Here is a 127858-nt window from a genome sequence, read left to right as displayed (position 1 = left end):
CTGATCACCGCTCGCTGCGTGTGGCCTTGTCTGGTCATCAGCGTCTCTAGTGTAGGGTCCTCACCTGTGACATGGGGGTGGTCTGGCCTCCCTGGGGACACTGAGTGGGGAGGGCTAAGTGTCCAAATGTCGGACACACGCATCACTGTGTCCGAGGCGGACGGGTTGGACCTGAGCAGAGGGCACCGTGGACTCAGGACCCAGACCACAGCAGTGTGACAGCCGTCCCCCGACTGGACAGGCCGACTCCAGGCCCGCAGTGGTGCCTTCGCTCCCGGGGGGTGTGTCTGCTCTCCTCTGACTGAGCGTGCCGCCTCCTTTGTGTGGTGGTCTCGTGAAGAGGTGGGCAGAGGCTGACGGAGAGCTGGTCGGAGGTGAGGGGGTGGCCTCGTGGGCTGGAGGCAGAGGCCGGAGCGGGCAGTGGCCGGAGCGGGCAGTGGCCAGCATGGGCAGTGGCCGGAGCGGGCAGTGGCCGGAGCAGGCAGTGGCCAGAGCGGGCAGTGGCCAGCATGGGCAGTGGCCGGAGCGGGCAGTGGCCAGAGCGGGCAGTGGCCGGAGTAGGCAGTGGCCGGAGCGGGCAGTGGCCGGAGCGAGCAGTGGCCGGAGCAGGCAGTGGCCAGCATGGGCAGTGGCCGGAGCGGGCAGTGGCCGGAGCGGGCAGTGGCCGGAGCGAGCAGTGGCCGGAGCAGGCAGTGGCCAGCATGGGCAGTGGCCGGAGCGGGCAGTGGCTGGAGTGGGCAGTGGCCGGAGCGGGCAGTGGCCGGAGCGAGCAGTGGCCGGAGCGGGCAGTGGCCGGAGCGGGGCAGTGGCCGGAGCGAGCAGTGGCCGGAGCGGGCAGTGGCCGGCTTGGGCAGTGGCCGGAGCGGGCAGTGGCCGGAGCGGGCAGTGGCCGGAGTTGGCAGTGGCCAGAGTGGGCAGTGGTCGGAGCGGGCAGTGGCCGGAGCAGGCAGTGGCCAGCATGGGCAGTGGCCGGAGCGGGCAGTGGCCGGAGCGAGCAGTGGCCGGAGCAGGCAGTGGCCAGCATGGGCAGTGGCCGGAGCGGGCAGTGGCCGGAGCGAGCAGTGGCTGGAGCGGGCAGTGGCCGGCTTGGGCAGTGGCCGGAGCGGGCAGTGGCCAGAGCGGGCAGTGGCCGGAGTTGGCAGTGGCTGGAGTGGGCAGTGGTCGGAGCGGGCAGTGGCTGGAGCGGCTGCAGCAGGGCCCAGGCTCCCTGCTCCTGTCCCGGCTGAGTCTGTGGAGGACGGCACGGGTCCCGGAGCCCTCCCCCCGCTGGGCACGGCTCTCCTGCAGACGAGGATGAGGCACAGAGCCCTCGCTCCATCCTGGTCCCACGGGGCTCCGGGCCCCTCGGAGTCGGCTGTGGACTGGGGTTACCGGCTGAGGACCGGCCACTTCTCTGGCGGTGGCTTTTTTCGGAAAAGCTAAGAATGGACATGGTGTATTGGCATTTCCCCTGAGGTTCCCCGAGCCCAGGGAGGAGGGCATCTCTTCATCCCCACGGAGGAGACAGCAGGGCCCGGAGGACGCTCTCCTTGGTGTGTGTGTGTGTGTGTGTGTGGCCGGGAGGGAAGGCCTGAGAACCCCCACCCCCTCCTTCATCTCCTTCTCATGGACTCCGTCCGACAGAAGAGATGAGGCTGCACCCGGGCCCCTGCGTCCATGGCAGTCGAGGCCTTGAGGCCTGGCTACTCTGTGTCATGCAGGGGTGGCCTGGCTGCCCCTGGGCACTGGCTGGGTGCTCCAGGGTCCTGCCAGGGTCTGGAATCTGCTGAGGTGTGCTTCCATGGGGTGTCACTCCTGGGCCCACAACACCGGCCCCTCCTGGGGGGTCAGCAACTTCCCACCCTCACTGCAGAGCTCTGAGGCCAGTGGGGGCTCTGGTCCAGCAGCCAGGAGGAAGTCAGTGGGGCAGGAGCTGAGATGGCCCTAGGGTGCTCCGGGCACCTGAGTGCCCTACTCACACGTTATTGCCACCTCCTTCAGTGCCCTGGGTCTTGGGCATCTTTTTATTGTTATTATTATTATTATTATTATTATTTTATTATCAAGTGAGAAGTGGTAAGGCAGGGGGACAGACTCCCACATATGCCCTGACTGGGATCTACCCAGCAACCCCTGTCTAGGGCTGATGCTCTGCCCATCTGGGACTGTTGCTCCGTTGCTCGGCAACTAAGCCATTTTTAGCAACTGAGGTGAGGCCATGGAGCCATCCTCAGTGCCAGGGACCAACTTGCTTCAACCATTTGAGCCATGGCTGCGGGAGAGGAAGAGAGAGAAAGAGAAAGAGAAGGGGGAGGGGTGGAGAAGCAGATGGTCACTTTTCCTGTGTGCCCTGACTGGGAATCAAACCTGGTACATCCACACGCCGGGCTGACACTCTACCACTGAGCCAGTCAACGAGGGCCGGCCCTGGGCATCTTAAGCCTTGGGTGTGGTCCTAATCTCAGGGCCGCCTGCATTTATGAGCAGACACGGGGCAGTGGGAGCAGCGGCCTCGTTCTCAGGGGAGAACCTGCTCAGGTGGCCAGGTGGGCGGAGAGGGGAGGTGGTTTTGTAAACCTTCACCATCGCACCCCACCGTGCTCAGGTGAGACAGGGTCGTGAGGAGCCGCCCGGAGCTCCCCAGGAGGACGTGTTGTCAAGGAGGTGGGACATTTTTCCTGCTTCCATCAGCTGAATGCTGGATATTTGCCGCCCAGGAGCACCCTAGGCCGAGGGGCATGGCTGGCAGCTGGTCCCCATGGTCCCTGGGGAGCTGTCTGGCTCGGGTCACTGACCGACTCCAGCCTCCACTCCACCCCGCCCCACCCCACCCCACCCCCTGGCCACTTGCCGCGACCTGGGGGCTGGGGACCTGCTGGAGCCGGCCTCACACCGCGGAGATGATAGGGGATTACAGCGAGCAGAGGATGACAGCTCCAGAAAGACGCGGAGAAGCAAAGGGCTTATTAAAACGCCGAAACTGGTTCCAAATGAGGTCAGCCGTCGGAGCGCCTTGGAGGAGAGCCAGGCACAGAGCTGCGAGCTGCGTTTATTTCCTGACGGGTGATGACGCACCCCGGTGCCACCCCGCCCACCCCACGTTGGCAGGGCAACTAGCCCCAGAGCAGAGCTGTGGCGGTGGGGGGAGAGGGCCAGAGCACCCCACACACACACTCAGGGCACACAGGAGGAGGCGCAGTGGGGAGAGGGCCAGAGCACCCCCCACACTCGAGGGCACACAGGAGGAGGCGCGGTGGGGGGAGAGGGCCAGAGCACCCCCACACACACACTCAGGGTACACAAGGGGGAGGCTGGCTCAGCCCTACATTGTCCAGAGGACACCTGGGCAGGTGGGAGGCGGCCAGGGCAGGAGGAGGCTGTGCGCTGATTTCATATCCCCGGGGTCGGGTTTCTTGTTTTTAAAAAATCCACAATGTGTCAGTGCCCTCGGCAGTCCCCCGATCTGCCTCTTGCTTCCACAGTGTCGGACAGAACAGTCCAGGGACGCCCCTTCTCCGGCCTCCGACCACCCTCCAGCCTCTCTCCCAGTCGCCACCTTCGGGACGATCTCAGCTGCCCTCGGCCTCCGGGAACAGCCAGCACCTAGTTTTGAGCTTAACTCCTCATTGCTGACCAACCACGAGCTCCCAAACTCGTCAGAATTAGTTCAGGGCTGCGTCAACCGCCTGGCCAGCCTGCGCCCGCGGGCATCCTGCATCTACCTGTCTCCGGGCTCCAGTTCCGGTCACAGCAACGTGTCCCCCGGAGGGCATGGCCACCCTTCCGCCAGCTGGCCCAGGGGCAGCGCCAGGGCGCCGAGCAGATCCTGAAAACACGGAACCAGCGCGGTGGCCGCGACCCCTGCCAGGACGTGCAGCAGCCTCCCCAGGACAAGTGGGGTAGAGCTCGGGATGCCACGGAGGCCGCGATGGCCACGGGGCAGAACCTGGACCGGGCCCTTTTAGACCTGCGTGCCCTGGGCTCTGCCCGCACGGACCCTCAGCCCTGTGACTTCCTGGAGGCCCACTGCCTGGGTGAGCAGGTGCAACTCATCAAGAGGATGGCCGACCACTTGACCAACCTCCGCGGGCCGCCGGCCCCAGGCTGGGCCGGGCGAGGGGCTCTTCGGAAGGCTCACCCTCAAGCCTGACCGGGAGCCGTGGAGCCCCGCGGCCTCTGAGGGGCCCCTCTGCACCCCCTGGTGTCCGGCTTCTGCCTGAGCCTCTCCCTGAAACCAGCAAGTGTCCTTCTGACCACCCTGGGGCCCTCTCCCGTGCATTGCGCCCAATGCAAACAGTAAAGCTGTTTGCAGTGAAAGATAAATAAAATATTTTTTTAATCCATTAATGCAAAGAACAGCACATCGTGCAGAGACCACTGACTGGACCAGCAGCCTCCACCCAGCCAAGCCGCAGCCTCTGCAGCTCTCCCCCTCCTGCAGTTCTTGTCCGTTCCTCCCGATGCTGGTGGAACCCCCCGACCTTGGCCTCCACCCCCGGCTGAGAGCCCCCTGGACCTCAGGCTCACTGCTCGACCTGTCTCATCTCCTGTATCTGAGCCAGTCACAGACTCGGGCACCCACGGTGGACGCGGATGCAGCGAAGGGCTGGGCGTGGCCACACCTCCCAGCTCCTGATGACGACTCGTCCTCCATGATTATTATTTCTGAAGTCAGCTGAGTCCGTTTTTGCCAAATGCGCGAGGAAGGCCGGCAGGCCAGCCCGCCTCGGAGCCGGGGCAGAAGGAGGTCTCTGGATCCTGTTAAAAATACACACGAGAGCCACGCAGGCCTCCCTCCCCCGCGCTCGGGGTGACTTTTTAAAAATATGTATTTTAAATTTGATTGATTGATTTAAGAGAGCAAGGAAGGGAGAGAGAGAGAAACAACAACCATTGATCTGTTGTCCCACTTAGTTGTGTATTCGTGGGTTGATTCCTGGATGGGGCCCCATAGGATTCGAACCTGGAGCACTGACCCCTGGGTCATGCATGACGGGGGTCGGAGGGGTCTCACTAGCCCCAGGGACATAGCTGGTCCAGAGTCACCCGGGAGGCTCACCCAGAGCCAGTCACCCACTCTGCTCTGCATGGGGCGGGGACTGTCTGCCCCACCCACTGCTTGAGATGCCCCTCCCACCACCCCGTTGCCAGCACAGTGGCCGAGCTGGAACGAGAAAAAGGGTGGTGGGGGGAAGGAAGGAAGGAAGGAAGGAAGGAAGGGAGGGAGGGAGGGAGGGAGGAAGGAAAGGAAGGAAGGAAGGAAGGAAGGAAAGAAAGAAAGAAAGAAAGAAAGAAAGGAGGGAGGGAGGGAGGGAGGGAGGGAGGGAGGGAGGGAAGGAGGGAAGGAAGGAAGGAAGGAAGGAAGGAAGGAAGGAAGGAAGGAAGGAAGGAAGGAAGGAAGAAAGAATTAGTGCTGGAATGGCACTGTGGGCACCACCTTGGGCCCCTGGGGAAGGATGTGAAAAGATCACAGCCCCAGAAGCAGGCCCTGGGGCCTGGCTGGGTCTCAGGCACTGAGCACTGGTGAAAACTGGCAGTCCTGGGCGGGCAGGTTTGCTTCCGGGAGGGGGAAGGGGCTTAGGTAGAACCCAGAAGGACCGCGGTCCGAGGGTTGGGGGTCACCAAGGAGCATCGGGCTGCTACGGAGTCCGTCCCAAAGGCTTTTAGGCAAAGCTGCCTCAGTTGGGCAGGCCCACACCAGGGGAGACCTGAGACCAGGTCTCATTCTCCAAACCCTTTCCAGAACGGTGCAGCCTGGACATTTACTCCCAGGGGTCAGGCAGCAGCCACGAGTAGGGGTGAGACAGCGGCCCTCTCTGGGGGGTGCCTGTGCTCCTGTCACACATGGTGACAGTGAGTCCGAGGTCCAGGGGTGCTCTCAGCCAGGGTGCAGGGGGCTGCTCTCAGAGGGGGCCAAGGTCAGGGGAATTCCACTGGAATCAGTAGGAACAGAGACTCGGACGAGAACAAGGAAATAAAATCTACGGAGGCTCCGGCTCGGCTGGGGGTAGGGGCTGGGGGGAGGTTGCTGGTCCGGTCGGTGGCCTCTGCACCATGTACTGGCCTAGGAGGGCTCCCGTTCAGGCTGGGTCCACTCTCGGCTGAAGGATGTCGAGGGTTTGGGAGCTCTGGCGACCGGGAAGCAGGCCTGTTGCTGACACCCCTTTCCGCCACCGTCCGCCACCAGCAAGGTGCTGCACGCCCGGACTGCTCTGCACGTCTGCTCCCCAGGGAGGCGCCCGCCCCCTCCCCCCGCCCCCACCCCTGCAGCGCTGCACCCACTCGTGCCAGGAGCAGCTGTGGTGCCGGCTGGAGCCTGTGGGGGAGCAGAGAGGAACAGCAGGCCGTGGAGAGAGTGTCTAAACACAGGGCCTATTTGGGGACCGTCTCTTATTTTTAGTTTGAAGGTGGTCCGCCCTCCAGCCCTGTAGAAAGCGGCTCACTGGGCCAGGCCCCATCTCATTACTCAGTGGTCACCTCAGAGAGCACCCTGGGGTCTCAGTCCGCCCCTCCACGAGTGGGATGGCCCGGGGCCTGTCCCATCAGCTGTGGGGGGGGGGGCGGGGGGAGGACAGGACGGGATGGCGGCCTGGTGGCCTGGTGGTCAGCCCCAGCGCCTGGCCGGATGGAGGGAGTCCGAAAGGCTTTCCGGCTACCGGGAGGAGCCACTTTGCGGTACCTCTTGGGGGGACGTGTCAGAGGAAGCACAGTCCGCCCCAGTCTGCTCCAATCCCCACGGATAATGTCCATATGCCATTAGTGCCAATTAGGAGAGCAGGGGGGAGGCAAAGTGTTTGGCCCCGGGCACGAGCTGGTGGGAGGGTCACGGGGACAATTGAATTCCCCACCAGACAAATGTGATTAAAGCTGCCGCCTGGGCCCGCTGCCCCAGGGCGCCCAGGACATAAATGTCCAGGTGGGGCGGCCGGGCTCTCACCCAGCCATGCAGGTCCCCAGCCCCAGCACGCGGGAGGCCGCCTCCATGTACGGCACGGCGGTGGCCGTCTTCCTGGTCATCCTGGTGGCCGCGCTGCAGGGCTCGGTGCCCCCCGAGAGCCCCTTCCCCTACCACATCCCCCTGGACCCCGAGGGGACCCTGGAGCTCTCCTGGAACGTCAGCTACGCCCGGGAGACGGTCCACTTCCAGCTGCTGGTGCGGGAGCTCAAGGCCGGGGTCCTGTTCGGGATGTCGGACCGCGGCGAGCTGGAGGACGCCGACCTGGTGGTGCTCTGGACCGATGGGGACCGTGCCTATTTTGGGGTAAGTCTTCCCCCTGCCCTGAGCTCGGCCCTACCGGGCCCCGTGGCCGGCCTTCCTCCTGCACTCACCCTCCTTAACCCCGTGTCCCTGGCTTGGGTGTCTTGGGGATGACAATTTGAGGACATCCGTGAGAAATAGGTGCTTTCTATGGTCTTTGGCTGCACACTCCAAACAGGAGGACCCCATGTGCCCAAGGAGGACAGCCACGTAGGAAGGACACACAGGCCACATACATGCACACTGCTCCACCCCCTTATGGGTTCAGACCCCACCTTCTCCACTCACACACACAACATCCAGGGCACCCACACCCTCCAACGCGGGCCTGGTGGCGCCCCGCAGGCACACCCCGACACCCGGCAGGCTGAGTTCTGCACACGCAGGGAAACCGAGCAGGTGCAGACCCCCCCCCCTGCCCCTGCCCCCCGGGTGAGGTGTGGAGCGAACCCACAGACCTGAGCTCTCGACTCCTTGCCTTCAACATTCACCCCGTTATTGCCCTACAGGGTGGAGAAAGGGAGAAATGTGTGTTTTTTTCAAACTAGAGCAACTTTGGGGCCTTAACACTTTGAAGGGAGGTCTCAGGGGTGTGTGTTGGGGGGGCAGCACCTCCCCTGAGCTACCTTCTCCCCCTCCTCCCCAGATGGGCCTGACCACCAGGGTCTCTCTGAGCACAAACCACAACTCTCTCCACAAAGAAACAGACATAGAAAAGTTAACCATTTTTTTTTAAGTTAGAAGGTACTTTCTTTATCTGTGAACAGAGGGGCTTTTGCTCCATGGAGCGGGGAAACCAGCAGATGCTCCCAAATCAGGGGCGATGCGTGTGACCTGGACTCCCGGCCCGGACTCCCGGCCTCTGTGTCCTCACTGGAGGAGTGGGGAGGGTCTCTCCCTCTATTCTCTGGGTCTCTGCGAGTTGACATGAGCTGACAGCAGCTGATATCTCTGGAACCCGACTATACTGCCTCCATCCCCATGACAACTCTACGGGAGGCCGGGAGGCCCATTTCACAGGTGTGGCCAGCAGCTGGGGTGGGGGTGGGGGGCTGCAGCCCCTGGCTTGCAGCCACCCAGGCAGGCTGGGCCACTGCTGGCCCTCCAGGCTGCCCTGCCTCCCACACACAAGGACGTGCAGTGGTTGGGGAGGGGTCACGGCCAAGAAAGACCCGAGGCAGCCCCCATTCAGAGCCAGAGCACCAGCTTCTTCCGGGGCTACGCGTCCCAACTCCCCGCTGCCTGCCGAGGGGGCCGGGACCTCGCCCTCCTGCACACCCACGGCAAGATTAATTTGCACAACAAATTTCTAGGCAAACAAATGTCAGAATTGTTTCTCCGCCTTTAGCAATATGTTCAAAGAATACATGCTGGATTCCCAGCCCCAGCCTTGCGGGCGAACTTTCTGCCTCCCTTTAAAACGAGTCCTCTGAACACCAACAGTGGTCCCCTCCACCCACCCCCAGCAGGCGCTGAGCTGCCTGGTGGCACTTTTCTCTAGGAAAAATTTTTGCAAAATCTGGTGCAGATTTATTTTTTTCCTCAAGGAAGTGAAGAAAACAATCTTTAGTCCTAGAAACAGGTTGTTGTTTTTTTTTTTAAAAAAAAGCCCTGCCTGACTAGGCAGTGGCACAGTGGATAGAGCATCGGACTGGGACGTGGAGGACCCAGGTTCGAGACCCCGAGGTCACCAGCTCATCTGGTTTGAGCCAAGCTCACCAGCTTGGACCCAAGGTCGCTGGCTGGAGCAAGGGGTCACTCGCTCTGCTGTAGCCCCCCGGTCCAGGCACACATGAGAAAGCAATCAATGAATAACTAAGAAGCCACAACGAAGAATTGATGCTTCTCATCTCTCTCCCGTCCTGTCTGTTCCTGTCTGTCCCTCTCTCTCTCTCTCACACACTACAGTCAAGGACCTGTGGGGCTCCCAGTGGGGACAGGTCTGCTCGCTGGGGGGCTCATCCTGCCTCGCTGCAGCCCCAGGGGGGCTTCTCCTCCTGCGCTGGCCTGAAGCCCCCGGTGCAAGGGAAGCAGCTGGGGCCAGGGGAGCTCTGACAGGGGTCAGCCAGATCTCCTTAACATCCTGGGGGAGCAGGTCTGCTACATCCCTGGGCCTCAGTTTACCCTCCCCAGGCAAGGCTGGGACCAGGGCGAGGGGAGCCAGGTGCCAAGGGCGCAGTGTTCACACTCAGGGCTGGACGAGCACAGCACGGGCACCTGAGCTGAGTGCCACCCTCAACACGGTGCCCGGTTTCTCTCTCGCCACCGCCCCCCCCCAGGACAGCTCCTCTCCCCGTCTCCCCTCTCCAAGGCTCCATGCTCCGCCTTCACCCCTTCTTCCGCGGACCAATGGGACTCGTGCTTGTCTAAGGCCCATTCCCCAATCATGGCACCCGCTTAGCAAGGCCGATTCCTGGGTGCCACCCAGAGGTCTGTGACTCTGCAAGGCTCACCAGCCCCGAGAGCCCTGTCTGTCCCTGGAGAGCCCCCCTTCAGGGACGCAGAGAGAGCGAGCTGGAGTCACGCTGTCTCCAGGCAGACACAGACAGTGAGACTGAGCCCCGACCTCGACCAGAGCCCCAGATCCACAGGGCACCCAGGAGTGTCCCTCAGGGCTGCGCTGCGGGCAGCGACCTGGTGCTCTGGCCTCTGGCTGGGCTTGGGGTGCCCTGAGCCTGTTCTCATCTCTGCAGGATGCTTGGAGTGACCAGAAGGGACAGATTCACCTGGACGCCCAGCAGGACTACCAGCTGCTGCAGGCACAGCGGACCCCGGAGGGCCTGTCTCTGCTCTTCACGAGGCCCCTGAGTACCTGTGACCCCCAGGATTACCTAATCGAGGTGGGTGGCCGCCGAGCCCAGGACGTCGTGGGCTGCGGGGAGCACTCTCGTATCAGGGGTGGCGTCCCTGGGCCAGTTCAGCACACAGAAGACACCAAGGAGGGACCCCAGAGGCAGCAGGGTGCGAACAAGGCAGTTCCGGAGACCTCTGCCATCCGCCTCTGATCCTCCAGCAAGCGCTCTCGTCGACACGTAGACAGCGGTTCTAGACGAGGGCCCTTGTCCCGAAGCCTCTCAAAGTGGGACCGGCATGATCTCGCTCCGGATGAGTTCTCTGTTCCTGGTTCTTCATCTCCGGGTGGAATTCTGGGAAGAGACCAGGATGCCTGGTTTCCCAAACCCGGCCTTGTTGCCAACAAGCTCTGAGGCTCAGGGCAGATTCCTACCCCCCCCGGGCCTCAGTTTCCCTATCTGTAAAGCACAAAGGGAAGCTGGGTGATCCGTAAAGTCTGACCAGCTCCGTCTGGGAGTCACCGCCACATCAGATCTAAACACCCCACCACCACCACCAGGTCCTCATGCCACTCCCAGACCCCAGTTAGGGAGACGCGACCCACCTTGTCCTCGAAGTTGCAATCCTTTTTACCTTTTAGCGTACTATGTATCACCGTCTTCAGTAGCCTTTAGGGGACAGTAGTGACGTGAGCTGGCGGCACGCCAGAGGAGGAAACTGAGGCCAAACGGGGGAAGAACGTGTCCAGAGGCTTGCGGCCGGTGGGGGCCGAGCATACTGTCCGGGCCCTCGCCCCCCTGCCCTGCCTGCTCCGAGGACGAGACAAGGGCAGGCAGGGGACACCCTCTCTGAGTGGGGGGGTCCACCCGGTGCCCACCACGTGTGCTTGGCTCAGAGCCTCCAGGCTGGGTGTGGGGGAGCCTCCTGCCTGGTGCTTTGAGACACTCTCCCCAGAGCAGCACCCAGGGCCCCCAGGTTCATGTGGCCATGAACTCAAGAGAGCAATTAGCCGCCGCCGCCTATATAAACACACGCACACCCACCGGCGCCCAGAAAACCACCACGTTAGGGCATTTCCCACAGGTGGATCTGGGCTCACACTCACGGCAGCCCGTGAGAAAGCCAGCCCCAGCCCCCTCCCTGCCTCTCGGAGTCTGCCTGTGACCTCCCCCCCCCCAGCTCGTCAGTGACTAGAGCTTTCTACTTCCACCCTCTCCCCCAGGGGGCTGGTCGCAGCCGTGTTGGTCAGTGTAGCTCAACGAGGTCAGTGCCAGGCATGTCAGCAGCCAGTAAGGGGGGGCAGGGACCTGGCGCCCCCTGGGTTACCGAGGAGCCCGGTTCCGGGGGTCTGTCTGAGTGGGTGAGTGCAGGCCCCTGTCTCGGCTGCAGGACGGCACGGTCCACTTGGTGTACGGGGTCCTGGAGCGGCCCTTCCCCTCGCTGGAGGCCATCGACACCTCGAGGCTGCAGACGGGGCTGCAGCGGGTGCAGCTGCTGAAGCCCAACATCCCCGTCCCGGCTTTGCCCGCGGACACACGCACCATGGAGATCCGGGCCCCTGGCGTCCTGGTGCCCGGCCAGGAGACCACGTACTGGTGCTACATGACCGAGCTCCCCGCCGGCTTCCCCCGCCACCACATTGTCATGGTACGCGCGGGTGGTCTGTCCGGCGGGGCGGGGCTTCCCCCTGGGCCTCAGAGGCTGCAGAGAGCAGAGAGCACGCCGTTTCGGGGAGCTGTCCGTGGTCCTGGTTCTATCGGGTGTCCTGGGATCGCCTGGACCTTCCTGCAGTCTGACCCCCCGTTGCCCTGCTCACTCCCCACCTCCCGGGGTCTCTGTACCCCAACTTCCCAACCTGGACCGAAGGCAACTAATAGCTTGAGCTCTGCCTCTTCCTTTGGGACAGAAATCGTTGTATGTCTGTCTGTCTGTCGGGCCACCTCCTCCTTCATTAAAAAGCAGTTTAACTCAGAACACAAGGGCTCTACACCCGCCTGGAGAGAGAACAGTGATGGCAATGGCTGTAGGGGAAGGGGAGGTGGGTTTCCCGCGCCATCTCCACGGTGGCCCCCACGCAGCCCTGGGTGTTGGCATTCCTGTGCCCAGGAGAGATGCTGTGTGAGTCCCACAAAGTCCCACAGCAGGACGCGGCTGGCCGGACTCACAGCCGCGGCCGGTCCTGGGCTCAGGCCACATTCTCACAAGGACAGCCACCTTCCTGCCCCCCCCCCCCGTTTCAGGAGATGGCTTGCCTGGGCCCCTCACTTCCCTCCCTGAGGAGCTCTCCACGGGCTTCCGGCAGGTTCTGCCTGGTTCCAGGTCGGTGGCTCTGCGGCCTCAGACCCGTGAGCCCCAGCAGCACTCTGGGAACTCGCCTGGCTCAACCCTCTCATTTCACAGATGGGCAAGCCGAGGCCCAGGGAAGGGAGATGCTGGGGCCAGAGCCCTCCTCAGGGGCGGGCGGGTGGCCTTCCGCTGCCCCAAACTCAGTGTCCCCTCCACCCCGCAGTATGAGCCCATTGTCACCGAGGGCAACGAGGCCCTGGTGCACCACATGGAGGTCTTCCAGTGCGCTGCGGAGTTCGAGAGCCTCCCCAGGTTCAGCGGGCCCTGCGACTCCAAGATGAAGCCCGAGCGCCTCAACTACTGTCGCCACGTGCTGGCCGCCTGGGCCCTGGGTGCCAAGGTGCGGCACCTCCGGGGAGCCTTCGGGGTCCCCAGCCCCCCACACTCGGTGTGCCCGCGTCTCTGTGTGAGAGGCCCCAAGGAGAGGGGCTCTGGGGGGTGGGTGGGGGCTCATGCGGCCACCAGAGGGGACCCACGCCCCAAACACCCCCGGCTGCCGGCTCGTGGCCTGCCTTCCACCGCTACGGAGACTTTTCCTGCCATTGTTAGTTTTCTATAAAAATGGAAAGGCGCCCCCCCCCCCCCCCCAGCTCTGTTCTCGTGGCTCCGGTCTCGTGTCCTGGCTGGACGTGGTGGGGTTTGTGCCCGAGCCTCCCTGGGCTGCACCCGTGGGGCTCTCCTTAGCTTCCCCCACATCCAAAGGCGGCCCGGCAGGGGTTTAGGGCCGAAGGGTGGCCGAGGGGTACCAGCACCCCCACTCCCTGACCCCGGGTCCAGGAACACCCGTGTGCGCTGCTGGCTGCCCGTTCGCGGGAGAGCCAGCTGCTCCACCAACACCACCCACCGCTGTGGTGGAGTTTCCAGCCAGGACCCCCCTCGGACACCCAGCCTGCCTGTCCGCGGAGGCTGCGGTATCTGAACGCCCGGCACCCCTCCCTCCTGCTCCCCGCAGGCCTTTTATTACCCAGAGGAAGCTGGCCTTGCTTTCGGGGGCCCCGGGTCCTCGAGGTTTCTCCGCCTGGAAGTTCACTACCACAACCCGCTGAAGATACAAGGTAGGCCGCCTGAGGGCTTTTTCCGCAGGGCCCCGCCTCTGTCCCCTCCCCGAGGGCTGTTTCCTCAGGGCCCCGCCTCTGTCCCCCCTCGGAAGCCCTTCGGCTTGCTGTGCTGCGTCAGAAAAAATAATAGGGGCATCTGTTCAGCCCTGGACTCCTCCCCCAAATCATGCGTCAGGGATGGAAAGTGAGCTGGGGCAGACAGTGGGGGCGGCTGGATCACGCCGTGCCTGAAGGTGGACAACCGGAGTCGGTCTATAGCAGGGGTCCCCAAACTGCGGCCCCCTGAGGCCATTTATCCGGCCCCCGCCGCACTTCCGGAAGGGGCACCTCTTTCATTGGTGGTCAGTGAGAGGAGCATATTGACCATCTCATTAGCCAAAAGCAGGCCCATAGTTCCCATTGAAATACTGGTCAGTTTGTTGATTTAAATTTACTTGTTCTTTATTTTAAATATTGTATTTGTTCCCGTTTTGTTTTTTTACTTTAAAATAAGATATGTGCAGTGTGCATAGGGATTTGTTCATAGTTTTTTTAATAGTCCGGCCCTCCAACGGTCTGAGGGACAGTGAGCTGGCCCCCTATGTAAAAAGTTTGGGGACCCCTGGTCTATAGGATGGGGATATCAGCTGATGCTGAGTCAGAAACTGAAATGATTTTCCTCTCTCTCTCTCACCAACATCCTCTACCACAGACAAACACATAGCCTTCTTCCTCTTGCTTTCTCTCTTTTTAACGATATTCATTCCACTTGTGTAAGTTGGCGGGGGGGGGGGGCAGAGAGAGTGTGTGAGGTAAGAGTCTCAGCTCCAGGCTGGGTCCCCCAGCCCGTCCCTCCCTTGCTGCGTGACGGGGTGGGTGGCCCTCGCCCTGCTGCGTTGGCTCACCTCCCACGGCCCTGCTGGGGCCAGAAGAGCTCGAGTGTGAGCCTGCAGGCGCTGCGCTGGGCGTGCCAACCGCTCCGGAGACTTTCTCGCCTCCGGGCGGCGGCACGACTGGCTCTTCCGGCGGAGTTATCTACAGCACGCACACAGAAGGGCGTGAGGCGGCCGGGGCCTGCGCGTGAGACAGGATTTATTGCTCGTTTCAACTCGTTTCGATGGGGTTTTGAAAGCTCCTTGGGCGTCAGGGAAGTCTGTCTCTTCCTGGCTATCGGCTTGTATTTATGGATCCTTTGCAAACATGAGGATGTTCCTGCCTGGCACTTCCCCGCCCCCACGTCTGGGGACGGCTGCTCTTCTATGAATACAGCTCCGCCATGGTCCCCCCCCTGCACGTGCACCCGTCACATCTCCTTTTTTGTCATCGTCCTCTGATGCGGTCAGCCCAGAGATACAGAGGCTGAGGGTGGACGTTGCGGGGGAGGGGGGGGAGGGGACATGGAATTGGAGGAGAGGGAGGCAGAGGCAGGAGGGGGCCTTCCTGGCTTCCCCTCCAAGCAAGTGAGCAGGGAGCCACCGGGCCCCCAACAACGCCCTGGGCTCCCACCCCAGCTTGGTCACTTCCCAGACTGGCGATCTCGGGCACGGTCCTCAGATCGGGCTCTGAGCCTCAGTGTCCACGTCTGTAAATTGGGGACGATTCTTCAGTGACAGGGCTCTGCACCCATCCATCCCCAGCTCTCCTGGACGTTCTGAGGAGCTGTCCAGCCTCCTCTGCCCTCCCGCGGGCCTCTCCCCACATTCCGTCCCACAGTGCTCAGGACCTCGTCACTGACGGACGCCAGGCTGGCGGAGGGCGAGAGAGAGAGAGGACTAGAGGCCACCTGGCTGTGTGGCTGTGTGGCTGTGTGGCTGTGCCCGGGGGCGGCAGGACCCGCGGCCTCTGACCCTCACCTCCGTGTGAGCGCTGGGAGGCCATCCTGGGAGCTGGGAGGCCGTCCTGGGAGCTGGGAGGCTCTCCGATCAGCAGCCTCGGGCGGAGCTGGCAGGTGTGGCTGCACCGTGATGGGCAGAAGCACCGAGACCACCTTTGGAAGAGAGACCCTGGACGGCGAGCTGAGGCTCACGGAGGGGCAGGGACTGGTCTGAGAGCTCCCTGCACACTGTTGACCGAGGGGGGCCCTGGACCGTGTGTGAGCCGGGGAGGCTGAGGGGCTGCACCCTTTAGTGCCGCCCTGCTCCGGGGGGCCCTGCACCCGCGGAGGTTTCCCCTGAGACGGCCGTCCGCTCAGCAGGCGCCCCGGGTCCGCCCCGACCCTGTGGGACAGCGGTCACAGGGAGAAGGTGGGAAGCCACGAAAACGGGGCACTTTAGAGCTCCTCGTCGACCTCAACGGACAGACGCGCTCTCCCTTCCCGTGTGGATGAGGGGCTGGGGCCTCCCTGGGAGATGGGCCTGTGGACGGAGCTCCGCGGCCTCCTCCTGGCCCAAACCCCAGGGACAGGTCAGCTGGCAGGCCGGTTCCTGCTGAGGTCCCTCTGAACGTGGAGGAGGAATGCCAGAGCCCTTGTCACACTGTGGGAGGGGTTGGCGAGCCCCCCCCCAGCCCCCACTGGGCTCCACGCTGTGGGAGGGGTTGGCGAGCCCCCCCCAGCCCCCACTGGGCTCCACGCTGTGGGAGGGGTTGGCGAGCCCCCCCCAGCCCCCACTGGGCTCCACGCTGTGGGAGGGGTTGGCGAGCCCCCCCCCAGCCCCCGCTGGGCTCCACTGCACTGCTGTGGTCACCTGCCTTGACCAAGCCACCCGGTCCTGCCACGTGACACGGTGGCCCTCTCTGTCCATCCGGGTCTTGCAGGGCGTGAGCTCATGGAGCCTCACCGTGGCAATGGCAGCTGCACCTGCTTCCTGGTGCAAACAGCTGTGGGAGGCAGGGGTGGGGTGGGCCCGCTGCCTCCTGCCCGAGGGCCGCTGGGGTCCGTCTGCCCCGGAAGGGGGAGGGCAAGTGGCCTCTGCTCACCTCCGCCGCCCTCCCCGCCCCCCCAGGCCGGCGTGACTCCTCGGGCATCCGCCTGTACTACACGGCCACCCTCCGGCGCTTCGACGCGGGCATCATGGAGCTGGGCCTGGTGTACACGCCCGCGATGGCCATTCCTCCGCAGGAGACGGCTTTCGTCCTCACTGGCTACTGCACGGACAAGTGCACCCAGCTGGTGAGTGGGGCTGGGCCTGGCACCGCCCTGGCTCCCCTGACGAGGCCGCGCGGGGGGCGACCAGGCAAGCCAGGCCGGCCGGGCGGCCGTGTGGGACCCCTTCGCCCAGAACCCCCTGCAGCCACCGCACGGCCCCTCTCGCCTCTCTGGGCCGCGAAGCGTCCCGGGGGCTGGTCAGCACGGGCACCTCCCTCTCCGGCAGTAACCGGGCTCTGCTCGGCCAGCCTTGTGGGCCGGTCCTTCCAGGAGCTGCATCTTAAAATACGCGTGTTTGCGTGAGTAAGCTCCACGTGCCCTCACCGCTACAAACACACAACGCAGCTCAGGGTAACGCCGCCCGCCCCCCACCCCACTCCGGCCCAGCAGTCTCTCCCTTCTCCCCAGGTAGCCAGTTCCTGGCTCTTTCGTGTCCTCCCAGGCTCCGCCCCTCCATATTTCCTCATGCCCTCCCATGCAGTGTGTGCTTGAAAACAAACTGAATAGCAAACGTGTGTCCTGTGACTTGCCTTTGAACCGCTGCCTAGCAAGGCACAGCCTGGTTGTCACTGTGGATTTCTCTGGGGCGGGCGGACCAGGTAGAGAACAGGAGCTGCCCAGGGCAAAACGTGCCGGGCAGCCGTTCTCGGTTCTCAGGGCCCCGTGCAAGGGGCCCGTGTGAAGGTGGGTCAGCACTAAGACCCGGAGCAAACCGTGGGGAACACAGCTCCCGGAGGAGTGGGTGTGACCCCCATCCGCGCCAAGTCCTGCACCCCCGGTGCTCGTCCCGGCCTGTGCTGAACTGTCCCCTAACGATCAGTGTCCAGGATGCCATTAACTTGTGCTGACAGGAAGAGGGCTGCAGGGAAATCCTTGTGCACAGGGAAACGGCTTATTAGGTAGAATTCTAGACATGAAGTTGCTACGCACAGGCGCTTTCGCTTGAATAACTCTCTCACAGGCCCGTCCCCCCTCCCCCAATGCCATTTTCCTTCTCCTTCTTACACAGGACGAGAGGGCGCCCAGTCCCAGACTGACCCACCCACCCTGTGACCAATATTCTAAATGCTTTCTCCATCACTGAGGAGGAAAACATTTTACTGCTGGGCAGGGTGAACGTCCCCGACGGGGGTCCTTTCTCCTGGCTCCTGGCCGTGGCTACTCATAAGCTTTGTCCAGCACTCCTAGTGGGTTCTTCGTCTGCCTTACTATGGGTTCTTGCTCTTTTTATATTGTATGGGTGGCATTTCACAGTCTTTTGTGAATGTTGTGAACATGTCCCCCTGTTCCGAGCCTGAGCCTCTCGGAGCGGCCGGCAGGGACGTGTCCACGTGCCATGTCACAGATGGGGGAGCCCGAGGCTTGCGGGGGGGGGGTGTCTCGGTGCCGGCGGTGGCAGAACCAGGGTCCGCCCGCCTCCAAAGCTGTGCCCACCGCCGCAGTCCGCTTGGTGGTGTGGTGTGCAGCGCGTCTGCCTTTCCAGCGAATCGATCCGTTGGGATCTGTTCTCCGTGTGGGCTCCCCAAGTTTCCCGGACCCCTGACCATTCAGCCAGCAGAGTGTCCTCCAGCCCAGGAGGGTGACAGTTATCAGCCTGCACAGGACACATTTGCTCCTGCCGGAGACCAGGGGCGAGAAACTGTCCCCATACACAGCACCTGACGTGCTTTCCTGTGTCCCCAGAGCACCCATCGGTGACATCTGTGCCATGCAGAAGGCTTTGTGCCAGGGCCCGGGGCTGGGGGTGACCTCCTTGGGAGCAGGAAGCTACTGCTAATGACAAGGGCGGGGAGAGTGGCAGCTGGTGTGGGCCAGGACAGACATCACAGAGGTGACATCAGACAACTTGCAGAAAGCCCGGTGGCCGGTCACTCAGCGACAGGAGGACAGCAGCAGGGACTACAGCAGCCAGCGGTGTAGACGAAACAGAGCAGAACCCAGCGGTGCAGGGTCCGGGGGCTGACCGCGGCGTGGGGAGAGCCCTCACAGCGTGTCCTGCATGTTGGGCAGCGTGCTGGCTGAGCAAACTTAACATTAGTTTGGGGAAAGCGTCCACCATCTGGTAATACTCCCTCATGCCCTAACGGTGAAGCTTTGATGTCCGGTGCTACGGCTGAAAATACAAGGTCACTGTGATGGCTGGGAGAGACCGCCTGGCCACCGTGCAGGTGAAGGGAGGTCGTGCTGCGGGGCAGCTGGAGCCGGAGCATGGCAGGTGCAGACGGGACCACCCAGCGCGCAGCCGGAGCGTGGCAGGCGCAGGACGGGACCGCCCAGCGCGCAGCCGGAGCGTGGCAGGCGCAGGACAGGACCCCCAACGGGACCACCCAGCGCGCAGCCGGAGCGAGGCAGGCGCAGGACGGGACCGCCCAGCGCGCAGCCGGAGCGTGGCAGGCGCAGGACGGGACCACCAGCGCGGAGTCTCCGTGTCCCCCGACGCAAAGTGCAGAGCGAGGAGGCTGGGCTGTGCTCACGTGGCTGCCCCTGCCCACGGAGGCTCGCCTTCAGGTCTACTGAGTGGACGCAGAACGAACTGCCGGCCTTCAGGGGCTCAGGAAAGGACCGAAGAGAAGCTGTCCACCCCCGATCTGGCCTCTGACGCTCCAGGCCAGGCTGCTGCCCGGGGAAGGATGTCAGTCTCAGAACAGCGTGTGTCCTCCTAAGGTTTTTCTGATGGGGATTTAATGGACGGGGAGAAGTACAAGGACCAGGAGCACAAACGCTCTGGGGGAGTGAACTTGGCCTCACTGCCTGTGGCCGAGGGCGAAGCCAACGGCGAGCAGAGGGCAGTGATCGGGGCCTCCCGCCCCGTGGTCAGGCGATCGGGGGCCTCCTGCCCGTGGTCCGGCGATGGGGGCCTCCCGCCCCGTGGTCAGGTGGTCAGGCGATGGGGGCCTCCCGCCTCGTGGTCAGGCGATGGGGGCCTCCCGCCCCGTGGTCAGGCGATCGGGGGCCTCCCGCCCCGTGGTCAGGTGGTCAGGCGATGGGGGCCTCCTGCCCCGTGGTCGGGCCTGACCCTGCCACCCTGCCCCGCAGGCCCTGCCTCCCTCGGGGATACACATCTTCGCCTCTCAGCTCCACACACACCTGACGGGGAGGAAGGTGGTCACTGTGCTGGCCCGGGACGGCCATGAGAGGGTTATTGTGAACAGGGACGACCACTACAGCCCTCACTTCCAGGTACGCGCCTGCCTGTCCTGCCAGGGCCTCTTTGAACTTCTCTCTCCCAACTGCCATAGAAACACCTCGTCCCGGGGTTCCTTGTCCTGGGCCAGGCCCAGACACCTGGCAGGGTGCCCAGTGGCCAGTCCCCCGCCCCCCGGGGAGGATTTAATCTAAGGGAGAGACTTGTGGTGGATTCTGGTGTGTGGCCGCTTGCAGGACTTGGGGGACCCAGGCATCCCCGTGGCAACATCTGTCTTGGAACTCACCTTGTTCTAATCCCTCCTGGAAGAAGCTGAATTTAGCCAGTCCTGCCATGGGCTGGGGCAGATTGACACCCCCCCCCCCAGGGGCCCGGGAGGTGGCTAGAGATGGGTCAGCAGCTCTCTGAAGTCCCCCTTCCTTCCATCCTCCACTCTGCCCGCCCAGGAGATCCGCATGTTGAAGGAGGTCGTGTCTGTCCACCCGGTGAGTGCCTGGTCAGGGTCAGGGTCAGGGTCAGGGTCAGGGTCAGCGTGGCTGGGAGGGCCAGAGTGCATTCCCTGGAAGGGAGAGACAGACAGTGATGGGGGTGGGGGAGGCTGTGCAAAGGTCTCGTCCGTGTCCATGCAGGGCAGGGGTTGGGCTGTCCCATGGTGAGGCTCTCTGGAACTTCACAGAGAGGCCACAGAGCGATCGGGACCAGAAGGCGCTCAGGGTGACACGTGTCTGTCTGCCTCATCAGCCGGCCACAAAGCCCAAAAGCTTTAGAGAGAGACGAGGGCGTGGAAGTTGCAGAGAGGCTGCTGATTGTGCAGAAGGGAAGCCCCAGGCTATGGGCAAGTTCAAGTGACTGCTCAAGGTCACCGTGGGCTGTGATGCGGCCCCCAGTTTATACAACCAGCAGCCGGCCGGCCGTGGCCTAGGCGCTAAGGAACCACAGAAGCCAAAGAGTAGTCGCACCCTGGGAACATTCAGCTTGTGACACTCACATGTGGGGTCCCAGGGGCCAGGGCTGGACTCCCCAGGAATGGATTGATGACCCCATGTACTGTGGCCCAACCACGTGTGCAGACAGGCCCAGAGCACAGGCTACTCTGGGTCTGGCGGGCGCTGATGGGCATCTGTTGGCTTGACTCCACAGGGGGATGTGCTAATCACTTCCTGCACATACAACACGGGAGACAGGAAGCTGGCCACCGTGGTAAGTCACCCTGACTTCTCCCTGCCACCTGCCCTGGCGCACACACAGCCTGGGGCTTCTAATCTGGACTGTCTACACTTTTAAGAGGACATCTTTTTTCTTACCTAGAGCGCAGGTTGCTAGAGGGCACGGTGACCCTCCCTCATTCATTTGATAAACAGAGTGGTGGGAGAGAGAGCAGAGATCCCCTTGGCACTGTTAGATGGATGGATGAATGGATAGATGTAGGATGGATGGATGGATGGATGGATGGATGGATGGAAGGAAGGAAGGATCAATCGAGGAATGGGTGGGTGGATGGATGGGTGGGTGGATGGAAGGAAGGAAGGATCAATGAATCAATCAATCGAGGGATGGGTGGGTAGGTGGATGGATGGATGATGGATGGATAGATGGATGGATGGTTGGATGGATGGATGTAAGGATGGATGGATGGATGGATCAATGGATCGATCAATCGAGGGATGGGTGGGTGGGTGGATGGATGGATGGATGGGTGGGTGGGTGGATGGGTGGATGGATGGATAGATGATGGGTAGATGGATGGATAGATGATGGGTGGATGGATGGATGGATAGATGAAAGGAAGGAAGGAAAGAAGGAAGGAAGGAAGGAAGAAAGGAAGGAAGGAAGGAAGGAAGGAAGGAAGGAAGATAAATTGAGGGATGGATGGGTGGATGGATGGACAGATAGATGAACAGACATACAAACAAATGCATGGACCACACAGAAATGCTGAAAGCTGACGACAGCACCTGAGAGTGGGGGACCAGTGCTGACAGCCCCTCTCCGTCCTGCAGGGGGGCTTTGGCATCCTGGAGGAGATGTGTGTCAACTACGTGCACTACTACCCCCAGACACAGCTGGAGCTCTGCAAGAGCGCCGTGGACCCTGGCTTCCTGCAGAAGTACTTCCACCTTGTGAACAGGTGACGGCTCCCTGGGGTGTGCCTGCCTGTGCTGTCTGCCTCCGGGCACGGCAGGGGAACCCCAACACAGAAACCCCAGCCCACGCTGCGGTGAAGTGCCTGGGCAGATGCGAGGGGTCCAGGCTAGGTTCTCGGAGCCAGGTGTCACACCTGTGGCAACCACACCTCCACTGCCCCTTGAGGTGCCTGTGGCAAGCATTGCCAATGGATCTCTGCACTGGCTTTCTGCTGAGTCTGAACTTGGCCCCAGAAGCACCCTTAACCCCTTCCTGCAGCAGCCATTCCCGGCCGGCATGAGAGATGCAGGCTATTGGCCATTGCTGGTGTGGAGGCAGGGCTAAGACACTAGGAGGCCTAGTGCATGCAGCTTGGTCAGGGAGAAGGTGACCGGAGGGCCACTCTGGGGGCTCCGCCCCATCTGCAGGGAGGTGTCCCCTGTGCCCTACTGGGCTCCCCTCCCATCTGCAGTCCCCAGACTGGGCCGTCCCTTCCCACCTGCCAGGTTCAACAGCGAGGAAGTCTGCACCTGCCCTCTGACCTCCGTCCCCGAGCAGTTTGCCTCTGTCCCCTGGAACTCCTTCAGCCGAGACATGCTCAAGGCCCTGTACGGCTTTGCTCCCATCTCCATGCACTGCAACAAGTCCTCAGCCGTCCGCTTCCAGGTACGCCCGCCCGGCGGGTGTGAGTGTGTGGGGGCGGGGTGCACGCTCGCCCACCCTTGGCCACGCCCTCGCCGTTGCCCTGGACAGCCAGCAGCTGTCCCCTCTGTGCCCTCATCAGCCCCGGGGCTCCAGAGGACCCCAGTATGATAGGACCGCCCTCCAAGGAGCTTCTGGCAAGAAGCACTCAGGCAAAACCATTAGAGAAATCAGGGAGTGATAGACTGACCCAGACAGACAAACGGCCTGTCGAGGGAGAAACCGACAGCGCCCACATGGGCAGGAAGGCTACCCTCTGCTGGGTGACATCACATCATCACATCACAGGACTAATCTCAGCGGTGTGATCAGGGCGCCAGCCACCTCCCCCGCAGCCTAAAAATAAAGCATGCTGGGAGGGGCAGGTGAGACACCGAACTGTCTGAGACTGGCGCCGGCCGCGTCTCCTTGTCGGGGACCCACGGGGACCCATGGGCGGCTCCTTTCTGCCTGGCGCTGGGTTAGGCACGGAGGGCTCTGCAGATGCTGTGGCAGGTGTCCTGGGAGCGTACAGGAAGCCAGATAGATTGCCCAATGAAAAGTCCCAGCCACAAGGCACAAGGGGCGGGACGAGGACTGGCTCGTGGGGGTGGCGTGGGGTGGGCGTGTGGCGTGTGAGGCCGCCCGTGGGGGTGGCGTGGGGTGGGCGTGTGGCGTGTGAGGCCGCCCGTGGGGTGGACGTGTGGCGTGTGATGCAGCCCGTAGGGGTGGCGTGGGGTGGGTGTGTGGCGTGTGAGGCAGCCCGTGGCGTGGACGTGTGGCGTGTGATGCAGCCCGTGGGATGGCGTGGGGTGGACGTGTGGCGTGTGATGCAGCCCATGGGGTGGCGTGGGGTGGACGTGTGGCGTGTGATGCAGCCCGTGGGGGTGGCGTGGGGTGGGCGTGTGGCGTGTGATGCAGCCCGTGGGGGTGGCGTGGGGTGGACGTGTGGCGTGTGATGCAGCCCGTGGGGTGGCGTGGGGTGGACGTGTGGCATGTGAGGCCGCCCGTGGGGGTGGCGTGTGGCGTGTGATGCAGCCCGTGGGGGTGGCGTGGGGTGGACGTGTGGCGTGTGATGCAGCCCGTGGGGGTGGCGTGGGGTGGGCGTGTGGCGTGTGAGGCCGCCTGTGGGGGTGGCGTGGGGTGGGCGTGTGGCGTGTGAGGCCGCCCGTGGGGTGGACGTGTGGCGTGTGATGCAGCCCGTGGGGGGTGGCGTGGGGTGGGCGTGTGGCGTGTGAGGCCGCCCGTGGGGTGGACGTGTGGCGTGTGATGCAGCCCGTGGGGGTGGCGTGGGGTGGGCGTGTGGCGTGTGAGGCCGCCCGTGGGGTGGACGTGTGGCGTGTGATGCAGCCCGTGGGGGTGGCGTGGGGTGGGTGTGTGGCGTGTGAGGCAGCCCGTGGCATGGACGTGTGGCGTGTGATGCAGCCCGTGGGGTGGCGTGGGGTGGACGTGTGGCGTGTGATGCAGCCCGTGGGGGTGGCGTGGGGTGGGCGTGTGGCGTGTGATGCAGCCCGTGGGGGTGGCGTGGGGTGGGCGTGTGGCGTGTGAGGCCGCCTGTGGGGGTGGCGTGGGGTGGGCGTGTGGCGTGTGAGGCCGCCCGTGGGGTGGACGTGTGGCGTGTGATGCAGCCCGTGGGGTGGCGTGGGGTGGGCGTGTGGCGTGTGAGGCCGCCCGTGGGGTGGACGTGTGGCGTGTGATGCAGCCCGTGGGGGTGGCGTGGGGTGGGCGTGTGGCGTGTGAGGCCGCCCGTGGGGGTGGCGTGGGGTGGGCGTGTGGCGTGTGAGGCAGCCCGTGGGGGTGGCGTGGGGTGGGCGTGTGGCGTGTGAGGCCGCCCGTGGGGGTGGCGTGGGGTGGGCGTGTGGCGTGTGAGGCAGCCCGTGGGGGTGGCGTGGGGTGGGCGTGTGGCGTGTGAGGCCGCCCGTGGGGTGGACGTGTGGCGTGTGATGCAGCCCGTGGGGGTGGCGTGGGGTGGGTGTGTGGCGTGTGATGCAGCCCATGGGGGTGGCGTGGGGTGGGCGTGTGGTGTGTGAGGCCGCCCGTGGGGTGGACGTGTGGCGTGTGATGCAGCCCATGGGGGTGGCGTGGGGTGGGCGTGTGGTGTGTGAGGCCGCCCGTGGGGTGGACGTGTGGCGTGTGATGCAGCCCGTGGGGGTGGCGTGGGGTGGGTGTGTGGCGTGTGATGCTGCCCGTGGGGGTGGCGTGGGGTGGGCGTGTGGCGTGTGAGGCCGCCCGTGGGGTGGACGTGTGGCGTGTGATGCAGCCCGTGGGGGTGGCGTGGGGTGGGTGTGTGGCGTGTGAGGCAGCCCGTGGCGTGGACGTGTGGCGTGTGATGCAGCCCGTGGGATGGCGTGGGGTGGACGTGTGGCGTGTGAGGCCGCCCGTGGGGTGGGTGTGTGGCGTGTGAGGCCGCCCGTGGGGGTGGCGTGGGGTGGGCGTGTGGCGTGTGAGGCAGCCCGTGGGGGTGGCGTGGGGTGGGCGTGTGGCGTGTGAGGCCGCCCGTGGGGGTGGCGTGGGGTGGGCGTGTGGCGTGTGAGGCAGCCCGTGGGGGTGGCGTGGGGTGGGCGTGTGGCGTGTGAGGCAGCCCGTGGGGGTGGCGTGGGGTGGACGTGTGGCGTGTGAGGCCGCCCGTGGGGTGGACGTGTGGCGTGTGATGCAGCCCATGGGGGTGGCGTGGGGTGGGCGTGTGGTGTGTGAGGCCGCCCGTGGGGTGGACGTGTGGCGTGTGATGCAGCCCGTGGGGGTGGCGTGGGGTGGACGTGTGGCGTGTGATGCAGCCCGTGGGGGTGGCGTGGGGTGGGCGTGTGGCGTGTGAGGCCGCCCGTGGGGTGGACGTGTGGCGTGTGATGCAGCCCGTGGGGGTGGCGTGGGGTGGGTGTGTGGCGTGTGAGGCAGCCCGTGGCGTGGACGTGTGGCGTGTGATGCAGCCCGTGGGATGGCGTGGGGTGGACGTGTGGCGTGTGATGCAGCCCGTGGGATGGCGTGGGGTGGACGTGTGGCGTGTGATGCAGCCCGTGGGGTGGCGTGGGGTGGACGTGTGGCGTGTGAGGCCGCCCGTGGGGGTGGCGTGTGGCGTGTGATGCAGCCCGTGGGGGTGGCGTGGGGTGGACGTGTGGCGTGTGATGCAGCCCGTGGGGTGGCGTGGGGTGGACGTGTGGCGTGTGATGCAGCCCGTGGGGTGGCGTGGGGTGGACGTGTGGCGTGTGATGCAGCCCGTGGGGGTGGCGTGGGGTGGGCGTGTGGCGTGTGATGCAGCCCATGGGGGTGGCGTGGGGTGGACGTGTGGCGTGTGATGCAGCCCGTGGGGTGGCGTGGGGTGGGCGTGTGAGGCCGCCCGTGGGGTGGACATGTGGCGTGTGATGCAGCCCGTGGGGGTGGCGTGGGGTGGGCGTGTGGCGTGTGAGGCCGCCCGTGGGGGTGGCGTGGGATGGGCGTGTGGCGTGTGATGCAGCCCGTGGGGGTGGCGTGGGGTGGGCGTGTGGCGTGTGAGGCCGCCCGTGGGGGTGGCGTGGGATGGGCGTGTGGCGTGTGATGCAGCCCGTGGGGGTGGCGTGGGGTGGGCGTGTGGCGTGTGAGGCCGCCCGTGGGGTGGACGTGTGGCGTGTGATGCAGCCCGTGGGGGTGGCGTGGGGTGGACGTGTGGCGTGTGAGGCAGCCCGTGGGGGTGGCGTGGGGTGGGCGTGTGGCGTGTGATGCAGCCCGTGGGGTAGCGTGGGGTTGGCGTGTGGCGTGTGATGCAGCCCGTGGGGGTGGCGTGGGGTGGGCGTGTGGCGTGTGAGGCAGCCCGTGGGGTGGCGTGGGGTGGACGTGTGGCGTGTGAGGCCGCCCGTGGGGGTGGCGTGGGGTGGGCGTGTGGCGTGAGGCAGCCCGTGGGGTGGCGTGGGGTGGACGTGTGGCGTGTGAGGCCGCCCGTGGGGGTGGCGTGGGGTGGGTGTGTGGCGTGTGAGGCAGCCCGTGGGGGTGGCGTCGGGTGGACGTGTGGCGTGTGAGGCAGCCCGTGGGGTGGACGTGTGGCGTGTGAGGCCGCCCGTGGGGGAGGCGTGGGGTGGACGTGTGGCGTGTGGGGCCTCCCGCGGAGGTGGAGTGGGGTGGACGTGTGGCGTGTGAGGCCGCCCATGGGGGTGGTTTGGCCGACACGTCCGCCCGCCCTCGGGGGCCTCTGAGTGCTCCCTTGGGGTGGAGGCTGAAGTGAGGGTGAGCGGGGAGGTGGAAGGGCCAGGGACTCCTCCGGGTGAGGATCCCCAAGTTGCCAGCCAGGGTGGGAAAGGGTGAGTTTGGTTCCGGACAAGATGAATTCGAGGACGAGAACCCAAGAGGTCACTGGGGCAAGGGGCTGGGGCTGGCACCCTGCTTCAGCCCTCCAGCCTCAGTTTACCTCGTGGTCCCTTCCGTACAGGGTGAGTGGGATCTGCAGCCCCTGCCAGAGATCATCTCCAGGCTGGAAGAGCCCGCTCCCCGCTGTCCAGCCAGCCCGGGTCAGAGGTCCACTGGCCCCACCGTGGTCCGCATTGGTGGGGGCAAAGGTTGACTGGCGGGCCATCTTATTACTACCCCTCTAGGCCATCCCTGTGGGCTCATGCCAGCTCTGTGCTCCCCCACTCTGTGAAGACCCCTCCCCCCCAAATCAAACAGTTCTGTGTGCCCAGGATGAAGAGGCTAGGCTACTCCCGTCTGAGACCATGCTTCATTCCAGCATTCTCCTCCTGCACGGCTAAAGCTCCCATGAGAGCTCCCTGTTGACCCACCGGGGCTGGGCAGACCAAGACCCCCTCCCCAGCCTCTTGACAAAGCGTATGGATAACCCAGCTGGGCGGGCTACAGCCAGTGCTCCCAAAGCTCTGCCCACGTCTCTGGAGTGCCCGGTCTTCCCGGGACATGAGCGCGCCCGCCCTCGGTGAGGTAGACTCACCAGGCCCGGCTGGGTTGATGGCGACTTGTGCAAATGTGCCTTGTGGGAATGCTTCTCAAACGCTTCCCTGCCAAGTGGCTCCTTCCTCACAGTGGGCGGCTTCCCTGCCCACGGAGGCAGGACCAGCCATTTAGCTAGTTAGAGAGGTGCCTAAGAAACAGCTCCATTCCAGGGTAAATAGATATTTCCGCCCACCTCAAGGGAAACCCTTCATAGCAACTCCCCGCGGAAGACAAGCTGGCAAAGACCCAGTCAAGGGTCTGGGCGCCCACTCCTGGGGAGGGGGGCGTGGGGACTATTACCTCCCGGGTTCTTCTCCTCCCGTAACAGCCCAAGCTCTGGAATCAGACCGGCCTTAGAAGCCCGTTGGCCTCTCCATGCGGGCGTGACCTGTGTGGACCACTGCCCCTCCCTGCCCCTCAGTTTCCCTATCTGTAAAATGGGGCCGACGCTGCACAGGTTAACGAGACAATGAAGTTCACACGTGGGGCAGCCTTGCGCCCACCGCTGGAAGCCGGGGCAGAGCGCTCCGCGCAGGCACTGCGCCCATGGCGCGTGGCGCGCCAGGGACGATGGAAATGTTCCTCGCGTCCCTGCCTGTCTCCATCTTCCCCTCCTCGGAGCTGCCTGCCTCCCATTTAAGGCCAAGTTGGGCTTTTGGAGTTTCCTGCAGGGAGTAACCGATTGGGCTGTGTTCAGCCAGTTCAGCAAAATGCTGCGCAGCCTCTCGGGAAGAGAGAGCGGGTGATGGATGGGCCTCCCAGACGTCCGCTTCCGCCCCAGCCCACGTCCGCTAAGCGGCTGCTTCTCCCGTGAGCCGCCTCATTACAAGCGGAACGATGCAGGCTCCGCACTGCGTAGTCGTATAAATCACGGCTCCCCCCCACCTCCCCCGCCACTGCATCGCAAGTCACGGGGCAGGATCGCTGGGAGGTGCCAGGTCCCCAATAGGCACAGGCCGGAGAGCCACCGGTCCTCAGTCATCTTTACAAACGCAGGTGACAGGTGCAGGAGAGGCGGCTCCCTGCGAAGGGCAGGCTGGGGAGGGTGGCCCCGGAGCAGGCCCTACCTCTGGCATTGGTCTTCTGGCCCAAGGAGAAGATCCCCGCCCACCCCCTCCCCCATCGTGCCCAGGTCAGCCCAGAGCTCTGCCAGCCTCACACCATCACCTTGTCCCCAAACGCTTGAGAGGCACTTGTGGCATCCCAGTCTCGGCAAGGAGGAATGGAGGAAAAGAGAGGAGTCATAGCTCACCCAGGGTCCCCCAGAAGGTCAGCGGTCATTAAAAAAATCACACCCAGTTCTGCCCAGCCTGTGGTGGCACAGTGGGTAGAGCATCCACCTGGAATGCTGAGGTCGCCGGTTTGAAGCCCCGGGCTTGCCCGGCCGAGGCACGTGTGGGAATTGATGCTTCCTGCTCCTCCCCTCCCCTCCCCTCTCTCTCTCCTCTCTCTAAAATCAATAAATAAAATCTTGGAAAAAATAAATCACACCCAGTTCCAGAACTTTCCGCCATCCACAGTGATACCTCTGTCTTTGCTCGCGTGTGAGCTCTCAGGCCGGTTATTCTTTTCCGCCCGGGGACACCCTGTCCCACCCGGCCCCTGGCCTGGACAGCGCCCCCACCCTCACCATCATACCCCGTGCTAGGGGTAAAGCCGCCACTCCGCACACTGGCTCTGTGATCACACTCTTAACAAACCCACAACATACGTGCTGTTCCTGCCCCCACAGAGAGCCGGGGAAACGGAGGCTCGGAGACTCACAGGTGCCACGGAGCCCAGCGGGAGCCGCGGAGCCCAGGAGCAGCCCCAGGTCTGACCGCAGAGTCTGGGCCGCCCGACTCCATTTCCTTACTTAGGAAGCGGCCGGTCCCTGACTCTTGGGAATTGACTAAGCAGGAACAGCTGGGGGGGAGCACATTAGTTCCTGAAAACCACCCGTCCGTCAGAGCCAGGGGCTGCCCTGGCCAAGCCCCTCTCACAGCTCTCCAGGCCTGCCCACCTTCTGAAAGGTAGGGGTGGAAAGAAGAATGAGGCCAGGGTCTGGGTCCCCGTCCCTCCCTCTGCCGTGTGACCCGGGACCCGGGACAAGGTGCTTCCCCTCACAGGGCCCTCTGTCTCCCTCCTGTGCTCAGCGGCTACACGAGGTCAGTGGCTGCCGCTCTGGACAGCACAGCTGTACCCCATTCCCATCACTGAGTAAAGTTCTGGGCAGCCCTGGCCCATGGCTGAAGTCCCAGATGGCACCAGCTCAGTCGGCCCTCGTGGGCAGGGGCCAGGGGACTGGGAGTCCCTGGGCTTTCCTTGGTCCTCACTGGGGAGACGGGCACCTCATCTCCACCCATGGGGCTCTCCCCCGTTTAGCACTTGGAGTCCAAAGGCCAAGTGCCGTCCCTGCTCTGGTGCAGATGGCCTTGCCGGGTACAGGGGTCTGGGACCCTGTGATTCTAACGGCCCAGAGCAGACAGCACTGAACGCCTGGGCCAATGGACAGGAGCTAGCGGCGGATGGGTAAGATGGAGTCTGTCCACTTGCCCTGGGAGGCACACTGCCCCACCCTGAGTTCCAGGCCCTGCTGGAGACACGGGAGGCCCCTTCTCCTCTCGGCTTCCAGACCAGCTCAGCCCAGCTTGCCCAGAATTCCCGGCATGGCGCTCATTTTATCCAGAAACACCTGCAAAACTAGAGACGGCACCAGATGTCTCTAGAGGCGGGGCGAGGAAGGACCGGCCCGGGGCACCGGTGGGAGGAGCTCCGAGGGAGGGCGGGGCAGGCGTGGACCGTCCTGCAGCCAAGGGATGAGGCGGCCCGTGACGGCCTCTCCCACGTGACCCTGTGCCCTCTCCGGAGGGGCCGGGGCTTTTTCTCGAAGAAAACCCACAAACGGGCAAACCACGCATCTCTGCCTCTGAGCTCGGCCCCGAGGAAAGAGTCGGTTGCCACGGGAGGCGCAGCTCCTCCTCGTCCTCAGCACCCCCAAAGGCAGGAAGTGGAATGAACACGTGCACGGGCCCACCCAGGGGTTTGCTGTCTGCCACCAAGTCACAGACGGGAGGAGCCAGCTAGGCCAGTCTATCTGGGAAGCTGGCTTCCCCCTCGGCTCCTGTGGCCTCTCAGGGTCCCCTTGGCCTCCCCAGGCCCAAGGTGAACGATGGGGAGGGGGGCTGCAGCTGTTCCTTCACCAAGGCCTTTTCACCAAGGCCTGTGAAGGCCAGAGGCCCCGGCATCCCAGCCTCTGGTCTGGCAAGCGGGCCGAACCAGCTCTCCAAGGGCATCTGAAACCCAGACATCTTCCGTGCCTACAGCTTTATTAGCCTGACCCATTCCAGCTCGGCCCGAGGCAGGGCTGTGTTGTCTGTGAGCCCCCGAGTGGCCGGACCCTGCGCCCCCCGGCGCTGCACTGCTCCTTGAGTTTGTCTGTGGGAAGCTGGTCCTCTCTGTCCACTGAGCACCTGTCCCCCTCTGCTTCCCAGGGGCCACTAGGCATGATGTGTCGTTGAGGCTGGGCGGCTAAGGGAGGGGGTGGGGCCTGGACAAGGTCAGCCAGGCAGGAGGGTTCTGTTGGGTTCTTACTCAGACCTGGTCACCAAGGGGCTCCCGGGGAAACTGAGGCAGGAGAGGGCATTTCTGCACAGGTGAGGGAGGGCACAGATCTGAGGCCCCTCTCGGCCCTGCTCCCTGCTCCTGGACTTCCCGGCTGGTACCTCTCAGAAGGCTCTCCCTGTGGAAACGGAGAGGGCGGGGTGGGGGGAGCTCTCCTCCCCAATTTCCACGCCCCCTGGGATCTGGGAAGCGGTCCTTTCTGCCCAGTGGCCTTGATCACAGGGCAGCGCTCGTCTGGCACGTGTGCTCTCTGCTTTTCATACTGTGCCTGAGGCAGACATTACCAATCAAGTCCCGATCCCGGAGGCACCTGGAACCTCTCCAGTGCTCAGAATAATAGCAAGGGAAGCCTCTTGGCCTCCCTGCTGGGACTTATCAATGTTAAACTACATACCTTCTAGGAAGATTGTCATGGTCCTTGAGTTTAAGGTCTGTTTTCTTTGGGGGGGGGAATGGGGTGACTAGAGACCACCTGCTGGTCAGTGACCACAGGATGGGCCCTCAGGGTCCTTTTTTCACCCTCTCTATCCATATCTGTTGGGGGTTGGCAGGCCTGGGCTGAGAGCAACAAGGACCCAAGTTCTGGTTGGGGCCCAGGGCCTGGAGCCTGGGGTGGCGTGGGCCCTGTGGGAGTCAGTGGTGGGGGACGGGGTCGGGGGCTGGGGTGGCGCAGGCCCTGTGGGAGTCCGTGGTGGGGGCCGAGGCAGGTCCTTGGCCTCCTGAGCCGCACAGGTGCTGCCCTGCGGGCCCCATCAATAGATTCCCTTCACCCTCTTGTTGTCAGGATCAAAGGGAGATTTCAGGTGAACCCGGGCAGGGTAGGACACCCCCATCCTCTCCAGGCTGTAGTCACCACTCTTCACGAAGTCCGGGGAGACCTGGCAGGAAAGGAGGGAGCACTGTCACACGTCACCCCTCGGGGACACACGTCACCCCTCGGGGGACACACGTCACCTCTCGGGGGACACACGTCACCCCTGGGGGACACACGTCACCTCTTGGGGACACACGTCACCCCTCGGGGACCAGGGACACACGTCACTCCTCGGGGACACACGTCACCCCTCGGGGGCGCTGGGCTCACCCCCGCCTGCCTCGCGGGAACAGGATCTCGGCCTTGCCTCCTCCCGCGGGGTAAGCCCACCGCTGTGCCAAGGGGCTGCCCGAGCAGGCAGGTGCTGTGCCCCCGTGCCCCTGAGTTGGGCTTGGTCCACCAGAGCCAAGGCCTGGAATCAGTTACACCTAGGCCGGACCGCTCAGAGGATGTCTGGGGGGCTCTGCTCTGGGAATGAAAGGACCCCTCTCTCCTGGCAACTCAGCATTTGGTGGAAAGAATGAAAAACAAACAATCCAAAAAACAAGGCCATTGGTGTGCCTGCAGTGTCAGGAGTGAGACAACTTCTAATTCTAATTCTTCCAGGCTTCTGAGCCGTGATGTGCACGGCAGGGCCCAATGTCCCACATGCCCCCACGGGGCCCGCTGGCAGGTGGCACAGGTTACTGGTGACTTTGAACACCAACAGCAGTGGACAACCACTGCTGGTCACATGGTCCTTGCTAATATACGCCCTGGGCTCCCTTGGCAGGGCCAAAGGACAGGACTCACTGGCCCGCCGCTGGGGTCCCGGATATAGCCATAGGCGAGGGTCTTGTCGATGGTGAACCCGAAGTCAGCCCGTCGCACGTGGCCCACCACCTGGCCGTTCCTCCAGATGACCTCTAGGCCGAACATGGGCACTTTTCTGGAAGACACAGGAGAGACAGCTGGGAGCCCAGAGGCAGACACCAGGCGGGAGAGAGGGAAGTGGACTGGAGTCCTGTGGCTCCCACGCTGAGTGAGGGACCCGGACAGGTCTGGGTGCCACCCGGTCCTGTGACCTGGAGCGGAATGGCCCGGGCCCCACCTGTCCGGGGGGTGAGGATGGAATGGGAAGTTTTGTGAACACGTCCTCATCTCCTTTGGTCTCATTCCGGTCCTACAGGCTCCGTGCCATCACCACGAGGGGACACGGGCTCAGGGAGGCCACCACCTCTCCCAGGGCCCGGAGCCAAGGGCAGGTGTTCTCTGTGGCTCCACAGCCGGGGTCCTGGCCGTGTCTCTCCTAAGGATTGTGGACCCCCATCCTGCCTGTGCCCCCAAACCACAGCCGAGCTGCTCCTGGGGCGAGGAACAGCAGTCACGCAGAGACAGCCTGACAGGAACAGAGAGAAGCCGCAGGACGGTGACAGAACACAGCTCTGTCGCCCTCCGCCTCCCACCCTCGTCACTCCTGACACTTCTTTTGAAAGCTCCGGAAGTCTGGGAGAGACAGTGCCGGCTGGCTGTCAGCTCCAAATCAGCAAAGCCAGAGCCCTGGCGTCCGGAGACGGTCGCTACTCAGCTCCCTGTCAGCGGCGGCAGAGCTCTGACACCGGCAGGGCTGTCACTGCAGAGTGACTCAGTCCAAGTGGAATCCAGGTGCCCAAATCCAGGGACAACATGGGCTGGGCTCCCAGGGACGTAACTGAGTAACATGTTGAAAGGTACCCTCAGGGGAGAGCAGAGGGATCGGTCCCTGCAGGGAAGGGACTCTGCACACCGTGCTGGGGAGATGGCAGGAGCCACCCTGTCCCTGACACCGGTGGGAATGTCAGTGGGGACGGTGGCTCCTGCCTGGCCCTGCCCCGCCCTGTCTCCCCGCCCGGAGGGATGTGGGGAGCACTGAACTGGAGCACAATGGGAGGTCCCAACACAGTGACTGGGAAGCCAGCTCGAGGCCGGGTCCCCCTCCCCAGGCCCTCTGCCTGGGTCCACCCATGGAGTGGCGGCTTGGCAGGAGCTTTCTTTTTAAAAATCTGCATCGGAGGGAGGCGTGCCCTGGCCACGTCCCCATGGGCCCTGCTGACCCGACTCTTCTGGGTGGACCTCGGGCCACGGGATACTCACTCGTCCACGGTGAGGCACACCAGGCGTCTGCGCAGGCCCGCGGCCCGCTGCCTCTCCAGGGCCTCGCGCCCCAGGAAGGGGGTGGTGGACTTGAGTTTGCAGGTGAAGGCCAAGCCCGCCTCCAGGGGGCTGTCGTCTGGCCGCAGGTCGGCATGCCAGTGCCGGTAGCCTGTGCGGAGGGGGAGACCAGAGCTCAGGGCCCCCGGACCAGGCGCCCGCCAGCCTCCCGGCCTTCGCACCACGGGCTGGGACAGGGGGGCAGGGCTCACGAGGGGGCCTGACAGCCCACAGGAAACCAGGCACTGACTCCACACCCCGCCTGACCCTGTCTCCCCGTCTGAGGGTGGTGTCAGGGGGGCCTGAGCCGTCCCCCAGGACTGGGGGAACACCGGGTCGTGGGCAGTGGGGGGTGTGAGGAAACGAGCAATGTGGGGGAGTGTCACAGGGCAGGAGGGGGACAGACAGACGTGGGGAACAACAGCTTCCCTGCCTCCGGCCGGGATCTGGCCCACCAGCACCCACCTTTCTCGATGCTCAGCGAATCGATGGCCCGGTACCCCGCGTTGACGAGGCCGTGCTTGGCCCCTGCTGTCAGCACGGCCTGGTACACGGGCACGCAGGACGCCCTCGGGATATGCAGCTCCCAGCCCAGCTCCCCGACGAAGGACAGCCGCATGGCCCGAACCTGGGGGGGGGGACAGTCACCACGCACACATGGCTGGGGTCAGGCCGCCCTGGTCGGGGCCCCGCTCACTGCTGCTCATGGGTGGACAGTTCCCTTGTCACCATTACTTTTAGCTGGCCCGCCACCCAAATGTGGGGTCTCCCACAGAGAGCTCCCAGGAGCACTCTAAGGGGGGCGGGGGTGGTCAGGGTCGCAAGTGGGAGAAAGGGGACATGCAGTTTCCAGGCCTCAGCGCTCCTGACTGAATGTCCTGGGGCCACCATGACACACCCCAAGCTCTGCGGCTTAGAAACAATAGAGACGCATTCCCGTCCAGCGCTGGAGATTTGAAGTCCAAACGCAGGGTGTCAGCCGGGTGTGCTCCCCCTGCCTCCGGGCCTTCCGGCTCCTGGCGCCCCTTGGCTCGTGGCTGTGCCATGCCAAGCTCTGCCTCCATTATCCCATGGCCTCTCCATGGCCTCTCCTCTGTGTCTGTCTTGCCTTTGTCCCTTATCAAGACACTTGTCACTGGATTTAGGACCCAATGTCTGGCCCGAGCACGGGGCAGCTCTGGCAGGGACAGCTGGTCTCTGGGTGTGAGCATCCCTCACACCCGCAGACCGGGCGAGCAGCTGCATGGGAGCCACCACCAGCATGGGGTGACTCCCGTCCAGCGGCACGTGTCTTATCCCACACACTGGGTTTGGTGGCATGTCATTGAGATAGATACCCACTAACTGGTGTTTGCTTCCAGACCTTCAGGCAAATCCTGAGCTCCCCGTTGTGCCCATGGGTGAGGGCCGGGTGGGTGCTCAGCTCGTACAACCATCCCACTCCCAGAAGGGACGGAGAGAGCACAGCCAGTCACAGAGGTCACAGGGAGTGAGGCGCCAATCCCAGCACTGCCCTGAGTCGCCAGGTCCTCCAGGTGCAGCTGCGGGCCGGATAATGTCCGCCCAGGTGAGCGGAGGCCACGCCCCAGAGCGGAGGCCACGCCCAGAGTGGGGCCGCGCCCCCGGAGCGGAGGCCACGCCCAGAGTGGAGGCCGCGCCCCCGACCGCTGCACCCGCTCCTTACAAACTTGACACTAATCGCGCTGCCGCAGAGGGGCTGGGCTCTGAAAGCTCGTGCAACCTCACAGATTTGCTCTGGGTTGCTGTTTGCCCCTCGGCCTCTCCAAAAACTCAAAATCGACACAGAAAGTATACTGTTGACATTTTCCCGCTTTCCCTGGTGCAAGCCGGAGGCCGCAACAAAGACTGCCTTGTCAACGAGGTTCTAATTTTAGACAGCTTACCGAGGAGCCTCCGGCTTAGGGCCAATTTTGTTTTGAAACAGAAAAAATCCTCTTTAAAACTCACCCATGAAGAGCCCCAGGAGTGGGAGTCAGACACACGCGCCCCTGGCCAAGTCAGGGGTCCACGGAAGGGATGAAGCCCCTCCCCCGGCTCCCAGAAGCCCAGCGAGAGGCGGTGGCGGCGGCGTCTGACTCCCGGCTGTACCCCACGCGCGGGTCTGGCCCACAGAGGCGCTGAATAAACGCTTCCCGAGTGAAGGAGAAGGGCAGGGGCAGACGGACCTCTGCTTCTGGGCAAAGCGAGGGAAAGTCTAGGGAACGCCGGGCACCCTTGTCCATTCACAGAATCACCGATTCTCACGACGTCTCTCATGTGTCCCCACTAAAGCAGTGGAGACTTTCCCGAAAAGGAAAATGCCGGGTATGAGGACGTCTGTCTGGAACACGGGCTCTGGGCTGGCCTCCCCCGGCCTCCCCCGGCCTCAGTACCCCCATCTGACACGTGGGGAGCGGCCGGGGCTTGTGAGCTCCAACATGGGGAGGCCAATGCCTGGCTCAGCCACCCGCCGGTATGCGCTGGCCTGGGTGGGCTTCAAAAGGCAGCCCCAGGTAAACCCCCCTTGTAAAGCAGAGCCCTGCACTCCTATGGGAACCACAGGCAGGGGACGGAGACACGGCACCGCCGGTCATCAGGAAGGACTTACCTACACCAGGCTCTGCTTAACCCCTTTTCTCACCCTGAAGACGCCCCAAACTACTGTAGGAAGAAATACACAAATTCGGTAAGGTTGCCTGATAATGAAAATCAACACGCAAAAAATCAGTTGTGTCTCTATGCCCTAATGAAGAACAGTCAGAAAAGGGAATGGATGAACAAACCAGTTTACAATAGCACCGAAAAGAATAAAATACTTAAGCCTGTCCCAGGCAGTGGACCTGGGACACGGAAGACCCAAGTTCGAAACCCCGAAGTTGCTGGCTTGAGAATGGGCTCACCAGCTTGAGTGTGGGGTCGCTGGCTTGAACGTGGGATCATAGACATGACCTCATGGTCGCTGGCTTGAGCCCAAGGTCACTGGCTTGAAGCCCAAGGTCGCTGGCTTGAAGCCTATGGTCGCTGGCTTGAGCCCAAGGTCACTGGCTTGAGCAAGGGGTCACTCACTTTGCTGGAGCCCCCCCCCCATCAAAGCACATATGAGAAAGCAATCAATGAACAACTAAGGAGCTGCAACAAAGAATTGATGCTTCTAATTTCTCTCCCTTCCTGCTTCTCTGTCTCTATCTGTCCCTCTCTCTGTCTCTCTCTCTGTCTCTGCCACACACACAAAAATGAATCAAGAATAAACTCCGCCACTGAGGCGAAAGACTTGTACACTGCAGAGGACAAAACTTTGGTACAAGAAACAAAAGAAGACATCAATAAATGGGAAGATGTCCCGTGTTCACAGATTGGAAGACAGCAACGCTACTCAATGAAATCTACAGATTTCATGGAATCTCTATCAAAATCCCAATGGCATTTTTTGTGTGTGTGTGGCAAAAATAGAAAAACTGATCCTAAACTTCATATAGAATCACAAGGGACCTCAAATGGCCAAAAACAATCTTGAAGAAGAAAAACAAGCCTAGAGAACTCAACTTCTTGATCTCAAACTTACAACAAAGCTACTCTAATCAAAACAGTGTGGTATTTGGCATAAAGTCAGACAAAGAAACCAACGGGAAAAGGAAAGAGAGCCTAGAAATAAAACCCTTGTGTCTACGGTCAAGTGATCTGCAACAAGGGTGCCAAGGACCACACACACTAGAGAAAGGACAGGCTCGTCGACAGATAATGTTGGGAAACTGAATATCCACGTGTGCAAACGAACAAAGTGGGACTCTTATCTTACACCACATGCACATATGAACTCAAAATGGATTAAAGACCTAAATGTAAGACCTACCACTGTAAAATTCCTAGAAGAAAATACAGAGGAAACCGCGTTATAACCTTGGACTTGGCAATAATTTCTTAGATATGATGCCAAAGGCAAAGAGGACAAAAGCAGAAACATTGTAACGGGGCCTGCATCCAATGTGGAAACATCTGTGCATCAGAGGATACAGTCAATGGTGAAAAGGCAACCTATGGGAAGGGATGATCTTTACAAGTCATCTATCCAATACAGGCTTACTCTCCAGACTATAGAGAGAACTTCTACAACACTCAACAACAAAACAAACAACCTGATTGAGAAATGAGTCAAGGACTTGAACAGACATTTCTTCAAAGAGGATATACAAACAGCCAATATGCATAATGAACAGATGGTCAGTATCACTATTCATTAGAGAAATGCAAATCAAAACCACAATGAGATCTGACTGCATCCCTAGTCAGATGGCTGCTCTTAAAAACAAACAAAACCGCCCTGGCCAGGGTTGGCCAGGTGATAGAGCATCGGCCCGGTGTGTGGAAGTCCCGGGTTCGATTCCCAGCCAGGGCACACAGAAGCGCCCATCTGCTTCTCCACCCTTCCCCCTCTCACTTCTCTCTCTCTCTCTCTCTCTTCCCCACCTGTAGCCATGGCTCAATTGGAGCGAATTGGTCCCAGGAGCTGAGGATGGCTCCATGGCCTCTGCCTCAGGCACTAGAATGGCTCTGGTTGCAACAGAGCAACACCCCAGATGGGCAGAGCACCGCCCCCTGGTGGGCATACCGAGTGGATCCCGGTCGGGCGCATGCGGGAGTCTGTCTTTCTGTCTCCCCACTTCTCACTTCAGAAAAATACAAAAAAAAAAAAAAAAAAAAACAACCCCCCCCCCCCCCCCCAAAAAAAATAACCAGTGTTGGCAAGGAAGTGGAGAAATTGAAACCCTTGGGCATAGTTGTTGGGAATGTATAAGGTTGGAACTACAACAAAACACAGGATGGTAGTTCTCTGAAAAATTAAAAATAGCACTACCGTCTGTCTGGCAATTCTATTTCTGGATACATAGCCAAAAGAACTGAAAGTAAGATCTCAAATAGATATTTGCACACCCACACCCACAGCATCACTATTCACAACAGCCAGGAGGTGGGAGCAGCCCAAGGGTCCAGCAGCAGATCAATGGATGAAGAAAGTGCGGTACATGCACATGATGGAATACTACTCAGCCATGAACAAGAAGGAAATTCCGACACCTGCTATACCACAGCTGCACCTTGAATACAGAAGCCAGTCACAAGAAGACACAGTCTGTGTGATTCCACGGACACGAGGTCTCTAAAGCAGGCAAATTCGCGGAAACGGAGAGAAGCATGGTGGCCATCTGGAGCTGGGGAAGGGGAGGAACGGTGGAAGTTGGATGAACGTAGTTTCGGCTTTGCCGGGTAAAAACAACTGCGCACGGCTGCAGTGTGAACGTGTCCAACACGACGGAGCCATGTGCTTAAAAATGGTCAAGACGATCAACACAAAACAGAAAAACACACCATTTTCTCCGTGGGTGGGCATCTACAGCCCAGAAGGACTGCAAATGTGTCCTTGCCTGATGTCCTGAGTGGCAGGAGACAAGGAGAGCGGACGTGGACTCAGCCACAGGACCACACCGTGCTCTCTCCTGACCCCCTCACATATTTTGGGAGCGGAAGGAGGTATGCCCAGGTTGCAGTAATATATGGATTTGGGGTGGGGTGGGGAGCTTGATGCCAAGCTTGGCGCATCACCGGACTTCCCACCAGCTTTCCTTGGGGATGGCTCGAGTCCAAGGAGGAGCGGGGTCCCTGCCTCAGGTTGGATCAGAGGCCACGCGGGTGCCACGCGGGTGCCCGGTGCAGGGGGGGCCGTGTCGCTCCCGTGTGCGCTCCGGGCGTGTGCGTCATCAGACCGAGCCTGGAGTGCGCCTCTCTGGGTAAATTCCACAGGAAGGCTGGAGCAGATGTGCCCGTAGACGCAGGCCAACATGTCCAACCTTTTCAAATCACATCAGCTCATGGCAGTTCTACGAGTTTCCAGGGCGTTTGGTTGCGTAACAGCACCCCCGGACACAGCAGGCCCATCCACCAAAATCAGCCACCCCTTAAATATTATACGAGAGGATTCCCAGAGGCCCCAGACACAGGCGATGGGCAGGGATCAGCGCATCTGCAGCCTTTTGCGGGGGTGTCCGGGGCCCCATACCCGGAGGAGAGGGAAGAAGCAAGAGCTGGTGATCAGTTCAGAGAATCTTCATTTTTTAAAAAACCCTCTGAAGGCTCCGAAGACATCCTCGATTCTAAGAACATTCTGTGGCCCTGGCCGGTTGGCTCAGTGGTAGAGCATCAGCCCAGTGTGTGGAAGTTCTGGGTTCGATTCCCAGCCAGGGCACACAGGAGAAGCGCCCATCTGCTTCTCCACCCCTCCCCCTCTCCTTCCTCTCTGTTTCTCTCTTCCCCTCCCACAGCCAAGGCTCCACTGGAGCAAAGTTGGCCCGGGCGCTGGGGATGGCTCCACGGCCTCCACCTCAGGTGCTAGAATGGGTTTGATTGCAACAGAGCAACGCCTCAGATGGGCAGAGCATCGCCCCCTGGTGGGCATGCCGGGTGGATCCCGGTCGGGTGCAGGACGGGGGGACATGCAGGAGTCTGTCTCTTTGCCTCCCTGCTTCTTACTTCAGGGAAAAATAATAATAAAAATGTTCTGGCCTGACCTGTGGTGGTGCAGTGGATAACGCGTTGACCTGGAAATGCTGAGGTCGCTGGTTCAAAACCCTGGGCTTGCCTGGTCAAGGCACATATGGGAGTTGATGCTTCCAGCTCCTCCCCCTTCTCTCTCTCTCTCTCTCTCTCTCCCTCTCTCTAAAAATGAATAAAGAAAAAAAGAAAAAAAAAAGATTAAAAAAAAAAAAATGTTCTGCTACAGGGTGTACAATCTCTCCCGGTGGTCTGGTCCAGCAGGCTAACGTGAGGTGATGGTGACAGTGATGACGGTGGAGGTGGTGATGGTGGTGAGAATGGTAATTAGAAATCAACCTTCCAAGACTAAGAATACATGAACGGTGTGATGCCCAAACCCCATTTGACAAACCTGACTTTCTCTGAGGCTCTAAACAGCTCCATGGAAACTGCCCCACCCTTGGGGTTCCCCTTCTGGCCTATGGGATGCTGGGTCAGCCACCATCACGCCCTGGACACTCCTCAGAGGACGACACACCTTCCCGGTGGGCCTGCAGCTGGGTTTCAAACGGCTAATGGCTAACGGCAGCTATGGGTCCTCCCCCAGAAGGACGCTGCCTTCCCCCACGGACAACGGGGCCCGCAGAGACGGGCGTCCAGCACTCGCTGCAGAGAAAGGACTTGGTTCTGCAAGGAGGAGACACTGAAGTCTCTGACACACACGTACCAGGGCTCCTCAGCGCCACCATCCCCTTCCAACTGCACCCTGTCCTGACACTCGCAGCAGGCAGACACCGCTGCCCACCACGGGGCACCTCGAATCGAGGCTGCGGATTCCTCGGCTTACGGCACCCCCGCCCCGCCTCGTACCCCCAGGGCCACGGCGAATGGGTACAAATTGTGCAAAGCGAGTTTTTGGACAGTGGCTAAACTCCAACTGACAAAGGCAGCCCCTGACGCCGTCCGGGAGCCCCTGGTGTCTGAAGAACGCCCGCAGGCGGGCAAACCTTCCACCCCGGATGGTCGACTCCACGCCGTCAGGACGGGAAATTCCATTTCCTTCCGACCTGAAACTAATTCTCAGGAGAAAAACGGCTCGATCGCCACGTCTCCGTGTTGAGCCTCCGGCCCGGCGCCTGCTGCTCTGCGGAGGGGGCCTGTCCTCGCCAAGATCGCCGGGAACGACCACATCTGCCTCGGCGGCCACACCGGGAGAATGTTTCCCACCGGGAACCTCGATGGCCTGGAGGCCAAGCAAGGACATCTGGTCAGCTGGCTGCGGAGGGGGACAGCATCTCCCGCCCTCTGTTCTTCCTCGAGGAATGTCAGACCGTGGAAGCCTGGAGCTGATCCAAGCATCTCGGAGAATTATTGCTAAACAATGACTCCGTTCAGGTGGGGGGACCTGGCTCGGCTGGGGTCACCCACCTGCGCAGTGGCTGCGAGCGTGGGTCCCAGGTGGGCAGTGGCAGGGGCCCGCCCACCCCCCTCGGGCCCAGACCACGGTTCTGCGCTCGGGGCCCTCGCCGCTCTGTGCGCTGCGACCAGGAGGCCTTCCCGACTAGACAGGCGCTCACATTCCTCTCCTGCATCTGGTTGGCTGGAATCCAATCATCTCCCATAAATACTTGGCCCGGCCCTGCACTCCGGCGTCTCTTCACATTGAGGGAGAGGGTGCCAACACGTGCCGCAGCCAAGACAAGATCTTATTTAGGGGAATGTGAGATCCACCCCCACCCCCTCCCCCTCCCCCCTGGATCCGGCACAATTCAGGATGTCTGCACAGACTTGTGGGACAGCCCAGGAAAGACTGGAGACATTGTCTCACCTGGGTGCTACGAACGGGGAAACTGAGGCCTGGAGAGGCAGCCCTGATCGGAAGCCAGGCCCGCCAGCGCCCAGCTCCACTGAGCACTGGGGTGACGTTGCCCCTGAGCCCTTGATTTCTGTGCTGACCCGGCTCCGACCTCAAGTACGTCGTGACCCCACAGGGCCCCCTCTGAGCCCTGATGATGTTAAGTCCGCGTGGCTGGTCTTCCTAAGGAGTGAGGCAGCGTCCCCGCTCCCCAGGCCCTCAGGACGGGCTTCCGGCCAAGGCTGTGGGGACGGAGGAGTCTCCGCTGGCCACACCAGGGCATCTGGGCCCCTAGCCCTGGCACGGGGCCAGGAGGTGGGATGGGAAATGCTGCGGGGAAAGGGGTGGAATGCTGGAGGAGGCAGTGGGGTGGGTGTTGTGCAGGAGTGTGGGGCCAGCTGCTTTGGGGCCCTGGCTTACCAACTACGGCCCTGGGGGCGGTCCTAGGGCAGAGGCCCTCACAGCGGCACAGGGCGCACTCCGTTCCCCACCCAGAGGCCTGAGTCACCGGGCTCTCCACCACCTGTCTTTTCTCTTGCCAACCTTGACTGTCCCTCTGGGACCTTCCTCATTTCCATATTAGCTCCTGGGGGAGTGGCCCACCGCCCCCCACCCAGGCCACCCTCCAGGGCAGGCTGGGCTGGGGCTGCCGTCTCCTCCCCGACCCCCAACCTCAGCTAGGGCGTACGCTCCTGGAGGGGGTGCTGCAGCTGCATCTCAGGGCCCCCAGGGCCTGCGCAGTGCGGACACACGTCCGGCACTCATTCCAGAGCCGGGCTGGCGGGGGCGGGGGGGGGGTGAGGTCAGCATCGACCACAGATCGTTCAGGGTAGAATGAGGTGCTAACACTCATGGAGAACCCAGACTGGCCGGGTATTCGCAGTCTCCGGGGGCGGGGAGCTCTGCAAAGGCCTCTGCCCCCCCCCCCCAAAGAGGCCCAGGACGGGAAGTACCAAACCCACTGCCGAGGGCCCGGGGGCCCGGAATGGCTGTCTCTGGGCCCCGGTTCTGGGGAGTCTGTCTTAGGTCAGTGGTCAGAGTTGCTCTTCCGAGGACAAGGCGTGGCCCCAGCGCCCATGCACGGGTGCTCACAGAGATGACCGAGGGTGTCAAGGCACTCAGAGCACGTCTCAGAAAATGCTCAGAAGGACAAGAAGTGGGGTTGCGATGTCACAAGGGAAGGAAGGCACGCAAACGCATCTGTGGGGTGATCCTGCTTCGATGGTGTTAAAACTCGCCGTCAGAGGTCAGGAGAGAAGATGGGAGGAAGCCCCCGGAGCCTCCTCCCTCCCTTTCTTCCTCTCCCTCCCTCGCTCTCCCTCCGTCTCTCTCCCTCTCTCAGGCTTCCTTTACTCGTCCTCTTTGACAAATGCACCGAGACTTTCACTCAAACACTGATGCCCGGGCAAGCTTCACGTCAGCTTCTGCCCGAATCTGCTTAGCAACCCCCACCCCATGCCAGGTGGACTCGGGGAGGTCGAGGGTCGCGCCCAAAGGGGTTGTGTGGGGGGAGGTCGCACCCAGGCCCAGCACGGCGTGGTTGACGGAAACAGGAATGCACACACACGTTTATACTGGTGTCTGACAAAACCAGGAAGCCAGTTCTGGGGGAGACAGTGAGGAGGAACCCGGCACGTCCTAACCCCACTCCCCTAAACTGACCTGGGGCCCCCCCACCCCCATCCCCGGTGCCCCCACCCGTGTCTGCCTGCTTGGTACCCTGGGGAGAGATTCACCCTGGAGCCTGGCCTCTGCTTCCCCCAGCCCGGTTCCTGGGCCCTGCAGGCCGGGGTGCAGCCAGAGGGCCCCAGCCAGGCCTGGGGAGGCAGCCAGGGCCGCCCCGGGGGCGGGGAGGCAGCGGGGGCCCCCTCCTTCCCGTCCAAGACCAAGTCCAGGTGCCTCATCGGAGCGCCTGGCTGAGAAGGAAGTGTTCCCACCTGGTCCTTTCCCCACAAACCCCTGAACCACACGCAGGCTGAAAGGGGGCCAAGCCTCGCAGCTCCCCCGCCCACGTCACAAACCAGAACCCCGGTCCCAGACGAGGCTGGACGCTGTCCGGACCCCATGGGGCCCAGAGGGCCTGAGCGGCCACCTGCCCTGAGGTGGGGGGAGGCTGGTGCCATCACCAGGACCTGGGGTTGAGCTGTGCTGCTCTCTCAACACGTCCACCCTCTCTGGTCCCAGCAGGCTGCTTTGCACCAAGGACAGGAAGCAAGCTAGACAGAGACACCCCCCCCCCACCAGCTTCCTGCTGCCCCAGCACGGCCTCCGGAGAGAGCGGCGGGAGCGGAGCCCGGCTCGCTCTGCAGGACGGCCTTTATCTCCGCTCCCCCTGGCAGCCTGCTCGCCGATGTCATCGCTGTGTATTTGCTAACAGGACCCAGACTCATCCCGACCTCCAACCCCTGCACCCGCCAGCACGGCTCCCCACCAGCCAGCTCCTCTCGCGCTCTCCCCCGCCCGAGCCCCAGAGGAACGCGTAACATGAGGAGAGAGGGCTGTCTGTCTGTCTGCCCGCCCTGGCCTTGGGGTCACGTCCGCTTTACTGACACCTATCTGAGTGGAGCTCTTCACGTTTTAGGGGCTGGGCGGCCTCGGGCAGCCCACCCAACCTCTCTGAGCTCAACCGGGGGAAACAGCCACCCCCACCCCAGGGTGACACGGACTTGCCGTGCCCGCTGGCAGTGTGACTGCCACCCCTGCTCATGTGCACTCCTACGGCAGGGGCTGTCCACAGCGATTCTGTCCTCTGGGACACTCGCTCACATCTGGACACACTTTTGGTCGTCACAACTGGGGGGAGCTCCTGGCATCAAGCGGGTGGAGGCCGGGGACGCCCCCAAACACCCCGTGGCGCCCACACAGAAGATCTGTTCCAAACTGTCAGTCGTGCCGCGGCTGGCGCCCGTGACGGGAACTCCTGCACTGTGGTGAGGGCGAGTGGCACGATCTGCCTGTCCACACGCCTGGAACAGCCAGAGTAGGGCCCGCGGCAAACAGTGGCTGGTGTGACTTCTCCTGTCTGCTCCTCCCTCCCCTTGGCCTGGGGAAGTCAGAGTGGAGATCACGGTCCCTAACTTCCCACAAGGACACGGAAGCCCAGAAGAGAGACGTGAGGACCCAGAGCTGGACCAGGACCCTGGCCCCCGGGGGTCTCGGGAAGCCGGGTCAGACGGCGTCCTGACACCATCCGTGGTCTCAGATGCTCTGGGTCCCGGGTCCTAGACCGTCTGACCTAGAGGGGTGGGGCTGCTCCTTGGGGACTGGCAGTGCTCCCCCCCTGCGGTGATGACTCCTCCTCTTCCCACACCCACAATGTCAGGGGACAGGTGCCTCCTCGGAGGACACAGGGACCTGCTGGAGCAGCACAGGGACCTCGCTGTGCCCAGCCCTGTCACTCCAAGGGACAGAGGAGAGAACATGTCACCTTGACTCGGGAGGGTGGCCCTGCGCTCTGAGTAGGGGGACATTGTGGGCGGCTGTGTAGGCGGCAAGGCTGAGGTGCCTTCCTGGCAGAGCATGGGACGGAGCCCCAGTGTGCCCGGCCCTGGGTGGAGCCTGGCTGATGCCCGGCTGACACCCACTACCCCGTGGAGGTCCTGACAGCCAGTGGTCACGACCGTGGTCTCCACTTCACAGCGAGGACCAAGGCCCTGGGAGGTCAGTGGCTTGTCCGAGGGCACTGGGACTTCCCAGTCCCGGCCCCAGGTTTGTTCCCTTGCAGCATGTGGGCTGCCACTCGCCGCCGAGGGGACGGCTGGTACCTACCAGGTGCCCGGCGGCCTTCACCAGCTTGTGGGTAGAGAAAGGGAAGGCCTCGTTGCTCAGGTCTGCGTCGAGCACCTCCTGGAGAATGGCCCGGCTGTGAGCGAGAACAAAGGCCGTCAGTCAGTCAGTCAACAAACACTTGTGGGCGCTCCTGAGTGCTTGCCCTGTGCCGGGAGGCCTCTGGGGACGAGCAGTGAGCAGGACCAGTCCCTGTCCTCGTGGAGCAGACGGACGCACCCCAAACACAGGCAGAGGAGACGGCTGTGCCTGGCGGCAATGGGGAAGAAGCCGCAGCGTCCGGTGAGCTCCAACCCAGGAGTGCTCTCAGGGGCTCCTTCCTCGGGCGGGCGAGCCGAGGCCCGGGAGTTACCCCGCCATCGAACACCGCCTCCCCCCACGGGAGGCTGGTGCATGAGCTCCTGAGGGCAGGGGCCGTGCCCAGCAGTCTGGCTCTCATGCTTGATGGACTGCTGTGACCACCCCGTGTCCACGAAAACCTTCACTTCCGGGGCACCTCCCTCCAGGTTTAGTGCACCCATCCTGTCCTCTCCGCACTCCCACCCACTACCCCTGACCCGGCCCGTTGTCATTTTTCAGATCTTGGCTCAGCTGTCACCTCCTCCAGGAAGCCCTCCCCGAGTCTAGGTCAGGTGTTCCCTGCCAGGGTGCTTCCACAATGGCTGTACCCCACTAAACCAGGAGCTCCGTGCCAACAGGGCCCTATCCTGGCATGCCCAGCGCAGAGAGGGGGGCGTTCAGTGAACAGACAAACTGAGAACAGCCTGACTGCACTGCAGGGCGAGCTCCCCACAGGCGGGAGGCGGCCCCTCGCGTCTGTCCCACAGGGGCTCCCGGAGGTGCTGGGGTGCGGGGCGAGCTCCCCACAGGCGGGAGGCGGCCCCTCGCGTCTGTCCCACAGGGGCTCCCGGAGGTGCTGGGGTGCGGGGCGAGCTCCCCACAGGCGGGAGGCGGCCCCTCGCGTCTGTCCCACAGGGGCTCCCGGAGGTGCTGGGGTGCGGGGCGAGCTCCCCACAGGCGGGAGGCGGCCCCTCGCGTCTGTCCCACAGGGGCTCCCGGAGGTGCTGGGGTGCGGGGCGAGCTCCCCACAGGCGGGAGGCGGCCCCTCGCGTCTGTCCCACAGGGGCTCCCGGAGGTGCTGGGGTGCGGGGCGAGCTCCCCACAGGCGGGAGACGGCCCCTCGCGTCTGTCCCACAGGGGCTCCCGGAGGTGCTGGGGTGCGGGGCGAGCTCCCCACAGGCGGGAGACGGCCCCTCGCGTCTGTCCCACAGGGGCTCCCGGAGGTGCTGGGGTGCACGCCCCTCGCATCTGTCCCACAGGGGCTCCCAGAGGTGCTGGGGTGCAGGGTAAGCTCCCCGCAGGCGGGAGACGGCCCCTCGTTTCTGTCCCACAGGGGCTCCCGGAGGTGCTGGGGTGCAGGGTGAGCTCCCCGCAGGCGGGAGACGGCCCCTCGTTTCTGTCCCACAGGGGCTCCCGGAGGTGCTGGGGTGCGGGGCGAGCTCCCCACAGGCGGGAGACGGCCCCTCGCGTCTGTCCCACAGGGGCTCCCGGAGGTGCTGGGGTGCAGGGTGAGCTCCCCGCAGGCGGGAGACGGCCCCTCGTTTCTGTCCCACAGGGGCTCCCGGAGGTGCTGGGGTGCGGGGCGAGCTCCCCACAGGCGGGAGACGGCCCCTCGCATCTGTCCCACAGGGGCTCCCGGAGGTGCTGGGGTGCAGGGCGAGCTCCCCACAGGCGGGAGATGGCCCCTCGCGTCTGTCCCACAGGGGCTCCCGGAGGTGCTGGGGTGCGGGGCGAGCTCCCCACAGGCGGGAGGCGGCCCCTCGCGTCTGTCCCACAGGGGCTCCCGGAGGTGCTGGGGTGCGGGGCGAGCTCCCCACAGGCGGGAGGCGGCCCCTCGCGTCTGTCCCACAGGGGCTCCCGGAGGTGCTGGGGTGCACGGCCCCTCGCGTCTGTCCCACAGGGGCTCCTGGAGGTGCTGGGGTGCGGGGCGAGCTCCCCACAGGCGGGAGACGGCCCCTCGCGTCTGTCCCACAGGGGCTCCCGGAGGTGCTGGGGTGCAGGGTGAGCTCCCCGCAGGCGGGAGACGGCCCCTCGTTTCTGTCCCACAGGGGCTCCCGGAGGTGCTGGGGTGCGGGGCGAGCTCCCCACAGGCGGGAGACGGCCCCTCGCATCTGTCCCACAGGGGCTCCCGGAGGTGCTGGGGTGCAGGGCGAGCTCCCCACAGGCGGGAGATGGCCCCTCGCGTCTGTCCCACAGGGGCTCCCGGAGGTGCTGGGGTGCGGGGCGAGCTCCCCACAGGCGGGAGGCGGCCCCTCGCGTCTGTCCCACAGGGGCTCCCGGAGGTGCTGGGGTGCGGGGCGAGCTCCCCACAGGCGGGAGGCGGCCCCTCGCGTCTGTCCCACAGGGGCTCCCGGAGGTGCTGGGGTGCACGGCCCCTCGCGTCTGTCCCACAGGGGCTCCTGGAGGTGCTGGGGTGCGGGGCGAGCTTCCCACAGACGGGAGACGGCCCCTCGCGTCTGTCCCACAGGGGCTCCCGGAGGTGCTGGGGCTGCAGGGTGGCCTCATTCCCACCCCCACGGTGCTAGGAGCTGCCCGCCCACGCCGGCCCGAGGTTCCCAGCATGCTGCAGTCGGCCAAGGTTCTTATGTAACAACCCCCACCCCCCGGCTTCCCAGGAACTCATGTGGTGGCAGCCGGAGAACCCAGAGAGACCCAGCACATCCTGTCCTTGACCAACCCAGGGGCAGCTGGGGCCAGGGCTGCCCCAGTGTCTTCCCCACCAGCCCCAGGGCTTGAAGGGGCTCAGCTGCACCAGGGGATCCCAGCTCCAGGGTACCAACCCAGCCCATGTCAACCGGGCGAAGACGGCCAGGTGGCCCCGTCGACTGAGCGCGCTCCCACTAGGGAGCAGGTGGCTGTCCCTCCCCTAGGCTGCCAGCAGGTAGCGCCAGAGCACGGGGCTCTGGGCCAGAGACGGGTAGGTTCAAGTCTCAGCAACTGGACTCATGCCCCTCAGCCCACCTGGCCTCTGGTGCTCTCCTCTGCTCCAGGGGGGCGGCACGCCACCTCACAAGGCCCCTGTGAGCCCTCAGCGAGGAAACACACCTGGGTCATCATAACAGTGATCTCTACTTCCATGCCGTCTCCGCCAGCCCCTGGTGGCCGCTGGAGTTTAAGCTAACTACAATGAAAACCTCCAGATTGCAACGGCCGCGCTTCAAGGGCTCCGTGGCCACATACGGCCTCGTGGTCCTATTAGGGGATGTCTCCCTGAAGTTCTGCCCGCCAGCCCGCCAGCCACAGGGCACCTCCCACGGTCCGGGCACCGTGGGAGACGCTTCTATGCACATAACCCGGAAAGCGCGGCCCTGGTCAGTGGCGGTGGGCACACTGTCATTCATTCAGGAAACTCTGGGTTATTTTGGAGAAGGAGAGAGAATAGTTTGGAGGAGAGAGGTAAGGCGTCACCAGGAGGAGGAGGAGGAGGAAGGCTCATCTCTCTGCTGTGACAGCTGTCACTCGCCCACCTGGAACAGCTTCTAATGAGGCTGGATGACACTGGCTTGTCTCCCAAGGCGCCTTGATCTGTCTGTCTGGCTCCCCTCCTTCCCCTGCCCACCCACCTCCCCCTCACTAAAAATAACCACCACCCCTTGAAGCCCCAGGTGCCCAGGGCCAGGCCTGAGCTCAGGAGGCAGGGCCCCCTGCGATGTGGAGGGTGGGCTCACCTCGGGCAGAAAATGGAACCCACCCACCCACCCACCAGGCCCAGGGCTCTATGTGGGTGAGTGCTGGGCCATCGGTCACCGCCCTTGTTCACCAAGTCCCCGGCCGTCCGCCCGGGCTGCACCGCCGTCTGCTCCTCGGCACTGACCCCCCACTTCCTCTCGCGCGCGCCCACCCAGCTGTCCCTCAGACGGCTCTTGTCAAGTCCACAGGAACCACCGGCGTGCCAAACGCAGCGGTCAACCTGCAGTCCTCATCCACTGACCCACTGACCGTGGAGACCCAGCCCATCACCCTCTCCTCAAAATCCCTGCTTCCCCTTGCCGCCGCCGTCCCTCACACACCGGTCCAACATCAGAGACCCCCTCAAAGCCCAAGAGGAGTCCCCCTGTCCAGTCCCACCCCCGCCCCAGAGGAGCAGCCTCGCCGCCCTCCGACCAGAGCTCCGGCCGCCCCGCCCCCACCACACACAGCAGCTCCCGCCACAGGGGCGGTCACCTGCTGTCCCCTCTGACCGCTCCGAGGTTTGGTCTCGCGTTTCCTCCAGGGCTTTGCCCAAATGTCCTCGTTAAGGACGTGGGTCTCCACGGGCAGCCCGCAATCAAACACCTGGCAGTTCAAGTTCACGGCGGACTCAGATTCCGTTCGCCTGTCCGCAAGCACGCACTGTGCGTCTGCCCTGTGACCCCGAGCAGCTGCCCACAAAGCAGCTACAACTCGGCCTGGGAGGGAGGCGGCCAGTCCGGGACCAGCTCGGGAGATGTTGGCACGGGGCTGGCAAACCACAGGGGCCAGTTGGTGGCTTTTAACACCTACTGTCCCCCGCCCCCTGGTCTCCCCCTCTGCCGCCCAGCCAGAGGGACCTTCCCAAAGCGCACACCTGCCCGGGGGCCCCTTGGCCTCAGACCCTCTTGAATGAGGACCTTCCGGGCTGTGGTTCCTCTGGGTGGGAACATTCTATAAACAGTAACAGAATGAACGAATGAGTGATTGACCCGGCCACACACCATCATCAGAGGTGTTCGGGGGGGTGTTTAGACAGGGGCAGGTGACTTCTCAGAGCAGGCTGTTATTCTCAGCTCAGGTAGCAAGCAGGGCCTGGGCCTGGATCTGCCTACTCACAGAGGTGTATGTGATTCTTGGACTGGATCAATATCCAGAGACCCCCACGGGCCCTTTTGTGACCCCCGAATCCTCACACACTGATTCACCGTAAGCTTCGGTCTGATGCTCCCCTTTCGGGTTTTTCTGCACTTTGGTTCTGGAAAGGGTTTATGTGGCACCTCTAGCGTCACCAGATCACTTAACGAACCGGAACATCCCACTGGGGACCAAGAAACGGTTCTGCCCACGGGTCCCCGTCGGAGGGACTGCAGTCAGGGTCCCTGTGCGCCCAGGTACGCGGCTCCCCGCTCTCTCCTCACCTGGCTGGACCTTGGATGCTGATCATGCCCAGGTCCTCTGAGCTGTCGATGAGCTGGCACCGGAACCTCTGGTCCTGCAGCACTGTGGTGATGTGGGACCAGTTGTGCTGGGCCACAGCCCCGCCCACGGCCAGGTAGAAGCCGTCCCCTGGAAGAGAAGCGCTGGCCTCAGAGCTGGGCTGTGGGATGGGAGGCGGCGGCAGGGCAGCGAGGATGGCCCGAGGCCTCCGGTTGAATGACAAACACGCCTTCCCTCGAACGCACGTGAACGACCACCAGAGCACAGCGTGTGTCCCCCCCCCGGGGCGCCCTGGACCCTCACTGCACACGGGAACTCAATATGGGACCCTCCCTGGGGGGGCCGGGGTGTGGGACCCCTGAGGACTGCACGTGCCACAGGAGCACTTTTCTGAGCCTGCCTGGAACTTTCGTCGCTTTCTTTCTTTTTTCTTTTTTCTCGTCGCTTGGGGAAAGCGTGAGAGCCGGACACCGTCTGGCCGCGGGAGGGTCTGCGTCCCCCCTCAGCCGGCGCCAGGCAGCCCGGGCCGCGTGGCTGCTCCTGTCCGAGCCCCAAGTCCATCCTCACCAGCCTCCACTCTCCCCGTGTTCCCATCCCCCCGGGGCCCCGGGCCCCCTTCCTTGTCCGTATCAGGACCTGCTGGGGACAGGCCCTGGTGGCCCTGGCCTCCTCTGGGCAGCCATCTCTTATTAGAAAACCCACAGGGCATGGCCCTGAAGCCAGCGGTCAGCCCAGGTCCAGGCCCAGCCTGCAAGGTGGGTGGGACAGAGAGGGCATCCGAGGGCCGAGGCTCTGGGGGGCTCGGGGTGTGGCCGGGCGCGGTGGGCTGGGGACGCTGAGTGATTGCTGATGTTTCCTCTGGGCCTGTGAGTCACTCCGTGTGGGATGTGAGAGATCGTTCACCACCCCAGGTCAGCTTGAGAACTGCTCTGTGCACAACCCAGACGGAAGGCAGAACACCACGTCCTCTCCGCTTAGGGACGGTGTGCGAACAGGTGTGGCTGGCAGGTGCAGGCAGCGCGCATGTGGAATGGACATGCATATTCAGAGCAGGAACCGTACCGCGTCTGACGCTAAAAATAAAACCCAATCTCCACGCCATTCTCCCGTGTGTAGTGGCGTCCCCGGGACCCAGAGCCCACTCCGCAGAGCCTCCTGGACACAGCTCAGGGGTCGCTCTGCCTCCCTCCTCACAGCGCGTGCCCTGGTGGTCAAGTGCCCGCCTCGTGCCCACCTCCCGCCGGGCAGCTATTTGACTCAGAGGCCCCAGCCTCTAGGAAAACCATGTCTCGAACCAGTGAGCACCTTCCTTTCCCCTCACGTCCAGAGCCAGCTCACCCCCCACGCTCCCCACCCTGCTGCTCAGACCGTTGGGGCCAAGAATCCACCAGAACCGTCCAGGAGGGCAAAGCACGGTGTGCCCTGGAGCTGGCTCCGTCACAGAGCGCTTTCATGACAACGTGCCCTTGTGAGGGCAGACTAGCAAGGTCCCCAGTGCCCAGACGGGGAAACTGAGGACGGGGGAGGCTGCTCGCCAGCCCTCTGGGTGCCTCCAGGTTCGCACTTGATTCCCAACGGCCGCGCAGAGAAGCGGGCCATGGAGCCGGGCGGTGGCGGAGCCTGGCCAGGGACTCTGGGGCCCTGCACCCTCCCTGGGGTCCCCCCGATCTGTCTCCATAACTGGACTCACTCTCTAAGGGTGGTGCCCGGGCCTGGGACTCCCTTCTCACGGGGGACGGGAAGCAGACGACGCTGCCACCAGCCACCCTTCTCCAAAGTGCTGGCCGCTCCGCCCAGCTCTGTGCGGGCACCTCAGCGCTGCTTCTTTCCTCCGCACCTTTCTAGCTCTGGCCAGACATCGCCTCCTCCTCCAGGAAGCCTTCCTCAACCTGGCTCGGCTGCTTCCCAGGCCTCCCACAATCCTTGCCCTCCCATCTCCCGCACTTTCGCCCAGTGCTCTAACCGTCTCCCCCTGCGCCTGTCTGTCCACACAATTCACTGTGAGACCCTAGAGGCCGACCAGCCTCCTGCATCCCCCACTCCATCAGCTGCCCGGGGTCCACAGACGATGGCTGAAGAGATAAGTGGGTGGATGCATCTGTTCATTAACCAGGCATATGTGGCCTGGCTAAGACCACAGCTTTCCTGGTCTCTACATCACTCTTGGCAGGAGGGACGGACCGCTCACCCTCCCCAAGCTCTACAGGCGCCCAGGAAACCCCTCCCCCACACTCACAGCCTCATGTCCACCAGCAGCCTCTGGTCAGTGAGGGCTGTCTCATGACACTGATTTCTGCCGCCTCCTCCGAGAACCCACCAGTCCCCAGCCTGCAAATCAACCCCAAAGGACCCCGTGGGCAGTGCAGCAACCCCGCTCCTCCCCTCCCGCCCCCCACCAGAAATATAAACCCCTCACGGGCCAGAACCTGCAGTTCCTCGCCCTGAGCCTGACACCCAGGGGTGCCTAGCAACGGCCACTGCCCTGACTAAAGGCCCCTCCTGGCTCCCCCTCCCCGCCCGGTGCCCAGGCCACAGCTCGCCCGTCCCCGGGGGCCCTGAGCCCCAGTGAGGCCTCAGATAAAGTGCCAGCCGCAGAGCCAGGTCCGGAGCTGGGGCCTGCCGGGCTTCCTGAGCGGGCTGACCACGAGCCTGACCCTTCCCCTCACGGCGCAGTTTGGCAGCTCCGAGAGCCACGCCGTTGACACCTGTCTCCTCTGCAAACGCAGCCTCAATGGGCCCCCTCCTGGGACGCCCGGCACCTTCTTCCGAGGACCTGCCCCAGCTTGAGACTGGGAGTTACAAGCGGGGACTCAGAAAGCGGATTCCGCAGAGACGTTCCGGCTGCAAGGAGCTCACCCTCCGCGTGGGAGGCGTGGCCTCATTCTCCGCTCCGCTGCTCCGCGGGAGAGCCCAGCACGGCCACGCCACATCTACGCCCACGCCACGCCGCAGAAACGCACGGTGTGGACAGGTTCAAAGACGCAATCCCTGAGTACCCAGAGCTCCAGCACCGCGGCCCCGCAAAGCCCGCGTTCGGCTCGGGACCTCTGCTCTCCCGGCCCGTGGCCCTGGCCGCGGCGGGCACCACGGGTCACCACGGAGCAGCCGCGCTGGCAGGCCGTCCCCACCCACTCGGCCGGCTCAGCACCTCTTACCGTCGAAGGCTGGGGCGAGGGGGGCGGCCTCGGGCCCGGGGGCCAGGCGGCTGACGGTCAGGTCGCTCTCCGTGCCCCCGCGCCGGTTCAGCATGCAGGTGTAGACCGTGGAGCCTGCAGCAGGAGGGAGACCCGGTCTGTGCCGGCCCAGAGCCCGGGGCCGCTCGGCGCAGGGCAACGCCCGTGAGTCCGGAGCCGTGTGTGTGGTGGGGCGCCCTGGGGGGCCCCTCAGCTCAGGGACGCCACCCTGCTGGAGTGGCCTAAACAAGGACCGGCAGGCCACCGGGCACCGCCATCCTCAGAGGAGGACCAGGAAGGAAGCTTCCTTCTGCTTAAAATGCCCGACACTGACTGCCCCCAACCCCACCCACCACCCTGTAAAGCTTTTAGGGGCAGGATTCTCATCTCCTTCACTTTGGTGCTCCGAGCCTTGTACCTCATAGCAGAAGCTCCGTAGGTGTCTGTTCAATGAATGGGTGTGTGATGGAGGCTGGGGGTGGGGTGGGGGGAGAGGGGAGGGGACACAGGGGTGAGGGGTGGATGGATGGGGTGAGGAAAGGGGGTGGAGGGGACACAGGGGTGAGGGGTGGATGGATGGGGTGGGGGAAGGGTGGAGGGATGCAGGGGTAAGGGGTGGATGGGTGGGGTGGGGGAAGGGGAGGAGGGGATGTAGGGGTGAAGGGTGGATGGATGGGGTGAGAAAATGGGGTGGAGGGAACACAGGGGTAAGGGGTGGATGGATGAGATGGGGGAAGGGGGTGGAGGGGACGCAGGGGTGAGGGGTGGATGGATGAGTTGAGGAAAGGGGGTGGAGGGGATGCAGGGGTGAGGGGTGGATGGATGGGGTGGGGTGGGGGAGGGGGAGGGGACACAGGGGTGAGGGATGGATGGATGAGATGGGGAAAGGAGGTGGAGGGATGCAGGGGTGAGGGGTCGATGGATAGGGTGGGGGGAAGGGGGAGGGGACACAGGAGTAAGGGGTGGATGGATGGGGTGGGGGGAATGGGGGTGGAGGGGATGCAGGGGTGAAGGGTGGATGGATGGGGTGAGGAAGGGGGTGGAGGGGATGCAGGGTGAGGGGTGAATGGATGGGAAGGGTGGAGGACAGTTGGGTGGAAGGAAGAATGGATGAAGGGTGAGTAGGTGGATGGAGAAGTGGACAGGTGGGTGGGCAGGTCGATGGGTTGTGGTCAGATGTCTGGGTGGAGTAGACTCACAGGAGCACTGACAAAGGTGAGTGGAGGTGGACTGTGGGTGTGCAGGTGGGTTGGTGACTTGGCTGGATAGATAGATGTGTTATGGGTTGAAATGTGTCCCCAAAAGGGGATGCTGTAAGTCCTAATGTCCAGTATCTGCGAATGTGACTTTGTTTGGAAACACGGTCTTGGAAGACGTAATTGTGTAAAGAAGAGGCCATTAGTGGGGTCCTAATCCAATAGGACCAGCGTCCTTATGACGAGACGAAATGCAGGGAGCAGGCCATATGACCGCAGAGGCAGAGACCGGCGAGACACCGAGGAGGGCCAGCCGCCAGAGGCTGGGAGAGGGTCAGAGGCAGTGTGGCCCTGACGGCACCTTGCTTTAGGACCTCCAGCCCCAGAGCTGCGCCCATCATTTAGGTCATGTAAAGCCAAACTAATACAGATGGGGATGGGTGACATGTGGGTGGCTGGCAGGGTGGGTGGGATGGTGAGTGGGTAGGTGATAAAACAGGAGATGGATATCCCAAATATTACATGGGACGTACTTACATTGAATTAAAATTATTGACCTTGGCAGGATGGCTCAGCAGTAGAGTGTCAGCCCAGCATGTGGAAGTCCCAGGTTCGATTCCCGGCCAGGGCACACAGGAGAAGCGCCCATCTGCTTCTCCACCCCTCCCCCTCTCCTTCCTCTCTGTCTCTCTCTTCCCCTCCCGCAGCCGAGGCTCCATTGGAGCAAAGTTGGCCCGGGCACTGGGGATGGATCCATGGCCTTTGTCTCAGGCGCTAGAATGGCTCTGGTTGCAGCAGAGCGACGCCCCAAGATGGGCAGAGCATCGCCCCCTGGTGGGCATGCCGGGTGGATTCCAGTCAGGTGCATATGGGAGTCTGTCTCTCTGCCTCCCCATTTCTCACTTTAGAAAAACACAATAAATAAATAAATAAATAAATAAATAAATAAATAAAATGATCCATTCTTTACCTAAAGTCCAAGTTTAACTGAGGACCCTCTATTTCTACTTAATTCTGGAAGCACCCTATTTGTGGAGAGCACTCCTGTGGGGGAGTCAATGGGGGGCGCCCCAGGGTCAGGAGACCTTGACTGAGGGCCTCGGGTCCTTTCCAGAACACAGTGAAAGGGAAGAAAGGGCTGGGGATGGAGAAGGGAGGGAGGAAGGAGGGATGCAGGGAGCTGTACACTCCCAGGGCCTGGGGACTGTGGGGAGGCTGCAGGGACGTGGGCCCAGGCCCAGGGCCCGGCCGAGGGGCAGAGCCGTGCACCGGAGGAGCCCAGAGATGACCGGCTCAGCTGCCACCTCGTTCCAGTGCCCATGGAGTTCTGCCTGGCACTGCAGCATGACGGGGCACAACCTGCCCCAGGCCCCGTTCGTACCTGGGGGTCGGCTGACGTCGGCGGAGAACAGCCAGTCGGCAGCCTTCCCGGCGTCCAAGCCCACCAGGTAAAACTTGCCGAAGTAGGACATGTCGAACACGGCCGCGGCCCCTCTGCAGGCCAGGCACTCCTGCTTGATCTGAAAGGTGCCAGGGGGTGGACGAAATGAATGCCAACTCTTCACAGCTCTGAGACGGGCCTCCCTCTCGGGAGCACGGGGCACCGGGGCTCTATGCGGCCACCTGCTCTGAGCCTCCCCTCCGTCCTCTCTGCTCAGAAACACCATGACATTCTTCTCAAGCCCAAGGGACACTCCCAGGGTAGTTAGCACGTCGGCCATGAAACCAGATTCAATACTTAAAGGGTAAAAATCACAGACAGTACGTTCTTCCTATGACCACAAAGGAGTTACGTTAGAAATCTATCAGAAGGACATTGGACAATTCTCGTCAACTTAGACAACACACTCCTAACCCATCAAGATCTGGAAGAATCGCAAGGGGAATTAAAAAAAAACACCGTTGCGACGAGTAACAAAAGACACGTGACGTGTGGAAACCGATGGGCTGGAGCTGAGGCCACGTCTGCAGGGGCCTCTGTACCCCGCCAATGCGGATCTCAGAGGAGGCGCTGACAACTCAGGAAGCTAATCTGCTCTGAGAAAGGAGAACAGAGCTAGTGAGACCCAAAGCAAGCAGAGGGAAAGAAATACTAGAGATGGGAAAGGAGAGAAATGAAAGACAGAATAGGAAAACAGAAAATCAATGAAAGTTTGTTCTCTGGAAAGAGGGGCAAAATCGGCAAACCCCTAGCTAGACTGGCCAAGAAGAAAGTACTGGAATCAAAAATAAAAGGGCCAACATCCCCAGCGTGCAGATGTTCTGGGTTTGATTCCTGGTCAGGGCACACAGGAGAAATGACCATCTGCTTCTCCACCTCTCCCTCTTCTCTCTCTCTCTCTCTCTCTCTCTTTCTCTCTTTCCCTCCTGCAGCCAGGGGTCTATTGGAGTGAGTTGGCCCCAAGTACTGAGGATGGCTCCATGGCCTCTGCCTCAGGCACTAAAAATAGCTCTGTTGCCAAGCAATGGAGCAACGTTCCCAGATGGGCAGAGCATCACCCCCTAATGGGCTTGCCTGGTGGATCCTAGTTGGAGCAGGAATCTGTCTCTCTGCTTCCCCTCCTCTCACTGAATAAAAATTAATTAATTAATTTAAAGGGCTGACACCACGACTGACTGATGGAAACAAAAAGGATGACAAGGAGCACTTGAGCAACTACCCCGCCAACAAATTAGACAGGAAATGGACAAACTCCTAGACAGACACATATTGCTGAAACTGACTGCAGAAGAAATAGGAAATTCGAACAGATCTATAACAATGACAACAAGAAAGACAGAATTAGTCATTTAAAACTTTCCACAAAGAAAAGCCCAGGTCAGGATGGCATCCCTGCTGAATTTCACCCAACCTTCAAAGGCGAATGAATACAAATTCTTCACGGCTCTCAAAAAAGACAAGAGTAGGAAACACTTCACCAACTCACCCACAAGGCCAGCCGTACCCAACGCCAAAACCAGACAAAAGTATTCTAAGAAAGCCAAAGACCCATGGACATGGACCTCCTGCACAGAAATGCAAGCATCCCCAACAAAATACCAGCAAACCAAACCCAACCAGGTATAAAAAAACAAGGATCAAAAAAAAATAAATTAAAAAATAATAATAATAAGGATCACACATCACAAGTAGAATTTATCCCAGGAGTGGGAGGCTGGTTCACGTCAAGTCGAGTGATGTAACGCACCCTATTAATAGCACAAAGGACAAAAACCATATGGTCATCTTAATAAGATGCAGAAAACGTGTTTGACAAAATGCCACACCTGTTCATGACAAGTTCTCCAAGTAAGCTAGGAACGAAAGGGTAATTCCTCAACCTGGCACACGGTGTGTACAAAACCCCCACAGCCAACACCCTACTTCCTGGTGAAAGACTGGGTGGTGCCCCCTAAGCTGCAGCAAAGAAAGGGCTGCCCACTCTGCTACCCACCCCCCACTCAACACGGTGAGGAGGCCCTAGTCAGGGCACGCAGGCAAGAAGAAAAAGGCATCCGATTGGAGAACGAAAACTACCTCTCTGTGCAGACGACACAATCTTGCATGTAGAAAATCCTAACAGACCCACTAAAAAGCCTAATAGAACTAATAAAATGGTCCTCCGAGGTTGCAGAATACAAGGTCGATAGCAACAAACAACAACAAAACACTGTATTTTTATACACGAGCCCCAAACAATCAAAAACAAAATTGAGCCAATAATTACATTTACATCAACAGGAAGAACTTTAAAATGCTTATGAGTAAGTTTAATAAAATAAGTGCAAAACTTGATTTAAAAGCTAGAATATATTCTTGAAAGAAATTACAGAAGACCTAAATGAATGGGAAGACAGTCCATGTTTACCAAAGACTTAAGAATTGCCAAGGTGAAAACACTCCCCAAATTGAATGACTGTTTCGGCAGAGTCCCAACCAAAAAAGCTCAGATGGTGGCTTCCTGGCAGAAATTGACAAGCTGGTCCTAAAATTCATATGAAAATGCGAGGAACCCAGAGTATTCAAATATAATCTTAAAAAAAGAACAGAGCTGGAGGACTCACACTTCCTGGTTTCAAAACTGACTGCAAAGCGACTGTGATCGAGGCAGAGTGGTGTAACGTACAGACAGATGTGTAGATGAACGGAATAGAGCTCGGGGTCCAGAAGTAAACCCTCACATCTATGATTTTCAACACGGATGTTCGGGCAACTCAACAAGGGCGGGGGGCAAGCTTCCACCGATGATGCCAGGACAACTGGACGTCCACACCCTCAAGAATGAGGTTGGACCCCTACCTCACACCATGCACAAAACTTAAGATGGATCCCAGACTCAAGTAGAAAAGCGGAAACTCAACCTCTTAGAGAAAAGTATGAGAGTCAACCTTTGTGGCCTTGGGTTAGGAAACACTTTCCTAAACATGACAGGAAATGCACAAGAGGCAGAAGAAAAAGTTAGACCGGTTGTACTTCACCAAAATTGAGAACTTCCGGGCTGCCAAGAGCACCATCAAGAAAGTGAAGAGACCCCCCCACACACACACAGAACGGGAGACAGTATGTGCCCATCGTTTATCTGATAAAGGGCTTGTAGCCAGCAGACATAAAGAACTCCTATAACTCAAAAAGAAGAAGGCAAAAAACACAATTTAAAGATGAGTCTAGCATATGAACAGACATCTCTCCAAAGAAGCCACACAAAGGGCCGAGGAGCACAGGGAGAGAGAGACCACTTAGTCATAGAGGGGTGAAACTCAAAACTCAAACCTACACGGTACCGTCTCAGCCCCACCAGGACGGGGGAAGTCAGACAGACAATGCCAAGCGCTGGTGAGCAGTGAGCACCGGGAGAAACCAGAGCCCGTGACTCCACTGGCGGGGACGCTGAGTGGTGCGGCCCCTTCTGAAACCAGCCGGTAGTTCCTCAGAAATGTGACAGGCGGAGGTACCGCACGACCCAGCGATTCCTCCGCGAGGTATCTGCCCGAGAGAAATGGGCGCGTCCGTCCATGCAAAGACGTGTGCATCCGGCAGCATGCACAGCCAAAACGCGCCAAGAACGCGAAGGTTCCTCCACGGACGAATGCGTCAATAAAACGCAGTATATCCTTGTCCTGGAGTATCGCTCAGAGTAAGAGGTGAGCACTGATGCTGTCTACAACACGGGTGGACCTTGAAATCCGTACGCCAAGCGGGAGACAGGCCAGTGAGAGACCACCCACTGTGTGATTCTGTCTGTACGAAATGTCCAGACCACGTCCATCTAGACAGACAGAAGGCAGGTTAGTGGTCATCCAGGGCGGGGGCGGGGTGGAGGGATGGGGAGTGGCTGCTAATGGAGATGGGGATTCTTCTGGGGGCGGGGTGGGGGGGGAGATAAAAATATTCCAAAATTAGATTGTGGTGGTGATTGTGCAATCCTGTGAAGTTCTAAAAAGCACTGACTTATCTACTTTAAATGGATGGGTTGCGTGGTGTGCGGATTATATCGCAATAAAGCCGTTCTTCTAAAAAGAAAAAATGAAACGCCCCCATTCCCCTCCGCAGGGTGGGCACGTGACTGGGCAGGCTCTCCAGGTCCCTACGGTCCACCTCTTTTCCTACGTGAGCTTCCCTTTCAGCCCACCCCGACTTTGCTCGAGAAACAGCGCCCAACCTCTCGGGTCAGCCACGGGGATCGGACACGTCCATGTTCTAACGTGGTCATCGCTTTACAGAACGGCAAAGAGGTTGGCACTGTTCTCCCCACAGAAGCTGCCCATGGGAACTCCCCGTGTGGTGCAGGCTTGGGGGGGGGGGTGGCCCGGCCCCCAAGACCTCATCCCCTCCGCCCCGCAGGACTGGGAGCCAGGCACTCGGGCAAGGGCAGTGAGCCGCCAGCTGCCCTGCCTGACCAGCCTGGCCTGCCGCTTCTGGGGTGAGAGGGGCAGCGAGTGGGCCCCAGACCGCTGACCCTCCCCAGGGCGGTACCCTCCACGCGTCCCCTGGAGGGGCTACTCCGCGTGACCTGCGGGGGGGGGGGGAGCCCACTGCGCCCGCCTGGAAGGAGGCGGTCATCACTCACAAAAGCTCACGCAGCCCCCAAAACAGCTCCCAGTTCTGGACAGAGGCTCAGAGAGGTGACAACCCTGGCCTGAGGCCACACAGCCAGACCCAGACCCGGGCCTCGGGCCTCAGCGCTGGCAGAGTCTGGGTACAGACGCGGGAGCAGTGCGGGATAGGAGACAGCCTCACGCAGCGTAGGACGGCCAGAGAGCCTGGGCAGGACCTCCGCGCAGCCGGGAGGGCCAGGCCTGCAGGCAGCCCGCTGTCGCCCAAGTCAGGGGTGGGGGTGGGGGGTGGGGGCGGCGAGGGGACACGGGGCTCACCACGTTGTGGTGGGGCGGGAAGTCGAAGGTGTACTCGTCTGCCAGCAGCCTGTTGTAGGCGTAATCCTCGTGCGCCTGGTTCCCGTAAGCCCCGTAGTAGTCGTAGTGGAGGACCTGGGGGAAGGGGCGTGGTCACCCGGGGGTCCCCCCACCCTCCTCCCCCTCTCCACCCTCCTCCCTCCCCCCTCCTCCCCGCCCCACGCAGCACGGCCTGGCAGGCTCTGGGCTGCTCCCACCAGGACAGAGACACAGGACAGGCCCTTCCCTGCCCAAGTTCCCCGATAGCGTGGTAAGTGTGGTGGGGATGGAGGCGGGGTCGTGGTGGTGGGTTCCAGGACTCCACAAATGACACTTGGGTCCCTGTGCTGGTGGTGGCAGTGGGTCTTTGAGCCATACGGGTCCCAGGAAGATGGAGAGGAAATTGGGTGACCTCAAGGTGTGGACAGACAGGGTAGTAGGAGCAGAAACGGGGTGACCAGGACCTCAGGAACACCATCCAGGCTTTCAACTCAATTCAAGGCCCTTGTGGGGGGTGGGGTGGGAGGGCCAGGGGTGGGGAGGAAGGAGTGGGCTGGCCCTACGCTGTTGCCATGACAACATGGGACCAAGTCCCGCTCAAAGTGCCTCCTCTCCAAAGGAGGAGGACCCTTTCTACAGATGAGGAAACTGAAGCACAGGGAGAGTAAAACATGTCCCAGGTCACAGGTGGGCACCCGGCAGAGCTTGGCGTGACCCCAGGTGGCGGGTGGGCACCAGAGGCTGGTTCCGCAGCCACCAGTCCTGGGCTCTGCCGGCTGCTCTCAGGGATGCCCCTCCTCCTGATGGACAGGGTGTGGTCCCGCTCAGGGCAGGGTGTGAGCCAGCCCGCTCACCCCACCTTTGCACAGACAGCAGCTGGATGTGAGGTTCTGACCAAGCCGGGCCCTCTGCTTCCCAGCACCCGCTCAAGCCCTGGCCCCTGGAGGGGTCCGTGTACCAGAGCCTCTGCAGGGAGTCCTCTCCCTGGCCTGGCCGGGGGTGGCTCCCACGGCCCCTGAGGCCTCAGAGGGACATCTCAGTCCCTGCAGCCTGGCCGGGCATCAGGGACTTGGGGGACGTTTAGTCACCAGGTGCCCTGGCCTACCAGCATGGCTCCCAGGTGGGAGCTGCCCATCTCGGGGCCAAGGGTGTGTCCCACTCCAGTCTCCCCTCCTTGCCCAGGGACTCCGGGTGGGGGAGAGGGACTTCCAAGGACAGAGACCCAGCTGGAACGCAGGGGTCTCCCCAGGGCGCTGCCCAGGCCCTCCTCCCAGCCTGTCCTGTCCCCAGGGCGCTGCCCAGGCCCTCCTCCCAGCCTGTCCTGTCCCCAGGGCGCTGTCCAGGCCCTCCTCCCAGCCTGTCCTGTCCCCAGGGCGCTGCCCAGGCCCTCCTCCCAGCCTGTCCTGTCCCCAGGGCGCTGCCCAGGCCCTCCTCCCAGCCTGTCCTGTCCCCAGGGCGCTGCCCAGGCCCTCCTCCCAGCCTGTCCTGTCCCCAGGGCGCTGTCCAGGCCCTCCTCCCAGCCTGTCCTGTCCCCAGGGGCCCCATCCTCTCAGCCCCCGGGGGCTGCTGCGCCACCTGGTGGGCTCAGAGAGCTCTGTCTCCTCCCGTCTCCCAGGTGGCTCCACCCTGTGGTTTCACTTAGGGAGGCCCTGGGCTCCCGTGTGGAGCGTGTGGGTCCCTACAAGACAACAGAAGAAGGAACAGTGTCCCATGAGACTCTGAGACTCCCCCAAGTGAAGGCTGCTAGGGAGCTCTGGCTCCCAGCTCGCCTGCCGGTGGCCTGAAACACTCCTTGGGATGCAGGTTGCTATGGAGATGGAAGATGGGTTGAGCTGGAAAGGGACCGGCAAATATAGCCACAGGAGAGGGATTTTAATTTGTTCAAATCAGTATCAAATCCCCCCCCCCCTTGCTGGGCTTAAAAGCCTCCCATCACCCGCCTCTGAGGACCGGACCCAGGGGCTGGCAAGCAGGATGGTTCTGACTCTCTTCTCCGAGGGCCTGGGGGCCCTGGGAGGCACGGGGGGCAGGGTACTGGGGAGCCCCCAGGAGGGCACCCAGAGGCCAGGATGCTGTGCGACCCCAGCTTACAAACTCACACACAGAACGCGTCGTTTTCCGCTACACCCCCTTACTCACATAAACAGTTACAGATGCCGAAAATATAGGCACCAAATGGTGAGAAGATGCTCTGATATCCCCTGCAAACCAGGGTGTCCGTGCGCTGCCACCTCGCTGTGGGACACCAGCTTCCCTGGGGGCCCACTTGGACCATGAAAGCCCCCCCCCACCCCCAGCCCCTGTAGGTGGTGAGTGACACCCAGGGGCGCCTCTGCCCAGGACGTGCCCTGAAGTCACGGGCAGGTTGGCAGGGCTCAGGCGCCCCAGGGAGGGTCAGGCTCCACTAGTGGTGACTATGGCAGGACACGCAGCCACCATGGGCAGGTGTTGGGGTGAGGGATGGTGGCTGTCATGGGGGGGTCACTCACCGGAGCCGTGCCCCCAGGGGTAAACCATCCTGGCCGCTCCCAGCCATGCCGTTCCTGGAACACGCAGCCTCGGGCGAGGAGCTCCTGGAGGGTGAGGGGGACAAGCACCCTTCACACGGGGTCAGACACCCCCGAACGGGGCAGACAGCAACTGAGCCTGCCACTTTCTACCCAAGGGTGCAGAGGGCAAGGAGCTCCTGGGGGGTGGGGGGGGGACAAGCACCCTTCACACGGGGTCAGACACCCCCAAACGGGGCGGACAGCAACTGAGCCTGCCACTTTCTACCCAAGGGTGCAGAGGGCAAGAGCTCCTGGGGGGTGGGGGGGGGACAAGCACCCTTCACACGGGGTCAGACACCCCCGAACGGGGCAGACAGCAACTGAGCCTGCCACTTTCTACCCAAGGGCGCAGAGGGCAAGGAGCTCCTGGGGGGTGGGGGGGGGACAAGCACCCTTCACACGGGGTCAGACACCCCCAAACGGGGCGGACAGCAACTGAGCCTGCCACCTTCTACCCGAGGGTGCAGAGGGCAAGGAGGCCCTCGCACCCAGTGCCAGGACGCAAGGCCCGGCTCCCGCCCTAGGGCCCCCCCCACCCCCTCCCCCACCCCCCGGCATCCCTGTCCCCCTGGGAATTCCCAGCCTGTAGAATGACCCTCTGCTATGGACTGAATTGCTGACCCACAAACTCCTACCTGGAAGCCCCAACCCCAGCGTTAACTCTGAGGAAGGAATTTGGGTGAAATGAGGTCATACGAGTGAAGCCCTAATCTTTTTTTTTTTTTTTTTTTAGTGAGAGTCAGAAAGAGGGACAGATAGGGGCAGACAGACAGGAAGGGAGAGAGATGAGAAGCATCAATTCTTCATTACTGCTCCTTACTGTTCATTGATTGCTTTCTCATATGTGCCATGACCAGGGGGCTCCAGCAGAGTGAGTGACCCCTTGCTCAAGCCAGAGACCTTGGGCTCAAGCCAGCGACCATGGGGTCTGTCTACGACCTCATGCTTAAGCCAGTGACCCCACACTCAAGCTGGATGAGCCCATGCTCAAGCCAGCGACCTCAGAGATTTGAACCTGGGTCCTCTGTGTCCCAATCCGACGCTCTCTCCACTGTGCCAACACCTGGTCAGATTAAAGCCCTAATCTTTACAGGGACACACCACTGCTCTCTGTCCACCAGCGCAGGCAAGAGAGGAGATGGCCACCCAAAAACCAAGAGGAGCCAGTCAGCTGGCACCTTGACCCGGACCTCTAGTCTCCAGGACCCTGGGAAATAAGTTTCTGTTGCTACAGGCCCCAGTCTGCAGTACTGTCATGGGGGCCCAGCCATCCCATTCCTGGGTGTAGCCCCAGAAGAAATGACAGCAGGGACTCCTGCAACTCTCCGGGGAGGACAGGCGTGGCGCAGGCTCCCTGAGCAGGAGTGCGTCTCCACAGCATGCCGCCGTCTGGCTGCGCCCACCTGGTGCAGGGCACCCCGCCTGCACCTGCCCGTGCACCTGCCTCTCAGAACCCCCAGCTGCCAGCAGGCAGGAAGACGCTCAGATGTGCACTCTGAGCGCCTTCTGTTAGCAAGCACCTGGGGGTGAGCCAGCCACCTCGTCACCAGCTGCCCGGCAGGAGGGGCCCTGCCTGCACTCTGTCACCCCGACACCCCGCACTCCCCGACAGGGACCCCAGCTGGCACAGGGCGGGCACCTCGTGTAGGGGGTCCCTCCGCATGTTGCGGCCGGCCAGGGGCTCATCGTGGGGGAAGACGACAGAGTAGTTCTTGGCGTAGGACTCGTGGCTGCGCTCGCGAATCCAGCGGCGGTTGTCCGTGAGCGAGTGATGAAAACGCCTGTCGTGGATGGAGGGCGGGCCGGTCACTGGCCGTGGAGGCCTGGCAGGCAAGGGCCGGCCAGCCGGCCGAGAACCGGGGATTCAGGGCGAAGCCCGGTCCTCATTCCCTCCAGTGGAATCCTCCCTGTGGCTCGGACGTCAGCAGGAGTTCCCGGCTCTCCGTGCCCCCACCGTGGGGCCTTCGGCACCCCCAGACCTTGGTGAGCTCAGCCTCCTCACCTGCAACCCCCCGCCCCCCCCACACACAGCCCCTCCTCCAGCCTCTCTGTGGGCACGGCTGCCAGAGCCGCCCGACAGCTGGCTTGTCCACCTGGCCTCCTCGGATGGGCCTCAGCGGCCCCGGCCAGACTGCACTGCTGCTGGGCTGGAGTCCGACACCTGGCCCGCCTGTGTCAGGGGCCCCGCCGACCCCAGCTCACCCAGTCTCCCACCTGTCCTTCCTTCCCCTCTCCTCCGGGGCCACCTCCTCCCTGGCTTCGTCCTCACGGGCGTTCTGTCCCCAGCAGTTCCTGTCGGAGCCTCACCAAGCTGACGGACTGTGAGTTTACACTCAGTTCTACAAGTACGACTTTCCAACCCGGCTGGGGGACCGGGGGTGGGGGAGGGGCTGTTATGAGAATGACTATGACCAGTATCACCAGTAACTGCTGTCATCTAAGGAGTTATTTCCAGCGCAGGCCCAGGGCTGAGTGACAAGGCCCCAGCCCACCGTCCAGACCTGCCTGTGAGTGCCTGTGTCACTGGCCCCAACTCCAGGGCCACCAGGACCTCTCCTCGGCCTCGGCTCAGCTGTGCTCACCGCTGCCACGCGCAGACCAAGCAGCACGTGCGTCGTTACCCCGGGTCACAGTGAGGACACGGCTCAAGGTCCCTCTGATCTGTGCCGCTCAGCCTGCGAGGAGGCCGTGCCGCTGGCCACCCACTCCAGCTGCCCGGCTCCCAGCCACCCCGCACGTGCTAATGACGGCCGTCCTAGCTCAGCCCCTCCCTGGAAACCAGTGCAGTCCCTCCGGCTCCCCAGGACTCGGTCTCCCTGTCTGCAAAGTGGGCGGACTGGATCCCACGGCTGATCCAGGAGCCGTCCGGCGGGTCAGGCAAGACACGGGACTGGAGACCCCAGACACTTGCCAAAGGGCCACGGAGCGGCCACACCCAGGCACCCTCAGCTCCCCGCTCCCCCGCTGGGCAGACTTTCCTCCCTTTCTTCCCTCGCTGCCTCCTCTTCCTGGAAGCCCTCTGAATTTCAGGGAAGGCTCCTTTCTCAATAGCCCTGGCTATTTACCCCCCCACCCCGCACCGGGCCAGATCCTAGCGCCACCCCCCTGCCCCGCCCCCCACCCGCAGCTTCCGGTGCAGACGTGCCTGATGTCGTAGCCGTACATGTCCTTCTCCGGGCGCCCGTGGACAATCCAGTGGGCCAGCTCCTGCCCGCAGCCGCCGCCCAGCATCATGCCTGCGGGAGTGGAGCCACAGGTCAGCGGTCCACCCCGGAGCTCCTCGTCCCGGTTCCGTGCCCGTCCCGTCCCACGGGCAGCATCTCTCCCCACGCCCCTGGGTCTCGCAGCTGGGGCGTGGGGGGCCTCTCCTGCCTCCACCCTTCACAGGGCACAGGACTCCTGGGCCAGCCGCCTCACCCCACCTGGGGCAGCTCTGAGAACGGCCGGCCGGCCGGCCGGCCGGAGGCCACGGGGGTGGGGTGCTGGCCGCACTCACCCGCACTGTTGAAGCCGCAGCCCAGGAAGAACCCTCGGACTTCTGGCGCCTCCCCCATCAGGGGCTTGTGGTCCGGGGTGAAGGACTCTGAAAGGAAGGTGAGGTCTGGGGTTCCCTCCAGGCTGCACACACCTGGGGTGGGGGTCTCCTGAGAGGGCAGTGATTGAGGCAGGGGTCTGCAAATGCCTCCTTCATCCAGACCCTCGTTATCCTTAATACCCAGCTCAATGCCACTTCTTCCAGGGAGCCTCCCTTGATTGTTCCCGCCACATTCCCCTGAGGGCCTCAGCATTTACTACCAGAACCCTCCGGCCTGAGCCAAGTTCTGTTGTGTTGGGTACACATTTGTCTCATAGCCATCACCATCTCCCGCTGATAAGGGGCCTTCCCTGAGCCCCCATCATGGCATATGGCTCCCCCTCACTGCACCAGCTTTCTGCTGTGTCGTTGATAGTCACTCCTAACCACTGGACCATGAGCACCCAGTGGGCTTTGCTCAGGGCCCAGCAAACAGTATGTGCTTCATAACTGTTCATTGACTGAATAAATGATCACAAGTTCTTTGGAAAAGGGGACCGAGGTTCTCACTTCTGGGCAGCCAGCGTGCCTCAGGCAGAGGCCAGGACATGGAGGGAAAGGGACCCTTGGGCATATTTACAAAGAGCTGGACTTTGCAGTCATAGTCCTGGGTGCTAAGCCTGGTTCACCCTTTCCTAGCTGTGTGACCTTGGACAAGGCGCTTCACCTCTCTGAACCTTAGTCCCCTCATCTGTAAAATTGGAATGACGGTACATACCTCCCAGGGCTGTGAGTTAATCTGTCTACGGATATTTGCAGCCCTCTGTATGGGCCCAGGGCTCAGCCCTGGGACTCTGCTCTGGACAAGTCCTACCCACCCCTCAGGGAGCGGATGGGGGGGGGAACGGAGGAAGTATGTAAATGAGCAAAAAATGGAAAGTCGGGTAAGAAAAGGTGATGGGAGAAGGGGTCTCACGTGACTGCTGGGCTGCCTGCCCCACGCAGCCCTTTCCGGGGGCAGTCCCGTCCCAGGTCATTGATGAGCACATTGGGTGGCTCCTGTCTGATTTACCCCGGGTCACCCAGTTAGTGAACCGTGGACCTGGGGCCACTGGTCAGGGCTGCCTGGCCCCCCGCCAGAGCTCTTCACTGCCACTCCCTGCAGTCACCAAGGCCTGACCTAGGCGGGCAGTGTCTGAGCTGAGGGAGGCCCTGCTCTGGAGACCTGGGGGAGGTTTCCAGGGAGCAGGAAAGGCAGCACCTGGGGGCAGGAAGGTGGCTGCAGGGGAGGGCAGAGCTCCCCTGGGGCAGCCCTGGGGGAGGGTCAGGTGTGGGGGGGGGTTGGGAGAGGCTGGGTGTGGCTCAGGGGAGATGGTGGGGGGGGTGGAGGCTGAGGCCACCTCCCTCAAGGAGGCCCAGGAAGGATGGGGATATCTCCAGGCCTGGTGGGCGGGCGGGAAGTTCTGACGACCTCAGAAGGAACATGAGGGACCAGCCAGTGGAGCGCCCTTTCAGGGGACAAGGGTCTCTTGAATGTTTAACAAACAACTGAGCAACACAGAGACACTGGGTGCACAGGACTCCGGCCCAGCAGACAAGACCCCGCCCTGGCTCTGACCTCCCGACCCTGGAGGGAGAGCTCTGCCCGGCCCTCACTTCCCCGAAGTCAGGGGGGCCCGGGACTCCCCTGTTCTGTTCCAGAGGCCAAAGGCCCCGACTGTGCTGGCCTCCTGGCAAGGAGAACCACCGATTCCCCCCAGGAACCTCCTCCCACAGCCGGGAAACCGCAGCTCCTCTTCCCCGTAAGGCTCCCTGGGAGCGATGCCTCCCGGGCTAATTACACTGCGGGGCGGCTGGGTTATCCGTGCTCCTGGGGTTGTTCCAGGCCAGTCCCTGGGGAGGCTGCGGGGAGCTGTGAATCATCAGCCTGCTTCCACTTGCTGCACCCTGAGTCTCAGGGTGCTGCCAGCCTGCCCCCTGCGGGTGGCCCCTGCACCCCTCCGTTGCTCCCTGGGAAACGGTGCCTCTGACAACGGATTAAACGGCTCGGGCCGGTGGCTGTGTAGACATCCAGTGTACCAGGATGGAGAGAGCTGGACACCCAGGCAGGCTGCAGCCCCTGGAGGTCGGGACCCTTCCCCTCTCCTGTCTCAGCGCCCCCCTCACTCCCGGCGTGGCCTGGGGGTGTCGGTCTACCCCCTGGCCTCTGGCTGTCCACGCCCACTCCTGGGACTCCGCAGTCTGCCGGCCCAGGCCCCGCCTTGCACCTGCATGCGGTTTCTCCTCCTGGTCCTGTCCCTGCTGGGTAGGGCTCTGGTCCCTGCTGGGTAGGGCTCTGTCCCCGTCCCACAGACGACGGCCCCGAGGCACAGGAAGCTCAGCGCCTCAGACACAGCTTCCTCGCTGACCACTCGCCACAGCCCTGAAATGGGTCCCGGCTCCCTCTCTCTGCCCATCGGTTGAGGACTAAGCTCCTGTGTGTGTCAGGACGGAGGGGTGACACCTGTGTGATTCTGTGGGGACCGTGAGGGGGGTGGCGTGTCTCCGGCCCACCACACACGGCCTGCGCCCCCCCCCGGAACACCCCCCCTCAGGGCTCGGTCTGGCTCTCCCTCCTCCGGACAGCCCACCACGTGCCCCCCACCCACCCTCAGGGCTCGGTTTGGCTCTCCCTCCTCTGGACAGCCCACCATGCGCCCCCCACCCACCCTCAGGGCTCGGTCTGGCTCTCCCTCCTCTGGACAGCCCACCACGCGCCCCCCACCCACCCTCAGGGCTCGGTTTGGCTCTCCCTCCTCTGGACAGCCCACCACGCGCCCCCCACCCACCCTCAGGGCTCGGTCTGGCTCTCCCTCCTCTGGACAGCCCACCACGCGCCCCCCACCCACCCTCAGGGCTCGGTCTGGCTCTCCCTCCTCTGGACAGCCCACCAGGCGCCCCCCGCCCCCTGCCCGGAACACCCCCCCTCAGGGCTCGGTCTGGCTCTCCCTCCTCTGGACAGCCCACCACGCGCCCCCCACCCGGAACGCCCACCCCTCAGGGCTTGGTCTGGCTCTCCCTCCTCTGGACAGCCCACCACGTGCCCCCCACCCGGAACGCGCACCCCTCAGGGCTCGGTCTGGCTCTCCCTCCTCTGGACAGCCCACCACGCGCCCCCCGCCCGGAACACCCCCCCTCAGGGCCCGGTCTGGCTCTCCGTCCTCTGGACAGCCCACCATGTGCCCCCCCGCCCCAGTACTCCCGTCACAGCCCCTGCCCCATGTGGCTGCAGTCACCTAGCTGCCCAGGACCAGCCTGCCAGACTGCGTGGGCCTATCTCTGCACCGATGAGGTGCTGGTGAGCATGGGTGGCACACGAATAGGTGCTGGTCACTGGCAGCTGCTGGACTGAACCAGAGTCCTGCTCCAGCATCGGTCCTCCTGCCTCCCAGGGACCACCCCCAGCCAGGACCCCCGAGGCCCCAGCCTCGGCCCCTGCCTCCGCATCCTGGGACCAGCTGCCCCCCTGCCCGGGAGCCCGGCTGCCGGAGCTGCAGCCACCGGAGCTCTGCCCAGCCTCTCGCGGGCACTCAGCTCCGGACCAGCCCCTCACGTCACATCCCTGTTCATCTCGCCCCTTGGCCTGGAAGAACCTTGTTCTGGAATCTTCTCCATCTGCACACAGGGCCTTTGAGATCCAGCTCAGCCCACCCGCTCCGTCTGCACTAGCCTCCCCCGCCCCGGGGTCCCCTAGCTCCCTGGGGCCACCCCAGGATGGCACTGTCCCAAGCCATGGACTCATCGAGCGGTCATCTCTCTGTGCTGAGCTGTAAGTTACTCATGCAGGAGTATGTCCGGTTATCTTTGAATTTCCAAAGTCCGGCCCAGCAGGCGGCCTGCACAGGCATGAGCTGGAGGTGGCCCTGGCCAGGCACTTCAGCTCTGCGGGCCTGTCTCCCCGGCCGGCCTGCGGAGTGGGGTCAGGGGCTGAGCTCCACACGCCCCACGGCCCTCTGGGAGCTGAGCGCTGGCTCCCAGCTCCCCCCACCCCCACTCTGCTCCAGCCCCCTGGGCATGGCTCTCCCTGTGGCAGAGAGCAGGGCCTGCTCCTGCCCACACTGAGTGGGTGAGGCCAGAGCAGAGGGCTGAGGCTGACGCCCCGGAGTCCCAGCCAGGTGGGAGGGTGTGTGGGAAGCAGGGAGAGGGGGCTGAGGCTGGACTGGATTGCCACCTTGGGCCCCGAGGGAATGGCATCGGGACCCGGCTTGGCCTCCTCGCCTCGCTCGGCACTGCCGCGCTCCAGGAGGGGCTGACCCCCCATTTCACAGATGGGAACACCCAGTTCCAGGGAGGAATGGAGACTCAAGGGCCCAGGCTGTGGCCTCAGGAGGAGCTCGCACTGGGGTGGGAAGGAGCCCGGCTCTGCGCCCACTGGGGACAAATGTCTGCCCTGGCCAAGCTCAGGGCCCGGCCTGCGGAGAGGCGTAAAGCAGAGCCCACCACCCAGGGCAGCAGGAAGGGCATGACAGAGAGCGTAGGGACGCTCAGGGTCGTGCCCAGAGAACCCACGGACGCCCGCCCCCAGCTCCTAGGCCTGCCCACTCACCTGGGCCGCAGACCGTGGACTTGACCCCCGTCCTCTCCAGCACAGGGACCCGGTTGACAGCGCCTTCGATGTGCTGGGTGAACACATCCCAGTCCAGGTCGAAGAGGCCGAAAGCAAACTTGTCCGACACCTGGGGAGGGGGCGGGGACCTGCCCTGTGACGCCCCCATGGGAGCTGCTGCTTCCCCACGTCTGGTGGGTGACACAGCTGGCGGTCCCCACAGGTGAGTGACAGGGCTGGTGGTCCCCACAGGTGCCCTCCCGGTGAGTGACGGGGCTGGCTGTCCCCCACAGGTGCCCTCCCGGTGGGTGACGGGGCTGGCGGTCCCCACAGGTGCCCTCCCGGTGGGTGAGGGGGCTGGCGGTCCCCACAGGTGCCCTCCCGGTGAGTGAGGGGGCTGGCGGTCCCCACAGGTGCCCTCCCGGTGAGTGAGGGGGCTGGCGGTCCCCACAGGTGCCCTCCCGGTGAGTGAGGGGGCTGGCGGTCCCCACAGGTGCCCTCCCGGTGGGTGAGGGGGCTGGCGGTCCCCACAGGTGCCCTCCCGGTGGGTGAGGGGGCTGGCGGTCCCCACAGGGGCCCTCCCGGTGGGTGAGGGGCTGGCGGTCCCCCACAGGGGCCCTCCCGGTGGGTGACGGGGCTGGCGGTCCCCACAGGTGCCCTCCCGGTGAGTAAGGGGCTGGCGGTCCCCCACAGGTGCCCTCCCGGTGAATAAGGGGCTGGCGGTCCCCACAGGTGCCCTCCCGGTGAATAAGGGGCTGGCGGTCCCCCACAGGTGCCCTCCCGGTGAGTAAGGGGCTGGCGGTCCCCCACAGGTGCCCTCCCGGTGAGTAAGGGGCTGGCGGTCCCCCACAGGGGCCCTCCCGGTGGGTGATGGGGCTGGCGGTCCCCACGGGTGCCCTCCCGGTGGGTGAGGGGGCTGGCGGTCCCCACGGGTGCCCTCCCGGTGGGTGAGGGGGCTGGCGGTCCCCACGGGTGCCCTCCCGGTGAGTGAGGGGCTGGCGGTCCCCACGGGGGCCCTCCCGGTGAGTGAGGGGCTGGCGGTCCCCACAGGGGCCCTCCCGGTGGGTGACGGGGCTGGCGGTCCCCCACAGGGACCCTCCCGGTGGGTGACGGGGCTGGCGGTCCCCACAGGTGCCCTCCCGGTGAGTAAGGGGCTGGCGGTCCCCCACAGGTGCCCTCCCGGTGAGTAAGGGGCTGGCGGTCCCCCACAGGTGCCCTCCCGGTGAGTAAGGGGCTGGCGGTCCCCCACAGGTGCCCTCCCGGTGAGTAAGGGGCTGGCGGTCCCCCACAGGTGCCCTCCCGGTAAGTAAGGGGCTGGCGGTCCCCCACAGGGGCCCTCCCGGTGGGTGATGGGGCTGGCGGTCCCCACGGGTGCCCTCCCGGTGGGTGACGGGGCTGGCAGTCCCCACAGGTGCCCCACGTCTGGTGGGTGACGGGGCTGGTGGTCCCCCACAGGTGCCCTCGGTTGGTCTCCCCATCGCTGACCCATCAGCAAGGCCTGCCCTGCTTCCCCGCCCCCTTCCGTCCATTCTCTGAAGTCAGACCAAGCCCCCTCTGGCCCTTAAGCTTCCTGTGGATCCCAGTGACTCCTCTGTGGTCGGCAAAACCCTACGTGAGCTGGCCCTGCCCACATCCACCACTGACCGAGCCACGCGGACCTTCCTTCAGTCCTTCAAGGAGGGCAAGACTGACCCCAGGGCCTTTGCCTCTACCAGGGGCAGTTCCTTGTTCTCTGCAGGACCCTGCTCAGGTGTCACCTCCTCAGGGAATCCTCATTACTTGTTTATTGATTTGTTGTATGTCTCCCCACCAAAGTACAGGCCTCTGGGACAGGGACTTTTATCTTAGTCTTCCTGTTCCCCCAGAAAGCAAGAAAGCAAAACAGTATCTGGCCCAAATCGGCCATTTAGTCATTCAACTTGTGGATGAAATGCATGAATGTAAGAGCAAGGGTGGCCCACACACACTCGAGGTGGCCAAGGGGCCCCCTGGGTCTTTACTCAAATCCAGGGGCTGCCAGGGAGCGGCCAGGCCTGGGAGACGCCGCTGCAGCCGGGCTGCTGGCTGGGGGACAGAGGGCCTCCTGGGCTTCGAAAGCTGCCCCTTTGCAGTTTTACAGCCTCTCACCGCTGGGGCTTTGAGGTAAGCCCTCCACCTGCCCGAGGTCTGGATCTACCTGTGAGCCAGGCCCTAGTGGGGTCTGCCCTGCAGCGACGGGACCTGCCGTTCCTGGGGTGTGCCCTCAGGGGCTTCAGGAGCTGGGCTCCGGGGAGGAAGGTTTCCCCGTCACAGAGACACGGCCCCTAGCCCCTCCCTGCTCCCCTCCGCCTCTCACCTCCTCCCAGAAGACGGGGTTGGGCTCGTAGCCGCCCACAGACAAGGCGTCCCCTTGGAGGCGGAGGTAGACCGAGGCATCGTGGTCACGGACATTGGGCATGTTCTGGAAAGCAGAGCAGAGAGGCCTTGGGGTCAGCCAGAGCTGGGTGGTGGGCCCAGGGCTCCCACCTGGGGGTTCCAGGACACTCGCCTCCTCCTCGTTGTGGGACCCGAGGACAGAGGAGACAGGGGCTTCAGTTTACACAGTGGACACACCAGCCCCACTCCAGTATGTCCTTCCCCAAACCCCATAAAATAGCATCAAAGATGTAAAAAGGAGGAGGAATACGGGAGGGAGGGGGAGAGGGGTATAACCGGCCAAGAGAAGAGAGCAGAGAGACCACCAGCACAGACAGGGAGACCCCAACCACACGGGGGTGCAGAACGGTCAAGGAGGGCGGGGCCCCTGCTGGGGGCTGGGGGAGGAGACTGAACAAGTCAGGCCGGCGTCCACCGCGTGCCCCTCCAGCTGCAGAGACTGAGCCGGTGCAAGCCCACATCCCTGTGCGTGGGGGTGACTGACGGAATGTGCACGCACGTGTTTGTGTGTGCGTGTGAGAGGACGTGTGTGCGTGTGCGTGTATGTGGACAGGAAGACGGCGAGGTCCTTTCAAAGCAGCTGGACGCAGACCCCCCCCCCGTCCCCACCCTGTGCCGCCAAGGGCCAGACCCTGCCCTCCAGGAGCCCTGAGGTCGGACTCGGGGGACGTAGATTCCCCAGAGGCTCCAGGCTGGGGGGAGGCGAGGGGTGGGCTGCCCTCCGCACTCGACAGCAGACCGGAGACCCTTTCGTGGGGACTCTGAGTGGCCTGGAGGGGGCTCCAGGCTGGGGGGAGGCAAGGAGTGGGCTGCCCTCCCCACTCGACAGCAGGACCGGAGACCCTTTCGTGGGGACTCTGAGTGGCCTGGAGGGGGCTCCAGGCACTGCCACCAGCGACCCTCACTAAGGAAGAGGACTTTCCCCTCAACCCCTGCTCCTCTCCGAGCTTCCTGTCTGCCCGCAGGCAACGGGACCATCCCAGGACTTCCGAGATGTGAGAACACTGGGCCCGTAAAACAGAGGCCCAATCCCAGACCAAGAAAGACATCTTTAAATGGAACGGGCTCATCACACGGAACAGTCAACAGAGGGTCAGAGAAGGCCGAGGTCGTCTTCCAGATAGTTGGCTAAAAAAATGTCGTAAGGAAGGAAATGAGAAAGTCGGTCCTGAAGGCCCAACAGACACCTCCGGGGGTTCCAGGAAGAGAGATCAGAGAAACAACGACCTGAGATGCCTCAAACTGAAACGTATGAACCTGTGTAATTGAAGGGCCCCCAGGGGCCCAACAGGCCCCGTGAACGGACCGGGCCGGCACCGAGGCCATGTCGGGGTGAAATCCGGCGAACGCCAGCTGGACAGGTGGGTCCTGTGTAAAGAAACAGCGGTTCTGGAGGCTAGGAGGCCTGGAACACAGCCTTCAGAACTCTCGACAGACTATTTTAAATGTGGAGCTGTAGACCCGGTCAACCCATCAATCTCCTGTGAGCAAAGAATAAAGATGTGGCCTTTCCTTTGTAAACAAAAGCATTCATGACCATGTACCCCTTCTCGGAGAGTGACCAGAGAGCATGCCCTGGACCCTGGGGACAGCAGACCCAACGGGGAGGGGGGTCCCAGGACAACAGCCGCGTGGCGGCCACGGGCTCAGTCAGAATGGAGAGGTGAGAAGGCAGTGGGCGCCGTCCTCCGTGACAGTGACTGGGACTGGCAGCTCCGCGTGGGCCCTCGGGCGTGGGCGAGTGTGCAGAGTCCAGTATCGACAGGTGCTCCACGGATCTGTTGAAATGTTGCGGGGTGACATCGTAACAGTTATGGCTATCAGTGCAGATACCGTCAACAAAATACTAGCGGACTGTATCCAGGGACGTCGAAAAAGGGTGCTATAGAATAATACTACGACCAAATGGGATTTGTCCCAGGAAGGCAAGGCTGGTTTAACGGCTGAAAATCAATCTCAGTAGAACACCAGGCCAACAAAGGACGAAACACCCTAATCTCAGGAGAGGCGGCCAGGGCAGGGGATGGACTCCAAGGGCAGGGGATGGACTCCAAGGGCAGGGGATGGACTCCAAGGGCAGGGGATGGACTCCAGCACGTCGTTTTCACAACAACGCCCAGCGAGCAAAGAGCAGAAGGCCCCTCCTGATAACGGGCAGCTGAGAACCAGCCACGGCCCACACGGACTGGTTTACGGCTTCTCCTGTACCGCGGGCCGCGGGAAGCCTGCCCGCGCTCACCACCCCCGCTCAACGCGGCGCTGGAGGTCCTGGCCAGGCCAGCCGCTAAGGTGAGATAAAGCAATAAAAGGCACTCGTTCTGAAAAAGAAGTGAAACGAGCCCTGGCCGGATAGATAGCTCAGCTGGTTGGAGCGTCGTCCTGTCCTGAAGTGCGAGAGGTTGCCGGTTCGATCCCCAGTCAGGGCACCTGCCTCTCTCTCTCTCTCTCCCCCTCTCTCTCCCTTCCTCTCTCACTGATAATCAATAAATAAATAAAATTTTTTTTTTAAAGAATAGAAGTAAAATTATACCTGTTTGCAGACAACATGATCTTACACAAAGAAAACCCTAAGGAACCCCCTAAAAACCTATTAGAATGAATAAAATAGTTCACCAAGGCTGTGGGGTACAAGGTCAATATAATAACTATATATATATATTGTATTTTATACACTAACAATGAATAATCAAAAATTAAATTAAGCAAATAAGCCTGACCAGGCGGTGGCACAGTGGATGGAGCATCAGACTGGGATACAGAGGACCCAGGTTCAAGACCCCGAGGTCGCCAGCTTGAGCGCGGACTCATCTGGTTTGAGCAAAAAGCCCACCAGCATGAGCCCAAGGTCGCTGGCTCCAGCAAGGGGTTACTCGGTCTGCTGAAGGCCCGTGGTCAAGGCACATATGAGAAAGCAATCAATGAACAACTAAGATGTTGCAACGTGCAATGAAAAACTAATGATTGATGCTTCTCATCTCTCTCCGTTCCTGTCTGTCTGTCCCTGTCTGTCCCTCTCTCTGACTCACTCTCTGTCTCTGTAAAAAAATAAACAAACAAAAAATTAAGCAAATAATTCCATTTACAATATTACCAAAGACAATAAAATATTTATGAATAAATTTGACAGATGAAGTACACAACTTATACCCTAAAAACTAGAAAACATCTTTGAAAGGAATCACAGAAGACTTAACTGAGTGGAAAGATATCCCATGTTTACAAAAGACTTACTGTTACTAAGATGAAAACACTCCCCGAACTGAACCACTGTTTATTTATTTATTTATTTATTTTTGCGTTTTTTTCTGAAGCTGGAAACAGGGAGAGACAGTCAGACAGACTCCTGCATGCACCCGACTGGGATCCACCCGGCACGCCCACCATGGGGCGACGCTCTGCCCACCAGGGGGCGATGCTCTGCCCATCCTGAGTGTCGCCATGTTGCGACCAGAGCCACTCTAGCGCCTGGGGCAGAGGCCACAGAGCCATCCCCAGCGCCCGGGCCATCTTTGCTCCAATGGAGCCTTGGCTGCGGGAGGGGAAGAGAGAGACAGAGAGGAAAGCGCGGCTGAGGGGTGGAGAAGCAAATGGGCGCTTCTCCTATGTGCCCTGGCCGGAATCGAACCCGGGTCCTCCGCACGCTAGGCCGATGCTCTACCGCTGAGTGAACCACTGTTTAAACACAGTCCCAACCAAAAGCTCAGCTGGCTTCTTGGCAGAAATAAGTTGACAAGCTGGTCCTCAGATCCACACAAAAATATGAGGGACCCAGAATAGTCTTTAAAAAAAACTCTTTAAAATAAAAAAAATGGAGGACTCACACTTCCTGATTTCAAAACTGACTGCAAAGCGACTGTGATCGAGGCAGAGTGGTGTAACGTACAGACAGATGTGTAGATGAACGGAATAGAGCTCGGGGTCCAGAAGTAAACCCTCACATCTATGATTTTCAACACGGATGTTCGGGCAACTCAATGTGGGGGTGGAGGGGAGACACACTTCCACCGATGATGCCAGGACAACTGGACGTCCACATCCTCAAAAATGAGGTGGAACCCCTACCTCACACCGTGCACAAAACTTAATCAAGATGGATCCCAGACCCAAGTAGAAAAGCTGAAACTCTAAACGTCTTAGAGAAAAGTATGAGAGTCAACCTTTGTGGCCTTGGGTTAGGAAACACTTTCCTAAACATGACAGAAAACACACAAGGGACAGAAGAAAAAGTTAGACCGGTTGTACTTCACCAAAATTGAGAACTTCCGGGCTGCCAAGAGCACCATCAAGAAAGTGAAGAGACCGCCCCCCCCACACACAGAACGGGAGACAGTATGTGCCCATCGTTTATCTGACAAAGGGCTTGTAGCCAGCAGACACAAAGAACTCCTATAACTCAAAAAGAAGAAGGCAAAAAACACAATTTAAAGATGAGTCGAGCATATGAACAGACATCTCTCCAAAGAAGCCACACAAAGGGCCGAGGAGCACAGGGAGAGAGAGACCACTTAGTCATAGAGGGGTGAAACTCAAATCTCAAACCTACACGGTACCGTCTCAGCCCCACCAGGACGGGGGGAGTCAGACAGACAATGCCAAGCGCTGGTGAGCAGTGAGCACCGGGAGAAACCAGAGCCCGAGACTCCGCTGCCGGGGATGCTGAGTGGTGCGGCCCCTTCAGAAGCCAGTCTGACAGTCCCTCGGAAAGTTCCACACAGAGCTCCTGTGTGACCCAGCGAGTCCACTGCGAGGTATCTGCCCACGGGAAAGGCACACATACATCCGCACGAACACCTCGGCGTGACTGTCCACACCAACGCTGTTTACAGTCGCCTGAGAGCGGAAACACCTCAACTGTCCATCAACAGACGGATGGATCAGCAAGACGTGGTCTACCACAGAGCGGTACTCAGACGTAAAAAAGGAATGAAGTTCCAATCCATGTGCCACACGGCTGAGCCTCGAGCACGTCCTGCTGAGCGAGAGAAGCCGGGCACAGAGGTCACGAGTGGTGCGGCTCCATTTCATTTCATGTCCGGAAATGTAAACTCCGCAGAGACAGAGTCAGGGGCCTCCCAGCACACGCCCCCCAGCACAGGCCCGGAGTCAGGGGCCCCCCAGCACACACCCCCGAGCCCCAGACTTTGGGACCTGTCCTGGCGGGAAGAAGCTTTGTGAGAGCACGCTGAGAAAGGTCAGGGTTCGGACTGCCCAGGACAGGCCTCGGGAGGGCAGGCCTTCCCGCGTGTGTGACCGCCCCGCCCCACGCCTCCTCTTCCCCCCTAAGAGTTTCGGGGGTTCTGGAGCGGCTGGTGCACCAGTGCAGCCTGGAGCCCCCACAGCACACGGGTCCCCGTGTGGGGCCAGCGTTTGTGACTAACATGATAATCCCAGCTTGGGTCTGACCTTGAAATTCACGGAGCCGGCTCTGCCCGGCTTCTGTCCGAAAGGTGCCTTGAAGTCAGGCATCGAGGGGGCATCAGGGCATGGAGGGACAGCGGCCACAGTCCTGGGGGCCCCAGGGTTCCCCCTAGCCTGGACACAGTCCCTGCCGGCCCCTCAGCCTGTCCAGGCTTTAGCTCAGCCCTCCCGAGCCCACTGTGGCCTGAGGGCGACCCCTGGTGGTCACCCAAGAGCTCTCCCCACAGAACCGGGCCTCAGGCCTGTCCTCCAAACAGCTGCAGTGCGTTTCTCTCTGTCCCCAGCGCCCACCCAGCGGGTGGCACACAACGGCCCTCAGGAGCCTTGTGCTGAATGGCAGTGAACTCCATGAAGAAAGCCTTGTGTCAAGGGAGGACCCTGGCCCCGGCCCCAGATCCCACCCTTTCCACCTCTGCCGTCACCTAGCGGCCAGCTTGGCCTGTCCCGGTGACTGAAGGGAAGGACGGGGATGAGACTCCCAGTCCCTCTTTGCTGAGGGGCCTGACCCTAAACAAGAGCGGTCTCACCTCACACTGTCCCCACCCCAGACCCGCGGGCTCCCCTCTCTGAATGGCCTGCAGGTCCCGGCTGCCACGCTCCACCCAGCTCGCCCCTCTCTGCCCCCTGCAGACACTGCCACGCTCCACCCAGCTCGCCCCTCTCTGCCCCCTGCAGACACTGCCACGCTCCACCCAGCTCGCCCCTCTCTGCCCCCTGCAGACACGGCTTCCACAGAAGCAGCCCCTGCCCACAGATGGGGACCCCCACAGCCCCGTGCGCCCGCACAGCCTCGGCGGCTTGGGTAGGACCCGCCTGTTCCCTGGTCCGTGCCTGCCCCCAGCTCCGCCTGGACCAGAACTAAGGGCCCTCCTGGGGAGGGAGGCTGAGACGGGATGGTGGGGGAGGGAGGGAGGACACATGGACACCCGGCAGGACAGAGGCACAGATCATCATAGGGAGAGATAAATGAATAATTGGAGGGGTAGACAGAGAGCTCTAGATAGAGGAGGAACAGAAGAAAGGAGGAATGGATGGAAGGATAGGTAGAAGGAGGGAAAGCAATAGAGGGATAGTAGGTAGGTGGAGGGAGGGAGGGAAAGAGAGAGGGAGGGAGGGATGGAGGGAAAAAGGAGTGGTCAATGACAAGGTGACAGGCAGCCACCAGCCACCAGCCACCAGCCACCAGCACACGAGAGGGAAGACGAGAAGTGGGGAGAGGAGAGGGCAGGGCCCCCGGGACGCCCCGAGGCCGGAACCAGGGCATGTTTGGGAGCACGCAAGCACACGGGTTCCCTGGGCCGCGGGGCACAGTTGTGGGAAAAGGTCAGGCCGGCTGCAGAAGGCTGGAGGGGCTTAGGCATCGAGGAGGAGCTGTGCCCGAGGGCCCAGGGGGCCAGCCCACCGGCTGCAGCTGTGTCACTTCCCTGGGCTCTCACACCACCCAGAGCACCCATCTCTCTGATCAGGAGACTGAGGCTCCTCGTGGTCCTCATGGTGAGAGAACCCACACAGGTCACACCAGGCGTAAGAGCTGAGGTTCAGAACCAGGTCCCTGAGCCCCCCCCCCTACACACACACACATACAAGCCAGCTCCCTGCAGCCGACACGGGGCCCGGGGCTGCCCTGTACCTGGATGCCCTCGATGCGCTCGGTGACGACGTAGGCGTGGTGCATGGCCACCAGCGGCACCTTGACTCCAGCCATCCGGCCCACGGCGTCCGCCCACACCCCTGCGCACAGAGCACCAGACGGCTCAGCTCTGCCTCCGCAGGCCCGCCCGCCCTGCCCACGACTCCCCCAGGTCAGCACACGGGGGCCCTTCCCCCAGAGACAGGCCGGGGCTGGGGCGCAGCCTGTGTGGCCACTCAGGGGCCAGGGGAGCGGCTCTCACCTGCACAGTTGACCACACAGGGCGTCTGGATGGAGCCGTGCTCCGTCTCCACGGCCGCGACCCGCCGCACCCCGAAGTCGTCCGTCCGCACACGAATGCCTGTCACGGGGCAGTTCTCGATGACCTGGGAGTGAGAGGGCCTGCTTCCAAAGCCACACGGGGCTGTCACTGCCCCCACCCCCCCGACGGGGACTGGAGCACTGTTCTAATAGGTCAGACGTATGCGACCCTCCCGGGGAACAGGGACCGTCATAGCCCTAGAAACTAAACCCCTGCGTCCCCTGACTTGGAGAACTTGTCCCCAAACACAGTGGCACTCTCTTATAAAGTGACGTAAAAAAAAAGAAAAAAGGAAAAGCCACATCGGACTGAAGATGTTTGGGGCCCACTGTCGGGTATGAAGGTCACACGGGCGAGCAGCGTGCCTCCGTTTGGACACATGTATCTATCTTCACAATGTGTTTGGAGCACATCGGAAATATCAACGCCAGTCACCTGGGGGGTTTCACGCCTACTTTTCTGCTTGTTAGCCTTTCCTAATCTTTTTTCCCTACAATGATGGGTACGCTTGAGACATCAGAGGACAACAGCTACAGGAAGGTGTAGGGGAAGGCGTCCCTTGCCCAGCAGGACTGGGACCTCGGGGAGGGAAGGAAGGAGGGTGGACACCCGCAGACAGACAGATCCCGGCACGGCCGCCTTCACAGGAGCAGGTCAGGCGGCTCAGAGAGGTCCTCCCTGGCCCAAGGTCACACAGCGGCAAGAAGGGGTTCTTAGGCAGCAGGGGTGGGCTGGGAGCAGGGGACCCGAGGCCGGCGGCCATCGGTACCTGTGCGCCCCGGGCAGCAGCCGCCCTCGTGAGGGTGGTACAGGTGCCGGCAGGGTCCATGGTGCCGTCGTGCGGCACGTACAGGGTCCCGTAGAGATCGTCCACGTTCATCAGCGGGTACAGGGCCTTGGTCTCCGCCGGGCTCAGCACGTGGGACTCCACACCGTAGGCCTTGCCCAGCTAGGGACCCGGGGAACGCAATTGAGGCCTCGGGGAGCAGACCTCCTCTGGCCGCTCTCTTCCTCCACTGGGCTGCCAGGGTCAGCTCTGACCCTTTCCCCGCTCCAGGAAGCCTTAGCGGGTCACCACGCCCCAGCGGTCCCTGTGCGCACCATGCGTGATGGTCACAACTCCTGCTAGTTGGGCCTCTCCTGCCTCTGAGGCTCGGTGCACTGTGCTCTGCTATATGCTCCCATTTTAACAGTGGAGACACCGAGGCTCAGAGAGGCACAGTCACCCCGCCCAGGTGGCCCAGCCAGCAAGGGCAGCTCCAGGGTTTGAACCCAGACCTGTCCGGGCTCCTTCCCTGCCATGCTGTCCCCCCACCCCACAGGGGCCACCCACCAGCTCATTCCCCCCACCCCACAGGGGCCCACCCACCAGCTCATCCCCCCCACCCCACAGGGGCCCACCCACCAGCTCATCCCCCCACCCTGCAGGGCCCACCCACCAGCTCATCCCCCCACCCTGCAGGGCCCACCCACCAGCTCATCCCCCCACCCCGCAGGGGCCCACCCACCAGCTTATCCCCCTACCCCGCAGGGCCCACCCACCAATTTATTCCCCTACCTGGCAGGGGCCCACCCGCAAACAACATGATTCTCCCGCCCGGCAGGGGCGCACCCACTGATGACATGAGCCCTCCACCCAGTAGGGAGGCACCCACCAATAATGTGAGCCCCCTACCCTACAGGGCCCTACCCACCGATGTGAGCCCCCCACCCAACAGGGGCACATCCACAGTTGTCAGACCCCCGCCCAGCAGGGCACACCCACCGACATGAGCCTCTTGTACTCATCCAGACGCTGCCGGTTGGACGCGATGAACAGGCCCCCGTTCTGGATCCAGCCCGTGTGCAGCCCCGTCTCCTCCTCCAGGTCGTGGCTCACCACGCGCCGCGTGTGGGCCAGCAGCGCCACCTCCACGTCGCTGGGCCGCAGCTGCCACAGCAGGCCTGCAGGGCGGGGCAGCACCGTCCCTCTCAGCACGGGGACGCTGCACCCAGGCCGCCCCCGCCCCCGCCCCCGCCCCCGGAGGGCCAGGCAGCCCGGGGTCTTTCCCTGTGGGCCCTGGGCAGCTGGGAGGCGGATGAGCGGGAGATGGCAGGGTCAAGGCTGAGTTTTAGACAGGCCTCCTGGGCCTCGGGCAGCTCGGAGGGCGGCACCAGCAAAGGCTCCACTCACCGAGCGCCTGCTGCGTGCAGCGCCCAGGGCTGAGCCATCACAGAGTCGGGGGGCCCGGCGAGGGGAAGGAGGATTTGACCCAAAGCAGACCCTTCACCACAACGCGGCTCCCTTCAGAGCAGAGTCGGGGAGCGGAAGGCCGGGGGGGGGGGGGGGAGGCCGTGTCCCAGCTGACACGGGGCAGTGGGAGGGCAGAGGCAGTGCGGGGGCTGCGTGTCACCTCCCGAGATGTGTGACACCGAAAGCTTCCCAACTCCACGTTCAGTGACCTCAGGCTGGCAGCGTGATGTTGGCCAACTCGTGAGTGTCTGTCCCCCGGACACTGGTGAACTTAACCCAGGGCTAAGGCGGGAGGTGGGGCTGTGCACACAGTAGGTGTTTAATACATGTGCACGGTCCGTGAGGAAGAAGAGAACCTCCCGCCTGCATCTTCACCCCAATGGCCCGCGTATGCCCCTCCCCCCAGGTGCCTGTCGGGGGAGGGTCTCACCTGCGACCTCCGGGGTCCCCTAGGCCCTGTCTGCTCCCTCCTCCCGCCACAGCTTCAGACGCTGAGGACAAGCAGCGTCCCCAATCTGCCCACCCGAGACTGACCCCATCACTCCTCTGTGTCCTCCCTGCGCCGCTCAGCTGCCCATGACAGGCCTGGGGTGGTCCCCCCGGAGCCAGCCCCACGCAGGGTCTAGGCCGGCCCCGCCCACCCTGCCCGCAGCCCGGGCTACCTGCGGTGTGCCAGGTGGTCCCTGAGGTCAGACGCTCCCGCTCCAGCAGCACGGCCCCGCTCACGCCCAGCTTGGCCAGGTGGTACAGGGTCTGGCAGCCCAAGCTGCCCCCGCCGATGACCACCACGTTGGCTGTGCTGGGCAGGGGTCGGCTTGGGCCCTGGGCCACCGCCAAGGGGCCCTGGGCCTCCTTCAGGGTCCGCTGGTAGGGCACGCTCTTCTCAGTGGTGGGGCCGGCCCCACTGGTCAGGGGGCGGGGCGCCAGGCCCTGAGCGGGACTCCGACGAGGGCGGGTGGCGGCCACACGCAGGGCGCGGCTCAGCGAGGCCATGGGGACTCCGGGCGTCATCGGGACGGGGAGCTGGGGAGACAGTCGGGCTGGCTGGGGTGTGGACGGTGGACAGGACGCCTTGGGGGGCTGGGCCGAGCGAGAGCCCAGGGGGACTGTCCCCGTGCTGTGACCACCAGGCCTTCCTCTGGCTGCCGCCCATGCCCTGTGTATACTTGTGCAGTCGTCCAGCGTGTGCCCGAGGGCTTTGCACCTGTCAGGGCCTGGCTGGGCCAGGGGGACCATGGTGGGGGACAGAAGGGCCCGGCCAGCTCAGGGAGTGGACCAGGACAGGGCTGCGACCAAGCATGGGAGCTCTGTGTGGAGCGTCAGGGCCACAGAGGGAGGCTGAGAGGAGCAGCTAAAGTGAGACCCAAGAAAGTTACCCGATGGGGGAGGGCAGGGAGGACCAGAGGGGACCCGAGAACAAGGACCAGAAAAACTCGGGTCTCGAACACAGGACCCAGACAGGCGACCGTGAGAGGGGAGGCTCAGGGGAGGCTGGAGAAGGGAAGGAACCTGTCCCAATGGCCGTGAGACCCCGTCAGGGCTCAAGACACTTCCTGAGGGGGGGGCAGTGACCCACAGGTCCGCTCCTGCAGGGTGCTGGTGGGACAGGGGAGACGGAGGGAGGTGGGAGCCCCCAGAGGAGACTGCAGTAATAACCTAGCGGGGGACGGTGAGCACAGGGGCTGGGGCTGTGGTGAGCGGATGGGGTCCCCTGGACACGCAGACAGGAGGGAGGGAGGGAGGAGGAGGAGGAGGAGGAGGAGGCAGCAGCCTTGGGCATGGAGAGCAGGGATCACAGGGCAGGTGGGACACTCAGCCCTCCAGCCTGGGTCCAGCACGAGCCCTTGGGAGAACTGTCCTCTCTCTCCAGGCAGAAGCTGGGCCCCAAGGTGGGAGGTGAGAAGGGCAGGGAGGAAGGGAGGTCCAGGCTGTCCAGGCATCAGGGAAGGGGCTCAGAAGCTGGGGGCGTCCCCCTTCTCCTCAGGGTCCTCCCAGTGGACTTCAGGGCCGGCTCACCTCAAGGCCCTCCTCCTTCAGGAAGCCCTCCCAGACCTCCCCAGCCAGGAAATCCTCAAAATTAGAAGAACATGACAGGGAGTCCGTCTTCTAAGGACAGAAGGGGCTAGAGAGGCATCTCCCTGGGGTAGGTCCTGGCAACCTGGGGGTGGGGAGGGAGGGACATCCCGCACTGGGATGAGCAGGTAAAGCTCCAGGGATTTGGCTGCAATCCCAGGAGAGGAGGTGGCCACGCCACCTTCATGAATAGTCATGAGTGATGTCAACTAGCTCCTGAATGGAGAAAGGCAGCCTCTGAGTGTGTACCCAGTGCCTGGCCCTGGTGTGTGCTCTCATTCAGCAAAACCCTCTGAAGTCACTGTGACTGTCGTCCCCAGGGGCACGGGGAAGCTTACGGGGCCGGGGACCCCAGGTCACAGGGCCGCTATGTGGCCAAGCTGGGGCGCAGGGCCATGCCCGCGTGTGGCGGCCTCTCCCGCCCCCTCCTGACCTCGGGTCTGCAGACCTCACAGGGCCTGGATGGGGGGAGGGCAGGCTGGGGGGGGAAGCCTGGCCCACTGCCACACCCTGTCCCCTCTGACCCCCCACCACCACAGTGAGAGCCCAGCTTTCAGGAAGCAGGGCTGTCCCCCTGTCCCCGAGCACAGTGACCCTCTCTCTCCCAGAGGAGGGGGCCAAAGGGGGAACAGGAAGCTATGATTTGAGAGGCTTCGGGGAGTGGGAGGGAGGTAAGGGTTGGGGCAAGGCCTCTCAGTCCCCTCTGCCAGCCTTTGACCCACAGGTAGCCCCGGGCATGGGGCGGAGCACCCCTCTGCTGGTGTCTGAACTTACCTTCCGTCCCCGAAGTTCTCAGCCTTCCTTCCGGGAGCCCCCAAGGGTGGTGTCCTGCTGGCAGGAGGTCGGCCTCACGTGATTGTGGGGGACCTGCCCCACCGACCCGGGCACTGCCCAGCCTCCTAACTCCCTCCTGGTGCACGGGCACCAATGCCGCTGGCTGGGGAAGGTGCCACGTGCCTCGCCCGCCCTCCCGCTGGCCAGTCCGGGTTCTCCACCTGGCCTGGGGCCGCTGGGCAGCGCCTTCTAGAAACAGCTGCTCCAACATTAACCCGCTCCCCCGCACCCCTCCCCCTCTCCCAACTTTTTCCCACCCCCGATGGGGCCGCGTGGCCACTCACTGCCAGGGGTGGGGGTGCCAAGCAGCCCAGGGCCCAGGGTCAGACAGACAGGCGGACGCTGGAGCAACCACTCAACCTGAGCTACTTAACCCGGGTGGAACGCGGGGCCCAGAGCCGCCCTCCTCGCGGGCTGCAGGGTGCGCGGGTTGATCGGGGAAAGTGCCCGGGTCTGTGCACCGTTACCTGGTGAAGGAGGACAGGGAGCGTGCCCAGGGCCACCTTCGCCACCACCACCACCTCGCAGTGACCTGTGGTCCCGCCCACCCAGCCCAAGGGCCTCAGCAGCCAGGGGCAGAGAAGTTGCTGCAGCTCCGGGCCTGTCCCAGCCCCACCCACCCGGGGGCCCTGCCCCTCCTGGGGGCGGTACCTCGCGGCCACAGAACCCCGCAGCCCCCAGAAGCCAGCCGGTGCCTGCCCCGTGGCGTCTGCGGCGCTGCACCTCCTTCCTTCCTTCCTTCCCGGGGAGCTCCCGCCGGAACTGGGCTGCCCCCTGCCCCGCCCCTCAGCACGGCCAGCCCCCGCCCCGCCCCCTCCAGGGACGCACCGCCCAGACCGCGGGCCACCGGCTGGGCCAGCAGCCAAGCGGGTGGGCGGGCGCGGGGCTCCGAGTGCGCCGCCCGAGCAGAGCGGGCTGTGAACCACCACGCCTCAGCAGCCACCCTCGGTGCTGTGACAGGGATGGTGGCCTCACTTTCTCACCTCTCCACAGGGGTCACAGGGCTGCTGCCTGCAGGTGGACCATGCACCCCTGCCTGCCCGCACCCACCTGCGTGTGCTCCCGGGGCTTGGCCCAGGGAGGTGGGCAGAAAGTGCTGGTAAGGCAGGCCCCCGGGCCTCCTGCGGGCTCCTCAGTGAGGTGACCCAGGGCCCCAGCACAGCCCCGTGGGTCCAGCCTGAGCCTGCTCACCCGCAGGGAAGGGGTGTGCACTGCCTTCCAGGTGCTGGTCAGAGTCTGGGCTGGCCCCCTCCTGGGGGTCTGTGCCCTGAGCTGACCTGTCTGCCTCCTGCCCCCTAGAGCTCCCGATCCCTCTGGGACAACGTGGGGGACGCCCCAGAGCCCCCGTCTCTCCCCCCACCGGCCTCCTTCCCCCACCCCTGGGGGGGGTAGGGATGCCTGCCTTTTTTTGACTATTGGGGGCACCAAGGCCCAGAGAGGGCAGCCAGGTTGCCTCAGGCCACACAGCAAGGTAGACCAGAAACCTGCAGCCTGACTCTGGGGCTGGGCATTTTGTCCACGCCCAGCAGCAGAAGAGGCCCGAAGGAGACACCCAGAGACGCAGGCGGAGCAGCACTTACACCAGTGGGCACAGAGTCAGACGAGGTGCCAGGTTAGAGCAGGAGCCCACCTGCCACCGGCCACAGAAAGAGTGTTTAAACCACGGCCAGCTGGAAACAGAGCGATGTGGCTGCTGTGGAGAACACTCGGGTTCTCACAGGCACCCCGGGCGACCTGGTGCGAACCCCGGGGTGGCTCACTGGTTCTGGTGCTAGCTTGACTGTCCTCTACGTCTGCTGAGCACCTACTGCATACAAAGCCTTGCTGGGAGACCCCGAGACCACTGAGGCCCAGTCCCTGCCTTCTCGGGGCACAGGGTCCGGGAGGAAGACAAGGCTGCTATGCTGGGGCTGCTCCTGAGCCAACTGTCCCTCCTCCTGCAGCAACCCAGGAGGGTGTCCTGGAGGAGGTGGCCTGGGCTCTGGCTTGACCATGTGCTGCTGCCACTCTCAGTCCTCACCATGGAAACAGCCCATCACTCACTCCCCTGGCTCCCTCCCTGGGAAGGACGGCTGCACCAGCAGGAGGCTTCCTTGGGGTAGGGATGGGGGTCCAGGGCAGGGAGGACACCAGCCTCATCACTCTGCGGGGGCCGGCCTAGCCCAGCAGCCAGAGTCAAGGCTGCACTCGGGGTGAAGGATGGATCAGAGGGTGAGGACGGAGCACAGCTGTGCGAGTGACGCACTGGTCACTACAGCCCCTGGGCAGCGGCTGGAACAGGCCAGACCGCTCCTGGTCTTGCTCTCAGAGACAGGCAGCTGTTGCAGAATTGTTGCAAGCCAAGTGGGCAGCACAGTTGTCCCTGGACTTTAGACAAGGGGTGGTGGCTGGAAGGCCAGGCCTGGCTGTGGTCAGCTGGGTCCTCGAGGGGGCCCTGCTCGAGTCTGGGAGAGGTGGATGGGCCACTCAGTGTCCCCCACGCGCTGGAGAGCGCAGCTCAGGAGGGGGCCAGGCTCCAGCTAGGGACACCGAGGCAGGGGCCTGGTCCTGCTGCCAACCTGCTGTACCATCTTGGGCTGGTCCCCCTCACTGAGCCTCAGTTTCCCCACCGGGCAGGTAGGGACTATGCCCTCTGCAGTCTTGTAAATTCAAGAGGTTTTGTAAATTCACCGAGTATCACTACCTCCTACTTTCAGGGCACTGGGAAGAAAACCACGTGCAAATGGAAGTCACCACGTGCGCCGGGCCCCACAGGCAAGTCAGGCTGCAGTGTGGTGGACTCGCTCCCCGCCTGCACGCCCAGCCCTGAGACACCCCTTCCTGCCCGGGCTGGCCCCATCTGCAGGCCCCAGCCAGCCCTCGCCCTGCCCTGCCTTCCGGCCGGCCAGCCAGGCTTCCAGGGCAGAGGGAGGCGTCTGCAGGTCGTGCTCTGACTGGGCAGATGTCCAGGGCGGAGCAGGGGCGGGTGGGGGGAGGGTCCTGCGTGTGGCCCTGAGAAAGAGGAACAGTAAATAACAGCCACACCTGTGCCTGCCGGCTGCCTCTCAGCAGGGCCACCTGGGGGGCAGGCAGGGTGCCCAGCGCTTTGAGCAAGAGAAATGACGGTTGCCCATTGCAGAGAAGAGAAAACTGAGCCACGACACAACCGAGGGCACACCCCACCCCAGCTGCTTCACGGCCCAGGGGTGTTTCCAGAACAGATTTGGAGGGCTGGATGAACCCTGTCAAAGTTTTATTTTTCCAACGAGAACCTTTAAAAAAAAAAAAAAGAAAGTACATCAACTACTATAATGACTGGACGAAGACAGAATGTTCCGTCATCAGGGGAGTAAGGAGTGGTTTCCCCAGAGGAGCAGGACAGACACCCCGTCCCCCCAGCACCCACACACCGAGGGAGGGACGGCGGAAGCAGCCTGGGGCTCGCCCACCTGGGCACAGGCGTTCCCAGGGGTGGCGGGCATCGCCAGCACATACAGCGGGTGTGGGCGCTTCATGCCAGAGCCCCCAGAGCCCTCAGAGCCCCCAGAGCCCCCAGAGCCCTCAGAGCCCCCAGAGCCCTCAGAGCCCCCAGAGCCCTCAGAGCCCTCAGAACCCCCAGAGCCCTCAGAGCCCCCAGAGCCCCCAGAGCCCTCAGAGCCCCCAGAGCCCCCAGAGCCCCCAGAGCCCTCAGAGCCCCCAGAGCCCCCAGAGCCCTCCTCTCTCTGTGACTTGTCTCGAGCAGTATTTGTGCTTGAGATGTGAAGGTGAGATCAGTTGCTTCCTGTGGCCGAGCCCGTGTGTGGCCGGAGGGTGCCCAGAGCTGCCTGCCGCCCTGGCCCCCCCCCCCCGTGCCCACAGGTACGGCATCACCACTGACCACAGGAGGCAGGCGGAGCTTCGAGGCTCTTCCTGCTGCGGCGGGCGGCTTGGGGCACAGGTCCCCTCTCATTGAGGGCCTCGGGAGGGAACGGACAGAGAGGCGGCGGCCGAGGGCGTGAGACCCCACAAACACCCCCGACCCCCGCCACCTCTCCTGCTGGCTGTGTTTCCATGTTTTTAGGCAGAACCCTGGAGTGTCCTATAAAAATCCAGACTCCCAAACTTCTCTTGTGAAGCTGGGGCACACCAGCCCCCTGGGCCCACCCTTGCCAAACACACTTAGATGGGGCACATTTTGTCTAGCAGGCCACGGTCCCCACCCTGCCACTTTGCCTGACCCTGACCGGGACTCCCAGGCACTGGGGTTGGTGGGAGTTAGAGACAGCTTCCTCTCTCCACTCCAGGGGCAGGAGCACCCCCAGAGGAGGCCCTAGCGGTTGCAGGGCAGCCAGGGAAAGGGAGGTTTGCAGTGACGGAGGGGGGATCTGAAAGCAGTCAGAACCCCCCTACCCCCTACCCACAACCCCCAACCCCACCTCTGGAGGCTGAGCCTTTGCAAGGAAAATCCCCCCTGGTGGCCACATGTGAGTATGACACCCTGGAAGAGCTGGACCCAGAGACTGGGCACACAGCCCCAGGATAGGAACTGTCCCCAGGAGAGGACCCTAAGATCAGCAGGGAGGTGGAGCCCCACTGGGACCAGCAGGTTGGGCTCAGCCTGCCTCTCACACTGTTCTCCACAAGCAACAGAGAAGCTTCTAGCAGCAGCCCTAGAAGGGTGCTTTCCTGGGCCCTACTGCCCGGGTGTGTCCGTCTCTCCCGACAGGTCTGTCCAATTTTATTTTATATATTTTGAGACTATGCTGTGAAGCATATTAAGCGCCAAGATTGTTATAGCTCATTAACTGCCCCTTTTTATGGTGGCTTAATGAACCTCTGTACAGTGAGGTGCTGCTGAATGTTTAGCGTTGGCTGTCAGGTGGGGAGCACGGCCGATCCCTGTGGTGTAAATACTCCCACCAGGGCCAACCTCAAGCTGCTGACCAGGAGGTCAGCACTGATCAGAGAGCCAGGAAGAGGCACATGCAGCCGGCTGTCCCCATACAATCTGGTTCCAGCAGGGTCATATCACTTCTCTGAACCTTGTCTGGTGAATCCTGTCCCCCCACTCTGCTCTATGTGTGATGGGACATCCCAGCTGTGTCCAGCACATTCTTATTGAACAGCATGACACAAAGCTGTGATCGTCCACAATGGGCGACGAGGGCAGAGCCTGGGGCCCAGCAAACAAGAGGCGGTCACCTGGCCAGGCTGCCTGACCCCACCTGGGGTGGGGGGCACATCCATGGGTCCCTCCTCTGCTGAACACGCGGACTCGCTGACGAGGGAGCGAAAAAACACATGTGCACGCAAGTGTGTTGCCAAGAAACTACGCTTTAGAAGCGCGCCCACAAGTCTGTCTTCTAAGAAAATGTGTCAGACCAGAATGTCGTCACGGCTGCAGAAGCAGAAAACTGCTTCCTCCCCGAGTGCCCGTGGCTTTTTCCCTCCGCAGGAACTGAAATCTGACCATTTAGCGTGTGCGTGTGAGTGAACCGAGGGCCATCCACGCAGAGTGTTTCCAAAGCAGAAGCAGGCTCGGAGTTAAGCCTCAGGGACCCCACTGTCACAGGCACCCTTCGTGTGGGTCAAGGCGATTGACCCATCACCGAGATGCAGCTCGAGGGGCCTGCCCACCTCTCCGCCAGGCTGACCCCTTGAAGAGCTGGCATCGACCTCCTCACCCCACCCCATCTTCTCTTCCTTCTTCTATGGTCATCGGACTAGGATAAAGCCTGTGTTCCCCACAGTCCTTTGCAGCCAGGTTGCAGCCAATGGGAGGCGCTGGGTGAAACTTCCAGGTGTCTGAAGAGCAGGGTCGTGCCCCCTTCCCTGTCCTTTCTCCTTCTCACTGGCTGGTGTACGGATTCAGGGACTGGAGCGGACGGCCCATCCTGGATCCGGAGGTGAACTTGGGCAGCCACACATAGGGAGGGGGGACCAAAAAACCCGCCAGAAAGACCTGAGCCCTGGACACCATGAGGCCAGCTGTAGCCCAGGGTCAGTACCCAGACCTATTAGGTGAACGAGAAATTACCATCTCTCATCTTGGGTTGTCCATCACGAAGCCAGATTGAAATCCCACCCAAGTCAGCCTTGCGCTCATGTGGAACCGAGGTTGCGGGTCGTGTTGCACCAGGGAGGGGGACGGGGCGCGCGAGGGCAGGGCTGGAGTTTGACTCCATCCAGACGGCGGAAGAGGGTGCGCCGTCCTCTGGTGGCCGCCCGAGGGCTCCGCGGGACGCTGCCTAGGAAGCCCGTGGGGCCGTGCCGGACCGGGCGATGGGTGGGGGGCATGGGAGGGGAAGCACCCGGTTGGTGGCCCCCAGCATCGCTGTCTCTTCCAGGCCCAGAGGCTGGGCCATCCCAAGGCCTGCGTCTGACACAGGCATGTCCCGGGGCGCTGGCGCAGACCTCGCTGGGGAGGAGGGATCTATCCGGCCACGCCCTCCCCAGCCCCACCCCCACCCCAGCCCCACCCCCACCCGCCAGGAAAGGTCAGCAGCCACTCCCGAAGAAAACAACTTGGGTTTATTTGTAGTAAAAATTGTGGTGTGAAAAAAAACCTGACGGCAAATGTACAGTCTGTTGCACGTGGGGTCGCCTCCAGCTGCAGCCCCAGTCCCTGACCCACATGCATCGGGCTCCTCCCACCCCGTGTTCACAGCTCTCTCGGGGCCCAGGTCCGAAGCCCTGTCCCAAGGGGGTCCTGTCTCCGGCCAGAACCACCAGCACCCCTGCCCGCCTGCCTGGCCCTGGCCCTCTGTCCCCTCTGCCTCCAGCGGGGCGGACACCAGCCACACCCAATCCGCGGTTCAAAACAGACAAAACAGGGCAGCACATTCACAAAAACCAGGCTCTAAATGACATTTTTTTCAGTGTCTGTTATATCCTGACGACCGGCTTCGCAATGACCTCAAATATACATCCTTTCCTCGCCATTATAAACTCTCTTCCTTAGTATTCACAGATAAGATAACGGGAGCTTTGGATGAAATAATTACAAACTTCTTCCTTTAAAGAGCAAACAAGCCAAACAAACAAACAAAAAAAACGATAAAGAACAGAAACGGTAAACAAAAAAAGGGGGCTGGTGGGTCTCCCCTCCCATCCCGGGCTCGTGTGCAAAGTGCTGGGTGCACCCCGATCCCAGGGACCCCTCCAGAGCTGGCTCTTCCCCCGTCCCCTGCTCGCTGGCCCCCAAAGGTGGTCCTGTCCACCCTCACTCCTCCAGCCCCTGCGGGCCGCCTTCCCTCTTCACCTTGCTGCCCACCACCCAGGGGCCCACTCCCCACTCCAGGATGCTGGAGGCTGCAGGGCTGACCTCAGAGGAGCACCCCACCCCTGCCTGACCCCTGCTCCCGGCACAGGGCTATGCCGCTGACCAAAGGGAGGCGGGGACAGAGTGTCACTAGGTCTCATGCAACAGCCAGGCAGAGAAAACCGGGTGGGCCAAGCCAGTGAGAGGTCAAGGCCAGGAGCAGCCAGGAGTGGGTGTTAACAGGGGTGGCACACGCCCAGTTCATGAGCTACAGGAGCTCCTGGAAGGGGGACTTGCCAAGGGTGAGAACCGACATCCTGTGCAAAGGCCGGGGGGACGCTCAGGGACCACCGTGCAGGACAGAGGAGACCCCGAGGGCTCCCCCACACCCCGGGCACGGGAGCAGCGGGGTCTCCCCCTGGAGGGGAACGTGAGCAGCAGGGACAGAGCGAGGGAAACCTGGCTCCTTCCCGCCCGGATCGGGGTTTACAGATGTCTCCTGGCAGCAGGGCAGGACAGACACGCCTTGGGTTCAGGGCAAAGACAGTACCATTGACCAGGGAGTAGGGCCGGCAACTTCCTCGTTCCCAGGGCTCCCTCCCCAGACGGGGACTTGCTCTGGGGCCTCTGCATGCCCCCGGAGCAGAGGGAAAGGAAGAGGCCGTGGGGGGATGCACAGGCTCAGCGCCACGCTCCCCCACCCCCCACCCCCACGCTGGGGCTGCAGGGGGCTCCTGCCTCGAGGCCCGGTCACCCCTGAGAGCAGCAGGAAGGAGGGCTGAGAGTCCAGGGGCTGAGCAGGAAGGCTGGAGGGAAGGCCCCTTCTGCTGCCCCCAGCCCTCCCCGGGACAGCATCTCGCTGCTCACACCTAGGCTTCTTCTGAATGCCGTCTCGACAAGACTGGGGCCGAGATGAGCCCGGCCTCAGCGGTCACCCAGTGTCCGGCTGGCCCGGCTTTCCTCCACGTACAAGAGGCGAACCCGGCAGGCCACCGCGGGCAGACCGGCTGGGGTGTGGGGAGGGGGTGGTTTGCGTTTAGGACTCTGGACACCCTTCCCCGTCCCTACGGGCTGTGGGAAGACTGGGAGGTCAGCAGGCGTTTTTGCCTCTCTGTGGGGGTCACGGAACGGGAGATGGACTTCCGAGCTGGAGCGAGCCTTCCGAGAAAACCCTCGGGTCCTTCCGTGCTCCTGCCGTCACTGGACACCCTCCTCCTCGACGTACGTTGAAGGAAACCAGCCGACCTGAAAGAGATGTCGCCCGGGTCACGCACGTGTGTGTCGAGGGAGAGGGTGAGCACGGCCGGTGTGTCGAGGGAGAGGGTGAGCACGGCCGGTGTGTCGAGGGAGAGGGTGAGCACGGCCGGTGTGTCGAGGGAGAGGGTGAGCACGGCCGGTGTGTCGAGGGAGAGGGTGAGCACGGCCGGTGTGTCGAGGGAGAGGGTGAGCACGGCCGGTGTGTCGAGGGAGAGGGTGAGCACGTGTGTGTCGAGGGAGAGGGTGAGCACGTGTGTGTCGAGGGAGAGGGTGAGCACGTGTGTGTCGAGGGAGAGGGTGAGCACGGCCGGTGTGTCGAGGGAGAGGGTGAGCACGTGTGTGTCGAGGGAGAGGGTGAGCACAGCCGGTGTGTCGAGGGAGAGGGTGAGCACGTGTGTGTCGAGGGAGAGGGTGAGCACGGCCGGTGTGTCGAGGGAGAGGGTGAGCACGGCCGGTGTGTCGAGGGAGAGGGTGAGCACGGCCGGTGTGTCGAGGGAGAGGGTGAGCACGGCCGGTGTGTCGAGGGAGAGGGTGAGCACGGCCGGTGTGTCGAGGGAGAGGGTGAGCACGTGTGTGTCGAGGGAGAGGGTGAGCACGTGTGTGTCGAGGGAGAGGGTGAGCACGGCCGGTGTGTCGAGGGAGAGGGTGAGCACGGCCGGTGTGTCGAGGGAGAGGGTGAGCACGGCCGGTGTGTCAAGGGAGAGGGTGAGCACGGCCGGTGTGTCGAGGGAGAGGGTGAGCACGGCCGGTGTGTCGAGGGAGAGGGTCACGCACGTGTGTGTCGAGGGAGAGGGTGAGCACGGCCGGTGGGGAAGGAGGAACTCTTCAAAAGACTACGCCAGGCCCTGGCCGGTTGGCTCAGCGGTAGAGCGTTGGCCTGGCGTGCAGAAGTCCCGGGTTCGATTCCGGGCCAGGGCACACAGGAGAAGCGCCCATCTGCTTCTCCACCCCTCCCCCCCTTCCTCTCTGTCTCTCTCTTCCCCTCCCGCAGCCGAGGCTCCATTGGAACAAAGATGGCCCGGGCGCTGGGGATGGCTCTGTGGCCTCTGCCCCAGGCGCTAGAGTGGCTCTGGTCGCAACACAGCGACGCCCAGGATGGGCAGAGCATCGCCCCCTGGTGGGCAGAGCGTTGCCCCTGGTGGGCGTGCCAGGTGGATCCCGGTCGGGCTCATGCGGGAGTCTGACTGTCTCTCCCCATTCTCAGCTTCAGAAAAATAGAAAAAAAAAATATTAAAAAAAAAAAAAAAAAAAAGACTACGCCAGCCTCAGAAAGGAGGCTGAGAGCCTGGTGCACCCACGGCCCAAGACCAGGGGTGACCCTGCAATGCACCAGCCCTGAGCCATTAAAGATGAATCTGCTCTCTCTCTCTGTCACCCAGAAAAAAGAAAAAAGAAAAAGCAAGAAAAAACAATCCCCCCCCCTGGAGGGAAATGGCTTGATCCAGAGCATCGGTGTGTCCCACACAAGCTCAGCGTTCGATCAGGGTCAGGTGACAGGACTCACGGTCTCCAGCTCCTCCCGACACGGGGGCCTGATCACTGGGAACGCGGATGACGTTTAACGCCTACATTTCAGAAAACCGGTGAAAACACATGCAGCGCGTTGTAGCAGAGCACTGAAATCGGACGCAGAATAAAAATCCCGGAATTGAAAAGAGGGGCTGCAATCAGAACCTAGCAGGGTTTTCGCAGCGGATTAGACAAAGCAGAGGAGGGGACTGCGGACGTGGAAGACGGGCTGATGGAAGGGGACCCGATGGAAAACACGTAGGACGGGGCGATGACCGCAGGCCACAGCGAAGACACCCGATAACCACGTGACTGGGGCCCTAGACGGATAGGGGGCAGGCACATCATCTGAAGAAATTCCCCAAACTGGGCCCTAGCTGGTTAGCTCAGTGGTAGAGTGTTGGCCTGGCATGTAGATGTCCCAGGTTCAATTCCTGGCCAGGGCACACAGGGGAAGCGACCATCTGCTTCTCCCTCTTCCTTTTTCTTTCTTTTCTTTCTTTCTTTCTTTTTTTTTTTTTTTTTTTTTTTTTGTATTTTTCTAAAGTTGGAAACGGGGAGGCAGTCAGACAGACTCCCGCATGCGCCCAACTGGGATCCACCCGGCACGCCCACCAGGGGGCGATGCTCTGCCCATCCGGGGAGTCACTCTGTTGCAACCAGAGCCATTCTAGCGCCTGAGGCAGAGGCCATGGAGCCATCCTCAGCACCCGGGCCATCTTTGCTCTAGTGGAGCCTTGGCTGCGGGAGGGGAAGAGAGAGAGAGACAGAGAGGAAGGAGAGGGGGAAGGGTGGAGAAGCAGATGGGTGCTTCTCCTGTGTGCCCTGGCCAGGAATCGAACCAGGGACTCCTGCACGCCAGATCGATGCTCTACCACTGAGCCAACCGGCCAGGGCCCTCCCTCTTCCTCTTTCTATTTCTCTCTCTCTCTTCCCCTCCTGCAGCCATGGCTCAATTGGCTTGAGCGAGTTAGTCCCGAGCACTGAGGATGGCTCCACGGACTCCGCCTCAGGCACTAAAATAGCTCTGGTTGCAACAGAGCAACAGAGCATCGCCCCCTAGTGGGCATGCTGGATGGACCCCGGTCTTGGGTGCATGTGGGAGTCTGTCTCCCCTCCTCTCACTAAAATAAATAAATAATAATAAAAGAAATTCCCCAAACTGATCAAGGGTATCGAGCCGCAGGTGACAGTCTCTCCACGTCTCATGTGGGATGAACACAGAGAAAGGGATCTTCCTGCAGGGGATTCTCATACAGGAAAAAAATGTGTGAGTGTGTGTGTGTGAGTGTGTGTGTGTGTGTGTGAGTGTGTGTGTGTGTGTGTGTGTGCGTATGTGTGTGCGTGTGTGAACACCTGACCGGGTTACACGTCTGTAGAATTCAAGACACGTGACACCATTTGGGAGGAAAACGGAGACAGTGGAAGACGGTCAGGCCCGACGCCGTCTGGGAAGTAGAAGTGCCACCACTTCCAGCTCGTCCCTCAGGAGTCGGCGCAGGGCCGGCCACTCACCCGGCCGTTGGTCTCGCCCCGCCACCAGCCCTGGTCGCCGCCGATGCGGCTGTAGATCTTCACCACGTCGCCTTCGCGCAGCGAGAGCTCCCGCATGTCCCGGGCCGCAAAGTTGTACCTGGCCACGGCCGTGCCGATGACACGCGGCGTGAACACTGTTGGGGAGATGGGCCGGTGTCACGTCGCCGCGGGGCGGGACCTAGTCAGGGCTGGGGGGCCCTCGGACTGAGCTGGGTCTCCTCCAGGCGCACAGCCCTGTGCCTGGGGTGAGGGGACCCAAGGCCTCCGGAGTGACACCTGGGCCCCTATCCCAGGGCCCCTCCCTCCTCCGTAGGAGCCCAAACTGTGGTCCACGGTCACCACCCCACGGGGGGGCCATCGCAGGCAATGACCATGCTCATGGGGACAAAAGCAGATGCCAGAGCTCTGGCCGTGACAGCTCCCGCGAGGCCTTCCTATGTGCCTGGTGCATGGGTGTCACACGGCCAGTGGACAGCTGAGTGACCGCTGCCCAGCTCCACCCTTCAGTCTGACAGAGCACCTGGATGGGGCCCCAGAGCGTGGCACCCGACCTCCCTCATGTCCCCAATTCTAGATCCCCAAGCCAAACGGGAAACCCAGCTGGTCCGGCTCAGCCCAGGAGTCCTGACAGACAGGTGACGATGACAGTGACAGAGGGGCAAGCACACACAGCCGCTGGGGAGGGAGAGCTCTGGCTCTGGCAGCGGAGGGCCGTGCGGGCGAGGCCCCCGAGACCCCCGAGACCCCGTCCCCCTGGCCCCTAGTCCCACAACTCCTCCAACAGCGCCCAGAGGGCCAGCCCGGGTCCAAGCCCACCACCCCCCACCCCCCGAGGGCGGCCGCCTGGCTCTGAGCCGCTACCACAGGCAAAGCTCTCAGTGGGCAACGAGGGCGATGATGGTGTGAAGCTGGGGAGTGGCATGCAGGGTGAGCGTATCAGAGAGGAGGCGGCAGCGGGGGCGGGGGGTGTTAGTGCCAAGCCCAAGGGGGCCCTCCAGGGGCAGCAGCAGCCCCCCACCGGCCTGCCGAGCCGCCTCCTTCCTGTCCCGAGCCCGCGCCCCCTCCCCACAATGCTGAACAGCCAGCTGCAGGCAGCGTCTGTGGGCCAGCGGGCAGCCCAGGCCAGGCCCGCCAGGCCCGCCAGGCCGCGGCCCCCCGCCCCGAGGGCAGCGGTACCTGACCAGAAGGGAGCAGAGGAGCCCTGAGAAGCAAAGCTGAGGCCCTGAGGGCTGAGGAAGGAAAAGTTGTAGGAGGCGCAGGGAGCTGCAAAGAGGCGAGAGAGAGTGTGAGGGGGCGGGGGAGCATCCACACAGCCAGCCCGCGGCCACAGGCGGAGGGGCAGAGGGACAGCCGCGGGGGCCCACCCGGGCACAGGCACGAAGCCGCTTCTGAGCTGCCCTCACTCCGCCTCTGTGCCTGCATCCCCGAGAGCAAACCCAGACCACCTCCTCCAGGGGGCGGGCTTGCACCGGGATTGACAGGGGCCGGAGCCCAGCCCCTGGCTCAGCCCACAGTCGGCGCTCTCCTGACCTGCTCTGCCCGGGGAGGGGGGGGGGACCCCTGGTCTGCAGGACCCTGTAGGCTGGAGGAAGCAGGGTAGCTCTGGAGTGAGACAGGGCTGGATGCCGAATACATGGGCCCACCCTGCCCGGCTCCAAGCGGCCCCCTGGCCTGGCTGTAGGGCCCTGTCTGCACACAGAGGTGCTGGGCACAGCGGGGGCATCTGAGGTCAGGTGGCACCTGTCCTGTGCTCTTCCCCACGCTGACCTCTGGGCAAAGGCACAAGACTCGGGGCAGTAACTCAGAGCTGGCATTCCCCACCTATCACCTGAGGCCACCAGGGCACCCCGGCTTGGAGGGTGCTTGTGATGGGCTGGCGGGGGCCAGGGCCACCGCTCCCTGGGGTGGGGGTCAGAAACGGGCTCCTGGCCTAGGTCAGCGTGGCCCACAGAAAGCCTTCCTCAAGGGCAGGTGGGCAGTGAGGGCCTCAGAATGGACACCTCTAGGTGAGCAAAGGTATGCCGGTGGGCCTGGGCATTACCTGGGGACCGGCTGGAGGCCCTGGATGCTGCACGTTCTCGTGACTTATAGGGGTACTTGAGCGTGGTGTCCAGCTGCTTGAAGCTCTCCTTGAGAGAGTGGCACTGGTAGTACTCCACCAACTCCTGCAGGACACACATGCTCACTGGCTGTGGCCACTGCCTCCAGGCAGGCCTCCCGGATGCCCAGGCTTCCCTCGCCCACCTCCTCAGGTTCACTCAGGGGGCTCCTCTCCTTGACCCTCAAGAACTCGCTCCCTTCTCCGCCTCCCCCAGCACTAGGCCCGGCGTGCATAGTTAGTATCTCAGATTCTGGACAATTTCTGTCCCCGAGTTTTGGGCAATTTCTGTCCCAAATGTTCCCAAAGGAAAAATCCACGAAGTGCTGAGACTGAGGGACAGGAGAGCTCCCTGCAATACTCTTTTTAACGGAGAAAAGTGGGAAATCCCAACGTGTCCAACACCAGGGAAGCGCTTCTAGAAAGAACAGCTTAACTAGGTGACCGAATGCCCTGTGGGGACCAGCAGGGACAGAGGAGAGAGGTCTGAGTGCAGAATTTTCAATGTGCTGAAGGGCAGGCTGGACACACGGGTCAGCCCGGCCGAGGGTTTGGTCTGAGCCTCCCTCGAAGCTGCCGGGGACTCGCCCCACGACGGTGGGGTTGGTTTTTCTATTGGGTGGGGTGAGGGTGTGTGGACACTTCCTTGTTCTACTCTGTGCTCCTCTGTGGCCACTGTGGAGTCTAAGAGCTCCGAGTCTCTAGTCAGATGGTCTCAGTACGTGGACCACTTGTAAGAGAAAAAGTAAAGGTTCTAGTTTTTAAATCTTTGTGTTGTTTTTTTTTTTAAGAGCGGCAGGGAGAAAGAGACAGGAACATCAAGTTGCTCCTTTATGTCCTGACTGGGGAATCGAACCAGCAACCTCCGTGCTCTGGGACGACACTCTAGCCAACTGAGCTCTCCCCCCAGGGCTGAACCCTTTGAGCAGTGAGTTTTTTTCATGCTCACTGACCCTCGGGAGTGAGTTTTTTTCCAAAAAATAAAATTAGTTCCAGTTCCAGTTTTATTAACTTAAAATCGTGTTTGATAACCAATTTATGGAAACAAGAAAAACATACATTGGCTTTTTTTTAATGCCATACACATTTTTAAAATACATTGATCGTACTCTGGATGGTCAGGAGGCACGAGGACGTACATGAACGTTCGTACTACTCAAAGGGTCCATTTTCATTGGCTTTTAGAGAGACAGAGAGAGGAAGGGAGAGAGGGGGAGGGGAAGGGAAGCATTTGTTCCACTCAGTAGTGCTTTTTTGTTTTTTTTTTTTTGGTTGCTTCCCATGTGTGTCCTGACCGGGGATCGAAGCCGGAACCTTGCTGTTTCGGGACAACGCTCTTAACCGACTGAGCTAACCAGCTGGGCCTAACATCATCTAAAGAAGGACGATGCCATTGCCTGCATTCCAGCTGGGCTGTGTGTGACTGTGGGTGGGAGAGAGGCAGGTAGGGACGGGGTACTGCTGGAAGCCGTGTGTGAGGGTGGCTACAGGCCAGGTTCTGGACGGAACCTCACTGGGCCACAGTTTCTGGCTCTAGCTAAGCGGGAATGGGCTTCTGGGCTACCAGGTGGCCGAGGCGGCTGGTCCCTCCCCGCCCTGTCCACTAGGTCAATGCACCTGGCCCTTTGGGGGCTTTGGGGGACAACCCGACTCAAGGAGCTGTAGGGAGGCCCTGACTACCCTCCTTGGTCCAGCCACAGGGGGAGGTCAGGGCCCTCTTTTCCCCCTAACCGGGGGCCAGGCTGACGAGAGCTACGGAATCACATACCAACAGGCTTTCAAATTTCTTTGCTTCCGTGATGTGGATCCAGCTGTCTTTCTCCACCACCTTAATGTGCTTCACCTCGTCATTGAACCTGGATGGAGCACACGGGCCACGGTGGTCACTGCATGGGCCGCACGGCCCCCAGCCCCCTCGGGGTCCAGGCTCACACACGTCCACAGGAGCAGTGATCCCACCCTCGGCCCTGGGCTCACGCCTCCTGTGCACAGCATGGCCGCTTCCTTTCAGCTGGCTCCGACCCCACCGGGTCTGAGCCTGTCTCCTACCCCTTGTCCGTCTATCTGTCCTTCCGCCTTGCCTGTTTTAAGTCCAAACTCCCCATCAGCCTACAAGATCTCAGGCCCCTCCGCCCGCCCACTCCTCCATCCAGCCCCTTCCTGCCCCGGTTCCGGGTTCCGCTCCATCCATCTCTCCTCTGCGCCTTCTGCCTCCTGGTCTCCCATCCCCTGGGGGCTCATGGCCGACTTCTAAGTCAAAGGTCGGACCTTGGCCCGGGAGGCCTGAGGGGGGGCAGTGCCACCCCAGGTTTGACACTGTCTCCTAACCGCCTCCGACTCCACACCCTCCGCCCCAGCCGGCCTGGCCTCCGGCTCTTCCTCGGCACGTCCAGCACAAGCCACCAAGCCCCGGTGCTGGCTGTCCCCTCTGCCCAGGTGCCACCCTCACGATACCCTCCCGTGTCCTCAGGTCTCAATTCAAAGGTGACCTTGTTGGCGAGCCTCCTCTCACCCCCCGCTCCCCAAGTACCACCCCACTCCATCCAGCGAACACCAAATCCACACAGGACACCACAGGAAAAGAAAAGGGCATGCCAACGTTCCTTTATGGTGACAGATGCTAAAGCTTTCAACAAACAGAATCTCTCCCCACACTTGCACCTGCACCTGCACCTACACCTGTACCTGCACCTGTACCTGTACATGCACCTACACCTACAGCTATACCTGTATCGACACCTGTACCTGAACCTGCACCTGTACCTGTACATGCAACTACACCTGTAACCTGTACCTGCACCTGTACCTACACCTACAGCTATACCTGTATCTGTACCTGCACCTACACCTACAGCTATACCTGTATCTACACCTGTATCTGTACCTGCACCTACACCTACAGCTATACCTGTACCTACACCTGTACCTACAGAAACCAAAGCAAACGCATAGAAAGGACTTTTAGAACACAGCTAAATGGGACACCCCAGGCCTGCCAGGTCAGTGTGACACAGGCCACTCTGTCTGGGGCTCTCGACCAGGTCACGACAGACCAGAGTCCTCTATTCACTGGCCCGTGCCCGTTGCCCGAGACTCCTGTCCAGTGGGTGTCCTATGCTAATGCTGACCAACCACCTATCAGCTCTGTCTCTTGGAGAGAAGACAGCAGATCCCTACTGGGGCAGCTCTGGGCACAAGGCACCCAGACTGGAGGACACTGGCTGAAGCTGCAGGACAGCAGCCATGTGACCCCCTGTCCCGTGCTCTCCGAGGCCCACCCATGGGGTCACGGGGACGTCCCTGACCCCTCACAGCATCCCTGCCTTGTTTGGGCGACTAAGGTCGTCCAGTCCCCGTAACCTGAAGACATCCAACCCAGCTCACGGGCTGCCGTGGGCTGACAGCAGCCGGGATTGTTCACGCTGGTCCCGGGCCAGCTGGGAGTGGAGACCAATGGGTAATCTCTCTCCTCAAAACTGTCCGGTTTGGACAAGACATTCCATGGCCACCCGACCCAACAAACCCCAGTCCTGAGGGCTCTGAGGGTCAGCAGGGCATTGGAGGCACATCCCCTGCTAGCCCCCCAGGCCGGCACGTACTTGATGCTGATGGCGAAGCGCTCTGCCTCGGCCGGCCGCTCCCTGACCAGGTAGGTCCCGCTGGCGTGGGACTTGAGCAGGTTGTCCGTCTGCTGCCTCTCCATGTTGCCTGCGAACCTGGACCGCAGGGAGGAGTGAGGCTCATCACACCAACACCACCTATGGGGGCACCCAGCCCTGGGCGACAGCTCTAAACTGTATAATAAGCCCAGGAGAGAAGGCCCCGCCCCTGCGGGAGAAGCCCCACCCCCTACCTCCCAGAGGCCTGGCGATTGGGCACTGAGGAATGAGTAGCCCTGGGCGACAGCTCTAATCTGCATAATAAGCCCAGGAGGAGAGGAGGCCCCGCCCCTGCGGGAGAAGACCCACCCCTTGCCTCCCAGACGCCTGGCGATTGGGCACCGAGGAATGAGTAGGGCTGGAGACAGCTGAGAACCCACACCCCGCAGCCCCCAGGCCACGCAGGTCCACTCACCAGGGGTAAGCACTGTAGTCAATCTCCCGGGATGGCAGCCGGCCAATAGGCGGCTGGCAAAAGAGAACATTGAGGTTAATGCCCACAGCGGCCATCCACAGCGTGGGGGCTGGAGGAGGCTTGTCAGCAGTGACCCGAGCCTTGGGCCCTGGAGCCACTGGCTGCAAGGACCTGAGGCAGTGACTGAGACTCAGCCCCTCCGCACCAACGTTCAGTAGGTTGAATGAATGAACAGTAACCACCTAACTGCACCTCCTCCTCAGAGGGGGTGTGGCCAAAGGCTGCAGACCGCAGCAGTGGACATGGGGCGTACCCCACGGCTCTTTGCTACAGACAGGCGCTGGGGGTGGGCGGGGTCTTGGTCTGCACATAGGCAGGTGGCTACTGTCCAGACCCTTCGCTGTGGCCCACCCTGGCTCTGGCCACCTCGCTGGGCCACAGGCGGGGCAAAGCCTCACGGACAGTCTATCCCCTCCCCACCTGCCCTAGGCCACCCGGTGTTCCTGACAATCTTCCTCTTCTGCTGTCTGGTCTCCCTTGGCCCGCTGGCAAAGCCTGTCCCAAGTCCTCAGCGTTTTAACGCTTCCTCACTCCCCTGTGGGCAGTGAGACCGAACAGTGCCGGGCAGAGGGGGCCAGAGACCAGGCGGGCTGCTGGGGCCAGCGTCTTAACACCATGAAAAAATGCAGCCCCCAACTGGCCGGGTCCTTCCCACAGGAGGGTGTCCTGTCCCTCGGCCCCCACCCATCCTCTCTGGGTGCAGCCTGAGCTTCGGGGCCAGCTCACAACGGCCGCTGAGCAAGCATGTCCGGACTGGGGACACAGCTCTGGGAGCCCCGGCCACAGAAGTCTCTGGGGACATGCTCACCCTTCCATCCACGGGACAGGGCTTCACAGACGTGCTGGGAAAGTAGCCTGACTTCCTGGTTTGCACCAGCCGGCCCTGGGAGAAGACAGAGGTGGTCAGGGCCGGCGGGGCGGGGCCGGGCCCGGCCGTGGGAGTGGGGACGGGAAGGGGGAATTTTAGTGTCCACTGTTTCCTAAGGACAAGGATAGGGTAAGGGTAGTTCCTGAGACGTGTGTGGCAGCATCACCTCCCGGCGGTAACCTCCGTTGACCTCATAACCATTGGGGGAAGGAAGGGGTGGGGCGTCCCCACTTCACAGGTCAGAACACTGAGGCCCACGGAGGTTAAGCAGCTTGCTGAAAGCCGGTACTAGAGCCCCACCTCCTGGCTGCTGCTCCCTCTTCTCTCCGCTGCGGCTCTCCCTGCCCCCTCTGCCTGGAGGAGCCTCCCCAGTGCTCCCAGGATGGAACCAAGGTAGGAAACAGACGTGGACACCAGGTGGAGGGCCTTCTCCGTGAGGGGACACTGCGCTCCCCCCAGGGACAAGCAAACGCCCCGGGGAACTCAGACATGACAAACCTTGCCAACAGCCCCCTTCCCTGCAACCCTGCTGGTCTCGCCCCGAGCTGGCCCTGCCTGGGGGTACAGACCGCTGTGCCTCTGCCCCGGGGCAGGGTGGGGGGCACGGGGGCCTCCACCTGGCAGGGCCAGGACCCACCTCCCACCCCTGAGACTCGGGGTCCCCTCTGCCCCAGGGCGGGGTGGGGGGCGCGGGGGCCTCCACCTGGCAGGGCCAGGACCCACCTCCCACCCCTGAGGCTCGGGGTCCCCTCTGCCCCGGGGCGGGGTGGGGGGCGCGGGGGCCCCCACCTGGCAGTGCCAGGACCCACCTCCCATCCCTGAGACTCGGGGTCCCCTCTGCCCCGGGGTGGAGTGGGGGGCGCGGGGGCCCCCACCTGGCAGGGCCAGGACCCACCTCCCACCACTGAGACTCGGGGTCCCCTCTGCCCCGGGGCGGGGTGGGGGGAGCAGGGCCTCCACCTGGCAGGGCCAGGACCCACCTCCCACCCGAGACTCGGGGTCCCCTCTGCCCCGGGGCGGGGTGGGGGGCGCTGGGGCCCCCACCTGGCAGGGCCAGGACCCACCTCCCATCCCTGAGACTCGGGGTCCCTTCTGCCCTGGGGCGGGGTGGGGGGCACGGGGGCCCCCACCTGGCAGGGCCAGGACCCACTTCCCACCACTGAGACTCGGGGTCCCCTCTGCCTCGGGGCAGGGTGGGGGGGGTGCGGGCGTCCACCTGGCAGGGCCAGGACCCACCTCCCACCCGAGACTCGGGGTCCCCTCTGCCCCGGGGCGGGGTGGGGGGCGCTGGGACCCCCACCTGGCAGGGCCAGGACCCACTTCCCATCCCTGAGACTCAGGGTCCCCTCTGCCCCGGGGCGGGGTGGGGGGCACGGGGACCCCCACCTGGCAGGGCCAGGACCCACCTCCCACCACTGGGACTCGGGGTCCCCTCTGCCCCGGGGCGGGGTGGGGGGCGCTGGGGCCCCCACCTGGCAGGGCCAGGACCCACTTCCCATCCCTGAGACTCAGGGTCCCCTCTGCCCCGGGGCGGGGTGGGGGGCACGGGGACCCCCACCTGGCAGGGCCAGGACCCACCTCCCACCCCTGAGACTCGGGGTCCCCTCTCCCCCGGGGCAGGGCGGGGGGCGCTGGGGCCCCACCTGGCAGGGCCAGGACCCACCTCCCACCCCTGAGATTCGGGGTCCCCTCTGCCCCGGGGCAGGGTGGGGGGCGCTGGGGCCCCACCTGGCAGGGCCAGGACCCACCTCCCACCCCTGAGATTCGGGGTCCCCTCTGCCCCGGGGCGGGGCGGGGGGCGCTGGGGCCCCCACTTGGCAGGGCCAGGACCCACCTCCCACCCCTGAGACTCGGGGCCCCCTCTCCCCCGGGGCAGGGCGGGGGGTGCTGGGGCCCCACCTGGCAGGGCCAGGACCCACCTCCCACCCCTGAGATTCAGGGTCCCCTCTGCCCCGGGGCAGGGTGGGGGCGCTGGGGCCCCACCTGGCAGGGCCAGGACCCACCTCCCACCCCTGAGATTCGGGGTCCCCTCTGCCCCGGGGCAGGGTGGGGGGCGCTGGGGCCCCACCTGGCAGGGCCAGGACCCACCTCCCACCCCTGAGATTCGGGGTCCCCTCTGCCCCGGGGCAGGGTGGGGGGCGCTGGGGCCCCACCTGGCAGGGCCAGGACCCACCTCCCACCCCTGAGATTCGGGGTCCCCTCTGCCCCGGGGCGGGGCGGGGGGCGCTGGGGCCCCCACTTGGCAGGGCCAGGACCCACCTCCCACCCCTGAGACTCGGGGTCCCCTCTGCCCCGGGGTGGGGTGGGGGGTGCGGGGCCCCCCACCTGGCAGGGCCAGGACCCACCTCCCACCTGAGACTCGGGGTCCCCTCTGCCCTGGGGCGGGGTGGGGGGTGCGGGGGCCCCCACCTGGCAGGGCCAGGACCCACCTCCCACCCGAGACTCGGGGTCCCCTCTGCCCCGGGGCGGGGTGGGGGGCGCTGGGGCCCCACCTGGCAGGGCCAGGACCCACCTCCCACCACTGAGACTCGGGGTCCCCTCGCAGCAGCTCGAGCACATCGCCCGTCTGGAAGGTCAGCACCGGCTTCCCAGGGGGAGCAGGGTTGCCATGGTAATTCTGCACAGCCACCATCTTGGGACCTGCAGGGGACAGGGCGGGAGGGGTGGCTTGGTGACGTCATCCTGCCCGGGAGACCCCGCGTCCGGCACATATCCGTGAAGAGATTCAGGGTGTCACGATCGTGGCCACAGCTCGCTTTCTGTTTTCTTCCAAACGCCTTTTGAGTCCGCGCCCGAGAGCCGGCCACGTGCAGCAGGACAGCCGTCCCCCCAGGCCAGCGATGGCGCGGGGGGGGGGGGGGGGGCTGTGTGGCCCGGGGCAGCTCTAGGGCGGGGACGGGGGTTCCGGCTGAGCCCCCCCAGACCGTGCAGCCCGCTCCTAGACCGGGCCCGGCTCCGAGCTGGCCGCCCCGCGAGGGCCTCGCGCCTACGCTGCGTCCCGGCGGCAGGAGGGCGGCTCTCAGTTTGGGTTTCTCGTGACTGGGTTTCCCAGGGCTCGGGCTGCACAGCCGCCTCACAGCGCCTGACGCTCCCGATTCTCAACACTTAAAAGTTTACAGCTACCGTCTGTGACGCCACGCGGTGCAGGGGTGGCTGGGGGTGGGCAGGACGAGAGGACAAAACGGTCAAGTGACAGCGGGAACATTCCGACGTCCCCTCTGCTCGGGGCTCCGGGTTGCAACTCAGGGCCTTTCCCTGGGCGGAAAGGACCCTGACCCCCTGCTGGCTGGGCCCTGTCCCCACGCCCAGCACTTCCTCACCGGATACAAACGGCTCCCAGGAAAGGTGGCCGTGAGGACGGGAGGGACCTGGAGCCCTGGGACAGCACACGGGGTGGGAGGCTGGGGACAGCCGATAAGTCACCATGGCCAGGCCCAAGGTCTGTGCCCAGGGTGACCGCTGACAAGAACAATAGCTGAGAGGGCCCAAGCCTTGCGGACTCACCTGGTCCTGCTCCAGGGGCGTCCTGTGAGGGCAAGGACAGAGAATAGTGATGGAGGAAGGCTGCCCAATGTCCGACACTCCCCCCACACTCCCCAGGAGAAGGGCCAAGGCGGGAAGTGGCAAAGGGTATCTTAGACTCCTGCGGGCATTTGTGACACATTTCCCTAAGTGACACTATTCTTACAATATCTTTCACCTTTCTGTCCGTGTAGAGCCCTGGGGACATCCACCCCCTTCCCACTCCCTCACCCTACCATTAACTCCCACCTCCTCCAGGAAGCCTGCACTGACCACCCCAGCCCTGGAGCCTCCCCAGTCTGAGCTGGGGGTTTGTCATCTGCGTGGGACATGTCCTGCTGCAGACAACTAGACGCTTCTCTTCTCCGAGCAGGGCTTAGTAAGCACCCTTTAAATGCTGGCTAATTTGACTGAACCCCACAGCTGGGGCAAGACACAATGTCCACACCCCATAAGTGACTTCAGGGACTTCATTCCCAGGTCAGCTAAACAGAGGGCTCTGAGCCAAATCGGGATGGGGGCGGGTGGGCAGAGGCATGGCACAAAGCTAGACCCCCACCGCCGTGAGCTAGCCACTGGGCAAGCGGGCAGGGCGGCAGCTGTCGGCCCCAGGCGTGCCGGGAGCTGGGACAGTGGGGCCTTGCTGGGCACACCGGGTGAGCGGGGTGCAGGGCCACAGGAAGAGCGTGCCTTGGCGGACTCACCAGGTCTGCAGGCGAACCTGAAAAGGAAGCATGTCGGGCCTTAGACGGCACGCCGCCTGCACCGTGGACCAAGCGGCTCTCACCCACAGCGCGAGAGAGGTGCGCTTCCAGGCCGCTCGGGTCAGACGCGGGCTAGACACGCAGAGCTGGTGACCACGAGAGCCGCCCGGTTAGTTACTTCTAATGGCAAACTCCAAACTCCCGTGTCAGGGGCCCACAGGCGAATGTAACCGCGTAATCAGACTCAATGCCAACAGCTGTGCTGTCCTTGTGTCCTCTGCTCTTTCTACGCGTCCCCCGACCTCATACCAACACGCTGTCTCGGGTTATTTCTCGATATTTATTTCCTTCTGGGGCTGTCTTTTATTTTTTCTCCTCCAGATTTTTGACAACAAAGCATTTGACTTTTAGGATCAGAAGGACACAATGCCGGAAGAAAAAGGACAGTCAGCCAGGGTGACGGAGGGACACGCGGCCACAAGGGGGCAGTATGGATGGGAGCAGCTGAAAAGTGGTGTTGGGGGGGGCCAGCAGGGAGGAGACTGGAGGGAGTACCGGATCTGGACCGGGCTGCAGTGGGCTGCACGGGGCTCGTGGTGAGGACCAGGGGGCCGGGCTGACCTGTCGGACCCCCTCTCCCTCTCAGGACACTGGGCCAGCACTCCACAGTAAATAGGAAAGGGACAGAACGTTCTCTTCTTGGTGGTGGTGTCGGGGGTGACCCGTCGGCCTGCTGCGTTTCGCTGTCTACCTGGAGCGAGCGAGCCCGCCTCTCAGGGAAGCTTCCCCGAGTGGGAACCGCAGTTCGACGTCACCGTCTCACCGGGACGAGGGGGCGTGGGCCACCCACAGCATGAACGGGGAGCAAGCAGGCTGGCCCTTGCTGGTGCCCCTGCGGCCTCCGCTTCAGAATGAAGCCTCGACATCTGCCCCCTTATGCAACTTGCCCGTGGAGGCTCTAAAACCTTCCGGAACCATCTAGGGCCTTCTGGCTGCCTGTCTAGCTGCTCCAGGTTGGGTACCCTCCTCTCCCCACAAACCAATATGTTTCAGATGAGCCTCAGTAGTCCAGGTGCCAGCCAGGCAGGCGGGCTCCAGCCCCTTCCCTCTCTGAGCCTCAGGCTGCCCCGTCTGACAAATGGGCACACCAAGAAGGGAAACATTGAGGGTGTGTGCGTGCATGTGCGTGCCTGTGTGTGTGCAGGCATGTGTGTGTGTGCAGGCATGTGTGTGTGTGCGTGCGTGCCTGTGTGTGCAGGCATGTGTGTGTGTGTGCGTGCATGCCTGTGTGTGCAGGCATGTGTGTGTGTGTGCGTGCCTGTGTGTGCAGGCATGTGTGTGTGTGTGTGCGTGCATGCCTGTGTGTGCAGGCATGTGTGTGCGTGCCTGTGTGTGTGCAGGCATGTATGTGCGTGTGTGCCTGTGTGTGCAGGCATGTGTGTGTGTGTGTGCGTGCATGCCTGTGTGTGCAGGCATGTGTGTGCGTGCCTGTGTGTGTGCAGGCATGTATGTGCGTGTGTGCCTGTGTGTGCAGGCATGTGTGTGTGTGTGTATGCCTGTGTGTGCAGGCATGTGTGTGTGTGTGCGTGCCTGTGTGTGCGTGTGCATGCCTGTGTGTGTGCAGGCATGTGTGTGCGTGCCTGTGTGTGTGCAGGCATGTATGTGCGTGTGTGCCTGTGTGTGCAGGCATGTGTGTGCGTGTGTGCGTGCATGCCTGTGTGTGCAGGCATGTGTGTGTGCGCAGGCATGTGTGTGTGTGTGTGCGCATGCAGGCATGTGTGTGTGTGCCTGTGTGTGTGCAGGCATGTGTGTGTGTGCCTGTGCGTGTGCAGGCATGTGTGCGTGTATGTGTGCCTGTGTGTGTGCAGGCATGTATGTGCATGTGCGTGCCTGTGTGTGTGTGCAGGCATGTGTGTGTGCGTGTCTATGTGTGTGCAGGCATGTGTGTGTCTATGTGTGTGTGTGTCTATGTGTGTGCAGGCATGTGTGTGCGTGCATGTGCGTGTGCAGGCATGTGTGTGTGTGCATGTGCGTGCCTGTGTGTGTGTATGTGCGTGCCTGTGTGTGTGCAGGCATGTGTGTGCGTGTGCATGTGCGTGCCTGTGTGTGTGTGTGCGTGCCTGTGCGTGTGCAGGCATGAACCACCCCCACGGCTGTAGCTGAGGAGGGCCAGGCACTCCGGGTATAGAGAACCCAGGATCAGAAACCTCCAGGCAGCTGCTGAGAACGTGCTGGGTCCATTTCCGGGGCAGATTCTAGCCGTTTACTGCATTGGGGCAGGGGACACAGAAGAGGCAGAGGAGCCCTCCACGGAGCAGTTAGGAGGGAGGGTTTGGCATGGAATATCCCCAGGCCCCCTGCCCCTTGACACTGTGACCCCGGGCAGGGGTCCTCCCCTCTCTGAGCCTCGGTTTCCTCATCTCTGTTCCGGGGCGTCACCACGGCAGGAAAGGAGCATGTAACCACTCAGCCAGGGCCAGGAGGGTGGCAACAGGACCCTCGGCTGAGGGTGTGACGTGTGGACCCGAGGACCAGCCCCCAGGGCTTGAGTCTGCCCCACGGACGGGGTGGGGGGGTACTCACTGATCTTGCAGGGAGGTGTCACCTCCAGACACTCCTTGTGTGCCCCGACGCCACACTTGGTGCACAGGTACCCCTGGTAGAAGGTGCCCCTGTGGCAGGGGAAGGAGGTGGAGGTGAGGTGGGGGCTGCCCGGACCCCCGCACCCCAGAGTCGCACCAGGCCCGCCTCATTGTCCCCACAGACCACCCACCCCTCACAGCCCTGGGCCTCCGGGACCCCTACCCTAACCTGCAGCCTAGTGATGCTCTCCCCAAGGACAGCCCTGCCTTGCTCTACCATCCACGCAGCCAGCCCTGGGCACCTAGATCTGACACGGATGGAGCCCAGCCTGGGGGTGGCGGAGGGAGGTGGTCAGCGGGCGATGGGGACACAGGGCACACGCAGCACTTCGCTGCCTTGGGGGCTGGGCAGGGGGCAGGGACAGGAGGCCCCTCACCTGAGGAACATCCTGCAGGCTTTGCAGTTGGTGGTCTTGTCAAACGTGTACATCTGGAAGCTGTGGTGGTTGGCATTGGCTTTGTCGGGCTTGATGTTCGACCTGCCCGGAGGGAGAGATGCCCGGTCCCCTGAGCCCCACACCAGCCTGGCTCGGCCAGGATGCAGCACCTGGGGCTGCCCGTGACACCCAGCTATGGTGGGGGTCTGAGTGGGGACGCTGAAATGCGCTACGCTGGCGTGAGAGCCCACCTGGGCGAAGGAGAGGGTTAAGGGTGGGCACGGCTGTGTCGAGACTCCGCAGGTGAACACTCAGCACCTCGTGTGCATGGGCAGGAATGAAACCCCCTGAACTAACAGTGCACTGGAGCCCACGACAGGCGCCCTGAAGCCCTTAGGGGACATGGGCGGCCTCCGTCCTTCACCTAGAGACACATCCACCCTCAGAGGGCGCGGAATGAAACCCCCTGAACAAACAGCACGCTGGAGCCCACGACAGGCGCCCCGAAGCCCTTAGGGGACATGGGCGGCCTCCGTCCTTCACCTAGAGACACACCCACCCTCAGAGGGTGCGGAGAACGGCAGGGCGGCGGCCAAGCCAGCAGGTGCATCGGAGGGTGCTCGCCACAGCGCGCTCTCGGCGGTGGGAATACTCAGAACCGTTTACAACAACACTGGGGAGAAAACCAGCCCCCCTGAGAGCTGAGGGGCACACGTGGAGCCACCGTGGGCTGACGGCTGTCTGTGCGGACGTGTCCCGACGTGTCCCGTTTGACCCTCCCAATAACCCCACAGCCTGGCCCTCCTTCCGTCTCCACCTCACCAGACGGGAAGGGCTGGGAGATGAGCACACCTGCCCACCTGACCGTGGGGTCTGAGGGCACGAGGGACCCTGGCACCCGGCCTCAGGCCTAACGTGTCTGAGGACACCCTATGACCCGCTGACGACCTTTCCCTATTGGATACATTGGGGCCCCTCCTTCTAGGTTTCATGGGAAAACCAGCTTTGTGGGTACCATAAAGAGGTGATAATCCACCAGCCTGTGAGGTCCTGAGGGTGCGGGTCCCCACGGGTCCACCTGGCATCACTCTGCCTGGCAGGTGTGCAAAGCTTGGGGCAGCAGTTAGCTAGCCCAGCTGGGACAGCCGGTGACAGAGGGAGGGCCCTCATGCCCAGGTAGAATGTAAACTAGCTAGGATGCCATCGAAGTGGGGCTGATGGTGACAGAGCCCATCTCAGTCTCTGGGCATCAGCATGAGCCCTCACGGGAAAGAGTCCAGACCCTGGCCAGTTGGCTCAGCAGTCGAGTATTGATTGCCCTGGGGTGTGGAAGTCCTGGGTTCGATTCCCGGCCAGGGCACACAGGAGAAGCGCCCATCTGCTTCTCCACCCCTCCCTCTCCTTCCTCTCTGTCTCTCTCTTCCCCTCCCGCAGCCGAGACTCCACTGGAGCAAGGTTGGCCCGGGCGCTGAGGATGGCTCCATGGCCTCTGCCTCAGGTGCTAGAATGGCTCTGGTTGCAACAGAGTAACATCCCAGATGGACAGAGCATCGCCCCCTGGTGGGCGTGCTGGGTGGATCCCAGTCAGGCGCATGCAGGAGTCTTTCTCTGCCTCCCTGCCTATTAATTAAAAAAAAAAAAAAAGCACCTCCAACAGCACCCAGCCGGGCCCCGGCCCGGCACACGCGATACAGCACCCAGCCGGGCCCCGGCCCGGCACAGGCGATCCAGCACCCAGCCGGGCCCCGGCCCGGCACACGCGATCCAGCACCCAGCCGGGCCCCGGCCCGGCACACGCGATCCACCACCCAGCCGGGCCCCGGCCCGGCACACGCGATCCACCACCCAGCCGGGCTCCGGCCCGGCACGCGCGACCCTCACACTCAGCACGCGCGACCCCCACACTCAGCACGCGCGACCCCCACACTCAGCACGCGCGACCCCCACACTCAGCACGCGCGACCCTCACACTCAGCACGCGCGACCCCCACACTCAGCACGCGCGACCCCCACACTCAGCACGCGCGACCCCCACACTCAGCACTCGCGACCCCCACACTCAGCACTCGCGACCCTCACACTCAGCACGCGCGACCCCCACACTCACATGGCCATCTCGAACTGCTCCACCCACTTCCTCTTCATGTCCTCCGTCTTGCAGAAGAACTGGAAGCCCTGCTTTCCTTGCAAGTGAATCAGGTAGAAGCCATAGGACCACTGTGGGAGGAGACGGGGCAAGCTTGTCGCTGGGCCATGGCAGATGTGTGCAGGCATGCGTTTGTGTACAGTGAACACACGTGTGCGTGGCTATGCCTGCGTGTGCCCAAGTGTGCGTGTGCGTGAGTACAATGTACTTCTGCGCATGTGCCCGTGCCTGCATGCACATGTGTGTATGCATGTGTGTGTACAGGGCACTCAAGCCTGTGTCTGCACACGTGTGTACACAGGTGCAGGTACACGCCTCTCCAACAAACTTCCCTGGGACCCCTCTCCCTCCCCCTCCACGATGTGCCCTCAGTTGAACTCTGCTAGTGCAGCTGGGGGTTGTCCCTATGACTGAGCTGGGTCCCTCGGGAGCCCGCATTCGAGAACCCGCCCTAGACCCCTCCCACAACACCCACCCACCCACTTTCACTTCCTAAATGCAGTGCTAAAAAAACTCACGTCTCTGAAGGAGATCAACAGAAAGAAAAAGGTGGGGGAGATGGCCATGGGCCTGGGAAGCCTGCGACAAAGCCCCACAGCCGCCCCATGCCCTCAGCACCCACCTGGCCGGGCCGTCTCCGGGGCTTTCAAAGGGGCCCAGGAAGAAGTTTGGAAAAACCTGAGCCCGTTCGTTAGAAATGATGGAGGGGAAAAGAAAGGAGGGAGGAGGGACCCAGAGATGAGGAGAGGAGGGAGGAAGGGAGGGAGGCAGGGAGGGAGAGAGGGAGGGACGACAGAAGGGGACTAGACACCCCCCCCCCGGCCAGCTACAGTCCTTGACCTCTAGTGAATGGAGCGAGGGGACACCAGGCAGGATGGTGGACCTTCACCTGACGCCCTCTGTAACGGGCAAATCCTTTATCCTGCACAGATGCCACCACCCTAATTAAGAAGCTAGGGAAGGAAGAAAGCCAGGGGCCTGACCCTCCTCGGGCCCAGCCCAGTCCACCAGGACCGCATTCCCGGCTCAGGAAAGAAATGCGGCATGGGCCCCGAGGTGTAAAAAGCCGCCAGGAGGCGCCAGGTGCTTACCATTTTCCCGTGAGACTAGAAAGCATGAGGAGAGGAAAGGAAGAGGAGACGGGGTCATTACAGGACTCGGCCCGGCCCCGAGGTGGGCATTGCCGCTCAGGACACTGACCCCTGCCGTGCACCCTGGGATGGGGCAACCAGGGCAGGGCCTTCCTCCCAGACGGCGAGGTTCTAGGGCCCTGTGTCTCCAGCCCAGAGCCTGGGGCGTGACCTCAGGTCACCACCTCTGGGGCCCCGGTAGCTTGTTTCAGACATCAGGGTGAGGCAGGCCACCCCCAGTCGCTCTTCCTGGAGGCACCTGCATTCTACACTGTACACTCAATGTCCAGGGCCTGGGGTCTTAGCACATTGGCTTCTGGCCCCCTCACCTTGCTCAGAGCTGCTCACACAAGTGCTCGAGGTCTGTGTGCAGAAGCCTCTGCAGAAGCAGGACTGGACAATAGGGTACATACAGTACCGCAGCCCTGTCCCAGCAGCCATGGCCCCGCCCCCAAAGTCCTGACCCCACCCTCAGCAGCCACAGCCCCGCCCCCAAAGTCCTGACCCCACCCTCAGCAGCCATGGCCCCGCCCCCAGAAGTCCTAATCCCACCCTCAGCAGCCATGGCCCCACCCCCAAAGTCCTGACCCCACCCTCAGCAGCCATGGCCCCACCCCCAAAAGTCCTGATCCCACCCTCAGCAGCCATGGCCCCACCCCCAGAAGTCCTGATCCCACCCTCAGCAGCCATGGCCCCGCCCCCAGAAGTCCTGACCCCACCCTCAGCAGCCATGGCCCTGCCCCCAAAAGTCCTGATCCCACCCTCAGCAGCCCTGCCCCGCCCCCAGAAGTCCTGACCCCACCCTCAGCAGCCATGGCCCTGCCCCCAGAAGTCCTGATCCCACCCTCAGCAGCCATGGCTCCACCCCTCAGCAGCCATGGCTCCGCCCCCAAAGTCCTAATCCCACCCTCAGCAGCCATGGCCCCACCCCCAGAAGTCCTAATCCCACCCTCAGCAGCCATGGCCCCACCCCCAGAAGTCCTGATCCCACCCTCAGCAGCCATGGCTCCACCCCTCAGCAGCCATGGCCCCACCTCTAGCTGCCATAGCCACTTGGCCAGATACCAGAGTCCAACAGTTCACCAGCACCTCCCTCCCCTTCCGAAGGGGGTGGGTGGGGCGGGCAGGAAGGGCCTGCTTGCTGCAGGGGTCAATGTGGGCTGGAGGCAGGAGGCCAAGGTCTAAGGCCCGGGCTCTCAGCCAAGTACTTGGGGCTGGTCCCCTGCTCAGTGTCCGCACTGGGGAGCTGTGATCCTGGCCACACCTACTCCCAGGACAGATGCAAGGACACAAGGCCAGGGAAGTGCAGGGCCCGGCAGAGTGGGCCCGCCTTCCACAGAAGTCAGTGAGGAAAGAATGACTGACAAGGGAAGCTGCCCAATCAGGGTCAGCACTGACCTGCGCTCTGCTTCACCTGTTCCCAAGGCCACCCCACAGCTCCTCCCTCAGTGGGCATGACCACCTGCCCACTTGCTTGGTGTGGCCCAGATGCCCCAGGACCCACCTTCTTGACATCTTTGTTGTTCATGGGGTCGTCGGTCATCTTGTGGAAGAGCAGCTCGATGATCTCCTTCAGCTCGTAGCTGTAGCCCCTCCTTTTGCAGACGATGACCACCTTGTCAAACAGGAACAGGTACCTGGCCCGACGGCGTGACCAGGGGGCCATCAGCATGGCCTGTGCACTGGCCTCCCAGGCCATGGGATAGAGCCCGAGCCCTGCCCTCTGCCTGACTCGCCCTCTCACGCTGACCCTCAGCCAGGTCTCATCTGCTCATATACCTCCTCCAGGAAGCCCTCCCTGACCACCCTCTCCCATGGCCCAAGGCGTCTATGGTGGGCTCCTCTACCCCCCCAGCTCCATCTCCCACTAACTAGACTGGGACCCCATGGGGGCCAAACCCACACGTGCTGTGACCCCAGCCAGGCCCCAGGTCTCACACACAGTAGGTGTGTGTGTGGAGGACTGGACAACAACATCCTCCAGTCCTGCCAGGTCAGCCTTGCCGTCCTTGTCGCCCGCCCAGGCACTCCCTTGGTCATTTGGCAAAGAGCTCATGTGGTCATTCTGTCTGCCTGGCTCCTAGGACACGTGAGCTCGCCAGCCAGGGCCTCCGGCTGCCCCCATGCCCGGCCCAGTGCCGACCACGGGCAGGGCACCCCCACGGGCGAGGCAGCCGTTGGCTGATGTGGTTCACCAGCGCTCTTGCCGATAAGGAAGGAAACAATTAAAATGGAGCAACACAAAGCCGAGTGGGCAGGCAGCTCTTAAAGAGCCGTTTCCAGACCTGTGGGGGTGTGGGCGCCTCACTACGCCGGACACCACCGGCCTGGGGCCGCCGCACCCCTCACCTGTCTTGCTTGGTGTGGTTGACGATGGACCGGACCTTCAGCTCCCCGTCGATCTTCGGCCTCCCAAACTCCTCCAGTTTCACTTGCTGGGAAGGAAGGGCGAGGCCGTTAGCCCCAGAGCGAGGGCAGGACCCTCTCGTCCCAGCACCCCCATCGGGAGAAAGGGCTGGTGTGCCCGAGCCCAAGGGGGACGTTTCCCGCAGAAACCAGGGGTGGAAACCCAGTGCGAGGAACCTGGTGGACCCTGGCTGGCGCTTAGAACAAGGGGACACAGCGGGTGACAGGGGGAACCTGGTGGACCCTGGCTGGCGCTTAGAACAAGGGGATACAGCGATGACAGGGGGAACCTGGTAGACCCTGGCTGGCGCTTAGAACGAGGGGACACAGCGGGTGACAGGGGGAACCTGGTGGACCCTGGCTGGCGCTTAGAACAAGGGGACACAGCGATGACAGGGGGAACCTGGTAGACCCTGGCTGGCGCTTAGAACAAGGGGACACAGCGATGACAGGGGGAACCCGGTGGACCCTGGCTGGCGCTTAGAACAAGGGGACACGGCGGATGACAGGGGGAACCCGGTGGACCCTGGCTGGCGCTTAGAACAAGGGGACACGGCGGATGACAGGGGGAACCCGGTGGACCCTGGCTGGCGCTTAGAACAAGGGGACACGGCAGATGACAGGGGGAACCCGGTGGACCCTGGCTGGCGCTTAGAACAAGGGGACACAGCGATGACAGGAGGAACCTGGTAGACCCTGGCTGGTGCCTAGACCAAGGGGACACAGCGATGACAGGGGGAACGTGGTGGACCCTGGCTGGTGCCTAGAACAAGGGGACACGGCGGATGACAGGAGGAACCTGGTAGACCCTGGCTGGCGCTTAGAACAAGGGGACACAGCGATGACAAGGGGAACCTGGTGGACCCTGGCTGGCGCTTAGAACGAGGGGACACAGCGATGACAGGGGGAACCTGGTGGACCCTGGCTGGTGCTTAGAACAAGGGGACACAGCGGATGACAGGGGGAACCCGGTGGACCCTGGCTGGCGCTTAGAACAAGGGGACACAGCGATGACAGGAGGAACCTGGTAGACCCTGGCTGGTGCCTAGAACAAGGGGACACAGCGATGACAGGGGGAACGTGGTGGACCCTGGCTGGTGCCTAGAACAAGGGGACACGGTGGATGACAGGAGGAACCTGGTAGACCCTGGCTGGCGCTTAGAACAAGGGGACACAGCGATGACAAGGGGAACCTGGTGGACCCTGGCTGGCGCTTAGAACAAGGGGACACAGCGATGACAGGGGGAACCTGGTGGACCCTGGCTGGTGCTTAGAACAAGGGGACACAGCGGATGACAGGGGGAACCCGGTGGACCCTGGCTGGCGCTTAGAACAAGGGGACACGGCGGATGACAGGGGGAACCCGGTGGACCCTGGCTGGCGCTTAGAACAAGGGGACACAGCGGATGACAGGGGGAACCCGGTGGACCCTGGCTGGCGCTTAGAACAAGGGGACACGGCGGATGACAGGGGGAACCCGGTGGACCCTGGCTGGCGCTTAGAACAAGGGGACACGGCGGATGACAGGGGGAACCCGGTTGACCCTGGCTGGTGCCTAGACCAAGGGGACACAGCGGATGACAGGAGGAACCTGGTGGACCCTGGTTGGTGCCTTGAACAAGGGGACACGGCGGATGACAGGGGGAACCTGGTGGACCCTGGCTGGTGCCTAGAACAAGGGGACACAGCGGGTGACAGGGGGAACCTGGTGGACCCTGGCTGGCGCTTAGAACAAGGGGACACAGCGATGACAGGAGGAACCTGGTAGACCCTGGCTGGTGCCTAGACCAAGGGGACACAGCGATGACAGGGGGAACGTGGTGGACCCTGGCTGGTGCCTAGAACAAGGGGACACGGCGGATGACAGGAGGAACCTGGTAGACCCTGGCTGGCGCTTAGAACAAGGGGACACAGCGATGACAAGGGGAACCTGGTGGACCCTGGCTGGCGCTTAGAACGAGGGGACACAGCGATGACAGGGGGAACCTGGTGGACCCTGGCTGGTGCTTAGAACAAGGGGACACAGCGGATGACAGGGGGAACCCGGTGGACCCTGGCTGGCGCTTAGAACAAGGGGACACAGCGATGACAGGAGGAACCTGGTAGACCCTGGCTGGTGCCTAGAACAAGGGGACACAGCGATGACAGGGGGAACGTGGTGGACCCTGGCTGGTGCCTAGAACAAGGGGACACGGTGGATGACAGGAGGAACCTGGTAGACCCTGGCTGGCGCTTAGAACAAGGGGACACAGCGATGACAGGGGGAACCTGGTGGACCCTGGCTGGCGCTTAGAACAAGGGGACACAGCGATGACAGGGGGAACCTGGTGGACCCTGGCTGGCGCTTAGAACAAGGGGACACAGCGGATGACAGGGGGAACCCGGTGGACCCTGGCTGGCGCTTAGAACAAGGGGACACGGCGGATGACAGGGGGAACCCGGTGGACCCTGGCTGGCGCTTAGAACAAGGGGACACAGCGGATGACAGGGGGAACCCGGTGGACCCTGGCTGGCGCTTAGAACAAGGGGACACGGCGGATGACAGGGGGAACCCGGTGGACCCTGGCTGGCGCTTAGAACAAGGGGACACGGCGGATGACAGGGGGAACCCGGTTGACCCTGGCTGGTGCCTAGACCAAGGGGACACAGCGGATGACAGGAGGAACCTGGTGGACCCTGGTTGGTGCCTTGAACAAGGGGACACGGCGGATGACAGGGGGAACCTGGTGGACCCTGGCTGGTGCCTAGAACAAGGGGACACAGCGGGTGACAGGGGGAACCTGGTGGACCCTGGCTGGCGCTTAGAACAAGAGGACACGGCGGATGACAGGGGGAACCTGGTGGACCCTGGCTGGCACTTAGAACAAGGGGACACAGCGATGACAGGGGGAACCTGGTGGACCCTGGCTGGCACTTAGAACAAGGGGACACGGCGGATGACAGGAGGAACTTGTCCACCCAGCCCGCCAAGCCTCGCCGAGGTGGGCAGCTCTGTGGGGACAAAGAGCCATTGATTCACGGTGGGTGACTTCAGCCGGCCGCTGTGCTGTGTGCCCAGAGCAGGGACCTGGTAGGAAAAGCCAGACGCCCAGACCCGAAAACCAAGTTAAAGCGAACAAAGAGCGCTTATCAGAGGGCGGGCGGGCGGGCGGGGCGCGGGTGCTGGGGTCCTGCCAACGGCTCGCCTTCCACAGGAAGTGGTTTCTGCCAGGGCCTCCCCGGCTTGCTGAGATTTCATTTGCGTCTTCCGGTCGGTTTGCGTCGTGGCTCCCCTGCTTTGACTCGGAGACGGTCTCCTGAGGTGTCCCCCCAGCGTGGTGCACGCGGACAGGAAGGGCGGGAGGGGGTGCACCGCACCTGTTCGCCGGGGCGGTTGTAAGTTCTGTTATTTAAGGGACGTGTATTCCTCATATGTAAAAAGAAATTATTTTTTTTTAAAACAGAGATCGTCTTTCTTCATGTTTCAGACGTGACGCCCGTCCATCACACGGCATCTAGAGGACGCCGACGGTGGACACGGGTCCACCAGGAGCGGACGGTGCCGCGAACCGGTCCGGACCAGGTCTATCCCTAGCCTCCTCTGCGCCAGGGTGTTCCGACTTTGTTCTAGAAAGAAGAATGGGGTTGTATCCTAATGCTGTCTGGGAACTTCTTCTCTCCTTCGCTCGATGACTCAGGATGCGTGTGCTCCAGGCCACACACGTGTGCAGAGGCGGGTCCTCGCTGGGCTCTTCTGACCCCGCGGGTGAGGAATGGGCAAGAAGAACACCTGGGAGCTTCCTCTGCAAAAGCGTCTGTGTTGACGTGACTTTGACAGAGACTCACCAGGACGCTGCCAAGTTCAGGGACCAGAGAGTGGAAACGGCTAGCAGTTCTCGGTCAGGGGACGTTCTGGGCCCAGGGGACATCTGGAGAAGCCTGGAGATGTATCTGGTCATCACACGGTCATCCCTGGGCCCCCAAGGGTGGGCGTGCTACCGGCATCTGGCAGGCAGAGGGCGCTGCGCACCACCCCGCAACGCACAGGACGGACCCCACGACAGACTGATCCAGACCCACAGGGCAAGGAGCACAAGTGGGGAAACCGTGGGGTAGGTAGACTCGCGGTGGGTCCAGGAGACGCTGGCTGGCACGAGCGAGGAAGTGTCTCTGTCTGGGATGGCCCAGCTCCTCTGCACGGCAGGACACAGCCGCTCAGCCGACGCCCACGGAGGAGCCTCTGCGAGGGCCCCAGGAGGTAGCAGCCACGCCTGATTGAGGCCAAGGGGGAGCGGAGAGCCCGAGGGCAGCTCCCGGACAGGGTGGACAAACGTCCCTCTGGGGACAGTGGAGACGAGGGTGGGCCAGGGGTTCACGGAGCAGAAGGAGCCTCAGGCCCCTCTGGAGCCATGGCCTCTCAGACCCAAGAGAGTTCTCGGTCCAGGCCAGGGAGGGAGGTGTAGTGGTCAGTACCGTCCTCCTGCAGGCCTGCCCCTTGGCAGCAGGCCGCTCTGAGCTCAGAGCACCGGCTGGCGGATATGTGCAGTGTCCGCTTATTTGATACTGAGATCAAGGCCCTGGCCAGTTGGCTCAGTGGTAGAGCATCAGCCCAGCATGTGGATGTCCTGGGTTCGACTCTTGGTCAAGACACACAGGAGAGGTGCTCATCTGTTTCTCCACCATCCCTTTTTCTCCCTCTCCCTCTCTCTCTCTCTCTCTCTCTCTCTCTCTCTTTCCCTCTCCCTCTCTCTCTCTCTCTCCCCCCTACCCGCAGCCATGGCTCGATTGGAGCAAGTTGGTCCTGGGCGCTAAGGATGGCTCCATGGCCTCTGCCTCAGACACTAAGAGCTCAGTTGCTAAGCAACAGAGCTACGCCCCAGATGGGCAGGGCATCACCTCCTAGTGGGCTTGCCAGGTGGATCCTGGTCGGGGCGCATACAGGAGTCTATCTCTGCCTCCCCGCCTCTCACTGAATAAATATATATATATACTGAGATCGTGAGAGTCATTTTTAAAAATACAAATAAATGGACATAACTAACCTTCACCCTTTGGAGAGTCAGCCACACTTACCAAGTTTTCTATAGAACTCTGAAACTCGCTGATTTTCTTCAGGGTCTCCTTGTCCCGTTTAACCTCATTAATGTACATGGCCAAGTCCTTGAAAACAACAGGGTGGGGGCAGGGTCAGCCAGCCTGCGCTGGGCAGGGTGAGAGGGGCCCACGCCCCCATCCCCATCCCAGGTCCACCCAGGGCTGGGCGTTTTCAAAGCACCTTCAACCGCCCGCCAGAGGTGGCTGGCTCTGCAAATAACAAGGGAGTAACGACGCTCCACCCCCATTTGACAAATGATGAAACAGGCAGAAAAGGTAAAAACCAACCCAACACCATACCCCAAACAGTGGGCCAAGAACCCCAAACTCATGCCTGATGACCCCCCTCTCGGTTAGAGCAGAAAAAAAGCAGTCAGCTAGACTTGGATCAGCCAGTTTCTCGGATCTAGAAAGTGGACATCCCGTAGCCCACGGCCTCCAGACCCTCCAAACCCCACCAGCTAGCCCTGTGTCCATGCGCTGCAAACTCCTGATGGCCACCAGGGGGCAGGGTCCACTGCACTCCAGAGGACAGAGCACTGGACGGGACAACCAGCGCTACAGAGGGCCAGGGGACTCAGCCCACCCTGGGGGACCTGCGCAGGCAGGCAGCACTGACCCTGCCCAGCAAGAGGGCAGAGCTGCCTTGGGTGGGATTCTCAAGCCAGGCCAAGGCAGGGGCCAGTTCCAGCCTCCCCTCCAGGGCCTCCTGTCTGTCCCTACAAGGAGTCCGAGGGCAGGGCAGAAGCTGAGACACCGAGCCGGAGACGTGACCTGATGGCCTGGCCAGCTGCCCAGCCACTCCGGCCTCGGTGACACAGGCCACAGGCTCTCACGTGACCTGCGGTGAGGTTCTGCACAAGCCTGAGGCTGCTCAGGAGCTCTGAGCATGGGCCACGGAGCATCGGGGGACGGAACCCAGAGAGGGCCACTCCTCCCAGGAAATGTCACCTTTGCCAAGACTGAGGGTATGCTGGGCACGGCCAGGGTCAAGGAGGGGACCAGCACAAGCCAACACTCAGAGGTGGGAAAGGACTGAGGGTGTCTGGGGGCCGGGAAGTGGCCAAGCTGGCCTGGCATCTGGGGCACCTGTGGAGGCCTGCATGCCGGGGCGAGAGGCCTGAGCCTGGCTCAGGGGGCAGTAAGCAGCCACAGAAGGTTCTAGAGCAGGGGTGTGACTCAAACTGAGCTCTCCTGAGGGAGGTATACCTGCACAGCGGGCTTCTGGGGACAGAGGGAAGAGGGGAGAGGTGGTGTGGTGGGCGGGGTGGGTCTTTTAGAAGCTGTGGGCAGGGCCCTGGCTGGTTGGCTCAGCAGTAGAGTGTCAGCCTAGCATGTGGAAGTCCCGGGTTCGATTCCCGGCCAGGGCACACAGGAGAAGCGCCCATCTGCTTCTCCACCCCTCCCCCTCTCCTTCCTCTCTGTCTCTCTCTTTCCCTCCCGCAGCCAAGGCTCCATTGGAGCAAGGATGGCCCGGGCGCTGAGGATGGCTCCATGGCCTCTGCCTCAGGCGCTAGAGTGGCTCCGATTGCAGTGGAGCATCGCCCCAGATGGGCAGAGCATCACCCCCTGGGAGGCATGCCGGGTGGATCCCGGTTGAGGGCATGCAGGAGTCTGTCTGTCTGCCTCCCCGCTTCTAACTTTGGAAAAAATACCAAAAAAAGAAAAAAGAAAAAAAGCAGCTGTGGGCAGCACAGGGCCAGGCGGCCCAGAACTGAGTCCAGTGCCCGGGAACCAGTGACGGCCCCAGCGGACTGTCGGGAAAGCAGAGGAAGCGAGGCCTGCTGCCCCTCCAGCCGCCTCTCTCTCTGCCCTGGGGTGGGTCTCGCCCACCACACTGTCCCCTGCCCCGCCTCTTGCTGTCCCAGGGAAGTCCATATCCACGGTCACCGAGCCAGGCTTGTCAGCGACTCCAGTTCCAGTCCAAGAATGCAGGCTTGACAGTTTAAGCCCCCGGGCTGGTACCGGCTGCCCCTGCCTCAGTTTACCCACCTGCATGGCTTCCAGTGCTTCTTTCAGCTGCTGCCTCTCCGGCCGGTCGGTGGAATGGCTCAGAAGTTCCTGGAGGGGTGACAGGGGAGCCACAGGTCACCACTCGGGGGTGCTGGCCTCTGCCCTCGCCCCCACCCAGCACTGGGTGTGTGCGCGCACAGGGTGACACCTTCTGGGACAGAGACCCGGCCGCCAACCCAAGCTCTGTTCCAGCTGCCCAAGTCCAGCAGACAGGCCGGGGCCCTTGCACTGCCTCAGGGGAGGGGCACCCCCGAATCTCACAGAGGACACGAGGGGCGTTCGGCAGCACGGAGCAAGGTGCTGAGCAGACAGGCGGCTGGCGGGTCCACCGAGAGCTCCCTTGGCAGCTGGCAGAGGCCACCGCCTTCCCCAGGCCCGGGGTCTGTCTGTCCAGACGGACTTCCTACTTCCCTTTCTACCGTGGCTGCCGGGGAGCTCGGAGCCGGCAAAGTCGCCAGCCACAGGAACTCCCTTACTCCTGGGCGAGGATGGCTCTGTCTTTCCTTTTCTCTGCTCCCTCACGGCTTTTAGGCATAATTTGCCTTTGTACACTTCCTGTGGTAAGCATTCCGTACACACACGCACGCATGCACACGCACGCACACACACACGCTGAGCAGTTCCTAGCTCACACTGCATAGCTTTCACGCACACAGCACCAACGGCCATAATTGGTCTACTTGTTCCTATCTCGTCCCGGCCTGTCCGGGGACTCCCCCCAAATCCGCCCCGACAGAGGCCGTGGAGAGTGGGGGGGTCCTCACCTTCAGGAGGAGGTGGTACTTGAGCACCCTCTGCATGGGCACGACCAGCAGGTCCTGCAGCTTGAACTTCCCGTCCTGGACCTTCAGTGTGCATTCCTGGGCATCAGGGGGCAGCAAGCCGATGAAGAGCCTCCTTGCCTGGGGACGCTGGACCCCAACACTCCCACACCCCGGCCACGAGGGGCCCCAACACTCCCACACCCCGGCCACGAGGGGCAGACCTATGGCCGGAACTGGGGCCCCGGTGTCCGATCGTTCTCTGGCCTGGCTCTCAGAACCTCCCCCCACTCCAAACCAGGTGTGAGGGGCCCACCACCTCTCGGCCTCAGGGGTCCGCAGTGGCCACACGGGGACTTGGATGACGGGCCTGCCTCAGGACTTCCTCAGGGAAGCCAGCTCACACTAAGGGGAACTACCCACAGAACAAGGGGCTCCCCACTTGTGTCCTGGACACGAGGGACATCCGGGGTCTCCAAGAGTCACCCCAGCACGGCTAGAGCAAGGGGACCCTGCACCAGGATCCTACTCAGCAAACGGCTTGATGTGGGAGCCGCAGCCTGGGGAGCCGCCCAGCTAACCCCCAGGAAGGGAGCAAGGAGAAGGTTCTGGAGTGGGGCTCACGTGGACAAGGGGCTGGCCCTGAGCCTGGGGCGAGGATGGGAGAGGGGTGGGGGACGCCCCAGCTAACCCCCAGGAAGGGAGCAAGGAGAAGGTTCTGGAGTGGGGCTCACGTGGACAAGGGGCTGGCCCTGAGCCTGGGGCGAGGATGGGAGAGGGGTGGGGGACGCCCCAGCTAACCCCCAGGAAGGGAGCAAGGAGAAGATTCTGGAGTGGGGCTCACGTGGACAAGGGGCTGGCCCTGAGCCTGGGGC

The 127858-nt window shown here is 62.6% G+C and overlaps 3 protein-coding genes across 10 annotated transcripts in view; 1 reads left to right on the top strand and 2 right to left on the bottom strand.

Moving 5' to 3' along the window:
- The first annotated feature begins 6896 nt into the window (after positions 1-6896).
- DBH (dopamine beta-hydroxylase) lies at positions 6897-28845 on the top strand. The gene is made up of 12 exons (XM_066255797.1): positions 6897-7240; positions 9931-10077; positions 11420-11677; positions 12540-12716; positions 13329-13431; positions 16356-16522; positions 19535-19678; positions 20090-20128; positions 20784-20843; positions 21644-21771; positions 22274-22433; positions 26842-28845. The coding sequence occupies exons 1-12, from the start codon at positions 6923-6925 to the stop codon at positions 26971-26973; spliced, it is 1833 nt and encodes a 610-aa protein (XP_066111894.1). The 5' UTR covers positions 6897-6922; the 3' UTR covers positions 26974-28845.
- Positions 28846-30647: 1802 nt separating this feature from the next.
- On the bottom strand, positions 30648-88346 carry SARDH (sarcosine dehydrogenase). 7 transcript variants are annotated; one of them, XM_066255791.1, is made up of 23 exons: positions 88240-88346; positions 87873-88055; positions 87529-87585; positions 85344-85704; positions 84214-84392; positions 83218-83397; positions 82389-82512; positions 82127-82227; positions 74999-75103; positions 72664-72793; positions 68061-68147; positions 67710-67800; positions 66204-66345; positions 64505-64588; positions 61998-62111; positions 57028-57166; positions 54433-54546; positions 51259-51406; positions 46091-46184; positions 34408-34570; positions 33886-34054; positions 32566-32701; positions 30648-31837 (listed from the first exon to the last, which is right to left on the bottom strand). In XM_066255791.1, exons 4-23 carry the CDS (start codon positions 85690-85692, stop codon positions 31712-31714), a joined length of 2775 nt encoding a protein of 924 aa, XP_066111888.1. In that variant the 5' UTR covers positions 85693-85704; positions 87529-87585; positions 87873-88055; positions 88240-88346; the 3' UTR covers positions 30648-31711. The 7 variants fall into 7 exon arrangements, with proteins under 7 accessions (XP_066111888.1, XP_066111886.1, XP_066111891.1 ...); XM_066255789.1 differs by having other exon boundaries at positions 87529-87582; XM_066255794.1 differs by having other exon boundaries at positions 87529-87582; positions 87949-88055.
- Positions 88347-94057: 5711 nt separating this feature from the next.
- VAV2 (vav guanine nucleotide exchange factor 2) overlaps positions 94058-127858 on the bottom strand; it is a 192584-nt gene continuing 158783 nt past the window's right edge. The window contains exons 10-27 of one of the 2 annotated variants that reach the window (XM_066255787.1): positions 126987-127082; positions 126202-126270; positions 124189-124275; positions 119080-119165; positions 118235-118367; positions 115562-115671; positions 113455-113556; positions 113019-113107; positions 110436-110452; positions 109714-109735; positions 108722-108849; positions 106150-106224; positions 105282-105334; positions 104807-104923; positions 102976-103063; positions 101151-101274; positions 99089-99243; positions 94058-96052 (exon numbers count right to left, since the gene is read on the bottom strand). In XM_066255787.1, coding sequence (XP_066111884.1) covers positions 96005-96052; positions 99089-99243; positions 101151-101274; positions 102976-103063; positions 104807-104923; positions 105282-105334; positions 106150-106224; positions 108722-108849; positions 109714-109735; positions 110436-110452; positions 113019-113107; positions 113455-113556; positions 115562-115671; positions 118235-118367; positions 119080-119165; positions 124189-124275; positions 126202-126270; positions 126987-127082 — 1599 coding nt within the window. In that variant the 3' untranslated portion in view covers positions 94058-96004. The remainder of the gene's footprint in view (positions 96053-99088; positions 99244-101150; positions 101275-102975; positions 103064-104806; positions 104924-105281; positions 105335-106149; positions 106225-108721; positions 108850-109713; positions 109736-110435; positions 110453-113018; positions 113108-113454; positions 113557-115561; positions 115672-118234; positions 118368-119079; positions 119166-124188; positions 124276-126201; positions 126271-126986; positions 127083-127858) is intronic. The other variant, XM_066255788.1, reaches the window with a different exon arrangement.

This window comes from Saccopteryx bilineata, chromosome 2 (assembly GCF_036850765.1).
Source record: "Saccopteryx bilineata isolate mSacBil1 chromosome 2, mSacBil1_pri_phased_curated, whole genome shotgun sequence".
In the NCBI taxonomy this organism is placed as follows: domain Eukaryota; kingdom Metazoa; phylum Chordata; class Mammalia; order Chiroptera; family Emballonuridae; genus Saccopteryx; species Saccopteryx bilineata.
Note: the sequence above shows the minus strand (reverse complement) of the source record. Positions and strands in the feature narration are given on the sequence as shown.

Excerpts from the sequence above, each read along its gene's own strand:
- DBH (XM_066255797.1), top strand. The coding sequence starts at position 6,923 with ATGCAGGTCCCCAGCCCCAGCACGCGGGAGGCCGCCTCCATGTACGGC. Across the intron at positions 19,679-20,089 it reads ACTACAGCCCTCACTTCCAG|GAGATCCGCATGTTGAAGGA; the intron begins GTACGCGCCTGC and ends CTGCCCGCCCAG. Across the intron at positions 22,434-26,841 it reads CCTCAGCCGTCCGCTTCCAG|GGTGAGTGGGATCTGCAGCC; the intron begins GTACGCCCGCCC and ends CCTTCCGTACAG.
- SARDH (XM_066255791.1), bottom strand. The coding sequence starts at position 85,692 with ATGACGCCCGGAGTCCCCATGGCCTCGCTGAGCCGCGCCCTGCGTGTG. Across the intron at positions 64,589-66,203 it reads GGAGGGACCCCCTACACGAG|GAGCTCCTCGCCCGAGGCTG; the intron begins GTGCCCGCCCTG and ends CTCACCCTCCAG. Across the intron at positions 31,838-32,565 it reads GGGACCCCAGCGGCGGGCCA|GTCTCCCCGGACTTCGTGAA; the intron begins GTGAGTCCTGTC and ends CTTTCCTGCCAG.